The 144179-nt window shown below is 45.9% G+C and overlaps 2 long non-coding RNA genes and 1 pseudogene across 3 annotated transcripts; 2 read left to right on the forward strand and 1 right to left on the reverse strand.

Moving 5' to 3' along the window:
* The first annotated feature begins 5790 nt into the window (after positions 1 to 5790).
* On the forward strand, positions 5791 to 68031 carry LOC311599150. The gene is made up of 3 exons (XR_014779787.1): positions 5791 to 5998; positions 65621 to 65732; positions 66680 to 68031. It is a non-coding gene; the product is annotated as an uncharacterized lncRNA (long non-coding RNA).
* On the reverse strand, positions 45721 to 53726 carry LOC311599042 (small ribosomal subunit protein uS8-like; annotated as a pseudogene). Its single transcript has 3 exons — positions 53623 to 53726; positions 52604 to 52662; positions 45721 to 46197 (listed from the first exon to the last, which is right to left on the reverse strand). The product of its transcript is annotated as a small ribosomal subunit protein uS8-like (transcript).
* Positions 68032 to 68038: 7 nt separating the features above from the next.
* LOC311599149 lies at positions 68039 to 71793 on the forward strand. The gene is made up of 3 exons (XR_014779786.1): positions 68039 to 68098; positions 70342 to 70422; positions 71128 to 71793. It is a non-coding gene; the product is annotated as an uncharacterized lncRNA (long non-coding RNA).
* Positions 71794 to 144179: the final 72386 nt, after the last annotated feature.

Raw genomic sequence — 144179 nt, forward strand, 5'->3', positions numbered from 1 at the left:
CCTACAGACTGAAACCAAGGCCTTGTGAATGATAGAAAAGGACTGATTTACATTCTTAGCTCATTTTTACTTTTATAAATTTGGCTAACTTGCCCAGGCTGGCCTTGAAAGGTGCACTCTTTCTGTCTCAGTGCCCTGTGTACCTGGTATTATGGGCATGTGCTACCAAAGCTGGTCAGGATTCTTTTACAAAGGCACTGACCTCAAAGCAGGAAAACTCTAGCCATATAACGCAATTATCTCCCAAAGGCCTATCATATCACCAAAGGAAGGAACATTTTAATACGAGGTTTGGGGGTATAGAAACACTTATACTACGGGACGTTCCTATTCTCCGACGCTGCAGTCAAAACTGCCTTCGGACATCACCTAATGTTTCTGGGTTGGAACAAAAAAGAAGCTCTAGTTGAAAAAGACTGCATAGGAAAGTTTGGCCTCGACTTCCTTCTCCCTGCCACTGGAAGAGGTCTGTCTCCAGTCTCAGGTACACATTTATCCACGCCCTTTGTCCGTGGGTCTTTCTTCTCTAGAAATGCCACACTGGGAAACACACGGGACTGTGTAAGATGAAATCTTTGCGCTGAAAGTGATTTCCTTCCATGGCTAAGGTTTTTTTGTTTTTGTTTTTGCTTTTGTTTTTGTTTTGTTTTGTTTTGTTTTTAAACATTAACCTTATCCTGGGTTTGTGTTAAAATTTCCTGAGTGCAGAGGTTGTGTGTGGCAACGCTATTCTATTTGGTTGTAAAGTTTTGGAGTTTGGGACTCAAGGCAGCCCGTGTGCAGTGGAGACAATGGAATTCCCTAGCCTCTAACTGCTGTAAGTGCTGTGAGGCCCTGCAAGGGGCCCCTTGGGGCTGACACCGTGGCACCCTTCTGTACTAGTCAAACATTTAAAGCCTTTGTCTTGATGGACAAAGGTGACTTTCAACATCCACCCAACCTCAATACTGCAGTGCAAAAGAAAACTAACCAGCTCTATGACAGCGTGTAATGCCTCAGCCTGGGCAGCTGCAGCTCACTGGGATGAAAGACTGCACCTCCCATAGCAGGCAGGATGATAGCATTAAAGCGGCCATTAGCATCCATGGGGGATGGAGAAGGGTGCCAACTTCCTAATCAGTTTAAAGGTGGAAAGAGCTCTGTTCTGGCCTTGCGGTGTTTGTTTGTTTGTTTGTTTTTACTGGATATATCCTAAGTAATAGTAATATTTGAAATGACAACTCTGCTCCAGGGATTGGTTCATAACAGGACAACTCCTAAGAACATGTCAGGATAGGAAGGATTCATTCACTTGGTCCTCCTCTTAGGATTTCTATTGCTGTGAAGAGACACCATGACCATGGGGACTCTTATAAAGGAGAGCACTTAATTGGGGCTGGCTTACAGACATGGTGCTGGAGAAGGAGCTGAGAGTTCTACATCTGGATTGGCAGGCAACAGGAAGAGAGAGTCCACTATTGGGCTTGTCTTGAGCTCCTGAATCCTCAACCCCCCCAACCCCTCCCCCTAAGTGACATACTTCCTCCAACAAGGCCACACCCACTTCAGCAAGACCACTGGTTCTAATCCTTTCAAATAATGCCATTCCCTGTGTGAGAGCCACTTTTATTCAAATCGCCATAACCACTTAACAGAAGCCATTAGACATTATTGCTTGAAAGCCCCCCTAACTCTCCCCCTCCCTCCCCCCACCCCTGGCCCCCCAACTTCCACGCATGATAAGAGGCCTCTGCTAAGTTCCTGGCACAGACTTGCACAGAGCAGCAGACAGATCTCCCATGAGCAAAAGGGCAAGGCAGGGCCTCTGGAGCTGAGGACTGCATGGCTCCTTCAGCCAGCTGGGCCCGCCCTGCAGGTTTCGAGCCATCTTCCACAGTCACACAGTCACATGAGCCAAGGCTTTCAGATAAGTATCTATTTATTCATTTCCTGTTGATTCTTTTTCTTTCGAGAACCCTGATTGACCCACGTCTGAGCCCTTTCTCCAGTTTTTCTGAATGCAATTGGCCTCGGGTGGCCAAGGAACAAACTATCAGGGCAGAGTTATTTTTAACCAATCTCTGGGTGATTTGCATGTGACTAGGGCTGAGTAATTCTGCCAGAGCCACACCTTCTCCTCACGTAAAATAGGCCCTGATTCACGGCACCTCGCCAACTTTGCCTTCACATGGCTGAACACACAACACGATAGCATTCTCTCTCTCTCTCTCTCTTTTTTTTTTTTTTTTGAGACAGGTTTCTCTCTATAGCCTTGGCCGTCCTGGACTTGCTTTGTAGACCGGGCTGGCTTTGAACTCACAGAAATCCGCTTGCCTCTGTCTCCCTGAGTGCTGGGATTACAGAACTGAACCACTTTGCCTGGCTCACTATAGTATTCTTACCTGATGAGTGCAGGTCCTGTCTGCTGTGAGGGGCAGAAGACATATTCTTTCTTTTCTAGGTGCTTGAACATGTGTGTGTGTGTGTGTGTGTGTGTGTGTGTGTGTGTCTTGTATAACATCTGTTTCTGTGATCACCATGCTGTATGAAACACACAGCTCTGAAAGTAGGGTGCCACCCTCCATTCCCCCAACCAGTCTTTGACTTTTCTTTTTGGACAAACAACACGGTGTCAGAAGTTTGCCCTGTGTGACCCAGAGCCTTGGGTCTGACTTGAGATCAGCACAGCAAGTCCTAGCCAGGATGGAGGGGCGGGGGGCCCTGGATAGTCAAGATTTAGGTCTCTGGGTGGGGTTCTGTACAGGAGGGATTGTCTGGGGCTTGAGATGAAGTCTTGGGTTACTCAGGAGATGTTGGTGAAACCAACTGATCGAATGTAGCCCAACTGCTGAGCTGAGGAGCAGGAGACATATGTGACCGATTTTCAAGGTTGGCAAGGGGGTGGGGGTGGGGGTGGGGCGTGGGGTGTATTCTTGCCTGAGGCTAGTGGCTGAAGCTCCTGCGTGGATGAAGGTAACCCCTTCCACTCACCAGAGGCAGTGTGGTGGTGATGGCGCATTACTTTCCGCCATTCCCCTCCTGCCAGGGGCTGGCCATGAAGAGGTCTCCCACATGCAGTTCATTGTGGGACACCTGAGAGGGCTATGGGAAACTATTTTTCCTGTACTCTGTCATTCTGAGTGAAATGTATTCTGGACATTTAAAACACACATCCTGTAATTTATGGCAACATAAACAAACCGGAGCAGCCTAGACTGAAACTACAAAGATGGAGGGGATGGCAGAGACGTGTGGGCGTGGATAATTCAGTTAGCGGCATTAATCTCGGCTTACACACTCTGCTCACATTCGAGTTGTGAGAACAGTTGGATTTTCTTCTGTCTTGCCTTGAAAGAGGACATTCTGGAAAAAAAAGTTTTCTTTCTGTTTGTTCTTATTTTATGTATTTTATTGTTTTGTGTATTGAGTGCCCTACATGTGTATAGGTGCCATGAGTGTGCAGTGCCCCTGGAGGCCCAAAGAAGGTGTCAGATCACCAGGAACTGGAGTTATGGACAGATGACATTTGTTTTAAAAGCTTAAAGAAGAAGCGCTTCATTTGTGCATTCAAGTGACACAAACATATGCAAACATATTTAGAAACTTATATTGGGTGGTCAAATTTTACCTTAGCCCTGGAAAATAAGCTATTTAGATGGTATTTAATAGTAATCACAAGACAATCTTAAAATTTCTGATCAACTGATTTCTTCCTGCACTTGTGGCCTACTCAGGGTTAGGTGAGGTTTTATGCTGATGCCTGGACAGGTACAATGCCTGCCCTAATTGGGCTTATATGGAGATGCTATATAGGGCAATTGTTAACGTGGTATACAAGCTCTACTCTATAGAAGGGGTCTAATTGTATGCAAAACACTGTAAGGTTCAGGTTACCCATAAGTCAAACAGAGATGAGAAGGTGATTATTGTGTCGGACAGCTTTCTAGCACGATAAAATTACCTCTGGTATTAAGGAGGATAAAGCTTCGGTGCACAGATCTGGAGGTTTCAGTTGGTGATCACTTGGGTCCTTTGTTGGTCCTGTGTCGAGGCAGCGTCTCATGGCAGAAGCACTTGGTTGACCCCACATACCTGGTGTTAGGAGACTTGGTAAATATTAGCAATTAACAACCTTATTAGCTACCTTGTCCTCGCTGTGACTAAATTCCTGACAGAAACAACATAAGGGAGGAAGGGCTTCTTTCTCACAGCGTCAGAGATTTCAGTCCACAGTCCTTCTCTCCATGGATGCTAGCCCTGCGATAAGACAGGCCATCATGGCGGCAGGAGCATGTGGAAGAGGAGGCAGCTCACCTCATGCGAGACAAGAAGCAGAGAACAGAGACAGGTAAGGGCTGGGACCAGGGTACCCTCAGAGACCCGCCCCCTGGCTCCCACCAGTGACCTTTCTGAAGCCCCTCTTCACTTTTGGAACTTGAGGCACCATCGTCCAGGAACCAAGCAGGTCAGCACACGAGCGAGTGGAGACTTTGCATTTTCGAATCAACATCATTGTAAAGAGTAATTAATCAGTTGATATGGTTAGCTCTCATATAATTGTATACACTCTAGGAGACATATGAACAAAATGCCATGAAGGTATGAAGAGCGAGAGAGTACCCTTAAGATTGTTCTTGGAGCTTGGCCTTCTAGGATGGATTACAAAAGACGGTATGGCCACATAGCCTTGGCATGTCCATGGTCTGGAAACCAGATCCTGCGGGCCACACTGGGCAACAGCGACAAGCTCAGCTGGCTGAGAGAGGAGTAGACATGACTTGAGATGGAAAAATGTAGGATCTGTCACCAGCAACTTGAGTGCGCGCCAAGGGTTGATGTTGGATTTGGTGGGTGGGGAAGGATTCTAAGCTGTGAAAGCCATGATTGGTGCTGTCTTCTCTAGAAGGGGCCCCTTTCAGGAGTTACATAAAACATTGGCCAACCCGTTGGTCCTGGGATTTAGAACGAACGCAGAGGAGACCACAGCCCAAAGTGGATGAGATTTTGGCTCCGAGGATAAGGATTAGCTCAGCCCTGAAAACTCATAGGAGTCAGATTCAGCTGGTCTGGTCCCCACATCAACAGCAGTGCCAACAATTTATGTGTTTTTGAGGTAACCTCACCCCCTCCGCTCCCACTCCCTTCCCTCTTCAGCAGGGACACGGGACTGGCGGGGAGGGACAGCATACAGCCCACACCTGGGGCAGAGCCAAGCTGGGTGTGACTTGTCTCAAACTAGCTGATGAAAGTTGTAGCGTCCTTCATGTTCCCTCTACCAGTTCTAAATGGGGCCAAAGTGTGATTTGGGGACAATGTTACCACCGGTATGTTTTGTGTGCCTTTGGTGTGTGAGGCTCAGAGCTCTAATGCTATGTGGCCATGGCCTCTGTGTTCCCAGAGCTTCAGGAGAACATAAAGTGTGGACCTAAGTAATTGTCCAGTAAGTGGGAGGAGGCCACGGACAGTCACAGGTGAGGTGACAGATTGTGTGTGTGTGTGTGGTGGGGGTGGGGGGGTCGTGATACACCTCTCAGCTCTTCCTCTCGTTTTCTTTATGTTCTGTATAGTATTTCCCTGTGAGCGGTTGGTGCAGTGTCTGCGAGCAGGGAGAGCTTAATGCATATCTTGGACCCGCCTGACCTTAGGCGCCTCCATAACTCGTAGGGCTTCGCTTTCAACACACACAATTTCTGCCAGAGTGCAAAGAGGCAATAGGTCAGTTTTGGTGCTTTTATCAGCAAGCAAGCAAGAAAAAAAAAGTAACCAAAATTCAAAGGATTTTTTTTTTTTTTAGTTTGGGGAAGAGGGAGCTGAGGATGGGGTGACCTGTGCTGTGGAGGATCGGACGTAATTCTGCCATCCACAGTGGCTCTTCTTCCCAGAGCTGCTCCCCTCATACTGGTGGTAGCGTGATGTCTGATGCTCCACACACAGCCTCGGCTTCACTCAGAGAAGTGGGGCTGCGGTTAGGACATTTGGCTGCTTCGGAACAATCCTCAGCAGTGCCATGCTGACCCTGGTGAGTCCCATGACCTTGTGAAACGTTCCCTCTCTGTGCCCAAGGTTTCTAATTTGCCAAGTTTGTGACAGTGACTACAGCTGTGCCTCAAATGTAAGGAGTAGTGGTTAACTCGCTTTGGGTGTTTTCCCAGGTTCCTGCCTTCAGCAACCTGTTGGTGCGTCACAGAATAAATTTAGTGAGTTGTGACTAGCATGCCAGAGCAGGAGGGAAGAGTGAATACCAGAGCACACTGCATGTCTTTAACAGGAGCTGTTTTGTGGAGTTTTATACGTATTTCTATGCTCTGTGGTTGTAATAGGAAAGTATATAACAAGAGGCGGAGAAACATTAGCTTGAGCCAATTAGGGTGAAAGGCTAAGGCAGGAGTCATTCTTCTTACTAGGGCACCGGGAGAGAGCGAGAGATGCTGGGGAGGAATAGGCGTTGCAAACTCTTCTGTAGGATTTACTGCGCACCAGGTACTGACTGCCGAACTTCAGATGTGTGTTCGCATGCACGCCGCGCGGCGTCCTTGACTCAGCATCTGTGTCCACCAGCCAGCTTTAGAGAACCAAACCGTGGGAGGGAAGCTAAGTAGCCGAGGTGAAATCACACAGCTGGCGGTGGCAGGGCCAACCCCAGCAGCCTGGCTCCAGAGCTCACAGCTTCAGGACACTGCAGCTCGCTCAGCCTTCAGTGCTTGCTTAGCATGCCAGTAGGTATCGACAAGCATTCTCCAAACAGCCGCCGCCGCTGAGAATATTAGCGTGGGAAGGAGTGCTGGAGACTAGGTGGCTTCTGAACAGCGGCTCCAGTCATATTTCTGTTACTGTAACAGATACCCAAGACAATCAACTTATGAAGAGGAAAGGGTTTTTTTGCATTTTTTTCTTTATTAATTTATTCTTGTTACATTCTCAATGGTTATCCCATCCCTTGTATCCTCTCATTTTTCCCTCCCTCCTCTTTTCCCCTTATTCCCCTCCCCTATGACTGTTCCTGAGGGGGATTATCTCCCCCTGTATATGCTCATAGGGTATCAAGTCTCTTCGAAGAGGAAAGTTTTATCTTTGCTTACAGTTTTGGAGATTCTAGTCCATAACCTGTTGGCCTTATTGCTTTGAACACGTGACGGCATGATAAATTATACTGGGGGTGTGTGGTAGGTCTCACCTAATGCTGTGTGTGAAAGAGAAGAAGAGGCTGGGGTCTCCTTAGTCCTTTTGAGCCCATTTCTCCTGTGATCTGAAACCTTATAGTAGGCAACACATCCTAGGTCATTCTGGCTCCCAATGGTGGCCACATGGAGACCAAGCCTTTAACATGCGAGCATTTTGGAGACAGTCAAGACTCAGTTATAGTAGCAACAGGTGCAGCAGCAACAACAAAATGGCTTCCCACAATTCTGGAAGCTGGAAGCCTCTGCTGGTTGCGCTCCGGTGACAGTTCATTCCTGGCTGCAGATAGCTGGCTTGTCCTTGCCTCCTCATAAGCCAGAAAGAGAGCAAGAGAGCTCCCCTGGCCTCTTGTTTGTGACTCCTCTGTCCTCATGACTTACCCACCACCAAAAGGCTCGACCTGACATTCAAGGGTTAAGACGCCAACAGATGCAATGCGAGGAGACGTAAACATTGAGTGCGTTCTATCATGTTATCCTCAAGAGAGCTAGTGAGACCCAGACAAGTTTCTAAAGGGATGTGAGTGGGTGTTGGGTGGTACTAGTAGCTGGTGAGGCCCAGCCGAGTTTCCAAAGGGGTGTGACTGGGTGTGGGGTGGCACTGGGCCTGGATGAGGCTGTTTGTCTATAAAGCTCTCTGCTGTACAAGGGATGTGAGGTCCTGGCCTTAGTGCTACAAATGGAAACACACAGTAGGAGCCGCTGAGAACACGTGGCAAGTCTGGGGTCACTTTGGCTCTGGTGCTTAGTAGGCGCTTAGTAGGCTTCGTAGGCTTAGTAGGCTTAGTAGGCTTCCTGGAATAGTTGGATGAGAAGCTAGAAAACCAGAGCGTGACCTTTATGTGCCCTGGTAAGAGCAGGCGCAACAAAGAAGCATATCAGAGGAGCCTGGCCTCGCTTTATATGGGGCCATCTTGGTGAGGCTAATGTAATACAGCAGAGGAAGGATTTTAAAAAAAGAGTCCCAAGAGGACTAATAAAATGGCTTTGAATTTCATTATGTAGTAGAAATAGGCACAAATCCAATTAGCCACAAATGAGACTTTTTCTACCCCGTCCCGGAAGCTGATCTGAAGATAAGCTGTGCCATGAATGTATGCAACGGCTGCCACTAAGATCTCCGTTGTGAAAAAAGATGGCCGTGTCAAGTTTCCAGACCTTAGCTTCCCCACATAAGATGCAGGTGAGGGTGGCGTGCCCTGTGGTTTTGCCAGAGAGCTGTGCTCTCAGCCTCAGCCCAACATTGGCACACAGTGTCACTTTGAGCTGTTGCTCTTATTCGCTCATATGGTAGGTTGTGTCACAGCTGGGGAGCAACAGAGATTTTGCTTTTATTACCTGGTTCCTAGAGTCTCCCCGCTCCTAAACCTTCCGTTCTTCTAAGCTTTAACGGGTGCCCACCAGTGACGATTAGGATAACAAGTAAGCATAAATGATGGTGTACTTGAACTCACTGCAGAGTTTAGCACAAATGGAGAAACATCAGTGAGGGTTTTTTTTTCATCTCATCTTTTGGAGAAATCTGCAGATGGAGGTAGTTTGGAATACATGATCGTTTATTTGCCATTGACTCTTGCTTACATGTTTAAGCCGGGCAGCTCCATCAATGCAAACGGAATTATTCTACGGGAATAAATAATGTCCAAATTTCTGAGGCTTAGAAGCTGGTTATCGTTTGGTTTGGTCAGTTTCACTGTGAGCCACAATGCATCAGGCAGTTTCTGTTGGGCAAGTTGTTTATCTTGAGATGAGGAAAGAAAACAGCAGAGCTCACTCTGAGGCTCTTCAAAGCCCTCCTCTGAAGCAGCAGCTACTAAACTTCTTTGCGTTTTGAGGGTCAAAAGTCATCCTCTGGCCAAGGCACCCCTCAGTGGGATGGAGAAGTGGAACGTCCCTTGGGAGAAATTAGGAAACAACTGGGCAAAATACATCTTATTTTGGCTATTACCAATAGGTAATCAAGTCATGTTGAAATGCACACACGCATATCCTTTGCCCAGAGACCAACCAGCTAGACTTATTGCTGCCTGGGGTTGTGAAGTCTTCTGAGAAATTGAAGTCTGCCTTTATCCATATCACACTGAACATGTCCAGTCTCATCTGATGTAAGCAGAGTCTTCTACCAAGTGGACAGAATTCAGCTCACCATGGCTGTAGACTCATTCCCAAAGGCCGTGTATAGTTTTTGTTATGTCCTCTCCAAAGGCAGGTGATGGCACGTGGTGATCTCTTTGTCAAGGTCACAGGAGTAGACTCCTTTTCCTGTTTGATCTTTATTGGTCTCAGCGTGTTTCCTGGGAGTTGAGAAGAGCACACAGTACAGAGAGCATGGGTCTTGGAGCCTGTTGGGAAATTTAATATTTTCATGGATGTGTCTTAGGATTGGGGAATTAACTGTGAGTTGGCTTTTTGTGTGTGTGTTCATTCCATGAGCCCAGGTGCATCTTTAGTATATTGCATTTATGAAAAGATAATTTAGCTTAATTTAAAGGGTGCTAGCCAATAACATGCTGAATCTGTGGCCTCTTAGCTGTCTTCATATGTACCTCAGGCCTTGGGAGAAGGGAGGATCCACTCTTCCCCCCAAGATGACATTGCAGCATCTCCAAAGTCTTTCTTCTATTCCATCCCAAGGTGCATCATCTTTAGGGTTGCTGGATGTCTTCTCATACCTACTGGTAAATCAGTTATGTCTTTCTGTCTTATTTTGTGACACACTGACTTTGGCCACAGCACAGGTTTGAAACCGTCCATTGGAGCCTGACGGCCTCATCATTGGATGCACAACTGAAGATGCTGACTGTCTGTCCCCCAGAACACATTAGGAAACAATAGTTCATCATGGAGGAAGAGAGCCCCATGAACCTCTCCTTGATCTACAATTGACTATTTATGGTCCCAGTGCAGATAGTGGCAACGCCTGTAAGATCCTGTTTACACTGGCCATGTTGTGCTCTAAAGATAACATTTTACAGTCCTTTTTCCCCATCCTCCAGCTTTTACATTGGCAGTCCTTGTAGATGTTATGCAGGGGGAGAAAAGGCATCAGTTGCCCAGCTGTGCAACCTATGGACTGGGATACGAATCTGCCATGTAAGCAGCGCTCAGTGCTGCAATAGTGGCACAACTGTTACGGGGTTAACCAGTGGCTTTCAGATTGTATTTGAGGCCTGCTCTATAGGAAGAAATACATGCCTGATATTTAAACATGATTAAAAATTCATGGGGCTAGGGATGTCATAGGCCCTGGGCTGTGGTGGGGATGGGTTGGGTGGGTGGGTGGGATCGTCCTACTGTTGCTTTGCTAAGTTGCGTTGACACCAAAATTCATTATAAATATTTACATTTTTTACTTATAGACAAATGCTACTCTTAGCATTAATTGGAGAAGCTTCTGTTTGCACTAAACAGCAGTGAATGCACAATCATGGCCACTTAACATGCTAAGAATCAGTGACAACTTCCAATTTTAACAGCTGGGGCAGAACGGTTCAGTCCTAGCTCCAGATTCCCCCTAGAAGTTACTTTTCCATCTGCAGAACGTTTAAACTCCATTGTTCTCATTGTATTTATTTGTAAGATGGATCTAATTCTCTCCGTGGAAAGTCTTCAGAAAGTCTGTTAGAGGAAGGGCGGGGTGCATGGTGCTTAAGGGTTGTGTTAAAGTTTTAAAAGTGATTTATCTTGACCCAGGGGCCAAATGGCACAGCCTGCAAATGTGATAAATCTAGCAAGTGAGTCAATAAATAAATAAATAAACACAAATGCCTCAAAGGAGGCAACTGGCCAATAGGCAGGGAGGCAGTTGGCATTTAGTTTTACAAGAACAGCTGTGAATCCCACATGCTCAGGACAGTTAGAACTGTTTCGTATCTTCTCTAGAATGGCTCATCTGGGTGTAGAACGGACTTGAGACTGGGGCTATGGATGTGTTTTCTTCAGACCCTGATGTCATGGATATTGACATATCTGGGAGCAGGTACTGTTTTATTCCTATGCTGTGTGATCCTGTAAATTCAGGAATCACAACTCGCACCTTTTTTTTTTTTTGGTATAGTTTTTTTTTTTTTTTTTTTTACATACGCTCTGAACACTTATGAAGTAAATAAGTGGAGGGTGTTCTGTTTATTTCTGTGCACATGGAAAACTCCTGGCCCAGATGTCAAACACATATGTGAAGGAATTTGGGCAAATTAGCATCAGCAATTTGGTCTGTCTTCATTATTCTTGCAAATTAAAGAGAAAGTTAAAGTCAAATTTTCTTCTGAATGGGCCATTGTCACCACAGACAGGGAGTGTGAGGACAAGTAAGGGAAAAACAAAATTTCCCTTTTCATGTCCTTTAATGTGAGCTGTCCCCAGAAGGTGTGGCCCAGCTTTATCATGGACCTTCTTCCTGATTCAGACAATCTGGTAAAGAAAAGTTCTCACCGGAGTGCTGGCAGCTTGGGTGCTAGTTGATTCTAAAAGCAGTCAGGTTGATCAACAAGGTTAGCCATCACACTGTTAGTCAGTCTCTCACGTACCTCTCTGTGTCTAGCGTGAAGCCTGTGGTCCATTGGCTGAGGGGCCTGTCCACTCTTATGCTTACGAAGAGCCTGCGTGCTTTGTCATTTGTCCCAGAGAGCTGAGAACTTTATCCGTGATCCAAGTTACCTGGTGGATGCAGAGTCCAGAGCACTAGAGGCTGGAAGCTTTCTGCTTTAACAAGACCTACCAGCCTCTCTTTTCCTGTTCCTCTGTTAAATCTGCATGGTAATATGTTTGCCCAGAGGCAGACTCATTCAGCTCAGAGGAGGAGCCTCTCAGAACATTCTGTTCTGCAGAGACACCAGGAATTCAGGTGCCCAACCCACATTGTTCCTAGCTTCTAGTAGCTTCTTTTTTGCAAAAAGTTCATCTTGTGATTGACTATGGGGTCTGGTCAGGGGCCATTTTAGCTTGAGATTTTCTAATGCAGGCAAAATTAAGGTTCATCTAGTGTCCCCTTTCAATGTGATAAGTAAGTGGATACCATGGGCTTGAGCCAAGAACAAAGTGATTGACCCCACCCCCACCCCCCTGCGCCCGCCACCTCCAACCCCTGCAAGACAGATGTTGAAAGTGGCCAGAAGGGTCAAAGCTATTTTCAGCAAAAAGGCTTGCTCCTCCAACACGAGGTAGGCACACCCTCTGTTCTCAGGTGTCACCACCAACTGCAGACGTTTCAGCACCTCTTTTCCTTCACAGGTCTTGGGTTTCAGGCAGGGAAGTAACCAGACCCTTCGCATTTGCTACAGCGATGCCGTTTCAGGCTCTGCGTTATTGACCTTACAAGTCACCTCTTCCTCTTGAAGTATTGTCCCTCTGTTGGGTCAGACATCTACTATCCAGATAGTCCGAACAACATTGGCGGTGATTTGCAGCTCGGATTCATGTCATTTCGTGTGGGTCTTTCTTTGGGTAGCAGGGAGGAGTGTTGGAGGCCAGCCACAGGTGTAGACTAACATCCCCTGACCTTGGATGGTCATTCAATCCCTCCGCAATCTTTGTGTCTGCTGGGTAAGTCTCTGTGCACTAGTCATTTATTAAGAGTACAGACTTTCTTTTTTTTTTATTTAAAAAAATACATTTTATTAATTTATTCATATTACATCTTAATTGTTATCCCATCCCTTGTATCCTCCCATTCCTCCCTCCCTCCCATCTTTCCCTTACTCCCTCCCCTATGACTGTGACTGAGGGGGACCTCCTCCCCCTGTATATGCTCATAGGGTATTGAGTCTCTTCTTGGTAGCCTGCTATCCTTCCTCTGAGAGCCACCAGGCCTCCCCATCCAGGGGATGTGGTCAAATACGGGGCACCAGAGTTCGTGTAAAAGTCAGACCCCTTTCTCCACTCAACGGTGGAGAATGTCCTGTCCATTGGCTAGATCTGGGTAGGGGTTCGAAGTTTACTGCATGTATTGTCCTTGGCTGGTGCCATAGTTTGAGCAGGACCCCAATAAAACAGACTTTCAACAGTTCCTCACCTCTGCACTAGTCAGCCCTTACCGCTGAGCGCGGTCTACATGGCTGTGCACATAGGCAGGACTCTGTTAGCTCCAAACAGCTCAAACCAAAGAGTTTTGACCCTTTGTAAGTGAGAAGTTACAAAGTTACTATTGACCTGTGTAACTGTGAAGTCCAGGGATGTACCTAGAAGGTTAGGAGCAGCTGGACCTAAAGCCTCAGTCCAGGTCCTCAGCACTCCCCGGGGGTCATCTCCAGATCGCTAGTTTTTTACTGTCTTGGCTTCATAGTACAGGCAACCATTTTATAAGTAATGTGAAAGGCAGTTGCCAACATCCTAAAATGTACCCTAGAGGAGGGAGCCGTTTCCATCTTCTCAATAGCCTATCAGTCCCAAGTCTAGCCAGTTGGGTCTGCTGTTTCTCCTGGAATAGTCATTAATGACAGCCCTTCTGCACACATGTGTCCGTTTCTACCCATTTCCACCAGGGTGAGAGCTCGACTTAGTGATGGCGGCCCCAGGGGACTGTGAAGGCACACCACACTTGGTTCCTTCTATATACTCAGCCCATCCTAGCCCTTCCCTGACAGGGTTACCTTCTAAACACATTGGACTGTTCTTTCTTTTCTTTTCTTTTTTCTTTTTTTTTCAGAAAACCTCTCATAGCTTTCGTTGATATGATTTTCTTTCTGTCTTTAGTAGAATCCTTTCCTTATCCTTCTTCACCTGTGGAAATTCCTTTCAGTCTTCAAGGTTTAATTAATGTAGACACACACATGGAGGGTATGTGGGTGGGAGGGAGGGAGGAAGGGAGGGAGAGAGAGAGAGAGAGAGAGAGAGAGAGAGAGAGAGAGAGAGAGAGAGAGAACAGGGAAGGAAACCTTGACTGAGGGCCAGCGCCAGAGTGGTGACAGCTCCCCAAACATTGGCACTTATTAGCTCTGCGGGGATGCCCAGCATCCTATGCATTCGAATGTCCTCCTGTTAACCAGAACAGCCACAGCACTTCACGTAGACCACTGCACATCACGCTTGGGAGGAAGACACACGTGTGATTCATTTTCCTAAGGATGAGGTCTAAAGATTTACCTAAGGACCAAAGAATGTCGTGAGGTAATTTTCCGAAGTGCAGCAGGTGGTGCGGCGATGATTGGCAGGCTCGCCTCCTCCTCATCCACCGACTGGCCGAAGCTTTGCCTTTCCAGCTGGCGACCTTCCCTGTTAATAACCTGAAGGAATTTTCAAGGAGGCTGAGCAAGCGACCCTGCTTTGCTAGTAAGTGGATGGCTGTAAACCTCTCCAGGAGAAAAAGCCTATGAGCTAACATTTCCCTGAGCCTCCGAATGCAGGAGTTGGTCAGGCTAGAGGCACTTTAAAGGTCATTGATGTGAAACTCGGCCAGGTTGATGGTAACAACTCAGGAAGCGATGGTGTTGGCCCAGAGTTCCCAAAGAATTCAGTCTTCCTCTTCACTTCAAGACTGGCCTCATTACCCTGTGGTTAGCTCTAGATATACGCCCCCGCCGTCCCCTGCCGCCCCATCAATCCAAAATCTTTCAGCTGCAAGTGACAGAAAAGTAACTCAAATTACTTTAAGCCTAAATGGGGCCTCATTGGATCAGTAACCAAAGTGTTCTGTTGGACACCAAGGTCCTAACTGTGTTTCTAATCTAATCTCTTTCCATTCCACTTTCTTTCTTTCCCAGGCCGGCCCTACATATTATTCAGGTTTGCTAAGACTCACTTAACTTGCTAAGGATGATTAGATCACCGTGGGTCCTGATGCCGATGGGGAAAGAGCCCTGACTTAGACCGTCTCTGAACCACTCATGAACCACATGGCTCTGGCTGGCTGAGCCTGTGGTACAGGCTGCTGGAGACAGGTGTTGGGTTAGGCCTGCCTGAACTACAGGGACCAGGACTAGAAGACTAGGTCCTCAGCGGACGTCAGAAGCATCAGTACCAGAAGGCAGGGGATGGTGTTGAGTGTGCACTCTTCAGCAGGGATAGTGTTAAGAGTTTTCTGACTGCTTTACTTCTGGGAAAGGCTTTCTATAGTGACTGGGCGGGGTTGCTAAGTACCGACAGAGCTAGCCTGATTCCCAAGGGAGTACTTTCTTCTTTTTTTCCCCTATGCCTGCTCTCCCTTTGATGACACATAGGTCTAGAGAACTTTTAAAGCACCTGTGGTTTTTAGCCTTTTGCCCCTCCCACTTAAAGATTATATTTATCCAAATCATTCTAAATGTGCTATTTGGAGTCAGAAATTCCAGTGTTTATTGCTTTTGACCCTCACACTTTAGCACATTGGTTGGCGCTTCGGTAGATCCTGGCAAGAGCAGGGTGTATCCATCATGGGCATCCTTGGGTTTTCTCAACCTTGCGTCCCGCCACTTAGCTGATCCTCTACTCTGTTCCTGCTCTGCTTGTCGCTTTGAGAAGGACCCACCCGTCAGGCAGCCAGATGCCCACCCACCAACATGCCTGACTTTCTGGGGTTTTCCCGCCACCTCTGAAGCCCTACCACTTGGCAGGCTTGGGGCTCTGTCAGAAAGGCTAGGGGTGCCACTGGGAAGCCCTGGCTGGCTGGGCTGGGCTCCCTGGCCTTAACCAGGGCTCAGCAGGACGTGTCCAAGAGCTAGATAGACACATTTCTTCTTTCCTCTCCCTCCTCACGTCTGGTTTTTTTTTTTTTTTTTTGAGGCTCATTGTGAAGCAGCATCCGATGTGTTTCTTTGCGCTGCTTTCTAGCCTCCTGTTTCACTTCTGTTTCTTTAAAATAGTCTAAGGCTCTAAGTTGCCTGGGAATTGCACCTCCCAAAGAAAACAGAACTTAATTCCTGCTTTTGATTCTGTTTTCTAGGAGACGGGGCTAATGTGACATTATTTTGTTTTTATGTGACATTTTCTCAAGTAAAAGTGCCGATAAGACTGTGTTACTAGTCCCTTCCCCGTAGGCAAGATGGATAAGGACGCCTCTCATTCAAAGTTATTGGCTTCATCGCTGAGCTGTTTAAACACACACTCCAAGCTTCCTGCCTTCTCACTAATAACTCTGGACTTCGTGGAAAGTCTGCACATACGAAGAGCAGAGGATAATTAGGGTAGTTTTTCTAATTATCGAGGAGACCAGCAACCAAACTTAAAATGGCTGTGTAAGTGAGCTCCACATCACAGAGGCCCCTGGAAAGGGCCTAAACCAAAGGTCAGATTCTTGTCACTGTACCAAGTGCTATTACGGGTCATAGTGGTAGAGGGTTTTTAAGCTGTTGACTCTAGTTTTTTGAAATATTTTATACTTTGGGTCAGTTCTTGGCTTTTCAGTTAATGATGACAAGGATAATGTTCTAGGAAAGACAACTGATTTCTCAAAAGAGGAAAAGTAGCACAAGTATGGGTAAGATAATTCAGATTTGTTCCCAGGCACGATATGAGTATGAAGAGGGTAAGGAACATTACGTAGTGTGTGGACATTTTTGTGGTTTGACATCATCGATTCCAAAGTGACCCCTTGTCCTTGCTTCACGTTTGCTTAAAGTGAGTTTTTATTTATTTATTTATTTTACCTTTGTTTAATTTTTTTAAAAACATGTAATACTTTTTAGATTTCAATGATTTTATTCCACGTGTATGAGTGTTTTGCCTGCACGTATGTACATATGTATGTGTGTGCAGCATACATGTGCTTGGTGTCCTCAGAGGTCAAGAACATGGCACTGGCTTCCTTGGAACTATGTTACAGATGATTGTGAGTTGCCATGTGGGTAGCTGGGACTTGGACCTCTGAAAGAACAGGAAGTGCTCTTAACAGCTGAGGCATCTGTTGTCCATTTTAATGCTTTACATTATAGTTCACTACTAGTAAATCACCGCGAAAGGGGCATCTAATGGAGAGGGACTCTGGTGATGAATTAAATTCCAGCTCAAACTCAAAAGGACATCTTTGTTGCTGCCTTTGGTCCTTTGCTTGGGTGTGGATGTTGATAACTTCGGGTGGACAGACTGGTCCTTGTGCTGTTATGTTATCCTGATGCCTTTGGTCCTTTGCTTGGGTGTGGATGTTGATAGCTTTGGATGGACAGATTGGTCCTTGTGCTGTTATGTTATCCTGATGCCTTTCAACAGTTTCTTAAAAGTTGCTCCTGAAGAAGCGATGTCCAGACATTAGCTGCATAACCACATTCCTGTTTTAGACATCCTAGAGCACCTGTGTCTAGAAAAGTCAGGACCCATCTAGCCTGAACTCTGCTTCTACGCATGGGAGCCCAAGACAAAATGTTTTCTGAGGCTGTCTGAAAGTATTTACCTGGTGACCTGTGCAGAAAGCCAAATATTAGGCAAATGTTTGAAGTAGTCAAAGAAGGGGAAGGTCTGATTGGATAGAATGTAAACCTAAAGGGAGGGGAAAAGCTTCTAAGAGGTCCTCCATCAGCCATGGACAGGTTGGCCTTAGGCTCTTGGCTCCTTGTTTGGAGTTTGGCTTAGCTTCCCAACGGCAAACATCAGGAAATAAATGGTGAAACTGCAGCCATGAGTGCAAGATCTTTACTAGGATCTGAAACAGAGGCCGTTCATGCGTGACCAGAGCCTTGAGAATCACTATTCTTGATTTATGGCTGGTGTGAGAGAGGCCGTTCCTTAGCCACGGTGTCTGAGACCGTTCTGTGTAAAACCGTCCTCCATCGCAACCTCAGGAGTTCATGGTCTGTGCTGCTCCCACGGTTACTCTTTTGCTTGTGTCTCACCTTCATGCATCCAGCCAGTGAATGGCTGGAAAGCAGTCAAGTTCCTATCAGTTCTGTAAAACTGAGTATTTAAAATATTTTTGACCAAGTGTATGGAACAAATGAAAACAGGATGGTCCGGATTCTTCTTTCCTGACTCATTCTCTCCAGAGTCTCAAAAGAAGAAACTTGGAGATTGAAAAAAAAAAAGCCCCCAGCTCACAGGGAAGATGAAGAGGTTCCAGCAACGAATAAGAATTGGCAGCTAGTGTTGTGAACCTGTCAACGCCTTGAGACAGAGAAACAAATGGTGGAAGGGCAAGAAAACAGACCTGGAACCCAGAGAAACGTTTCAAAACCAAGACCCTCTGGCAAAGATTCTTTAACATCCACTCCCTTTAAAAATCACAAAACTACAGTAACGATACCATGGGATTCAAATGCACTCATTTTCAATGTACAAATAGCACCGAAGGAAGACCTCCCTTCCCCAGGAGGCAGGAAGGAGTTACTGCGCCTGGTACAGAGATACTTTCCCACAGGAGCCTAACCAGCATGTCAGTATGAGCTGAGTTAGATTCAACTGTGTAGAAGATGGTCAATACTTAATTTTACTAAGAAAAAGAAAACAGACTAGAGTACAATTAGTCTGTTGGTCAGCTCTTTCGCGTAGAGAGGCGATGTGGTGACCTGTGCGGAAAGCCAACTAGAAGGACGTTTAAGGCATTCAGAGTAGGAGGAGCTCTGTTTTGATGGACTGCAAACTTAAAGGAAGGAAGAAAGCTTCTAACGTGTCCTACTGGTCATAGACAGGGCTTTCTTCAAGCTAGTGGTCCTTATGAAAGAAGCAGGGAAATCTCAAATATTTGGATTAAATTTCTAGTATACACACTCCTCAATAATCTCAACCACAGTTAAGTTTGCCCTTACTCTGATCTTTATTAGCTGTTTCTTTTTTTTTTTTTTTAAATCTTTACTTTTATGATAATTACTCTAGTAAAGTTAGGATATTATAATTCATAGATTTTAAGAAAGTAAAGCCAAGATAAATGTGCCTATGGATCTTTAATCCCCAGACCAAGATCACTGGTGAGGATCAAAGGCTTAACCAGGAAACATGCAGCTTTAATGCTATTTGTGTGTGACAGCTGCCTCTGTGCTTTGGCTAGATCAGTTCCATTCATCTTTTCAGACACTTCCAAACACTTCCTCGAAGTACCAGAAATATACTTCTCACACACAGTTGTGTTGATTAAGAATGATGTGTTGGGGTTTCCCCGTCAATTATTTTTGATTATTCTGGCATGTGGCACTTGCTCCACTTGTACCATGTCTTCAGAGTTATCTCTGTTTATTGGAAGATGAGTGTGTGCAGACAATGTAAGATGCTGCATGACTTTTAGCTGTAGAGGTGGTCTGTGCTCCTTTGAATATGCGTACCTGAGCTATTTAGAGATTTACAGTATGCCAGTTAGCATGCTGGACCCATCTTCACAGATCTCTGTCAGTGGGAACAAAGGCAATCATTCACACACACGCACAGACACACACACACACACACACACACATATATGTAAATATATAAGATATAAATAATAAATAATATATAATAATATATACGATATAAATATATAAGATTATATATATACATATGCATATATGTATATATATATATCCCTCCCGTCTCACTCTGGCGATGGACCGGAAGATGTGACAAGCCACCACCAAGTGATGTGCTATTAATTTATTTATCCTTCTGGCTTGGGAATTTTCCTGACTTGGTGTGAGGAGCGCTAAGTCTTGTGACTCTTGCTGAGCCTTGTTTTTTGTTTTGTTTTGTTTTGTTTTTTGTTTTTGTTTGGGATGAGACTGGAAGAAGGCAGAGGAGAGGACCTGGAAGGCTGTATTGTTCTTTTACATCTTGGAGAATTTGAGAGGTGCGAACTCACCTACAGCGAGGGGAGTCCACGTTGTCCAGACCGCCCCCCCCAACAACTACTAATGAGCAACACCTGTGTATTCTGTTGACACTCGGCATTTAATTTGAGGTTCTCTACAATCCACAACCACTCAAGGAGAACTGCCCAAAGAAAAGGAAGTTCGCTCAGGATACCACACAGGGACGTCACACGCAGGGAGTATCCCTGTCTCTGGAGCCCAGAAGGACTAACTATTCACGTAACCCTTGCTAGCGTAATGGAAGGAAAACCCAGAAAGGCAGTGTACCCAATAGAAGAGCTGTTGAAACAAAAGGCTGGAAAGAGCCACACAGCATCCATCGCAGAGCAAATGTCTAGCGCCGGCTTCAGAGTACAGGCGGCAGAGATGGCTGCTTTTTGCGGGACAGATATTTTGTTATTTATATCTTATATTATTAGGACTAAGTCAATAGCTGTTTTGATGTCATCTTCTAGAGTGTGAGCAGAGACACAAGTGTCATATAACGCTCCATCTGATGTCCTTATGGAGAACTCACAGAGCAGAGAGGGGGTTCACAGGACACTGAGCAAGAACTCGGGGACCCTGTAGATGGAAACAGGCCACCATTCAGTATCCAGGTCAGCCAAGACCTCTGTCCATTTGGGGCTACTCCCCCTGCTGGTCTCAGGGTACTGGTCCTAAGCACTCTGCTCCCAACAGCCTTGGATTCAGTGCTAAATTCTCTCTTGGTGTTGCTCTGAGAGATGCCATCTGAACGTTGCCCCGGTTTCCGACCCACTGCCTTAGGTTGGCTTTCTGCCTCAGGGATGGGAATGTGAAGCAAAGGCAAGCAGAAAGCTGCAAGGCCATTTGCGTTTGCAGATGCTCATTTGCCAGTCAACCATCATGCCACACATGACTGCTGCAGACACCGTTTGTGCAGATGGCCAAGGCCTGGCTCCTGGGGGTGTCTTCCTGAGGCTAGAGAGCAAGAAGGGGACAATCAAGTTACCATCTCTGTCTCTTTCCTGTCATCATCATCCTGGCCATTTGCTTCTCTTGGCATGTATTATCCCATATGCCAAAAACAAACAAACAAACAAACAAACAAACAAACAAAAACCTATGGTTGATTCTGTGTTTCCTTAGGCTCCGTCTTCACATCCAAGACCCAGCATCTGGGTGAAGCCAGTGTGTATAACAGATTTACTCCCAAGAAGGGCAAGACCCTAGCAGCACTTTCAGAATATGGAAAAGAACCCATGGGCTTAGTGGCCCTGGCAGCATGGAGAGAGACAGCTCTAGCGATGCGCTCGCAAGGATTTGGCTAAGCACTCTTCATAGTCGGTAAAGGTCCATAGCTGAAGCAGGGCAACACAGCAGCCCAAGCTCAGGGCTTGGCAGCCACACTCTCCAGCTCTCAGTTTGGTACAAAGCGCTATCATTATTGTTTGGAAGTTGCTCCCTGTAATGCGAAAGACTTCCAGGAAAAGTGCTGTGACTCACAAACACAGCCGCTACAAAACAGAGGGATAAGCACACGCATCTGCTTTTTCTTCGCTTTACCTTAAGAGCCAGAGGCAGGATGGGGCAAGAGAGAGGGGAGGGTAGAATAGAGAGGGCGGTATTTTTCCCTCAGTCCACTCAGAAAGCTCGGGTACATGTGGTGCTCCTTCAGCAGGAGCAGCTGAGGGAGGCCTTGAGATCTTTGGGGGGCAGGCAAAGCCAAGTCAGTTTGTGAGTCTGCCCCTGGAGAAGGCAGGAAGTGAGGCTGACAAGCAGAGAAGTGGGAAGTGACTCCTTGGTGCTGAGTTTGGCCTGAGTTCTGCGCTCAGTTGGAGTCTTTGGCTTCCAAGCAAAACGCAGTGGAGACTCAAACCCACAGCAACTCAAACAAGGCTGAGGCTTGGCAGGAAGTCACTGTGGGCTCTCATGGCTCTTCACACACTCTGGGCCTGGCCAGGTCTCTCAGAGGAATAAGAAGTCTCTCACTGCCAATCCTGTTTCTCTGGACTCATTTGAACCCACACCACTGAATACATTGAGCGAGGGACGGAGTTTTCCCCGAAGCAGAGCCCTTTCTAAGGCGTCCTTGGAGGTCGCTTTCTTATTTACCATGTAGCCCGCCAGGCAAGGAAGCCTAGGGTTATTTTTGTGGAGAATTCATACTGAGATTTGAAGAGGTGTGTGTGTGTGTGTGTGTGTGTGTGTGTGTGTGTGTGTGTGTGTGTGTGTGTGTGTGTAAAAAGAAAATATGAACGGAGATTTGGAACTGACTTTCTTACACTGTTGGTGTGAACCCCCACCCCACAATAGTCCTAGAAAAACAGGCGATGTCGTCATAGCAGCTGCTGATGGCCTGACAGACAGTTTCCGCAGCGCTACATGAGGCCCTTTGGTGTCCCTGTCAGGAGACTGGCAGCTGAGTGACACCAATGAGGCCGGGCCTGTATTCCCTCTGGGAATGCCGCCCTAATTGATAGACAGAAGGCAAAGAGAAGGATTGTTTTTGAACCTGAAAAGAATCCCCTTTTTTTCTCCCTAAAGCTCACGCCCCCACTCTCCACAGCTTTACCTCCCCCACTTTTTTTTTTTAAAAAGGTGTTTTGTTCCAGAGAAGTTACAGAGCTTAATGGAACTGAATGACTTTTACCCTTCTCAATCTGTCAGTCAAAAGCCTGACTCCAGGCCTGTTAAATAAAGTCCTTTCAGAGGCAGACAGGAGAAGAATGTGTCAGTCACGCAACAGACCCTGTTGTGTTTTCATCTGTCAGACGGGTGACGGGGGCCGGGTGGGCCCCCCCCAAAGAGGGCCTCAGGCCCCAGGCAGGGCGCATTCCCAGCAGCCGCTAAGAGGCCTTGACAAATCCAGGTGTGGTGCCAGAAGGTCCCCCTTCACCCACATTCTTGAGGCGCAGACTTGGATTCCCCAGGCACTCCGCTTTGCAGTCAACTATGAGATGTTTGGGCAAACTTTCAGCACAGGGTTCACGCTAAGCATTTTTAACATAAAACCAACCACTAAGTGCCGGATGACTGTGCAAGGCAAGGCTTTCAAATGAATACCCTGCTTAGTGGGAAACAGTGCAGACAGTAATGCTCCTGCTGAGGGGCCTTCAGGTAGACTTGCGTTCCAAACCAATTTTGTAGCGTTGCTTTCCCCTGTTCCTAATGCTCTCCTTTCACATTATATGACAATCCATTAATCTTGCCCGTTTACTTAAAATTGCTGGGTGATTTTTTTCCTTTCTGAGAGTTCTGAACAGTTGCTTTTGTTCATTATAGATTTGGAGTTTTATGAAAAAAAAAAAGTCCTCTGTTAGACACACTAATGACCGATTCCTTATGTTTAGGTGACACTTCCTCTGAGGGTTTTAGAAAAAAAAAAAAACCAAACAAACGGGGTGAGGAGAGAATGAGGTAGGGAGTGCAGAAGTTTTTCTGAACAAACAGGACTTGTTCTTCTTTCAGTGCTGGAGAGAAAGCCAGGGAACATCACTCCAGATATTTTCACCCGGCACTGAAGGCTGGTGTGCAGACAAGAATCGGTCCCATCCAGGGACCTGGCTGTGGGTCTGTGGTCCCTCAACTCTGGAGTTTGAGCTCAGGATAAACCTGAGTATGTTATTTCTTCTATGTTTGTTGTCATCTTTGACCTTAAGAGATTCTTTCTTTCTTTCTTTCTTTCTTTCTTTCTTTCTTTCTTTCTTTCTTTCTTCCTTCCTTTTTTTTTAATAAGGCAAAAGTAATACCTCCTCAGTCCTTTCTCACCTGGAGGCCCATCTCTCAGGACACTGTTCCCAAAGGAGGCTGCGGCTAAGGTGGTTTCTGCCATCTTCCCTGCTCTCGCCCCTCCTCTGTTAGGGGAAGCAGGCCCTTCAGCAGCTACCAGGACCACTCATGTTACTTACAGCGTAGGTGCACAAGGCTTCTGTTCTCTACTTCTGCCCCCTTTTAGCTGAAATGTAGACCTTATATTTTCTTCTTCTAGTCATGCTTCCATAGGCCCCTAGCCCTCCCATCCCCCCACCCTCACCCCCCACCCCGGGAGACCAACCTGTTTTAGGCAGACTAAACTGCGATTTAAAGGCTTTTTGCCATAGCCTGATAAAGTTTGTCACGCTGAAGGCAGGTCTTAAAAAAAAAAAAAAAGTTAACAAAAGCTGAGCAACTCAACACAGGTTTGAGCATTTTGCCACAATATATGCACACAGAAAGTAAACATGGAGTGACCCTGGGGCTGATTAATGGCAAGACAAAGCTTTTGTGGTTTTTAAAAAATTTTTAATTTTTTTATTCTTTTCCACTGTGATGCTGGGGTGGATGCTAGGACCGCGGACATGAGAAGCAAGCACGTTATCCCCGAGACACATTGCTAGGCCTGTAGCATCTAGACTTCTATATTGGAAGCGCCCTCAGTTCCATTTCCTCAAAAGGTCCGGAAGCTCCCCAGAGCCTGCAACTCCCAAGGTGTTTGGAAGGGGGCTGTGTGTTAGACGTCGGGTTCACAGCACACTTCCCGCGGAGCATATTCCTCTGGAATATTAAGTGAATTGCAGAGATATTGTGCTGGGAGGCTTCGGAGTCCATCCTTCACTGGTTATTAATGAGCTGCCACACTTGAAAAAAAAATGGAAAGCCATTTCCCAGCTCATTTTCTGCCTGCCTGCCTTCCCTCAGCCTAAAACAAACATCCCAGCCTGGTACTGCCGGGGAACACAGGAGCCTTCTTACCGGGGAGACAGTTTTTCTTTCATGCCTGCAGCTTAAAGTGGACTCCGTGGTTTCTGTTTTAACGTTAGAAATGACACAAACACTTGTGAGCAGAAGTTTACAGCTGACAGAAATTCATAGAATGACCGTGTATGCTCTAGTCAGGGTAAAACCTCTGCATAAAGGTCCCAGCCCCCAGATTCCTCCTGCTAAGAAGGCAAGTGTACAAACTAAAGCTCCAGGTCTGCTCCGATCCTACGTCTTGCTATGGTGCCTTCAGATCCTGTTGGTCCAAGCACCACTGTGAGAAGTAGATTTTCGGCATCTTCGGGTCATCTCCCATGGCTGGGGGGCAGTGAGAGGCAGCCTTGGTGATATAGGCTCCTGCTCTACAGCACAGACATTGTCTTAATGGGTTTGGTGGGGTCTGTCCTGCCTCCCAGTACCAAATCCTGTGGGGCCCATGGCCCGCTGGCAGATAGACACTACACTCCTCTATCAGCCGCAGTGCGTGTCTCAACCATCATCCTTAAACAATGCCCGCAGAACATCTGTGCAGCTGGGTTCTTATCGTACTGGCTGCTCTGTCTTGAACGGGTTTATGGCAACAGTTTCCTTTCTGGAGTTTACAACACACAAGCAGCTGAACACCAAGTTTGAAAGTCTGGTTGAGAATACTCAGAGTCCTTCCATATTTTAAACTGGTTTAGACTTCAGATCTTTAAAGAAGAAAGTCATACTACTTTAACATCCAGAAATACGCCAGCCTTGCAAGGGTAAAGCTTTAAGAGTTTCATCTGAAGGCCTCATGACTAAGTTACACCGAATGTCAACAAAGAACCACTTTTCTGAAGTAGGAAATCAGTAATTTGAGCTGGAAATGGTGTCAGAGCTCTGGCTGGTCAGGAGAATTTCTTGATCATTAGTTATATATATTTTAAAGGTTCCTTTTTATTTTTCTTTACATGTATGCGTGTGTATGTATGCACGCATGTGTGTGTGTCTGTCTGTGTGTGTGTGTGTGTGTGTGTGTGTGTGTGTGTGAGGGCATGTCACACATGTGAGGTGCTCATGGAAGCTACACGTGGCATTGGATCCCTTGAAACTGGAGCTATGGCTATGAGCTACCTGACCTGAGTGCTGGGAACTGGACTTACACTTTCTGGGAGAGCAGCAAGTGCTCTTAACTGCTGTGCCTCTCCAGCCCCTTTGACCAGTAGTTCTTATGTGATTTTCTTTCTTTCCTTCTTTTTTTTTTTTTGTCAAACCAAGTCAGCGTACTACTTATTATTTGTAATGGCAACAACCCTAAACAATAACAACAACATCAACAAACAACAACAATAATATTAATAATAATAAAAATTATTATTATTATTATATAATGGGTTGAAGCCATATGGGTTATTAGTACAGTGATAATGTGCACTAAGTATATTGCATAGTTTCTTATGTTTGTAGTAAAAATTTATATAACAATATACTATACTATACATGTGTTTATAATAACAAAGACTATGGCCATTGGTGGTGTACTGTTTCTTTCCAATTCTATAATAGCCACTTGTTCTGTGTGATCATTATTATGAAACAAATAAAACAGTGACACTTTTGCAAGTAGGTGTATAGGTGGTTAGTATACAGACAGACTTTACAACTGCTCTTACTACATTGCATCTCCCATATATGTGTTGTTTCTGTTATATTCTTATCAATTAAAAATCAGTATACAAAACAATGTGCTTCCTTCTTTTCATATATGTGTATCAATGTACTTTACCCTGTTATTGTCACCCTGTTATTGTCAGTATCATTATATTCTTTTTAATTATTATTTTTTGTGTGTATGGTTGTGTGTACCATGTGTGTGCCTCATACCCACAGAAGCCAGGAGAGGGCATCAGATCCCCCTGGAGCTGGAGTTACAGATGGTTGTGAGCCACTATGTGGGTGCAGGGATTTGAACCCAGGTCCTCTGGAAAAGCAGCCAGTGCTCTTAACCACTGAGGCAGCTCTCCGACCTTTTTAATGGCTACTCATTTTATTCTATCATATGTAGCCTTCAGCCAAGTGGAAAAACATTCTTTATCAATGGCCATACACTCCTCCCGTGCCTCCCACAACCGTTGGACTTCCAACCAGTCTCCTTGTTGATGTATATGACGCCCATGCCTGCCTGATGAAGTAGACATTTCTGAAACCTTCCAGGGAAGGCCGACTTGCAGGGAAGGGTTTTCCTCAGCGTATTTGCTCAGTTAATCCCAGAACCACTTAGCTGTCCACAGTGATGGCTGAAGCCTCTAGCACCTGACCATGACCCTCTTTCCTTTGATCTCTGTGTGTTCTTCTTGCTGGGCAGGCTCCGAGGGGCTGCACCAAGCCTTTATTTGATCCGATCTCATTAAACCTTTCATGGCTTTCCTTCAGGCTGCTCTTAACATCACTGTTAGTTACCATGGCAGGACACTGATGTCCTGTCCTTTATGAAGAAAACAGTAGAAGAAAAAAAAACCCTTAGAGCTGACCTGAGGAGTCACCTGCTCAGTGAAAGCATTCTTCAAAACCAAGAGCTCACCTTCAGCCTACTGTAGTGCAGTCCCAGACCAGCTCACAGTGCATAGAGTTCCAACCTTTGGGCTTTAGCTACCAACAGACTCTGCTAGCGTAGTGTGTCCATTGCTTTCTTGTTGCTACCAGATTCAGCACTTTCCCCCTTGGGAAGACGACAAAGTCTGTTAGTATGGCGTGCTTGACTTTCAGTGGAAAGGCAAAAGCGACCTGAAATTCATCCAGTTAATAAGTATGTATTAGACAATGATGTGGATTTGGTCAATTATTTAACTTTCTATCAATAAATCACTGGATAACTATTGTAATGATAAAATATCTGCAGACTGTTTTATCTTCATTTTTTCTGATGACCTTTGCCTTCCTCAAACAAATTCAGATGTCAGAGAGGCTGGCCTCATTCTAGAAATGCAGCAGCAGCTGCCCCGGTCCCCCATTTTTGTAGGTGTATTATGTGCGATAGGTTCATGCTGATGTTCCCCCTCCCCCCCCCCCCCCCCCCCCGTTAATCTTATGGGTAAGTAAAGGACACTTTACTTTCCAGTCTGACCTGGCTGCAGCATTGCATTTTTGCTTGCCTGTTTCTGTGTTTGTATTGAAGAGATAGGCTTTTCACCATGTTTCTGGTTTGGCCTTAAATTTCTGACTCAAATGATCCTCCTTCAGCCTTCCAGGTTGGTGGGACTACAGATGTGCCCCTCCACACCTGGCTAGCACCATCTGTAGACACGAAACAGGTCAGACACTACAGGTTCATGCACAAACTAAGTCCATGTGATACAGGAAAGGCGTGTACTAACTCCACCCCATACCCGGTCAGCTCTAATCTTTGTGTCCTCAGGGCCTGGGTCATAACACACAGCTGTCTCTAACTCACAACACAAAGGCCTCCTGACAAGTAAGATTTAGAGACTAATCCCCAAGATTTAGCCACTCTTCAAGCGGCTCTTCAACTTTGTGGAATTCTTGGTAAATCTGCATATCTCATTTCTCCCTGGCAAGTGGAGTTAAGCCTAGCTTTGGGGATGAGCAGACACCGGTTTGGGAACGTTGGCGGCTTGGATGAGGTAGCTTGCAGTGGAGGCCCAGTGGTAAGCACTGACTGGCCACGTGACACTGCTGCAGTTTGACCCTTCGTGAGTCAACTTAATAATCACTTTAGCTCCAGGGAACGAGGAACCGGGGTGTCAGCAAGGATTTGTTGAGACTCTGCTCTGAGTGGGCATAGTCGGGGGAACCATCAGGGAACCAAGAATGAAGAATGGAGAATAATCTCAGAGACCTAGGGAAAGAGGGAGGGAGGGAGGGAGAGAGAGACAGAGACAGAGAGACACAGAGAGAGAGACAGAGAGGGAGATGGAGATAGAGAGAGAAAGACAGAGAGACAGAGACAGAGAGACAGAAAGGCAGATGAAGATAGAGAGAGACAGAGACAGAGAGAGAGAGACAGAGATGGAGACACAGAGAGATAGAAACAGAGACTACTTCCATATGTTGAAAAGATTAATGTATTCCTTGAAAAAAAAAAAAGATTTCATCTCTACAAGGAACACGGTAGTGTCGAATCCTAAGACTCCTGTCGCTGAATTTACCTCCCCAATTTACACCTTCCTTGTTTGAGCCCTTTCAGAACTGCCCCTCTGCAATCCAAAGTAAAAAATCTAGACAAATTCTGACCTTAATACCTTAATATGACTTTTTTTTGTTTGTCCCTGTGACAATTGACTCTGGCCACCTGAGAATTTTCTCCTTTTGCCCTTTTCAGTCTGGGGAAGAATCAACTTAGAATCTTCTCGGTGCTGAATCAAATCCCAGGTCATACCAGGCAGAGGATAGAGGTGTGCTAGCCTCCGGTAGGCCCACAGGAATCAGACCATGGCTTCAAAGCGCACAAGTGGGGTCCTTCGTCCCCCGAGATGAACCGGTTTCATCTGCCCATGTTTCTGCGTTTATCTACTAGACATTGTCCAGCAATCTGGGGTGGTGACTAGTTCTAGATGCCCCGGTCTGAGGACAGTTTCTCACTTGTTTGCCACATAATGTGTTCTTGGGAGCATGCTCAGTTTACCCAAGTCATGTAAAAGAAGCAACACCCAGCAAGAGGACAGGGCTGTTGACTTCCCGGAGTGGGCATCCCCGCAGTCTTTCCAAGGACAATTGCTGGAGCTCTTAAAATTTTTTTCTAGGAAGAACACTTCGCCACATTAAGTAAAAAGAGTTGTCTCCCTTTCTTTAGGTGAGGTTTGGCCCTATTTTACTCCTGGATTTAAGATTTATTTATTTATTACGTATACAGTATTCTGCCTGCATGTGTGCCTGCACACAAGAAGAAGGCACCAGATCTCCTTATAGATGGTTGTGAGCCATCATAGGGTTGCTAGGAATTGAGCACAGGACGTCTGGAAGAGCAACCAGTGCAGAGCAACCAAGGCTGAGCCATCGACCCAGCCTTACTCCTGAACTTAAAAACATTTCATCTTTCTGTGGGATAATTTGCTCTCCTGTCAAATTTATCCATCCAAATCAGCAAGCTAGAGAAGAAGTTTTAGAGGAGAAATGGGCTGAGGGCTCTGACATACGGACGGCCACTAGAAGAGCAAAAATACGTGAGCCTGAGGCAGTGAGCACTAGTGCACAGCCCTGACGCTTTCTTCATTCAGCAAACAAGGGGCACATTTTTCTTCTAGAACAACATAAATATAGCAGTTCTGTGCCATTCAAACTGTGGCATGCGGCCGAGAAACTCTTCTAGGGCAACCAAAACCTTGCAGCTTATGTAAACACTCTTTCCAGAGGCCCATTCCCACTGCTAAAGGACCTCAAGCCGCTTTAGCGTGAATGCCTTGTGATTGGCAGCAGGGCTGGCCATTGTAAGCATCATATTGTTTGGTGGTGGGGAATATTTTTTATTGCTGGTTCAATAGCATTTCACAGTTATTAAACCAGAGTCATTGTCCCTGGCGGCTTTCAAAGACTCAGAAACTTTAGGGCATAGAAGGGGAAAAAAAGTCCAAAGGCACAAAACCTGTCAGTTATTTTCATAGTTCCAATGTGGCTGTCACACTCTTGGCTTTTAAGGCATTGGGGAAGAAATGATGAGAAAGTGTTTTTTTTTTCAGATGTGTTTATGGGCAACTTGTTTTCATAAATAAGAATTTATGGGAATAGATTCAATTACAGAAGTTATTTTAGAATGGTTAAAAAATGGAAACATTTAAGGAGTGGGACATCTATACTATTTCGATTAGACATTAAAGCACTTAGATTAAAATAATGTTCACACAATGAGCAGATATAGCTGAATGTCCCATAACCCTGAAAATAAATGCCTGCCTGAAGTCATTGCTAGGGTCCACGTACAATGCTCCAAGGAGATGAACGGCTGTGATTAGGGAGGGAACACATCTATTTCTCTGCCAGGAAGAGGTCCCCTGGCTTATTTAGCAGATAATGAAAGTATCCTGCAAGTGAGTTGGAGGGTGACCTTGTGCAGCCAGCAGGTGTTAGTGACTATCTGGGACTAACCGAGAGGTAAAGCACCTCAGCAGGCGTTTTCGCTCCTTCAATGAATCAAACTTGTGCTCTGGGCTGAGCACAGGGCTCTAGGCTCGTTCTGTAGGGCTAATTGGAGGTCCCGTGAGTACAGCGGCATAGCATTTCTTTATGGGTCACCCCCAGTGGAAACCACTTATGGTCTTTTGCAAACACCAACTTTCTGGGAATTTGACTAATTTTTTGGTGATTTTTCCAGACAACAGAGAGCCAGTTCCTGGAGAATTTGCTCTCCTCAGCTCTTTGTATATTTTCTGTATGGTTTTCCTTTGCTTCTTCCTAGGCAGACTTTGTGAGGCCCCGAGGACCACACCAGCACTCAAGTCAGGGGCTGCACAATTAATCTTCTGTTGAAAGAAAAAAAAAAAACGTATTCTTATTTCTCTTCAAGTGTCTCTGGCAGTAACAGGGCGTGGGCGAAACTTGTGTTTACCTAAACAAAAAACAGAAGATGTATGACCCCGCTAAACAATCCCGTGGCTGGCTCTTCTCAGAGGATGCCCCTCCATGGCGAGGTGCCAAGATTTCTTTTACTTTTCTAGAAGTAATTACAGCTTGAGAGGACTATGCCCTAGGGCTGACATCGTGGTTGGGGAGTTTATGGGGTTGTGCTAATTCTGTTTGGACATGATTTTCTACTTCTCTTTGTGGCAAAGGAACTCCCTCCGCCTCGCCCCCCCAAGTCCTTGACAATTGCCTCCAGCCATTCTCTCTGCCGTCTTTTCTCTCACAAACCCTGCCACCCTTCATTTCCAAGAGAAGTTAGGGCTCCGTCTTGGAGTCTTGGACAGGGAGTCTCTTCCTATGCTAACCTCAGGGGACTCTTTCTCCTGACCAACGATTTCTCTCATCCACTATACACATTTTATAGAGTTAATCTATACATCCTGAGGCCACAGATCATCCACTTTTTGTCTCCAAACCTTCCTATATTACCCCAAGGGAGTTTGACAGGCTTTGCCTTCTGTTTTAGCATTTAAAGCTGAAAAGAGAAATTCCTAAGTCCATTTCTAGGCAAAATCATTAGATTATTTTTAATAAAGAAATTTATGGGCCAAATTGCTCTCATTAGCAATATAGCTTCAGTTTACCAATGTTTAATCTCACTTTCCTGTTATTTTTGCAAGGAGGTATGTGTGTGCATGCACAAGCGTGCACACATGTGCAATTTTGTGGTGTGTGTGTGTGTGTGTGTGTGTGTGTGTGTGTGTGTCTGTGCGCGCACGCGCACACGTGTTTAGGCTTATACAATGCCAGATACTAGGTAAACTGTTAAAGAAAGGCAAAATCACCAAAAAATGCAAACAAGCAAACCAGAAAACCCGAACAGAAGTGACAACACTCTCCCACAGAGCACCCAACTGCCTTGATACATAAAATAGCTATCCTGGTCATACACACTAGAGTAGAGTTTTCCCACAATTGGCAGTGGTGACAATGAGGTGGCCTTCTGTTAGAAGCAGGTAGGCTTGGGTAGGGATGAACTACCAGAATATTCCTGGATACACTGGGTGCCCCCAGAACACACTGGGTCCTGTTGAAGAAGCTCTGCCCACCTGGGCTGTGGGCCACTTTCATCTCGTTTTCAGTACCAGGCAGGTCCACTGGGCTCCGGCTCTGGGCTGTTCAGCAGGGAAGGGGTTAGACGTAATGGTGATCAGAGATTTAAACTGTCATGTCAATAGTGCCCGGGAATAGGGCTGTGCAGGGGACTTAATAAATCTGCCCTTGACTTATGACCAAACCTCATTCAGCAGAAAATTATTTCTGCAGCATACGGAAAGCTGTGCTCTGATGGAGACAGAAATAAAGAAAGGTGGAAATGGGGAGAGGAGAATGGAAATTCAATCCACATGCAGAGGGGAGGACTCCAGTAAAAAAAAAATAAATAAATAAAGAAAAAAAAAAAAAAGAACCAGAATGTGTAGGACTTTTGGAACAGGGTACATTCCTTTGTTTACTAAAATGTCTTAGGGGACAAAGAATGATTCTCAAGGAAATTATCAGGGAAGGAAGGAAGGAGGGGACACACACCGCCTGGCCTTAGCACTTTATAAATGCTTTTCATTTGTTCATAGTTGGTTGGGCTTTATTGTGCGAGGGAGGCGCTGCAGACCCCGAGGTGAGCAAGAGTCTCCAAAGCTCACAGCTGGCCCAGTTAGAGCCACAGGCTCAACTCACGAGTGAAATGTGTCACGCTCCAGCTCGGTGCAGACCAAGTAATGCTGAGGCGCTCTGGGATGCCAGAGACAACTGCTGTGAAAGGCACTGGGAGTAGGTGGGGATGCAGCAGGGTTGCAGGTACAGAGAGCATCAACGCCTTCACCCCGGGGTCTGTGATTTAGTCCAAGGAACAGGGCTTTCAGTCACTGGAAAAGTCTGACCGAAGGAACAAATACAGCCTCTAGTTTAGATGAGACGTGATTTATTTCCTTAGGACATTTTAGAAGGAGAAGGAAGGGTTAAAATCGGTGCATTACACATTTTTCAGATTTGTTCATAAGAGCATAGATGGGCCTTTCCACTTCAGGCCAGAGATCACTTTAATTGGAGGGATAATTTAGGAGACAGGATTCTTTCTTTTTTTTCTGGGCTTGAAACTGTTGGGAAAAGCTCAAGGAGCGAGGAACAACAAGAAGAGCATTTCCTCTCCTAAATAATTTATTTCCTGTTGGTAGCTTTTTTTTTTCTTTTCTGCCCTGTACTTTCATTCCCAGAGCTGTAATGAGTTTCGGGAACATAAGGTGTCAGATATTGGCTTCTTGTTGTTGCTGTTGCTGTTGAGATCTCTAAATTCACGACCCCTGCGAGCATCCGAGGCATGGCGCATACATAATTCACGAAGAGATCTGCAGCTTTCATCTGTTCTTCTCTCTAACTTTCGGTGCTTTTTATTCAAAAGGTGATTTGTTTCGCTGCAGTAGAACTTACCGTATTTCCAGAAGTTTCTGCAGAGGACCAGGCCCTTGCAGCAGATCCTTTGTGTGCAAGGGCTATTTCTGCAGCATCTTCAATACTAGAAGGGGGTGGGTGGTGGAAACAAAGCCACGCAAGCTGGTTTTCTTGAGATAAAGATGGTTGAAGGAAAGGCTCAGTGTTTGTGAAAATACGCTCATTTCCACTAATGAGTGTGGTGCTTGGTGACTGGAGAAAAGCAGTGTTAAAGCAGGCTCTGGCTTTCTTAATCTCTCAAGGCCTCGGGAACGACATGATCACCAGTTCACAGATCAAAGCAGTGGACCCTTCCAACTAAAGTCCCACCTTTGTCTTTAGAGATTGGGTTGGAATATAAATTCGGACTCATCAGTGACTGCTGTCTCTGTCTCTCTGTTTCTGTCTGTCTCTGTCTGTCTCTGCCTCTGTCTCTGTCTCTGTATTTCTCTCTCTCTCTCTCTCTCTTACACACACACACACACACACACACACACACACACACACATCCATGTGTGGCTTTCTGTTTACCTTCCATCTCTGTCTCTCTTTCTGAGAAAGGAAGGTTGGATTCTGTATGGTCTGCCGAGAACTGGGGCGGGAGCCTCCTTTCCAGGCAAGCTTGAGGAGAAACAGCATTAAGGTTACCAAACCCAGAGCATCTGCGGAGACCAACCCTCGTCAAGAACCCTGCCTCCCATTGATCCGTATGCCCCATGTCTTAAATATTTAATAACATGTTGTACTATTTGGTGGCTTTTCTTTTTTCTTTTTTTCAGAAGCTCAAGCTAATATCTCACTGTGAACAAATGTGCATATGTTTAGGGATGGGTCTAATGATGTGTGCGGTCTCTTGCCACATGCTACTTTGGGACTCTTCAGGTAAGAAGATCATGGAGGCTGCTCTTCCTGACGCACAAGGCAAATAAACCTTTTTATAACCTTTTAAAAAGAAATTACCGTATTGTCTGCTTATCCATTTATATCCTATTATTGGCTTAACTATAGACATAAATGCCATCCCAAGAGGACATCCTGTGGCAACGAATGGAGAGAACCCTGAATAAGTGACACCATTGCTGTGGTCTTGGTTTCTGTCCTTTGCGTAGAGACCACACCTTTCTCCTCCCCCTGTGGTAAGCACAGCTCCTCCTTACCTCATCCTCATTAGGATGTGAGGTTCTCTAACAAGCTTCCATACAAGCAAAAGCAAGGGCTCGGTTAGAGTGTTATTTCGGCATCTTAACTTTCATCTGTAAGCAAAGTGGGAGGCATGCGGTAGTCTCATGGACGGTCTGGCAGTTAGGACCTACTTTAATTTACCACCGACGAATAAGCTCGTGTTGTCTCTAGGTGCCCACAGATCTCCTTTCTCTCCAAACCCAGCCCTTGAAAGAATGGCATTTTGCAGGGCTTTCTCTTGCTCCCCTTAAGAGCCAGCTGTTGGGGCTGGAGTGGTGGCTTGGAGGTTAAGAGCATTGGCTGCTCTTCCAAAGGTCTTGAGTTCAATTCTCAGCAACCACATGGTGGCTCTTAACCATCTGTAATGAGATCTGGTGCCCTCTTCTGGTGTGCAGGTGTACATGCAGGCGGAACACTATATATGTAATAAGAAAATAAATCTTAAAAAAAAAAAAAAGGCAGCTGTTAGAAGAGTCCAGTGTGCCCGAGCCCTTTTTCCACTGCTAGCTCCTTCTCCAACCCATACTGAATGCCTTTTCTCTACACTTGAATTCAGAGAGCTCCTGCTGGACAAAAGAGTGGAAGATCTTAGAGGGAACAAATGCTCCCAGCTGAGGTGGTGAGGAGGGTGAACTCAAAGGGGAAAGAAAAGCAGGGCTTGAGAGAGGAGGAGGAGGAGGAGGAGGAGGAGGAGGAAGATGAGCAGGAGGACTGGTTAGAGAACCCTTTCAAACCCCGTTTTGACCAGAGACAAAGGGTATATTTTAAAGAAAAAAATAAGATTAGTAAACTATACCTACGTCTTTTTTTTTTATACTTACCTTTTTTTTTTTAATTGACCCTCCAGTAAATACCAGCGTATTCTATAATGCCAGCGTATTCTATCCTTGGACTTACAACTAAACTCGGTGATTATCTAGATTAACACTACAAAGAAAAATGAAGAGAATGGGATGCATTCCAGTTGAAGTTTCTCAGAGCCTTCTAGTTAAGGTAGAAACTTAGCTAAGTCAATGCAGGGAAAACATTTGGTCAGGTTTTGAAATTCCGTTTTTAGCGACTGATGAGCTGCAGAAATGGGTATTTGGAAGGGCCATCTGGAAAAGATAGAATTAAAATTAAAAACTGGATGGGGCAGGAGGGACGGCTTAATGGTTAAGAATGCTCCCCGCTCTTCTAGTGGGGCCAACCTCACTCCCCAGGACCCACATTTAGTGGCTGACAACTTCCTGGAACTCCAGCTCCAGGGTACCTAACGCAGGTCTTCTGGCCTCTAGGAGCTCTTGAACAACACCCCCTTCTCTCTTAAAAAAAAAAAAAGTGTGCTCAGCAGACCAAAGGGTGGTAGATGATGTTGTTTGTATTTGCAAAGACAAGAGTACAGGTGTCTGACAGTTGTTAATTTGCCAAGTTTTAAGCAGCCGAGTTTCCCTTGATGTGGTTTGCAGGAAGGATTACAGCTCAGCCTCTGCGAGAGAAGCACCGCACCGTCTTATTATAAAGTGAAAGGAAGAGCCCCGCCAAACCCTGACTTTTGCTCTCAGCATCCATCTCCCATCTACTTAACTCAAGAAATAAAATTGGAGGGAATTTGGCCTTCAGGTTATAGGGCTGGAAGATGCTTTGAGAGACCTTCTGGTTGGATTATTTCTAAACCCCCCCCCCTGACAGATGAAAATTTATCTTATTTTTAAGTGCTCCCCGGAGGCGGAGTGTCCACAGACTCCCTCACTAACTCATTCCAATCTTTAACGAGCTCCACATTCAGGAAATTCCTTCTCCTGTCTTACCTAAGCCCTCTCTGTCCAGCTTAGTCCATTTCTTTTGACCCCGTCCCGGAAGAGATGGGGGGGGGGGGAAGGTCACCCGCTTTCATAGATATCCCTTGACATAATTAAAGATTACTTTAAAATACCCGCCAACTTCTCCAGATCTGCTTCCTTATCTCACGGAACCGCCCTGCTTCCTTTAGCCCTCTTTCAGGGTGTCATCTCATAGACTCGGACTTGCCTTCCTGCTGGTCTCAGTCACCTCAGTGTTGCGCGAGGTCTGCAGTGTGTGTTGGGAGAGGAGACTGAGCCGCGCGTCCCTTTGTTTCTGCAGAGTCTAAGTGCCAGAGTTCGTGGAAGAGGCAGATTTGTATTGGTAATACGTAGTTTTAAACTTTAACATTTTGACATTATAATGATTTTCAAAGTCAAGTTTATTAATCCTAGGTTTGTGAGCATTTCCAGTGGTATACGCTAACTCTTTAGGTCTTTTTTTTTGTGGGGGGGGGCGTACAATGGTATGCTAAGATAACATCCTAACACAGCATTACCTGGAGTTCACAGCACAATATGCTGAGAATCACACTGCCCCTTGGGTGTTCACCAGGGGTTGGTTAAGGGGCATCTTTCTCCGCCCTTGGATACCCAAATCTACGGGTATCAAGTTCTTTATAAATGATGCAGTTAGACACTTCCTTCATGTACATTAAATCATCTCTAGATTCCTTGTTAAGCCTACTACAACACAAATGTTATGTAAATAATTGCTAGACTGCATTGGTCAGGAACATGCGTGTGTTCCTAGATGGCTCTAAATCCAAAATCATGACTCTGGGAAGGTTAATGGTGGTGATGATGGGGCGTCGGTAGGGATGGGAGGGAGGTGAGAGAAACTAGGGCCAGAGTCTAGTCAGAATACGTGTTATGTACATGTGTGAACATGTCAATTAACATACCAATAAAAAGAAAATAAAATTCTTAAAAAGAAATTTAACCAAAAAAAAAAAAAAAAAAAGAATAAAAACCTGCTTGTGTTTAGTATTGTTACAGCTTTAAAAATACTTCTGATTTCAGGTTGGTTAAATGTGCATAAGAAAAACGTGTGGAGGGTGAGGAGACCCTTGGCAAGGCGCAAGTAAATTCCATGCTGGCTCCTCACTGCGTTGAACTCTGCTCTCCCCCACAACGCCTCACTATTGTGAGCATTTCCGACAACCTCCTCTTAGTTATATGTGGGTTATTTGTAGTTTTCCATGAGCTAATTTCTGGTCTTTGGCTTGAACCACCCAGAAGGGTGATGCGATGCTAGCTCCTAAGCTGATGTCAATTATCACCACTGGACACGCGCTTCCAGGGCGGGGTGAAAAAAGCCTTGGCGTGTTTTCATAAGAATCAAGGCTGTTTGCTAACAATAAATCAATAAAATGTTCATTAAACATACATCTCTTTTTTGTTGTTGTGTAATTTTCCGTTAAATGAAAATCTTTACCCATTGGGGGAGTTTCCAAAAGTTTCAGGATATTTGGTAGCCAGAGACTGAAAGACGTGGCTTAATAAGTTGCATTTAGTATATATATATATAAATGATTTTAAGAAATCTCAAATTTCCTAGAAGTTTTTACAAGACACACTTGCAAAGGTGGTGAATGGGGGAAAATCCATGTCCGTTATGCATCATGTGTTGACTCATGCTTGTATCCTAGCAACAGGATATACGAGAAAAGCCCCCAGAGGACAAGCCACTTGTCAGCCTTCTGCAGAATGAGGCAGCAAAGCAGGGGCAGTGAGGTACGTTAGGAGTGGCAGTCAGGGTAGTCACCACAACACACCCATCTTTATTCTTAGTCATTAAAGGTCACCTGCCATGGGCGGGGCGGAAGAAAAATATTGGGGTTACTCCAAAGGATATAAAGTCAGAAATCCCCACCTCCACGTAGGCTATGCATTTATTGTCCCCAGCACTTATTAGAGTCAGGAAAGCTTCCTTTCAGGTGATGATGAAAGAACAAACTTGTTAAAAATGAGCCCCTTAGTTTGGTGCCCTCAAAACTGATCCTTTGTGAGGAGTTATATGACTGTGTAGGAAATGCCTCCTGGGTTATGATGTTCAGCAATAAGGAGGATATGGAGCTGCCTATGCATTTTATCCTTGAAGTCAGTGTAGCCTGCACCCCCCCCCCCCCCCCCGCCCATACCCACCTCGGCATAGAGTCTATGAAAACACATGGTGTTTGAGGAGAGGGATGATGGGAAATTCTGTGCTTTTACTTTTCTGCATTTCCTCACTTTCTGTGGCAGACATGCGTGACTTTTATAATCGAGTGACACATGTTCATTAAAAGAAAATTATTCCCTTCCATCTTTACAGGCTTTAAGCTTTTGCAGAGTCTCTCATTAAAATACACCTGGGACGAATCAGTCCCTAGGGCATTATCAGTGAAGACTTGAAAGATAAACACCTGGGGAGGGGGGGGGTTAGCCAAGATGGTGCCCGGAGGGCAAGCAGGGGAGTGGGAGACAAATCAAATGTCAGCCCAGAACACGTTCCCTGTCCTGCACCACTGCCCCTCAGCAGCTCCTGGCATCGGTTGGGATCAGGGCAAAAAGTGTGTTAGGCTTTGTTCACTCCACCCTATGGATAAGTCGCGGACTGAGCTTGGCCTCATTAGAGACTTGCTTTCATAGGAGAGCATTGTGGGCAGGACTCACACCCAGGTCAGCTAGCTGGAGCACTCTGTCTTCCCTGAGCCTCCACAGAAGCCCCCAGTGCTTGTACACAGAGTTCTGGGGAGGGCTGGGGACTGGTAACTATGCGACTTGAGTACTTGAAGTAGTTCTGATCTATAAGAAATGACCCTAGATCTGTTGCCCCCAAACATCATTAAATGTTAATGTAACTTGGGTGGATTTGTTAGAATGCTCTTTATTGGCTCATTCAGAAATTAGAAAATTACCTGCTGCAACTACACGCTTGGTTTCGGTTTAGCAAATAGGTTGCTTTGGATGGCAGAGGAAAGAATGCATATGAGTCAAACACACTTTCTTCAAAGCAGGAGGCGTTGTCTGTGGGTGTGTGAAAATACATAAAAAACCCATATACTCTTGGAGAACGTTTCCAGAGTGAGTTCAAGATTTGCCCCCCAAAGTGTCTTACTTTTTGCAACTTTGATTTAGTCCCTGTGTCTCTAGCTTTTGCTTGATCATGAGTTTAATTGAATGTTGGTACACATGGGGCGGGCCATGCATCACTGCTCCACTGTCTGTGGATTGATCCAGTCAGTACTTGACTATTTCCTTTACTAAACCAGAGACCTTACAAGTGACAGGCTGCTGCTGTGTGCAGAAGGTAAAGTGAGCTGGCTCTGTTTGCAAACACCCAGAAGTCTCTTAGTGTGGGGTGCCTGTTAACCCTTTGTAGACCCTACTCTGGCATCAGATAGATGGCTATTTAGCACACTCAGCAACAGGCCTGTCTGAGGGGCCGGGCTCAAGTTCCACTTTCAGACCCGGCCTATCAGAACAAGTAAGGCACCCAGGACCGAACGCTTGATTAATGAAAGTGAAGGAGGAAGCTGAAGTTACATGGACCAGTGGCCTTTCTTCATCTTTTAATATGAAGGAAACTCAGTGAAAAAAAAATCTTTTTGCATGAAAATAGCATAAAGTTTGACTGCTCAGCTTTTTAGCATGGAATTCTAAGTAAACATGGGTGAAATACAACTTGTCAGCACAAAAATACCGCCTGTCATAGTCATTTGTGTATAAAATATGAGCCGCAGGTTTGGACCATATGGCTACATGCGTTCTAATTTACGTGGCATCGTCTTAAGTCAGCAGAACGCGTGTCCTGGCCTGCCTGTGGGAGGCGGAGTCAGCACCTCACCCACTGAAGTGAGAAGGATCCCTGGGGTTTGGCCAGTTTCGGCTGCTGCTATAGACATCAGAGATTTGCAGGGGAGCGTGGGGACTCTCCCCAAGACAACTGAGACCTTCCTGCCTATGGCATGGCTGACCAGGCTGTCCCTGCAATGAGCTCTCGAAGTTGGACATGTGAAATTGAAAAATATTAAACCTCACAGCTTGTGACTTCTCCGTTCCTTCTGTTCCCACTGTGGGGAAAGTAACACAATCTCTTCCCACCACCACCCCCCCCCCCAGATGGGTGGGGAGAGCGGACGTTTGGATGTCATTTCAGAACAATGTTTAATGAAGCGAGAAAATGCATTCTCGGTGCTGGGCCCCGTGGCGCATGTACGCAAGCCCAGAAAGTGCACAAGGCATGTATTTTGTGATTTAGACACGAGCTACAAATGCCAGAGAAATGCCGTCGAAAGAAAAAAAAAATCAGACTTGAAAGTCCAAGCGGGAGCCAGAAGAAGATGTCATTTTTGTTACTCAGAAGAGAAATTCTTCAGTGTCCTCCTCTCTGTCCCCCCTCTCAGGCACCCCACCCCCAGCTGTACCCTGTCACTTTATTAGATGACCTTTCAACTGGGGTCTGCCTGGGACACTTTTAGTAAAGTGGGTTGGAGCATGTGACCCTTGACTCTCCTGCACATTCTTTGGGGGATCCTGAAGGCTCTCTAGCCACCCTCTGGGTGGTCTCCTCAGTGTGGCCCTGATAAGCCCAAAGCCCTGGGACCCAAGACCTTCCCTTAGTGGGTAAACCACAGAGAAGTGCACCTTGAGGGCCAAAGGCCCAGCCTGGAGCAGATGCTCTCCATGGGAGGCTGAGGGCAGATGGCTTGGGGTTTGGTTTGGTTTGGTTTGGTTTTTTTGAGGGGGGGTGGGGGTGGGGGGTGGGGGTGGGGGTGGGGCAGATGTGGAGGAGGGAGTATATGCTTTTGAGGACTTTCTTCCTACCCTGTTGTCATCAGTAGACAATGAACTCCTTTCTAGTGTTGACAAGTGGCCTAGAGGTGTTGCCTGCAGTAAGAACAAAAGCACAAAAGTAGGGCTTTGAAATCAACGTCGCTTTTGAAAGAGTAAACACGGAGCCTGTTTACTCTTAGGGAGGGCTGTATGTCCAACAAGGATACTAAGTTAATGACGGATTGGACCCAAAAGACAGCAAAGAAAATAAATCTATCAACCGTTTCAGCTGCTAAGGAATGAATCATCAATACAGGGAAGAGGCCCTGTTGAGTATTTGCCAGGTTCCAGGCATCTGCCAGGTGTGGCTCCCCCACACTTACCACAGGGCAATGAAGGTTAACAAGGGACGGAGTCACGTGACTCAGACTGCTCTCGCTCTAAATCTGCTTTCTTTCAGATTGTTACATTAGGAGCTGGTGTGGGGCTCAGTGTATAAAGGTGCTTGCTGCTGGGTACGATCCCTAGGACCCCACCCCTGAAAGTGTCCTCTCTCTCTCTCTCTCTCTCTCTCTCTCTCTCTCACACACACACACACACACACACACACACACACACACACACACTCTAATTTTTAAAAGCTGGTGTGAATGAGTGAGCACTATACTGACTGTTGTTTAAAATTAAGGCTACCGGGGCTGGAGAGATGGCTCAGAGGTTAAGAGCACTGACTGCTCTTCCCGAGGTCCTGAGTTCAATTCCCAGCAACCACATGGTGGCTCACAGCCATCTATAATGTGATCTAATGCCCTCTTCTGGCACTCAGGTGAACATGGAGACAGAGCACTGTATACATAATAAATAAAAAAATTAAAAAAAAATTAAGGCTACCTCATCTTCACTTCCAGTAACGAGCTAGAACAGAAACAGAACATCTTACATGGCTGGGTTTTTAGTAGAAAGAAGTCCAGACTTTTCGGATTCCTTTAAAAGTAGAATTTGCTAATCTCCCCTCCCGACTCCCATACGCTGCAAAACTCACCCAGGGGATTCACCTGGCTTATAGCTTGTCCGCCCCGTGAGATTTGCTACTGGATTTCATGATTCTTCTAGTTTTTTCCCTCACTGCTTGGATTCTGTGTCTCAGCCACAGTTCTTTTCTCTCTCTCTCTTCTGGTCCCAACCTGCCATGCCCTCCCTTTCCTGGCCCTTGCCTAGTTGTCTTCAAAGTCATAGTTCCCGACATCTGCTTCCGGGAGCCACAGGCTGCCTCTTTCTCTGGCCTCCTTTTCAGTGCTGAGCCCTCACTGCCCTTTATCCACTCCATAGCTTTAGATCTGAGCTAAAATAGCTTGATTTTTTTTTTTTGCGGGGTGTGTGGGGGGGGAGTCTGTTGCCTGGAGAAGTGATGCTGAACACCACTGTGATATGGTGATGCTCTTGAGCTAGTGGAGGTCGAGACCAAGTGTCTATATTTTAACCCCTGTGTCTGGATGTGTGGGGCGCAGCTTCTTTCTGTCATCAGAAGAGCATCCTATGCATCATCCTAGATAAACCGGAAGTGCCTTCATTGGGCCTGGCATGAGGTATAGCCTTCCTGAGTCTTCTTAAAGTCTTAGTTACTTAGGTAGGCCATCTTTGCACCTTCTCCACATTCTCTCAGATGAATGTTCTCTGGCGAAGGTGCTGTCTTGACAACTAAATGGCTTATGAGGAGGGCACATTAGTGATTTATTTTTTGACGTACAAAATGGAATTTTCCATAATAACCTTATTTTCTTTTGGTCTGCAAGTGATATTTATTTTTATAATTCATCTAGTAATTTCTCAGAGACATACAGTCATTAAGTGACAAGGTGAGATTTTTAAAAAAAGATTTATTTATAACATATACAGTGTTCTGCCTACATGTATACCTGCACACCAGAAGAGGGAACCAGATCTCGTGATAGATCCTGTGAGCCAGCATGTGGTTGCTGGGAATTGAACTCAGGACCTCTGGAGAGCAGATGGTGTTCTTAACCACTGAGCCATCTCTCCAGCCTGACAAGGTATGATTTGGACTCAGGCATTTCTTAACTAATACTTGAGCTATGAGCCCCTATGCTAAATTCTGGTTGGAATAAGAACCATACAAAGATGCCAGCATTTGATCTGTTGGTTCTGTTTTAAAACAAGATCTCATTATGTCGTCCAGGCTAGCCTCCAACTTCTCCCGTCCCAGCTTCTTGAATGCTGGGAGAACAGGCAAGTGGCCCTGCACTCCGTGATGCTATCGTTGACTTTCAAAAACTGGAAATTGTCTATGGCTCCATCAAATAACATAATAATCTCTTAGACTGACAGCATAAGGGAAGATAGAACTGATATTTTGTATGCACGTTGACACCAGCTAGCTCTATCCCGGGAAACATATACCTTCTGGACAGCATGTGCAGTGACTGAGTTATTAGCCAGTATGATCCAGGAACAGAGTTGGGGAAAATAAATGAAGAAACACTAAATTGGTTGGATAATATGAATTCTGCTTGTTGTAATTTTTTTTCAAGTTTAGCACATGTTCTAAATAGGACCCCCGCCCCCACACCTGCACTTTTGTCCTCCAAAGAGTGAATATGAGGGAAATTTTCAAGAAGGAGAGAGCATACAGTTGGGAGCAATGCATGGCATGTGTGTGCCCTCTGAGCAAATGCTGAGACTGCCAGCCATTTCGAGTCAGATGAAGACTTCACAGAGGGGGGCCATCACCATCATCATCCTCTCCAAAACGGCCAGCACTTCTCAGAGCTTATACAACTCTCACATGAGCAGCACTGGCTGATAGAGACTTCTGCCATGATTGAAATGTTCTCTGCCTGTCCTCGTCAGCATGATAGCCATTGCCCACATGTGGATGTGGGGGTGCGGAGGGGGGGATGTAAAGTGTGTTAATGTGACCAGATTTTAGATCTGTCGAGATGAGATGTGATTCAGACTTAAGCTAAACGGTCACGCGAGGCTAGGCAGCGCTGTACTGGGAGTGTGGCTCTTGAACTCGTGTTTTTGTTGTTGCTGCTGTTGTTTTGTTTTGTTTTGTTTTGTTTTGTTTTGTTACATTTTCTTTGCTTGAAGCAGGAATTTTGGAGAGCCAAGGGAATGGCTACATCCCTGATGGATTCTAGTTTCTTCCATGGGACAATAACAGATTCCGTCTGAACCCTGCACAGTGTCCTTGTGACAAGGCTGTCAGGCTCTACACTGATTTCCCAGGGCCATCTAACTACATTGTTTCCCTAAACAACCCCTGTGATAGGCTAAGCCAGAGCCTGGCAGTTTCTTTCTAGCCATATGGTATCATGACAAACATGACTAATTCCTGCTCTGTTTGTTCTCAATCGTGTTAATCTGCCAACTGGTTAGCGCCCATTATAAAGCAGCTTTTATCTGGAGATTCTCATTAGCATGTGAAATTAGTCCAAGCCTAAACTTCATTTTGCCAAGTCCTCCCTCAGGCTGCTCTGGAGATAGAGTCTGTTCACAATCGAGGTTTTGTTTCTTGACTGTCAGGCTATGTCCAGAGGTCACTTATCGTTTTTCTTTCTTCTTTTTAAAATCAGATACTTCACGTTTATTTGCTGTGGTCTAAATTCTGGTAGAGCCATTCTGTCTTCCTGTTTGTTTTGCTTCGGTAATGGAGAAGTGTATCTTTGCCTGCCCCCAGAGATAATTTCTTATTATATTGTTTGGCTCAATAAAGACTGACTTATAAATATTCTTCTGTGAGATTTCACCTGATTCCTTGATGCATATATAATGGTTCCGTCAGCAGTAACGCCTTTCAGGGTCACTCCTGGACCTTTTAAACTAGCCTTTTCACACTTCTGCCAGGAGTGGCAGCTAATATAAAGAGCCAGAAGCCATTAAGTTCTTTAAAAAATAAAATTAAAAATAAGGTTTTAACAAAGAGGATAGGCATGTATATATTGTACCCCTAAACACTTATGTTTCATTAACCCTAGAACTACTCTATTAGTTAAAAAATACATTAGCTAAATATTTTTGAGATAGTTATACTAAAATTTCTTAAATGACTAAGAATTGAAAACCCGACTTTGAAAAACTAACCAAAGATGGTTGAATCTTAGTTTAAGGACAATGAGAGCAGTGGCAAGGGGTGGGGTGGGGGCAGGGAGAAGAAGAGGGAGAGGGACACAGACACACACAGACACACAGACACACAGACACACAGACACAGACACAGACACACACAGACACACACACACACACACACACACACACACACACACACACAGAGAGAGAGAGAGAGAGAGAGAGAGAGAGAGACAGAGAGAGAGAGAGAGAGAGAGACAGAGAGAGACAGAGACAGAGACAGAGAGAGACAGAGAGAGACAGAGAGAGAGACAGAGTGTTGTTCTGCTATCATCTTTGTCCACGGAGGCTTTTTAGTTATGTTTTACATCTCTAGAAAAAGAAGTCCAGGATTTTCCCTCCTGTGTGTTCTCGTCTTGCTTCTTCATGGTCCATGATGCCGGCTGAGGTTGTCAGTACAATGAAGCCAAACTGATGGGACGGGAGGCAGATTGTTCTGCCATTTTTCTAGGTCCTTAAGTTGCACATCAAATCTAGGGCTGATCACGCCACACTTGTTCAGCCTCCCTGTGAGGTTCACAACAATTTTCCCAGCTCTGTGGTCATCAATGATCTCAAATTCACCAATGTAGCCATGCTTCATCATCACAGTCAGGAAGCAGACGATGACTTTGGAACACGGCCTGATGAGGACCTGGCGTTTGCCTCTCTTCTCAGTGTTGTTGATGCTCTTGAGAGCATCTGCCAGGTGATGGTGTGGAAAGATGGTGGAAAGAACTTTGTTATCATCTTTTTAAAAAAGATTATATATATATATATATATATATTATATGTATATACAGTGCTCTGACTGCATGTACACCTGCAGGCCAGAAGAGGGCATCAGAACACATTATAGATAGTTGTGATCCACCATGTGGTTGCTGCGAATTGAACTCAGGACCTCTGGAGGAGCAGTCAGTGCTTTTAACCGCTGAGCCATCTCTCCAGCCCTGTTATCATTTTTCTAAGCAGGAAAGATGCCATACTACTGAAAGGTGAGGGAAAGACTCTCAGATGCTTTATCAGGCGAAGTGGGCAGAGTCAGTATTAGGGAAGCCATTGTGTCCCTCATGTCCTGGGTTTTCACCTTTTGGACTCAGACCTGGGGAAGATTATACTGGACCACATCTATGGAAAGCAAATGCTGCAAATAGAGCGAGCTCCTCCCGACACTGCACTTTGTCTAGGCTCTCATTGGACTGAACTTTACTGGAATAACCTCAGCTGTCTCAGAAGAAGAAAGCTGCCGTTGCTCACATCCCTACTGCTCCCGCCTCACCTGTCCTGCTCTGTAGAGTGTTTGCAAAACCTTCTTAAAAGCATAATGATGATGATGATGATGATGATGATGATAATTGCAAGTAATATGCTAAGGTTTCTCCCATTATCTTGATTTCTCCTTTAAAAAAGTGATTAATACAGCCAAACAAGATGGCAAGGAAGCGGGAATGTCACTTGTTTAAGAGTAACTTTCCCTGACCCTCAGGTAGCATTACCGGGACACTGCATCCCGGTAATGCTTATGTTGGAACTAGATATTAACTGGTTCTTAGTAGCTTTGAAGGATTCTGCGCGCCAGTTTTACCATCTGTGAAATGGGAGATGGAGCTACACCTTTCCCCTGGTTCCTGCTCTTCTGAAGAAAAACTGTCATGTGATTGGTGCTTTGTCTGGACCATGGTGAGGGTACAATGAGGGGCAGCTATTGTAGCTTCTGTCTACAGGACCCTGGACCCTGGGGGAAGGGTAGAGAGGCCTTTGTGTTCTCATTATATGGGGCACATTGTCACCACTTACCAAGTCTCGGTCCTGGTCAGCGCAGACAGTGGGTAGATTCTCTTTGGGAACGGGACGTGGGGTCTTCCCAGGGCAAATGTCAGATGCTTTGATGTACCGTTGGGTCAGATTCTGAGAAGCTCCGAGCACTGGGCTCTGCCTCCCACTGAATGTCATCTGAGGTGCAGCATCCAAGAGGAAGGAACTGACAGGCTTCAGTGTGGGCGGCACTCCCTGAGGGGGCACCCAGACAATGTGTGTGTGTGTGTGTGTGTGTGTGTGTGTGTGTGTGTGTGAGGGAGGGGGGCACACAGCTCCTCGCTCATCAATCTCCCATTGTGAAGGGTCCCAGATCTGAGCTGTTCTCTGCATGTGCTGCGGGCTGAGCTTTGAGAGAAGACAAACTCTAGGAAAAGATTCAGTTGTCATTTGGGGGGAAAGCAAGATAATTTAATTTATTTGGTTGTTTTTTTTTAACCCAAATTTTTCTTTTGCAGCTGAAGAGTGGGAGTGAAGGAGAGAACAGAGCTGACTGAAGGAGCCCTGCTGATCCCCAGCTCTCTAACCCTCTCTCGTGCCTTGTGATCAGAGGGAATGCTCTCCTTTCTGACTTTGCCTATCTGTACTGGCATGGCTCCTTCCTTCTGCCCTTCCTTCCTTCCTTCCTTTTGTTTTTTCGAGATAAGGTTTTTTCTGTGTAGCTCTGGTTGTCCTGTAACTCACTCTGTAGACCCGGCTGGCCTCAGACTCAGAGATTAGCCTGCCTTTGCCTCCCAGAGTGCTGAGATTAAAGATGTGTGCCACTATGCCCAGGTGGCATGGTTTCTGCTGGGGATAGTTTGGTTAAGGGGGGATCAGACCACTTTCACTACAAGTGACATTGTCTTGTGCCTTCTTTGCTATTGTCACCATCAGAAAAATAAAACCTGCTGGCAGTCTGCCTTGCCCCAGATAGCAGTTTTAGACTGTAGATGCCTAGGCTAGCTAAATAGTTGGGCTATAACTTTGGCAAATTTCCTCTCAGCTTTAATTTTCCTACCCTTTAAAAGGAAGCTAACACGGAGGAGTTAGGAGTTTAGGAGGGGCAAGGACAGCAGTGCTTGCAAAGCACGGAGCACAGTGCCCATCAGAGTTGGCAAGCAGTAATGCATGCTGATGGAGGAATAGCAGATGAGAGTCAGGTTGGGATTTTGTAGTTTGTCTCAACAGTTTCCGAGCATTTCCTCCAGGCCCCCTTTCCTCCTTGAGCTACCCATGAGGCTCTGCAGCCCTCTTGATGCTCACCCTGCAATTAGTGACCATAGGGCCTATCAGCTCTTGAAGAATAACTTCAAAGAGTAGGCCTTCTTATATGTAAAGATACTGTGCTGACTTGAGATGGGTCTATTTGTGGTGAAGAGTGTTGGAAAAGGGTGTTCAAGGGTGTTAGCAAGGCCACTGAGAAATCAGAAGAGGCTTCCTGCTCACCATGCAGAGGCAGGGCTTGCAGGCTGCTGGCCTCACACTCTGGCTACGTACTCACTCTAATCAACATGTCTCCCCTTTAACCCCATCGCACCTCACGTTCTAGTTATGTCTAAGGCGTGTCTCATTTCGGAGGTTGGTTCCCGGTAAACCCTTGCTTACTCTTTTGTTTGTGATCTGATGGTAAAAAGAGGCAAAAATGCTTAAAATTAGCAGCAAACTCAAGGACACAGGCTTGTCCATTGATAACTGGTGTCTTTTGTGTTTTCTAAGGTGGTGACAGATTATATATTCCACATTTTTTTATGTTGTAGAGGAGTTTATTAAATGAGCATGGGGTGGAGAATGAAAGGGGGAGGGGTACACGAGAGAGGGGGAGGGAGGGAGAGGGAAAGAGAGGGAGGGAGGGAGGTGGGAGGGAGAGAGGGAGGAAGAGGGAGAAGGTAGAGTAGGTAGAGGGGGTAGAGAGAGAGCCCTTCCACATTTTAAATTTTGTGATTGTCTTAGCTACTTATCCATTTCAGTGATAAGACAGCACGACCAAGGGAGCTAATAGAAGAGAAAGTTTATTAGGTGCATGCAGCTTCAGAGTGTGAGTCCATGACCATCACAGCAGGGAGCATGGCACCAGGCAGGCAGGCATGGTGCTGGGACAATAGCTCGGAACTTACATCTGATCCAGAAACACAAGGCAGAGAGAAGCACAGGGACAGACTTTTAAAAGCTCAAAGCCCCACCCTAAGAGACACATCTCCTCCAGAAAGGCCACACCTTACAATCCTTCCAAAACAGTTCCACCAACCAGGAGTCAAATAATCATATATATGAGCCTATAGGGGTATATTCATGAGACTTGCCATTAGACTTCTATGGCTGTCCATCATACTCTCTTTCTTTCTTTCATTGTTTCTTTTTTTGTGGTGTGTGTGTGTGTGTGTGTGTGTGTGTGTGTGTGTGTGTGTATGAATTCACTTGGTGTACATGTTTACAAGCACATGTGCAACTGCATGTGCAGGCTAGAGGTCAGTGCTGAGCATCTTCCTGGATTGCTCTCTACTTTATTTACGGAGGCAGAGTCTCTCACTAAATGTAGTGCTGGCCGATTGTGTAGTCTAGGTAGCCAGTTTGCCTTGAAGCTCCTCTTTTTCCACTTCACTGAGCACTGGGGTTATACCATGCCCAGCTAGCTTTGTTTTTTCAAATGTGGGTGCCAGGGATCTGAATGTGAATCTTTGTACTTGTACAGTAATTGCGTCCACTGAGCTGCTGCTGTAGTCTAAGAACGCAGGCTACATTTTCATTTCTCTTGTCAAAAGCAATAACACTATAGGGATGAAGTAGGCAACTTTAAAAAACATATATATATATATATATATATAATGTGTATGTGGTATATGTGTGTGCATGTGTGCAGGTACATGTGTGCACAGATCAGAGTTTGCCATCCAGTGCCTTCCTCAACTCCTCTCCCTCTTGCTTTGTTGAGATAGGGCCTCTCACTCAACCTACAGCTTTCTGACTCTGCTGGTCTGGCTGGCCAATGAGCTCCAGGGCTCTGACTGTCTCCACTTCCCCAGCGCTGGCTTTATAGGGCCTGACTTTTTGTGTGGTTCCAGCAGACAGAACCTGGCGCTTGCCTGGTGGGCGCTTCACTGACTGAACTGTCTTCTTGATCTCCCTGTGACTTTCAGTTTAGTGCCCATTAAGTCTTCCAAGGGTTTCCCTTCTATGCCTTGTATCAAAGTATACTGGGGCCTAGTATGCCTTTAAAATTTTCTTTTTAATTTATTTTTGTCACTCATTATAAGAGACTCTGATGGTGCCAGGTCCTGAGGCAGAGGGACGAAACTCTTCTTCAGCCGTAACTGCCCCTTGCACGCACATGACCCCTTTATTCCCCTACAGAAGATAATAAATTCCCCCATGGAGCAGAACCTCGGACCTCCCTTTTCTGAAGGAGGAAGCATTGGAGAAGACTTTGAAGGATAAGAAGTCAAGCCTGGTACAATTCCCAGGGACGCAATTTAACAGTGACTGATTGTTCATCATGTGCTGGTTGAGTGTCATAATAAAGACAAATGGGAGTGGAGAAAGAGCTCCCTAAAACTCCCCTCCAGTGCTGGAGGTCTGTAGATCCCACGGGGTGGGCTGTTGGGCCCCGGGAAGGGCAGTTATTAGTTAAGAGGTCCTCACAGAGCTTATAAAATGTTTTATTAAACGACAAACTCCTAAACATTATACAGGGTCCTATTTTGTGGCCCATATGCTGACTGAATTCCCAGATGACTTTAATGAGCAAATGGCAGCCCATTAAAAGTACAGTAGTTTTGCAAAGAAAATAGTTCCCCAGGGGAGGTACAAGAAAACACACCAGGCTGCTACTGTGTTGATAGTTGTCCCAGGAGCTCCTTCCTCCTCCCCCCCAAGATCACTGGTGGGAACAAATCTGCTGTTGTAAGAAGCGGATGCTCCCACTCGGCCCATCCTCCTATGTCTGAGGGATCCTGCTTGCTCTTGCTAGTCAGCTCCTGGTCTTGCTGACCTTGAAGTAATGAAGAAAACAACACATCTGTGTACATTTTGCTTCCTCAAGGAACCTTGCCTTGCTAGCCGTTGGAAAGAAAGAACTTAGTGTCTCCACTTTGATAGAGAGAGCTCAACTTTCTCATCAGTAGAGGATGGGGGAAAGCAACGATTTTAATTCTACCAGGCTATCGAGCTGTAAATTATAGTTATGATTCTGTTAAAACTGTCATAATCGCTGGTTTATGTTAACCATCACTGGGATTTTTTTTTTTTTGGTTTCATCTCCTGGAAGGGCACTGTTGTCTACGTGCTCCGGGGCAGTTTCAGATCTCCTTCCCTGCCCCACTCCCTGTACCCCACGATGTCTTCATATTCTCTGGGCATGCAGCCCATTGCCCACACACTCTCTGGTGAGGGCGTGTAGAGTCTTTCTTTTCACATCAGCAGTCAAGCACTCTTTATGCCAAGCTGTGGGGAGAGTTTGCCCAGTACCTGATAGGGTAACCCTGTTTCCACTCCCATGTGTAATCTGAGCTATCCACGGAAACCTATAACTCTTGCCGGTAACGGTCTCTCAGCGCACTTCAGGCTTCCACTGATGAGCGTTGAAAGGCAGCAGAAAAAAAAAGGCACCCACCATGTTAAAGGGCATCACATTAATGTCACCTGATAAACTCACTGCGAAATTGAAAATGTTTTATATCTTCCCTGTCCAATAGGTAGAGTCTAGCGTCTTGATTTCATCTGTGATGTTGTTCTGTTTTAATCTGTCTGTTGGTTTCCTACTGTCCTCAGAAAACGCCAACATTCTTACCATAGCGTGTCAGTCTAAGTTCATAAGAATATATACCATTTATTTTATGTGTATGAGTGTTTTTGTCTGCTTCTGTGTCTTTGCCCCATGTTTGTGCCTAGTGTTCTCAGAGGCCAGAAGAGGCCATTAGATCTTATCATATCCCCTGGAATTAGAGCAATAGATGGTTGTGAGCTGCCACGTGGGTGTTGGGAATTGAACCCGGGTCTTCAGGAAGAGCAGCCAGTGCTCTTAACCATTGAGCCAAGTCTGCAGGCCTTAGTCTAAGTTCTTAGTTGCAAGGAGAAGAGGTGAGCTCTGGATGGCTTAGGCAGAAGAGAAAGTCACTAAATGGCTATAGAGGAAGGTACAAAACCCCAACAGGCCATAGGAACAGGCTCGTGAAGCAGTCAGGAGCAAGTAAGGTTGGGTATCTGTGAAAACCATAGCCTTTTAGTGAGGACACTGGCCATGCCAAGGAGATCATTGTAGGCCATTGTGTGTGACTCGACCCAGCCCCCCCCCCCCCCCCCCCCGCCATGAGACAGTGACACTGGTCTGCAATGGGGCCTTTGCTGCCCTTTGATGACTCACCAGGGGTCACGCTTCGTTCCTCAGGGGCTCCCTGTTTGATAGTTGGCCAGTGCACCTGACTGCAGGGATATGTTTAATTCATCTGAACCTCAGAGGTAAGGGAGGAGAGAGAAGTAACTGCTGTCTTCGTGGTCAACAGCCGGACCCCATATTCTTCCCATGGAGATGCAAGCTGAGGAACCCTTCTCTGACCATCTCCTACGAGTCCCCAGAGTCCCTGTCACGCGTTCTTTAATCTCTGTCTATAGTCCATTTCTTCGTTGTCATCCCAATGCTTGTCCCTATGGGGATTATGTATTTTTTTGATTTACAGATTTTATTTAATCAATTATATTTTAATGTTTTAATATATTTTATTAATTTATTCATATTATATCTAAATTGTTATCCCATCCCTTGTATCCTCCCATTCCTCCCTCCCTCCCATTTTCCCCTTACTCCCCTCCCCTATGACTGTGACTGAGGGGGACCTCTTCCCTCTGTATATGCTCATAGGGTATCAAGTCTCTTGTTTCTCCCACCCTTAGGTGTTGCGAGCCATGACCCTCCATGTCCTGTTCAGTGTTGATCCTCCAGCACCTCCAACAGGACGCAGTCCAGAGTGAGAGGCAGCAGTGTTAGTTCCGTGCGTAGTCAACGGAAGTCCTGAACGCCGCCATTACCCCTGAGATAGTAAAATGCTTCAGTTAAGCCTTTCTACATGATGGATGCTTTGGTGTCTTCCCATCATCTTATCTACTCCTTAAAAATGAAGTCCCTAGCAGCTATGTAGACATCTTTGCAGCACAGAGCACTGTGCATATCACACTTGAAGCCCACTGCCTCCCTTGGTCTTAACACTACGGCCCTGCAGATTGCTTGTTTTTGCATTAGGATGACTGCTGAATTTTTATTGCCAAGGTGTTGACAGCCTAAACATTAGGAATATTCTAAAAGCAGTCAGTGGTCTTCACTGTGATGAACTTTTATTAAACACTAGGGGGAATAAAACAGGCCAGTTTCCCATCCTTCTGTCTCACATGCACTGCCCACTGCTGGATGGAGCCAACACATAGGCTCCAATCTCCTCAGCTCCCACGTACAGCTGCACCTGTGCGAGCACCTGCACAAAAGCCTTTTGCATGCTGGTTCTTACCGCGACACTCTGGCTTTTTTAACTTTCAGGAGCGGCCTCTTCCATCCAGTCTCCCCCTTGAGACCTTCCTTGGTACCTTATTTTTGTTTTTGCTTTGGATTTTGTGTTGGGAGAGTAGTCGCAGCCTATTGGGAGGTCTCAGCATTGAGCCAAGCTGTTACAGAGAGTGCTGGCTAGGCTGGGCAGCAGGAACATAGGAGAAAGATGGGGACTCTTCTCTAAGCCTGAATTACTGTTTACTAGGAGAGGCTTAGGAAGGAGGGCTTGTTCCTAGGACAGGGGCTACTGTGAAGCCACCATCCACATTAGGAACAGGTGTCCACCTGGGTGTCTACCCCTGAAGGAGAGGTGGGAACTCAGAGCCTTGAACTCAGATGAAGTAAGATTTACTAACTCCCTTGACTTAGCCATTCTGCAAAGCTACGTATATTAAAATATCATGTATCACATAAGCATGTGCGTTTTTAATTTTTAAATTATTTAGTTATTAAAATAGTGACTTAAAAAGTGCATTCAGCACTTGGGAGGCAGAGGCAGGTGGATCACTGTGAGTTCGAGGCCAGCCTGGTCTACAAAGCGAGTCCAGGACAGCCAAGGCTACATAGAGAAACCCTGTCCCCAAAAACCAAATAAATAAATAAATAAATAAATAAAAGAAAGTGCGTTCAGACATAGGCAGAAGAAGGATTCTAAACAGAGAGTAAGCTCAGAGCCGTTCCCTGGACTGGACCAGGAAGCACAAAGCTGGAAGGGAGGGAGAGGAAATAACGTCACTGGAACGGCAAAATTCTGAGAAAACAAACATAGTGGAAGACCTATAAGCACCTATGCAGGCAACAGGTTCACTTTCAAAGGTCCCGAACAAGACTCGCATCGCATTTGTCAAGCTCATCCAGGCAGGTACAGTAGGGATATCTCAGAGCCTAGAGTCTGGGCCAAGCACTACTGTTAGCCTTCTCTCTCGAGTGTTGCCTCCTGGTCAGGGAGAGTTTATGGTGGTCATCTTTTCCCTTTGGAGTTTAGCCTTTGTGATAACTAAAGTTGAGGACTGTCTTGAGGTGAAGCAATCTGATCCAGGAACACCTGACACTTCGGTCTTGGAGAGTGAGGTCACCTGCCCCGCAGGAGCATTTGGGAGCTCGGCCAAGAATTAGAAAAGAGCTTGGTACATCAGCTCAGTACCCAGACCAGAATCCCAGGGGCCACGCAGAGTAGGTACCCATTCTCAGGGAGCTCAGCTTCTGGCTGGACGGGCCTACACCAATGAGATCATAAGTGGGGGCTCTCTGGACCGATGCTATGTGGGTCTGTAACAGGATCACATGGCACAGAATGACTTCCGGGGACTGGCCAGGGACGGGCTTTGAAAAGGTGCCACCAAACCAGAGACTTGAATGACGAAGGGCCAGCCACACCAAATACTGGAGCAGGGAGGAACAAACGCCTTCAGAAAGCCAAGAGACATCTTATTTTCAAGGGCTGTTGAGTGGCTGGGCTGATGGGTTTAAAATCAGGTTGTCCTGGCTTATCTCAGCTTCTTTGGCCTTGAGTAAGCTTTGAACTTTAGTCGGCCGACCTTGGCAGAGTACAGCTGACATTGCCAGCATTACACAGTAGCATATCCTAGGTGCCGTAATGGGCTCTGTCCTGAATTTTTTCTAATTGTAGAGGGCTGAGAGAAGTCTGCAGACCTCCTGCAACCCTGTTTGTTCCTCGGGAAAGCACAGGCTTAGATTTGGATACTAGTGGAATGTGTTTGGGTTTTATGAACTCGTGTTTTAAAATCACATGGTTGGATTCATATCCTTCAGAGTTCCTCGCTTTGTCTGGGCCCGATTTCCATTTTATTGCCACTGCTGTGGCAGGCAGTCTTCAGGGGTATTTCACCTCCTATCTCTGTACTCTAATACAAAAACCAGAGACATCACCAGAGAAGAAAACTGTAGACCAAAAGCTAGAGTAAGTTTACGCACAACAATCTTCAGCAGAACATTAGCAAACTACATGCAGCAATATGTCAAACTGTTGATGCCTCAGGGCCAAGTGAGGGTCTTTCCCGGGGGGGGGGGGGGCCGTGTCAGGCCATCTGAGTGACAGCGATGCACCCCCCTCTGTCGCGCCTCGCTCGACCAGCAAGAAAGACACGACCGCCAGTTCTTCTCTCAAGCAGTTTATTCAGGCTTTGTTTCTTCTTTCTCGGAGAATCCCTGAGCCACTCCCGACACGCTCATTTATACCACCCAAACAGCCAATCACACTAAGCCACGTCTCACACGCTGATAGGCTCGTAGAGGCGGAGCTAATGCAAGCAGCGGGCGTCTTCCAAATAAGGACTTGTTTACCTCCACCGAGGCAGCTCTGGCTGCATGCCAGGCGCCATCTTGGGGCAAAGTCCACAAAGGGCTCTGTGGCTCTCCACACCCCTCGTGTGGGCAGTCAACGCACATCAGTAGCCAAATGAACAAAAGTGATGTCATACTTTTTACAGACACAGTAAGGTCTTCTGACATATCTAAAAGTTAGGAATATGGTGCCTTTCCCAACCCAAGAAAGGTAGCCTGGGAAAAGCCTATAAGCAACACAGCAAATGGTGAGGGCATGAAAGATTTCCTCTGAAGGTTGGGAATGAGACGGGGTTGCCTCTTGCCCTCTTGTTGATTGAAATTGTGAAACAATAAAAAAAACCCCAAAATTATGTGTGTGTATCTGTACATATACATGTATATATACATATATATATGTTTGTTTGTTTGTGTGTGTGTGTGTGTATACACATATATATAAAGAGGAGAGAAACACTTTCAATTTGTAAATTATACAACTGTCTTCATTTCTATAAATGAAATCCCATAGAGGATATCAGAGCACTCCTGGACCTAAAAATAGATTTAGCAATGTCACAGGGTACAGGAGTGACATAGAAAGGCAGTTATGCTCGCCCATGGCCTAATACTAAGCCGCTGTATTGGGATACAGAGCCAGGATTCTCACCGTGAAAGAGAGAAGATGCAGACTGGGGGTGTGAGGTGCGGAGGGTGCTGGGTTAGACTCACAAAAGTCAGTCTAAGTCACTCATCTTTCAATACGTCTACACTAAACAGGCACAGGCGTAAGTAGACGCTGGTTAGGATGTGTATACACAGCCCAGCCCTGCCTCCTAAGATAGTCTGGAGCAGTGGGACAAACCTCAAACACACCACTTTAAGCCTGGGACACGGTTCTCCAATAAAAGGAGGAAAGTGTCCTCGGAAAAATGGCTAATTCTAGGGCTGACATGGCGATGCTGTAAGATGAGCTTAGAGCATCCTATGCATCTTCTGATGCCAAAATGGTAAAGAAAGGATGGAAAGGTGTGGGTGGGTGAGGAAGGGCTGGGATTCAACCTGAAATAGTTTCCAAATGTCAGTTCTGGAAAACTTGAGAGCAAACATCAATAACGGTAGTACTGGATTGTTGCCCAAAGGATAAAGTAAACATCAACAAGTTCATATAGATACGAATACAAGGAGGAATAACTCAGAACACGGGAGAAGGGCCAATGTTTCCACACAGAAGAACTCCAACCGCAACACAGAAGGTGGGGAAAACAGAAACTCGCTGTTGAACCCCACAATAATGGTTCCTGCAGGCACAGCTCCTGGAGGCAGGCTAAAACGGTGGTGAAATGTTAAACAGAAGCTGGCTATTTTCCTAGCCTCTGAGTGTCTTCCCTAAACACACCTAATGCTTCTGCGATTTTAACACAAGCGTACATTTTCTTCTGATACATGTCTCCAGGAATTAGAGTTGAACTGACTCTTTCTGAGAGAATATGCCGGATGTAGTGACCCTCCTCCTAATAGAAAGGAGAGAAATCTGTACAACTCTCCCTTGAAGGAAACTACAGTACCTTTGTTGAAGACTGAGGTTCGCCTCACTGGGAAGCGAGACCTACACAGGGCCCATGTGCTCCTGAAACACTGCACAGGGCACATTATCTCTGTGGTGTGGGCTTCTGTAGCTCAGTCTAGACCTCAGCGTGACACAGCTCCAGAAGGGTGGGCATTCTACAGCCTTGGCCAGAGGGTTTTAAAAATATGTCAAGATTATGAAACACTAAGAAATGTGGAGGGGTGGCCTGTCACAGAATAAATGGCACCAAGTAGAGAAGACATCCCAGTGCTAGGGAGGACCAGGGAGTTCTGGGTGAGATCTGGTAATGAAAAGGTCAGAGGGATCCCAGTATAACCTGTAGTCTGGTTAGCAGTATTGCATTGAGGCTAATTTCTTGTCTTAGAATCGTACCATGCATATGCACCGTACGAAATTAGATAGAACGATGTGAAAGAAAACCTGGGGCCTCCGTATTTGCTCTGAGGAATTACTTTTTATATGGTAAGCCTTTCTGTTTTGTTTTGAGCAGGCTCTGACACAGCCCAGGTTGGCCTCGAATGGTTCATCCTCCTGCCTCTGCGCGCAGAGCCAGGCTGTTCTGGAATGTGTGATGCTCCTGCCTCCGCCTCCAGAGTGCAGGGATTACGGGTGAGTTACCCTGGCTTGAGGGGAAGCAAGCTTTTTCTGAGGTTCTCATGCAGTTCTAGGATGCACGTTTAGGGAGAGGAGAAGAACAAAGCTGATTTCTAGCCTCCTCCTCCTCCCAATACGAACTGACAGCAAAGTCGAAGGACTGATTTCCTCTGGTTTGGGGCAAAGACCAACCACAGAGGCAGGGCCTGGCTGGCTCATGCAGAGGTAGACCTGTGTGTGTGTGTGTGTGTGTGTGTGTGTGTGTGTGTGTGTGTGTGTGTGTGTGTTGCTCTTAGAACAAAGGGTGAGTCCCCTCTACCAAAGGTTCTGGCAACCCCCCAAGGCATCACTTCCTCCCCCTGTGCCTGAGCCCTTGGGACTGACCTTTTCAGTTCTCAGTCTGTCAAACGTTCACCTTTGGCTGAATCTTGGCCTCATACTCTCATTAGACAAATGGAGTGGAGACCGTTGGCTTCCAAATGTGCTCCCTGCCTTTTGAAGCTCCAAGAGACCCTGAGCCGGCATAAATCAAAGGGGAGGGAGCTTACTCATTTAGCCCGTCAGAGAAACCCCACTGTCATCATGTCATGTACGGGAGTTTATTCTTTTAATAGCTTTATTCTTTTCCCGTTAAGAAAAGAAATCGTTCCCGAACACTCATTCCATACAGTATATTAGCCATTTCATTTTTCACGGTGGTGGTGGTGGTGGGGGGGGGAGATGCCTTTCTACACATGATTAATATTGAAGTTGAATACCAGAAGAGCCGGCCATGTGCTGGCTTTGGGCCATCCATCAGCAATTTCACATCTGTAACCGAGCCGCAGCGAGGCCCCGCCAACATCATGAACAAATCATGGCTGGTCCACAGGCAGAGCGGTTTATGGACCTTGTGTGACTGGAGCAGGCCTTCTCCCCCCAGGATGTGAAATCAAGCATGATCTAAAGCAAGGAAATGCACACATGACAAGAAGATCCATGCATCCCTGTCTGTACACATTCCTGTTAGAATCATGCTGGTGGCAGGTCAAAGTGTGGCCCTGTCCTTAGTGACCAAGAAGGCAAGAGCATGGCTCATGCTTTTGAGAAACACTAGCCAAACAGCCCAAGGCCATTAACACTTAGCATTTGGGTTCCCCTGTGGGTTGAAACTGTGAGGTGGGGAAAATCCTGACTGTGCCTCCCAGGTTCACCGCTCCTGACTCAGACTGTCCCCTAGAACCAAGTGTCTGGCACCCAGATGGACTGTTTTGCAGTTGTCTCTGGATGTGCCACTTAACCTCTGTGGCTTCCCGGGATAACATGTCCACTGCAGAGGGATGTCCTGACACTTCTTGAAGATGTGACAGCAGGTGAGCTTCTGCCCAACACATAGTAGGTCCCCCCTCCCCCTTCCACCCCACCCCCACTCCGCCCCCAAAAGCACGTGCTTCCGTTTCAACCTTCTCCTTTCCCCCACAGAGAGCAGGGTGTCTCAGCTAGGATTAACTGATCAAGACAGCTAGACTTTTCTGGAAGTTTAGTTGAAGGGCAGGTCCTTTCAGGGGAACATGAAGCGCTTTATAAATTGCCTTCAGAAGTAGCACCACAGCCTTCAGTCAGTTTTAAGGGAACTGTTTACCACTGCATATGGCAGGCATTATTTGGAGTAATAAACCCTCCGAGAATCTGAACATTCATGGGCCAACAGATGGGTCAACCTGCTTTGCAATTTAACAAAGTAATTTATTTCAATCACCGGGACAGGGCAGGCGAAGATTACTGATTCAGTTCACCAGCAAAAGCAGCGAGCGCCACTTCATCGCTGAATTGTGCAGCTATTATGGAAATGCACACCTGTTCAATTGGGTTTGGGGCAGTCTTCATCTCGATTAGTGTTTCCTTTTCTTCCAAGGTCTGGACTAAATTGCTGTGGTTTCTTCTGCCGAAAACTCGTGTTCTAATTGGCGTCAGAATGAGACAACGATCTCAGTGTGAGTTTATACCACAGTGCAGGTAAAGGGAAGGTCGCCAAAGTCAGCTTTGCGAAGCAAGACCAGGCGTACTAAGAACATATTCTTATAATAATTGGGCAACACGCTCGCTCTTCTTGAAGCAATCTTCCCAGGGTTTAATGAGGAAGGAGAGGGGGGACCATTTTCCCCTTCATCTTCAAGTTCACTTAAATCCCCCACATCTTCACTTCATTTCTCTCCACACACACGAGGCCTGAAAGGATCTCAGAGAGCGCCTCGGGTGAATTTCTGTGTTCAAAAGGGAAAGCCACAGTGTGCAAACTAACAGGACTCTCCGGAACCCTCACTGCCTGCTTGCCCAGGACTCCAGCACCAAGCTAGACAGTTCCCATGATAATCAGAAGGCTTGACACCAAAGATGGCACCTGGTTTGCATCTGAGAACTGCCACATGCAATGCTAGTGGTACAAGGTTGTTTTGCTGCCTTTTTTGAAAGGAAGTTAGATTTTTCTTCTATAAAGTCTTTCTCTGCTTCGATGTCTATAGGGAATATTTCAATATAGATGAGTGAGTCTTTAGCCCTCACTGTCCTTTCCAGATTATGTATTGCAGAAATGAATTCACCTAGAAGGGGAGCGCAGTAGCTACTGGGTTGCAGTTAAACTGAAAGAGACCTGGCTATTGACAGGAGGATCCCACCGTTCAGTGGAGATCACTGCAGTTGGAGGTGAATGAAGGTTGTGGTGAGACCCCTGTCCTGAGTTCTCACAAGATCTCGCTACACTTTAAAAGTCTCTGTGTATGTTAGAACAATGAGTAACTATCTCAGTAGGTCAGGAAAATACGGTACTTCCAAAGTTTACATATGCTTACCCAATTTACAACACCTACATGAATTCAAAGGCTGTACAGTTGGCTTTGGGCTGTTCATGATGCAATACCAAAATACCTGGGACTGACTGATGTGTAAGAAAGAGAAGTTCATTTGAAGCTGTAGTCTGAGATCAGCACGCTAACGGGGGTGGGGGGGGGGCAGTGCCAGGAAAGATCTCTCTGCTTTAAGATGGTGCCTCTGTGCGGATGGAAGTCTGGTCTCATGTGGCAGAAGGGAACAGGAGCGGAAAGGGAAGGAACTTTCTTTCACGCCAGTAGAGTCCTAATGACAATTGTTTTTCCAAAATTCCCTCCTACTAATACAACCCTGAGGCCTGAGCTCATGAACTCCGATAGCCATTCAGACAACAGCATTTTTGTAGAGCCTCCCCCGCCAAAAGAACAAAACCTGTGTGAGCGACTTCAAGATGACCAGGCCTACAACACGTGGCCCTCTTCAGTGTTGACTCAAGCCCTGCCTGATGGCTTTGAAGTTCCTCACATTTGAGACTCCCCGCCCTGGCCCTCTCAAACCTCAGTGCCCCTCTTTCCTCTTCCCTTGAATGGCAGTCTTATGTTTTCATCGACCTTGTGCTTCTTGGTTCCTTGAATCTAACCGGTTGCTAAGAGCGGAGGCTTTCCCTCCACCCCACACCCAGTGTTCCCCGCCCCGCCCCATCCTGTCTCTGTGCTCTCCATTGTCCTCTGGTGAAGCACGAAGAGTCACTTGAGTGGTTACCATGACTCTTGCTGTCCCCACCGTCCTTCCTTGGTGGATCAGCCCTCTTTGTACCAAGACGTCACCCAGCACTTCAGTGCCCACAAAGCTGAGGACACTCGGTACCCTGGGAGCTAACGCCCTTCTGGAATGGCTGCAACCTTCTTTCCCGTCCTGCTTCTTCTACCCCCTCACGTGCTCTAGGTGTTGTGAATATGGACACTAAGTGTTCTGAAGATACACCAGGCATCTGTACAGTGGTCCCTCCACCTGTAGTGCCGTCCAGGGAGCCTGCTTGTTGAGCGTTTACCCTTCCTTAAACAAGTTCCTGCGCCCCCTCCCCCACCCCTACTCCCTTCCTGCAGGTGCATGGTGGCCCCTCTTAAACACTGGTGGCTTTCTTTTTGTTTTGTTTTTTGAGACAGAGTTTCTTTGTGTAACAGCTATGGCTGTCCTGAAACTCTCATTGTAGACCAGGCTGGCCTCGAGCTCACAGGTCTCCACCTGCCTCTGTCTCTCCTGAGTGCTGGGATTAACATCGTAGGCCACCACGCCTGGCTAGCTCTTTGATTCGTTTGAAGTTTTATGGAACTCATCTTTTTTTTATAATTGCACTCAACACTCCCTCATCCACAAACATCCATTAGAAGCCAAAGCCTAAGGTTGTGCTGGTGATACAAGAGAGAGAAGGGGGGGGGCGTCTCTCTTTCTCCACAGGACTAACGGAAATGCTGACAAGTAAATACACAATTGCCATCAGCTGATGAAGTTGATGGTATCTCATAGTGACACAGAGAAGAGTCATTGTAAAAGAAGATGTGCATTGAGAGCCAAAGATTCCACACAGAGCCTTCAGTTGTGTGTGTGTGTGGGGGGGGGGCACATGTATACGTATGCATAGTATATGTACATCTTTGCATGCACTTGCACAAGGGCAAACATGTGCAGATGGAGGCCAGAGATCAACATTGGTTGTCTTCCTCTATTGATTTCCACTTAAAAATATACTTGTCTACTTATCATCTATCTATCTATCTATCTATCTATCTATCTATCTATCTAATTATGTTGTGTAAGCGCCTGCACATGGAGGTCAGAGGAAAACCCGTAGGAGCTGAGGCTCTCCTTTCACCACGTGATTGTGGAGACTGAGCTTGGGTGGTAAGGCTTGGCTGCAAGTGGCTTACCCTCTTGTACTCTCTCACTGGCATGCTGCACGTTAGTTTTTGAGATCAGGTCTCTTACTGAACCAGATCCCATCAGTTCTGTCCAGCTTTTAAGTGGGTGCTGGAGACTCAAAGTTGGGTCCTCCTACTTTCCTGGCAGCACCTTACTAAGCCACTCCCCGCCTCCCCCAGTACATAAGGCGTCCTTCTAGATGGGACTTGTCCCTGAGGAAACAGCCTCTTGTCACTGCATGCACTTGAAGCCTTGCGCCCACCACTCACCCCTCAGCATTTCCACAACTGAGCAGAGATGCTTCTGTATAGAGAGCACCAGAGTCTTAACTTTCATTAAGTGCTTTTGTGGAGAGCTAATAGTTTGGTGAGGGGGGGGGAGAGTAAAATAGAATGAAATACAAAAAGGGGGGGTTTGACTAAGGAAGTTGCAGTCTTTTTGAAAGCTTTGGATTGTTTTAAATTTACTGTCTCTATAATAATGCCATCCCACAACTTTCGTAAATGAAGCCACAGGCTTAGAAGGCGACAACAGGATGAAGTGTCAAGGCAGATGGCTTTGTTCGCCTCACCCACATCCTCATATTGTTAAGAGAGGGCTTTTCACAGAGCCCCCCAAGAGAGAATGGAGAAGCCAACTCTACACATTCTACCTGCCTTGATTTGGAGAAAAAAAAAATTAATCTTGCGAAGTGCTGGCTGGGATCTAAAGACCATTTGGCATGTCCCTTTTTTGTCCTTTTGGGACAGCTAATAGTCATTTCTTTGACAAGCTTGCTGGTCCTTTGGTCACGTGATTGTGTTCTTGCCAATGGGGGTGCGGATTGCCTTGTCAACGCTGTGGTCTCACACTCCTTTAAGTTCAAGATGGCAGAGATGCAGGTGGCCCAGCCAGGGCCCCTGTCTCTTCTCCTGGAAGCTTCCTGCTTGCCTGGCACCCCACACTGGGTGTTCAGGTGAATAGAGGTAAAGTTGGTATAGACTACATTCTGCAGCGGCTTGGAGTGACCCTGACCAAAGGAGTGCACCACTATACTGCTCAGGGCCTGAGAACACAGGGCCAGGGTCCCTGAGAACCCCTCACCTTCCTGGGGACCAATTGCTTTCTCTGTGTACCATCAGTGGGCCCTGGAAACTTGAAGTATTAGTTGGTTCAATACGATGTCTGAAGTCACTCTGTGTTGAATTAAAAAATCAGTAGTTCAAATGTGGATGCAAATTCTTCATCACTTTAGCAACCGAGAAAACTTTCCAGATGTTTTTTGAAGCTGTAAAATACTGTACATTGTTTTCTTTTTCAATGGGAAATTATTCGCAGGGCAATAAAAAGTTGTTTTTTTAGTAAACAGATTATGTTTCAGGCTGCGGTGTGAACGCTTAAATGGAACGATGCAATCTGCCACTTTTTAAAAGGAGGTTTTAAACATGTCAGTACAGACCCTTCAATCCTCTGTCCCATAAATTCTACTTTTTAAAATGAAATCAACTTGAGCCCCGTGAAAGTGCACGCTACTATATCAAAGCCAGTGAGTTTGGCTGTTTATTGCCACCCATGCGACGTGGCAAAGACACAGCCTTTTCACAGGGGACACTTTCTTCAACTTTACACCGAGTGAAATTTAATTGCTTTTCGTGTCCTGGGATCACTAAGCCTTAGTTCTCCCGGAGGTGGAGCCAGAGGAGAGGCTGGAAAATAAGTCAGTTAATATGTTTCACCTGGAATTTCATCCTTCTTCCCTGGACGGCTGATGGTGTTGCAAGTCGCAGTTTTGAGAGGCCACTTTCAAAAAGCGGTTCACTTCCGCACACGGGTAAAATGACTCAAGCCGTTCTCTTGCTCTTCAACTCATTCCGTCATCCAAGCCGACAGGATATGTGATTCTTCCAAGTTAATTTCCAGTGTGGTTACGTCTTACTTGAGAAGGAGGAAGCAGGTCATCATTAGAGGACTGGAAAGAAGCCCGGGCGAAGCCTTCACAAGCGACATTTGTACCTACAGAGGACAGGAGTCTCATAGTCGCACACAGGACAATGCTTTTTTCCCTTCATGTCGCAACGCTGAGCCCTGTCCTTCCACTTCTAAGAGGGATTTATGGATCGCTTTATAGTTAATTACAAGCCATGTATGAAAGTTTGAATGAAGATTATGGTAATTATCCAACAGAGGGTATGAGAAAGGGTAAAAATTGAAGCCAGTTGTTAGAGTGGCTGGCAGAAACGAACCGTTTCTGTAAGGATAATGGAAGATGAAAGGAAAACGGGGCTCATGGGAGACAGCCCTTCAGTCTATGTCCTTGGCAAATGCAAGCAAGCTCATGTCAGGCTGAAAACGCCCCTCCCTGTAGGGATCCTTGCTTCCCCCCCCCCCCAGGTACCTATGGAAGGTTCTGGTAACCACAGGGCTAGGCATCATTGAGAATGGCCTGGGACATTAAGACTTTCACCTAATACTGGTCTCTGGGGACATGGCAGATGAAGACAAGGTTGGAAAATATGTGGAGGAAGAAATTGGCATAGTTGTTCTTGGGCTTGATCTGGAAGATGATGGTTAAAGGGCATCTCTATAGCTAAAAACTTTCACTTATGTCCACTCTGTGGCCGGTACAGTAGCAGTAGATCTTAACTATCCTTTGTCTCCGTGTCCCTTTCCAGAAGAACGGTCCACTCTTCTCGCCTGGACTAGCAGAGTGAATGTGTGAAGAAGAAAATCAGGGCCCTGCGTTGAAGAGTTTAAAACTGCGGGCCGGCTGGGTTCGATGGCTCGGTGAGGAAGGGCGGTTTATGGCTAAGCACCATGACGTGCGCTGGGTCCCTGGGACACATGAGATGGAAGGCAAGAGCCAACTCCTGAAGGTTGACCTTACCCCGCCCCCTCCACATGCAAGCACACATGTGCATGTGTGCATAAATAAACCAATAATTATATCAACTCAATAAAAGAAAGTTAAAGCTGTTGCTTATTTGGGTGCTAGAGATCAGCTATACAGCTGTATTTGTGCCTTGCTGGGTGAGCACCTGGACCTTTAGTTTATTCTGAAGGTAAAAACTTTATTTTAGACATGGGCATAAGGCATACTCAGTTTAGCTACGTATTGGCTGATCCAAAATATGTAGACGAGTAGTTTGGGAGCCATTGTCTCTTCTTGCAATCCTTCAGCGCCCAGCGCATCCTGCTTTCTGTCCCTCCATCTGAGATGGGCTCCTCCCTTCCCCCGGGAAACCTATGCTTGAACCTCAGGAGAGCTCTGCCTTGTCCAAAATGGTCTCCCACATTCCTCCCATGACATTGTAGGTTCTCAGCTAGGTTTGAGGAGTTTACATGACCCAAAGAGAGTACGGCTCCTTGGGAAAACAGACAAAACAGATTCCTCTAGTGGAATGTGTGTGTTCATGGGCGAAGTGCCCCTGAGGAGGTGACTTTGATGGCAAGATTTGAGACTGAAAGAGATCGGGCCAGTTTAAGGGGGAGAAAAAACCAACAAATCTCAGGGACTTTGAGGCAGAACCTTGAGACGTGCGCACAGCATGACGGGAGAGGAGGGTGGTAGGGAGGGCAGAGCAGACTTTGATGGAGCGTTGACAAGCTATCTACCCCCAGGGGAGTTCTTCTGGAGTGAGTGGGCTCTGTTTAAGTAAGTGCTGCTCGAAAAGTTTTGAACTGTCCACCCTTACTGGGAGCAATGGTCTAAAAATAGTTTTGTTTTCCCACAGGAGCCTGATATATTCATACTGGGGCTGCAAGAAGAGCCTGTGGATCCCTGGTGGGAATGGAGCTTCACAGCAAAGGGAAGGTGAAATGGGCTCAGACAGAGGAGTGGGGCACACTTACCTGGTGCCACCAGCTCCTACTTAGTGCCTTGGCTGAGGGCAGAGAGCGGGGTCTGTGATAGTCATGAGGGTTGGAAGTATGGAACGAAAGACTTTTTCATCAAAGAAGATCTAACTCCGCGTTAGTCTCTGACTTGCAGCTGCTTCCAAGCAATTAGCGTTGGCAGTAGCCTTCTTAAACTGTGCACCAAGAACCTCACTGCCTGAGGGGTAGAAGCCGTCGCTGACGCATCTGCCTTAGGATAGGAGGTACAGTAGACAGACTTGAATGTTCCCAGATTGGAAACAAATGTGTAATGGCAGTTGAAATACACAGAAGTTTTTTTTTTTTCATTTATCTTCTTGACTAAAGCGGGGAAAGCCTCGTGCACACTGTAGATCATTTGGGCCGTAGGCTGATGAGTTGAAACATTTTTTATAATAATTCAGTGGCCCTTTTTGAATATCCAGATGTTAATAATGGTTCCCTGCTATGTGATTAGGAATGAATCTGCCAGGGAAAAAAACCGAGGCCTTTTCTCTTGGGGGGAAGCTGAGTTACTTCTGTTCTGTTCCCAGGCTTCCTGGGGAAGTCTATCAACATATGAATTAATGGTGGGAACTGGGGTCTGGCTGGTCACCAAGGAATTACCCGCCTTGTTTTTTTTTTTCAGTTTGACCTTTATTATTTACACACCCAGCTTGAAATAGGACAAATGCAGTGACTTCCCGCTATTTCATTCCTTGAAATCCAAGGTCTGGATGCTGCAGAGAGTGGCAGGGCTGTGCTTCCTAAGGAGTTTGTGCTGTCCCTGGTTCAGGAGGCTAAGGCCTGCATCCTCATAAATTATGAGTTGAAGCGAATATCCCTGGGGACTCCCACTTTTCCATTATAATTTTTTTCTGACAGAGAAAGAGAGAAATTTCACGCACAAAACCACCCCCACAAGTCTCTGCGAAATGTTCAGTTACTGCCTTGAGCAACGGTGGTTTGTTTGTTTTGTTTTGTTTTGTTTTTTGTTTTTGTTTTGTTTTATTCTGTTTTGTTTTGTTCAACGCCCAATAGGTTCATCTAATTTTCTCTTGAGAATGGGAGGTGCTTGACTCTGTTGTCTTAGGTCTAGACTCTGTTTTGGAAGAAACTATGTTCAAGCATTAAAACAGACCAGTTGTTAACTTCAAAATGTCACAGACTTCTCTTACACTCAGGGACTAAGGTATCTCTGGTACCAGCCTGGCAGTGCAGAGGGAGCTGTGACGTCGCTTTCAGTGCCGTTTATTAAAAAAAAAAAAAAAAAAAGGAAAACATACTGAGGGGCAGAGGTGAGCTACAGGTTGGTAGCAACAGCAAACTGCACTGCAAGCTGGCATTTGTCACTCACAGTGAACCAGCGTGCCTCCTGCTCAGGCTCAGTTCCTCCTCAAGCACACTTTCACGGGGTCGTGGGACGGTTAGTGCCATTCCCACTCCAAGAAGGGGAAACCAAAGTTTGCTAACTTGCCCAACAACATTTCCAGGGCCATCTTTTCAGTGGGAACTCTAGCTTCAAGGCACTCTCAGCAGGCTCATGGCACTTTCTAGAAACTCGTGGGTCAAAGTGCTGCTGGCCTCTGTATCTGTATGTCTTGCAGCTGAGGATTAAAATAACTTTAGATTGTAAATAATACTTTTCTACAAGACCATGTCTTGTTTCCCCCCCCACCCCCTGGCGCGCCCCTCCCCCGCCCTTCTCTAAACAATGTAGTTCAGCTGGGTAGCATCTACACGGTAGTACACCAACGAGGCAGAGATAGTGGAGCACACGGGAGGGTGTGTGTATGTTGTATGTAAACACCATCGTATTTTATCTAAGAGACTTCACCATCTCTGGATTTGAGGATCCACAGGAGATGCTGGAACCAGTTAGTTCCCTGTGGATGCTGAGGGATGATGGTGTTTTTCTGTTTGTTTCTTTTGTTTTGTTTTACCTTGTACGTGGAGCTGATCCTCATCCTAGTGGTTCCAGAGGCTCAGTAGCAGAAGTGGGTTAGTCAAGGCAGTGACATGTGCTGCTTGTCCCGGTGCAGCTCGCCATGATAAATTTGTGAAGGGGGAAAAAAAAATAAAGCCAGTCTTACCCAACAGCATTAGTAAAGCATTAATATTCATTAAACACATTATAATATTAATTTTCTTAAACCTCAATCCCTAAGTACGCGTCTTACTTTCATATTCCACTTGTGAAGCCCTTCTCCTGTCCATGGGGAAATTACCGATACCTTGATGAAAAGAACTTGCTTGCTGGTTTGAGCTCCAGTTCTACTTGTGGGAATAACAGGAAAACTTTGAATATTCAGATTTTTTTTTGCAGATATAGATCTATTTACGTGAATAAACAAAGTGAGCTTGTTGGGTAGAGATCATTACTGATAGTGTTTATGGGTAAGATTAAAATTGAGCGTTCAGGAAAAACTTGGAATTTTTTTTTTAAAAACTTGGGTTCACCACAGTAAGTCTGACAGCCTCGCAACGGTTAGGGACCACGCCAGCGAGCTGAGAAGTGATGCTGGCTTACGCGACGTGCTGTAAAACCGAATAGGCCAGAATCTGGGAGACCGTAGAGCAGAGTGAGCTGGTATTTCTTCAATACTATGCTTAAAGTTACCAAACCATGCGTGGACAAATGCGATTCAAAGTCCAAGGTGTGGACAAGGGACCTGACTGTGACCGTACAGCAACAGTTTGGCCCCACAGTTTCAGATGCCACATTCTGAGTAACCTTTAACCTTTAAGAAGCTGCCACTTGGCAAGTACTGGCAAAGCATCAAATACTTCTTACTCGAAAAGTATATCCACCCCTCTGTCCCAGTTTCCTGGTTAGTGAAGGCTTTCATGGGACATGCCCCTTGGGCTCGTATGCAGATATAAGTGAGTATATACCATTTAACTCTTTCTGCTTCTGGGTTAACTCACTAATTATGATCATTTCTAGTTCAATCCATTTGTCCACAAATTTCGGGAATTCCTTGTTTTTAAGAGCTGATTAGTATTCCATAGTGTATTGGGACTGTAGATGAGAGAAGCATGGGAGAATGGCAAAGTTAGAGGATCCTAGAAACCTACAAGAAGAAAACTATGATAGGCAGATTTGGGCCCAGGGGTCCCGCTCAAACTATGGCACCAGCCAAGGACAATACAGGCCATAAACTTCAAACCCCTACCCAGATCTAGCCAATGGACAGGACATTCTCCACAGTTGAGTGGAGAGTGGGGTCTGACTTTCACACGTACTCTGGTACCTCATATTTGACCATGTCCCCTGAACGGGGAGACCTGGTGGTTCTCAGAGGAAGGATAGCAGGCTACCAAGAAGAGACTTGATACCCTATGAGCATATACAGGGGGAGGAGGTCCCCCTCAGTCACAGTCATAGGGGAGGGGAGTAGGGGGAAAATAGGAGGGAGAGAGGAATGGGAGGATACAAGGGAGGGGATAACCATTGAGATGTAATATGAATAAATTAATAAAAAATAAAATATATAAAAAAGAAAAGTATATCCAAAGTCTTCTTTTTTTTCATGTTAAGAAGCAACAATCCTGATGCTGCATAAACGTTATGCAGGTTCCATGACAGCAGTGAACTGCACTGAACCGAGCACAGGGATGGGTAAGAGAATTCAATGAGGTTTGCTAAACCAGGCCCTTGTAAGATCTACAAAAAACCTAAAACTATGCCATCCCCTTTTCCAAGTGTTAAAAGTTGTTCATGGTGGCAAAATGCAGTTAACGGGAAATTTATTGTCTTCTATCCCACACTTAGGCTGTGGGGTTTTGAGAAATTGCTTTCAAACGGAACGGGAAACTTCTGCTGTGCTGGCTAGCTTCCATGGCACCAGATGGTGCCAAGCGGGATGCAGGGGCACAGTGATCTTACCCAGCCCTGAATCCTGTGTGCCGCAATGCGGACCTGCCAGGCTAGACTGCCCAGTGCTGCAACAGTGGCACAACCGTAATGGGCTAAGGGACCACTTTGATTGGATTTGAGGCCTGATTTCCAGGAAAGAGTGTCAAGCCCGGTCTCGCAATTCTGTCACAGCCTTAGATTAGAACCCGTTATTGCTGTTTTCCAAATGGTCACGCTGTCAAATTGCTTTCTAAATATTTGTGTTTGTATCCCTAGGAGGTTGTTTTTCCCCAAGAAAGAAAGGGTTTATTTTATACTGCATGCAGCTTGCAGTCTACCATGCAGGGCAGTCAGGCCAGGAACTCAAGGCAGGAACCTGGAGATAGTAACTGAGGCATCCCACGGAGGGGTGGTGCACACTGGCTTGCGTCACATGTCTTACTCAGGCTGCTTTCTTTTACCATCCAGAACGACCCACCCAGAGGTGGGGACCCACGTCAATCATCAGTCGAGAAAATGCCCCCGTGTGTTTGTCCAGATGCCGACCTGGTGACGGCATGGAGAAGTTTCTTTGTGCAGTGGGGCAGCAATGGAGAGACGCAGAATTGGTCCGCATGCTGAGAATAAAAAAGATGCTTGCTTAGTCACAGCTGGGACATCTATATCAAACCCCTACCAAGGCTTAGTGAACATCTTTGAAGAGGAGGTGGAGAGACTATAAGAGCTGGAGGGCGGGGAGAAGCTGGACCCAGTGACATCCTGTATCCCGGACACGGTATGGCTAGTGCTGTCTCGAATTCATAGCAGCTGTAGTTACCCACACAAGACATGTTCAGGATCAAGCCAGATACAGTGTAGGCATAGATGAAGATGCTCCCCAGGCTCCACTCCTTGCTGAGGAGCTGTTGGCAGTGGGCAGTTGTTGAGAGAGGAAGATAATCATTTATCTTGGGAGCTGCAGCCACTGGTGAGTTTCCCACGCTCCATCAGATGGTCCCACACCTGTGCACCGATGAGTGGCACTAACTCATAGTGAGTTATTTAATAACTCACAGTGGGTTACTTAAAAATAAAACCAACCAGACATCTTACCCAGTTGGCATGTTGGGGAGCTTAGAAGGGTAGGAATGTATATTGGGGTTATGTAGATTATATTTCGTAAGGTATGAAATTCTCAAAAATAAAGAAAAAACGTTAAATGTTCTGTCTGCACCATTTCTAAGTGTTAAGCATAATCAAGTGCCCAAACCCATCTCAAACCTTCTGTCCTGAAATCAAGAGTGTCTGGGCTCTCAGTGGGGCAAGGTACCAGCAATCTTGAATTCTTTCTGTAAGGAGAGAATTTGAGAAACGTGGTGCTTGTTAGTCTCGCAAGAATAAGACCCTGGTCCCATACTTGCTTTTGACTCTCAAAGTCACGTCCGCTCCATTGGAAGCAGGTGGCTAACTCTGAGTCTTTCCACTGAAGCCCATAGGGCAGGCTTGAGTTAACTTGAGTTAAAAGCCAAGTACACAGTCATGTCTCCATCACTTTCCCTTGTAGAGTTGGGTAGGAAGCATTGTGGATGGCGTCTTCTTCTGATGAGCTTGATCCAAGGCTCAAAAGCTTTGGCAAGTAAGCCAGCCTGGTTTTTTAGCTAACGTTCGTTAACTCTGGGAAGCTCACAGATGACCTGCATCTAAAGAGAAAACAATCCAACACCCTCCACCCAGGAAGAAATAGCACAGAGGCTGAATTCTTACTCCAATCACAGGGAACAGGCTAGGGCTGACCTCAGGCGTCTCTATTGTTTATTTCTCTTTCAGCATAGGCTGATGGGGAACATTTGTGGGTTTGAATGTTAGCCTGGAATAGATGAGAAACAGAAGCAGCCCTATAGCAAGCCCCCCTCCCCCAGGCGCTCTCTCTCTCTCTCTCTCTCTCTCTCTCTCTCTCTCTCTCTCTCTCTCACACACACACACACACACACACACACACACACACACACACACACTGTATTCAAGTCTTCAGTTCTGACACTCCATTGTGTCATTTCGCTCTGAGAGGGTGATAGCTATGTTGGTGATTACACAGACTCCACAATTTGACACGTGCAGGCACCTTTGTGAGTGAGAAGCAAAGGACTGTAGGAGGGTAAAGCTGTGATATAACAGAAAATGTTTCAAGTGGGGCTCTGAAGTGCTTGTTCGCGCAGTGTTGTGTACAGGTACGTGAAGTCTCGTGAGGTCATGCATCCTGCGCGGTCTGTTTTCCCTTGCATAATTCATAACTTTGTAAGGCGGTATTGTCATAACCAAACAGGCCTCTTTCTTTCTCATCCTTGGCAGCCTTTAAACCATATTCTTAATTTCAGACCTCACTAGAAGTCCCCTTGGACCTTTGGTTTGTTATTTCAAGGCTAGGATAAAAAGAGTTTAAGGTATGGACATGTTTAAGAAAAACACACTTATTGCCTTGAGCTTTTTCTTTCATTTTGTGTGATTTGGCAAGCTTTGTATGCTTGCTGGAGCACTGCCTGGGGTTAAGAGGCTAGGGGTTGATCTCTGAGCTGCTCTGCAGCCCTTTGGATTTGGTACTTAACCACTGTATAAAATGGCACTGCTTAGAGCACCACTAAAGGCCACATCTACTGTGTAGTAGCCTAATACTATCCTATAGACTGGATGGCTTCAGCAGAAGTCGATACTTTTGATGGTTTTGGAGGCTGCGAAGCTTTGGATCAGGGGCTGCAGAGTTGAGTTCTGGTGAGCATTCCCTTCTCATGGTGCACTCATGTAGCAGAGAAAGAAAAAAAGAGAGCAAGCTTCCAGCGCCCCTTCTCATAAGGACCCTGGTCCCACTGAGGAGGGTACCACGCCCACTACTTCATCAAAACTGATTTTTTTTCCTCCAAAGGATCCTTTCTCTAAATACCTTTGGAGTTAGTTATGATATATTAATGTGGTAGGGGCACAATTTGGCTCACAGCAAGCTACTCCTGTTTAAATGTTGCAAGCCCATATTATGTATATATTATATGCATCATGTATAAGGTCCAAGGCTTAATGATATGGTACAGAAAAATCCAAACTCCAACTTACTCCTCAGGAGCACAGCAGCACACACAGCAATGCATAAAGAACCTGGTGACAGGAGCAGAGATAAGCCAGAGGCAAAACAGAAAGAGCACCCATGCCTGGATGTTACAGGAGATGGAAGAGGTGGTGCTGAGTTGAATCTTAAATATGGTTAATAAATGATGCTGGATGTTGGATGGAGGCCAGGCAACAAGAAAAAAGATGAAAAAGCACCTTTTTTTTTTTTGGTTTGATGACAAGTGAATCGTAGATGACTCACCCTGTTCACCTTGAGCCTAGCTGGTGAGAGTTTCAGAAATTTAAGTTTACTCCAGACAGTTCTAAAAGCCAACCTAGGAATTTCGGACAGTGTATAATGCCTGGGGAAGATTTTAGGTGAATTAATAAGCAAAATGAGGTACATGGCAAGGGAGTGTGAATACAGAACATGGTCCACACTGGGCGACTGTTGTCCACAGGACTGTCACTCCAGTGTCCAGTACCCTTGTCTTCTGCTAGCCCAGGCCGCAGCCCCCTTGCTTGCCACCTGACTCCTCCAGCTTCTGCCCCAGGTCCACAGGAGCCATCTTGACGTGAACTTTCAGGTCTGGTTGCTTCATTGAACCTGGTCTGCTGCAGCTCAAATGTGTTCCTGAAAGGCCACGCCTTGGCAACCTAATCTCCAGCGTGATGGTGCTGAAATAGTGAGGAGAGCTGGGGGAGGGGGGGGGTGGGGGGTGGGGGGGGTGGGTGCCGCACTTTAACCGGTGATTATATGGTGAAGACTCCTCTCATGAATGGGTTAATGCTGTTGCCATAGCAATGGGATCAAGCCTACTAGGGTGGAAGATTTTCAGACATAGCCAGCCTTCAAATCTCAGTTTAAACCAAGTCTGAGTCCTCCGACAGCCTTCCAGAATCCAGATGTATGCTGAGCCTGAGTCCTCCTAGAGCCTGCAGCATCCCAGTGTGTGCTGAGCCTGAATCCTTCCTAGCCCCCAGCTTCCCAGTGTATGCTTAGCTGGAGCATACACTTAGCCTCCTACAGCCTCTAACATCTTAGTACGTGCTGAGCCTGAGTCCTCCATAGCCCCCAGCATCCCAGTGTGTGCTGAGCCTGAATCCTTCCTAGCCACCAGCTTCCCAGTGTACGCTTAGCCGGAGCATACACTTAGCCTCCTACAGCCTCTAGCATCTTAGTACGTGCTGAGCCAGAGTCCTCCTACTGCCCTCAGCAGCCCTTCTGTCCTAAGCCACTGTCCTCCAAGGCAAGCCACCAACCATCTTGGTACACCCCTTGCAAAACCTCACCTCAGTATGGCTTGTTGACCATTTACACCCACACATAGAGGGGTGAAAAAAAGGACACAATATTCCCACCTCACTATCAAGCTGATTCCTGCTGCCTGTTGCACAAAACTCTGCTTTGCTTGCATGTGGCCTGGGCAGGAAAATATAAAGGGGCTAGCGTGTGTAAAGGCCAGGGCAGGCTAGAGCTGGGCATCCATGGGTGAAGATAGTGAAAAGTCCTCATCCCTGCTGGGTAAGGTTTTGGGGGAGGGGCATCTACACCCCCGTAAAATTCAGCCTTGCTCTGTAAGGAAGTCCAACAAACTCATTGACTTCCCAGAGCGCCCATTGGCAGAACCATGCTGTAATTTGTCTAGGCACTGAAGGCTTCAGCAGTGGCCACTTATGAGGTGCTGTGACTGCAGGAAGGAAGCTTTGAAGAAAATCACGTATAGATCAGAAATACTGCCCATAATCAGAAACCCTAGGGCAGACGAGGGGTCTCTGGCACCCAGGCAGAGCTGCTGGTCTGAAGCTGGACTCTGCTTGCTGGCAAGTTCGGGATCACAGTTCTCGGAGGGCTCATGACGGAGTGAGAAGCCGGGCTGACGATGCCCACTGGAGGGCTCATGGTGGAGTGAGAAGCCGGGCAGACGCCCACTGGAGGGCTCATGGCAGAGTGAGAAGCCGGGCTGACGCCCACTGGCCTGAGGTGGTACTTTATGGCGTGATGAAGGCTGGAGCACCTGGGAGGGAAGCTGGCCTGGAGGCCCAGTCTATGTCCTAGGATTCTGGGTGACCCAGTGGGCCAGCTCTCTGTGAGGCTTCTCCTTTGGTATGACTCTGAGAGCCAACTGATCATGGACCGAGATCTCCCAAACTGTGAACCACGTAAAGCTCTTCTCACAGGTGGTGCATCTTGGGCCTACTTCCTTTAGAAGGATGAGCTCATGGCAAGCTTCCTAGTCACTGTTTGTGTTCACTTATGGATGCTCCTACTGATCCATGGCCCTTATTGACTGACCCTTGGGATTCTTTCAATCTCTTTGCTTTGTCAGTAGTGATGCCCCAGCTATACCAAATGTGCATCAGGTCACAGAAGCAGAGGGTGCTTTTATTGTTTGGGTTCTTAGAGGTGGAACAATTAGTTAAACTGCACATGCATTTGCATTTAGGCAAATATTGTCACATTCCTTTTTTTTTTTCCTTCTATAGTGCTAGGGACTATGGGTGGATCCCAGAGTCCTGTGCATGGGAGGCAGGCACTCAACTGCTAAACTATCCCCAACCACACTGGTTTATTTGTTTGTTTGTTTGTATGAAGGTCATGCTTCTTTTTACTATCACCAGAAACCTAAGAGCCAGTCTGTATTTCTACTCTTGTTAAGAACATTACCAAAGAATTCCTCCATTGTCAAACTTCTATGCTGGAAAATGATTCTGATTGTAGTTCTAAACCAGTGTTTCCTATTATCCTAAAAGAGGCCAAATACCTCAAAGGAGGACTTTCAAAACCCAAACAGTACTTCAGTCCTTGTGGGGGGAGGCAGAGGACAGAGGGAAGACCCAGGCAGGCCACAGAGGTCTCAGTAGCCAGAGGTCAGTGGTCCTGCGTTCCTCCAGGGCAACTGCTTTTTCCCTTTCTCTTGGCAGGCATACAAAACCCACTTGATGCTCGTGTCAGATTGAGTTTGAGTCACTAGGATGGAAGAGAGTATTTTTTTTTTCATGCTAGCCCTCTGACCTTCAAGCTTTGATGTTTCCAGAGCTTTTGAGTGCTTTCTTGGACAAGCTCAGTTCAAGGCGGTTTGGCTTTCATGTCTTGTTATGCAGTGCTGCTTGAAGGCCCATTAAACCGTTATCTCCACAGCTTGTGTGTGTGTGTGTGTGTGTGTGTGTGTGTGTGTGTGTGTCTCCTGGATGGTTGTGTATTTGTGGGGAAGGTGTCAGCACAGTGTGGCCTTATACAAGGAGAGATGACTGGAAAAGGAGTTTCTCCCCCGCCCACATTTCTCTGTCATCTGCTGATATGAAATGTGTGTCTCAGTACTTCACAGTGTTCACCTAGGCTCCAGGATGCTCACCGGAGGGGTTCTCCTGCCCGGGTCCCCTGGCAAGCGAGAGTAGTGTAATCTGTGTCCCAGCCAGCATTGAAAACCGTTATTAGAACACAGCGTGATACATCAACATCTCCAAAACATGAATTGCTTTTGGAATTTGACTTTGCAGCCATGAAAATCGCCTATAACCAGAGATCTTTGAAGCCAGTAAAGTGCACATGACATGAGGTGGAGCTCAGCTACAGTCTTGGGGGTTCAGATTTCAGGTTAAAGTGAGGGTGGCAATAAGTTAGATACCTACGCCCGTTGTCCTGTTCCCTGGGGAATGAAAAAAAAAACCTTATCTGTTTTTAGTCAGTAAATTTCATTTTAGAAGGTGTGTAAGAAGGATTATGAGTCAGGTCTCACTCCCTCTCTTTTCCTCCCTCCTTTCCTCTTTTCCTTTTGTTTTGTTTTGTTTTTTTAAAATATCATGTCTGAAGGAGCTGCCACATGTCACTCACTGTGGTAGAGTTAAAAGAGTCCATATTCCTGCTTATACACATCTTTCTCTCAGCCGTCGCTTCTCCTCCAGCCCTTGAAGGGGAGTTCATGCTTTGTAAACTTTGGCTAAGGAAATAACAAACAATTATCAATTTTAGATACAAGAACCAGCGGTCAGTTGGTCTATCTGAATTCATAGATTCTGGAAATGAAGCTCTTTCTTGCTTCTAGAAAACTCCCTTTGTCAAAAGCTTTGTACTTTATCTACTTTAGTATTCAATACAATCTAAAAGTGTATGACTGTCTATATGTTTTTGATGAAGGAATTAAGTGTTGGCAGGCCAACCCGGTTTTCAGAACCACGCAGATCTTCAGGGCTCAGGCTCAAAGCTGCCTGAGCTGGAAGTAGCTGAAGGCTCCTGACTTTGCGTCTTCGCAGCGTCAAGCACACTTCCTCATCTCCTCCACTCCGCCCTCTTATAAGCCTCCCAGCGTATAATTCCTGTTAAGGGCCCGCAGGGCTGGGACTCTCAGAGCTCGCATCCCAGCTTTAGCTCAGTTCACTGCTGCTACCACCTGGTGAAGCCCAAGAGGGCCTCTTCCTGCTTTGCTGTGGCTAGAACTCACGGTTGTGCTGAAAAAATTCTTTCTCTTCTTCTTGAATGAAATAATCTGATTTTAGGCTTGGCATAGTGTCCCCCAGAGTGAATCCTAAGCTCTCTCTTGCATCTACAGGAAAATCCAGATGCCAAATCTGGGAACCTTGTTTACAAGGAGTGGATGTGTTTTCCTTTGCCCGTTATAGTCTCTACTGCTGGTGTAAAGACCGACTGCTGGAGCCCAAGCAGCCATGTTGTGTCATGAGGCAGAAGCCACATGTTGGAAAGTCAAGCCTGGAAAGATGGCTCAGCGATTAAAAAGCAGTTGTTGCTTTTTTCAGACGACTGGGGTTTAACTCCCAGTACCCACGTCATGGCCAACAAAGAACATTCTGTTACTCCAGTTCCAGAGGACTTAATGGCCTCTTCTGAATTCTCTGATCACTGTGCACATGTAGTACACAGACACACATGCGAGCCAAATACCTATACACACAAAATAAAAATAAATGAATCTTAAAGGAAGAGGAGGAGGATGAGGAGGAGACCACATGTTAAGCGAGGAAGAAGGTGATGGATACCTGAACTGGCTGACATATCTGGGTCTCTTTCATGGGAAAGAGTGTTGGACTTTTTTTTCCCCATGAAAGCCATCATTACATCATCACATTACTCTGTGCCACCTCTATAGAATCCAATCCTACAAGTGTGCACTCCTTCTAATTCTTCAGATCTCTTAAGAAAAAAAAACCAAAAAACCAAAAACCTAAAACCCAGAGTTTTCTAGAATAGTTAGTTCCTCAGAATATCCTTTTAGCTGGCAACAAGCTAGCATCAGGAAGGACACACAGGTTTTTTTCTTTTTTTAAAATTCATCTGCCTCTTTGCCCCAATCCTCTTCCCCTAAAGATGTTTCACAAGGGATCAGCAGAAGGGAGCTGGATGGAAAAGCCGCCACCCGACAGGGACCCACTCATCAGCAGACCCAGCTTCGGGGCAGGGCTAGTCAGAAGGACCATATGTTTCCTCACCCTTTGCCCCAAATAATCATTCCAGGACATTTCCAGATTCCGGGTCTTCATCTGCTCACTTGGCCATGTTCCAGGCACTACTTGAGCCTTTCTGAAGACCCGTCCAGTCTGTTCCCTTGTACATGTATGCGCCTTCTCCTATGAAGGGCTTTGGTGTAATTTATTTCTGAGCCAACCTTATAAAATGTCTCAGTCAACCAAGATACCCCAGTCAACCAAGATACCCCAACCCACTACCAAGGTGCTGCCATCCTCCCCTATGTTGAAATAGGAAACACTTTGGCTGTGTCACCTGCAGATGTTTTACTGACTGAGGACTTGAGAGTCATCAAGACACTGCAAGCACTCTGCCGACTGAGCCATCCCCAGCCTGTCCTGAAGGCTATACTTGACGGCTGTTTTATTCTGATTTCACTTCTCTCGGCTTCGTCATACTAAACCTGGCCTCTACGTAGCTCTGCAGAATGGAATGGAAAAACTCTTCCGGCTTGTTTGTCTCTACAGCCGTTGGAATTTAAACTAGAGAACACTGTAAGCTCTGAGAGAGCATCTGGTGTTGAGTTTGAAAACCGGTGTCACCATCTGAGTTTCTAGAGCAGCTTGAAATGACAACATAAGGACTGCCAGCACTTCCCTGGAGATGCCATTCCACTCCGCACAGGTCTCAGTCGGTGTGGTGATTTGCCTCAAAGAGCAGGAGAGCTAGCAAAGGGAAAGAGAATTCACCAATGTACAGTTGAAGTCTAGGCTTATATTTATTAGATTCATAAGGCTGTATTACTGATACAGAGATAGGGGAATAAACGGAATTGTCAGTGACATTAATAATGTGCGCCAAAGGGCAGCAGAGCCCACTACTGTGGAGGGGAGCTGAAAAATTCATGGGCCTCAGTGGGCAAAGGCACTCAGCAACCTCTGGTCTTGGTAAGAAATTTCCATTGGATCCCAAACCCGAGACTCTGCATTGAAACCTGATAAATGAGGCACTTCACGTCTCCGAGCTGCTGTGTATTCCATATGTGGCTACACACTTCAGCGCGTCAGACCACATCCTTTCCGATTTTAGAGTTTTCCCAAACACAGCCGCTATTTAAAAAAAAAAACCCTAAGTCTTGGATGTAAGAAGAAGACTTTTGTGGTGCCCCCAAATGAAATGTTCAGCTGTGACTCAGAAGACAATACAGGCATTTACAAGCCATGTGTTCTGGAATCCTCGTTGAAAAGTGTTGGATGGGGTCTCCATGGGGGCGGGGGGCGTCTCCTTGCTCCTGCCCAGACCTCACACCTCTCCTTCTTTCAAATATCTCACGGTGGTGGACGCAAAAGCCTGTTCTGTCTTTCCATGGGGAAAAAAATAGCCTCTTATTTTTGACTTGTGTAGAGTCTATGTTTTGCTTTTAATTTTTCGTTATTTTAAAATGTATGATTTTCCCTTATTAGTGGTTTGGAGTCAGCCACCGTTCAGGCTCCTCCTCATCCTTACCCTTTCCCAAGCAGCACCAACTTCTAAGGATTGCTTCAAAAGCCAGGAAGAGCTCAGCTGCATGGGGCTGCTTGGCTTTCGATCATAAATGTCAATACAAATAAACAGCGTATATATTACACGAAAGATGCAAATGCACTGTGAAATCCACTGGTGGATAAATGTACTCCACTATTAAATGCTTTACATATGTGCATTTTAAAAGTCACAAACACACATCCGTCTAAGTTTTCGATATATGAAGTTTAATTACAAGTAAAAATTGGCCATGTTTGTTTCTCTATTAAACTGAAAAACCATGTTTGTGTGCATAGAAAACAGGTGCATAACGTAAAGCCGATGTGTATTTTTGGGTGTGTCTTCACAAAGAATTGAACAGGCCACCTCAGTTGTCTGCATGTTCACCTTTCCTCATGAACCATCTTCTTAAAGGATGCCTTTATTACTTCTCTGGGACCTGCTGACATCTTTGTGTAATTATGATTTCTGAGGGATTAGGTAAAAACATACTTCTGACATGAGCTCACATCTCACCCTCCTCCGGGCTGCCGCCCTGCAGGAGTCCTGGAACTGTCAGCTGATCAAGGTGACTGGGGACTCAGTGACACTGTACCCACCTCTGCTGGTTAACATGAGCACACTAGATGCTCTCCGCTCAATTGCCAGCCGCACCGGCACTTCCAAGGCAGCCATGGCCAATTTTCTGTCAAGCTGCTCAGCACATGAGCTCTGAGGCAAGATGTGCAAGAGGAGACATGTTAACAACCCACACCGCCTTCTCCTAACGTCAGCACACTGTGTCATGCCAGTTGCTAGTTTCCATCACGCTACAAATTAATCGGCCACAGGAAATACACTCTGTTCAAGATTAGCTTAAGATGTGGACACCATTCTCAACAACATCTGATGGGTGTGGAATGATGTCATGTGCCCTAGACAAGTGAAAGTATGTGTCCTGACTTGTTGCTGCATATTTCCCAACACACACCGGGCTCATGTTCCTGGTCCAAGGACCTTTATTTTACTTTTCAGTGAAGGGAAAAGAATCAGGTAAATGTCCATTATCTTAGGGTCATAGGTTGTGGTGGGCCCTGCACTGACTGCTTGGTTCAGTTTTAGAATTTCCGTCTACTGTGTGGTGGAGGGTAGAGTGGAACATTTAGCCTGGTGCCTTGGGCATGCTGGAAGCACTCTGTCACTAAACTGCATCTTCAATTCTCATTTTACTTCTGATTTTGAGGCAGAGTCTCACTAAGATGCACTGCGAACTTGTGATCTCTCCTCTTCAGTTACCCAAATAACTGAGATGATAGGCAAGCTTGGCTTGCTTTTCTTTAATTACCGTGTGTGTGTGTGTGTGTGTGTGTGTGTGTGTGTGTGTGTGTGTGTGTATGTGTGTGTGTATGTGTGTGTGTATGTGTGTGTGTTTGTGTGTATATGTATGTGTGTGTATATGTGTGTGTGTGTGTGTGTGTGTGTGTGTGTGTGTGTATAAGTTCTAGGTTTACAGAAAATGAAAAATAATGGTTTTTCTCTTGCATCCTTTCCACCCAATCCCAACCGCTCCTCACCCTTACAATCTTGAGTTCACTACACCTTTAACAACAGATGAACCAATCTTGCTACATTGGTTACTACAGTGTTAACTAAAGTCTACAGTTTACATTAGAATCTACTCCTTGGGTTGGGCATGCTATGGGTTTTGACAGATGTATCACGGCGTGTACCTACTAGTGTAGGGTTATACAAGAAATTATTTTGCTGCCCTAAAATTCCTCTACCAGTTATCCATCACAGCTCTACAACCTCTGACAGCCATTAAAAATAATTCCATAGCATATAACCCTCTGCAGTGGACTTCTTTCCCTTAGTGATATGCACTGAAAGTTCCTTCACACCATTTAGTGACTTGATAGTTTGTTTCACCTATGAATCCACGTTCTGTCATATGGATGCACTAGTCCTCACTCCATGTGCGTATGAAAGACAGCTTGGTTGCTTTCAGGTGTTGGAAGTTATAGATAAAGCTGTCAAGACGCTTATCTTTTTTTTATTATAGGACATTTCTTCCACATGCCCTTTTCAGATCTATTTCTAAGAGTGGTTTCTTTTAGCTCTCACCAGACTTTCCCAGTAGCATCTGCTGTCTGCCTATTCTGATTCGAAGAACCCTCCTAACTGTCTCTAACCACTCCTGTAATCTGCCTATTCCAGCCAGCCCTGGCTGTATTTGCGTCTCATGATCATATTCCAACATTTTTCTCCTTCCTAGTTTAGCAGTCCTTAGCCTTCTGAGCATGCCCAGGAACCATTTGCATCCCTCTGCTGCCCTGAAGTATCCTTTTGACATGGAAAGATTAGCAGGCGCACGGATTTGGTTTGAAACCTGTTCCTCTACCTTGCTAAGTCTTTGCCCTTCGCCACATCATTTCATGGATTCTGTTTTTTCCATCTGTGAGATGGGTTGAAAGCCTTCAACATGTCAGCCTTCCTGATGCCTCAGAAAGAGATGCTGTCTTCTCTTTCCATGCTGCTTTAGGACCAACCACAGCCTCCAGGTCCAGACACCTCTTCCCCTTTTGCACTATGTGTCCCCGTTGTATCTCCAAACTAGAACATGGTGCTGACGTCAGAGGCAGGGCCAGGGCAGGATTTTAAGGTTGCACTCTTTAATTTTAAACCTCTGTGGTCAAACATGGTACCCTCCGTCAGCGTAAGTTCAAAGGTGAGTCACATCATTGGCCTTTGGGTACAAGTCAGCAAACCTTTGCTGTTGTCAAGGGCCAGATAGAAAATATTATATAGGCCATGGGATCAAATCGTTATTCTTGCAAGTGCTAAATCCATCCCCAGCACACATAAGGAAATGGGTGTGGCTTGACTCCAAGTGGACTTTACGTTCACGAGTCAAAATGCATCATTCTTCCTGGCTGGAGAAAAGGAGGCAACCATAGTAGGCTGCAGTCTGCTGAGCACCACCTATGACACCATAAGGAAAACTGGCTTCAGCAGAGGTGAGGTAATTAGAGCCAGGTCTTTGGAATGAAGCAGAGGTGATAGAAGGAGTTTTGTAGTTTCATTTCATTACTTTTATTTGGAGCCCAAATCCATAGACTCCGCCTATATCCTTGCAACTTTGCCACTGCTGACAGTAGGGCTAGGTAAATTTTAGTTAGGGGTGGTTACTGAGCACCAAGGAGCCTGGATCAACTTTCCTGGCCTCCACTCACCAGACAGGCTCCATGAGATCTTTCCATCTCCTGGTTGTGACAGCCGGGAACATCCCCAGGCTATTACTGTGCACCCAGCTGAGAAGCACTGAGTTAGTGATGCCGCCTCAGAATGCCAGGAAATTCATAGAAATTCATAAAACCTTCAGTAATCAAGAAACTAGGGTAGAGGGGAAGCATGCATATGAGTACATTTGTGTGTGTGTGCCCCCTGGCCCCCCTGCCCCTCCCGCTCCCACACACACAGGAGTCATCCACGAACAGACTCATGCCTCTGGGACAGGGCAGTTTCCTCTGGATTCCAGCTTTAAGGCAGAGCCAGGAGGAGGGCGGAGAAGTAGTTTACTTCTTCTTTGATAAAAGTGGGCTACCATATAAAGTCCCCGCAGGAAGTGTGTGGCAGGAAGCTGCAGTCCGCTAGTTCCCTGGGTGTTTCTAATTATCAAGCAATTCAGACAGGCCCCAGGGCAAGCAATGGGGTCTCTAGGCTTTCAATTGGACCTTTATTGTGTGGTCACCCAGTGGCAATTAAGAGGGCTTTTGTTTTCAGTGGGAGAAAGTTTTTTTCCTTTTCTTTTCCTTTTTTTCTTTTCCTTTCTTTCTTTCTTTCTTTCTTTCTTCCTTTCCTTCTTCCTTTCTATCTTTTTTTGACAGGATCTCTACTCTATGGAAAAGAAGCCTCAGGAGATATTTTGACCTTTCAGTTTTTAATCAGGAGAGAAAAAAATAAAAGAGAAGGTACGAAAAAAAAAGGACCTGTGGGGGCAGGGTTGGGGAATATTTAAATCTAAAGAAGAAGGCATGTGGACTATTATTACCTGGATTTTCAGCTTGAAATACTCAATTGAGAGGTGCGGTACTGCAAAAACTAGACAGCTCTCAGGGCTGACCCAGCAACACACACCCATGAGAGATCTGGTATATAACTTGGCAGTCAATCACACACACACACACACACACACACACACACACACACACACACACACGCACACACGTCCAAACACCTCACATGGCCTTCTGTCATTCTGCATTGGCTCCTTATAATTTCAGATGAAACTGACCTAGAGATATGTTAAGAACTAGTTTGACCATCAACACACGTTGTAGGTTTTATGATACCATTTGCCTTCAGGGGAGGACAGCTTGCTCTCTAGGGACACACTCACGGTTCAGCTATGTACCAAGTCTTCCCACTCACACCCATAGTGCCCTGACCCCCAGTTCAAAACCAATCTGAAGTCATCAAGCCCTAACCCCTGGGGAGGGAAGCCATGCTGTCAGCCAAGTAGGTCACTGCCCCCCCCTTCACCCCTCTACCACTCATCAGCCTCGGTTTTATGTGCCTCGAAACTCCCATTAAATGTGCCTTGTAACACACAGTTCATTTCCCATGACCAGCATGTGGAGCTGAGTCCTTTTCCTACTGAAGAATCTGAACTATGCTTCTTTTCAACAGCCCTCACGCCCTGACCCACAATATACATTTCGGTGTGTTTTGTCTACGTTTCTGATTCCAGCCGGGTCATTTACCCACTGCCATGCCTTTGTGTTTCGGGGCAGACACTGCAAAGTGGGAGCGAGTCATAGTTGTCAATGATATAGCAACCCACCCAAACTCAGCTGTCACATGTCAGCATCCTAGCCATCCACTTACACCCACCGACTGTTGACTGGATCTTTTTTTTTTCCCCTAATGCATTGCCCAGTCTTGATTGCCCATCCACCATATGGCAGGACTGTCCTGTGGGCAAGTTTATTATTAGCAGCTCACAGCTGGAGTTACAATAACCCCAGAAGGCTTTGACATTGCGCTGATTGACCAAGACATGTGTGTGACCAGGATGCAGAAAGCAGCCATTGCAATTTACTCCAAGCACGAAAGGGAGAGTTTGGCAAAAGCCAGTTTCAGATTAGAGGTTTATGTAGTTTTAAGGCCAAATTGGTGAGCGAGCGGGGAAATGTGGGAGCTCCCTAGAAACAGAGAAAGAGGAGGTGCCCTAGCTGTGTCAGGGATTCTTTGGAGGTTCTATTATGTCTTTGTTCAAATGAATTAGTTTGAACAAACTCCCATTTATTAGTGAGAAAGAAGCAAGTGTACCTACAGTGGAATTAATCCCACAGCTTCAAGCACTCAGACAATTAAGTCACTAAACCCATCGGGCATCTCATGCTCAGGTTTCCCTGCCTAATCCTGCCATCCCAGGCAAAGCTGGGCAAGGCCGGAGAACAGTGTGTGCTGTGTGCGCCCTGTCACTTCGCATCAAAGTCAAAGAGGCCAAGTGCGGAAGGGACCTGCTTGCCAGTGCTCAAGACAGAAGCAAGGCATGGACGCTAGCTGTGAACTGTGGATCTGGGGGAGCCCCCGAAAAGTTATGGAACCTGAATGCGCTGCCTGTGCATCCCCGAGGAAATGTCTTTCTCAGATGTTTCCAGATTGAGACATGACCAGGGGAGAAGAGGGGATTACTCCGATGAGCTTGGTGTCTTATAAATCAGCTGTGCGGAGCTCAAGTGGAACCGTCAAACTCTGCAAAACCGGCTGTCGTGCAAGCTTCCGTGTCCTCTAAGAAGCAAAGCCTAACCTTTGCCTTGCACTCACGATGAGAAAAGGCTTAGCTGACACCCACAGAGGACTGAGGAATGGGAAAATAAATACAGCTTGCTGAGGAAATGACAAGCAATAGATTCAAAGCAACACACACACACACACACACACACACACACACACACCCTACATCCCAGCTCTGATCTTGGTGCAAGCATCAACCCTAAGTAGGGTTGAGAAACAGGGCTAAAAGATGTCATTAGTAAATCCTGACTAGACATCCAGTAACACATTTACTCCAATAAGCCTGCACTCAACCAATACCATGATTTCTATGTGACGACTGAGGAAACTGAGGCACAGAGATGGGTAGGATATGAACTTGTGATGTCTGTAGTATGCCATTGATCTCTCTTTAGTTAATGGCCTGCATACAAAGCAATAGGGCATAGGCGAGTGTGATACTGACATTTCACACTCCAAGAGTCATTCTGTGCCTTAAGTGTATCTGTTTTCTGCTTTGTGCCCGTGACATTGGATCATCCCACAGTTAAAGTTGTTCTGTGTTTATGTTAGTGAAAAACATCTTTGCATTTGCCAGCATAGGATTGAGAGGAGGGGGTCAGTCAGATTTCCAATGGCAACTGTTTGTCTGCCAGATCCCATTGTCTCCCCCCCCATGTGACGGCATGAAGGTCAGCCTCTCGCATATCAGAAAACAAGGTCTGTCAACCCGGCCTGAGTTCGTAACTGTTGCCAGAGAGACATAATTGAATTTCCTGAATTATGCACAGTGCAATCTAATGTTGTTTGAATAATCATATTTATTTGACTTCTAGGCCCCATGGCATCTGTTGAGTTCACAAAGCTCCTATTGATGGAAGCAGGGATTCGTTCATCCAGAAAGCTGTGATGGGCCCTCGAGGCAGCAGGAGCTGGAGGATGCCTGGGTAAGCCTGAAATTGCTCATCAGCTCCCCCATCCCCGGCCTGCCACAGGGAAAGCCATGGAGACAACCTGAGCTTAGGGCATGAAAACGAACCCTCTATTCTTTCACTTCTTCTCAACCCTGGAGTAAAGAGTCAGACATGGGAAAGGGGGAGTCAATGGAAAGGAGAGGTGTCAGGAGGGGCAGAGCAGGTGGGAGGTTAAGTACAGCGGTGTCAGGGCCTTGGAAAACCCCATTGGGGAACTCATCTGTATTATCATATGTATCACTCCCATGTGTGGTGCAATCCCTAGGGACAGGGATGCTGTAGGATAGGATACAGGCAACTGAGACATGGCCCAGCCCCCTAGAAGTTTACCAATAAGTCAGTGTTCTCAAACATCGTGCAAGCTCTATAAGCAAAGACCGGGGAGCATAGGAGAGGTCCCTTGCCTTCCATGGGTAGGTTTGAAGGAGATTCTATGGTTTGATATGCTTAAAGATGAGCAGAATTCCAGAGAATGGTTAGCTTCTTGAACTCAGGGATAGTGGAAGTGAAAATCCAGTAGGGAGGGCCCCAATGTGGCCCTGCCAGTCATCCTGACAGCAGCCTGATACTCCAGAAGCTTCTAGGCACATGTAATGTGATCTTTGTTCTCAGATACTGGGAGGCTAAAGTGAGTGACAGCCTGGGCTGTCTGGACACCTTTGTCCCCCACCCATGCATGGAGCTCTGGAGAATGCTCTGCAGCCTTCCCAGTGCCTCCACAAACAGACAGCCAGGGAATCTCTAGGGGGCGCAGTTCCAGCACCCCCAGGAAAGGAGCTGGTGGCTTTGGAAATGAAGTATCTTCCCACAGACTTTTTCTTCTTAAAGCGTTCCCCAATATTTCACGTCATTGCATGGCAGAGTTAGCAAACAAAAGGGAGCCATCTTTGGAGAGCAGGGGACAGGGAACAAAAGAAGAGAGAGAGGGGGAGAGAGAGAGCTGGCTCTCAAAGTCAAGGGCATAAAGGGTCTTCCAGAATAAAGACACGGTCGCCAGCAGAAGTCAGACTTTGCCATCTGCCCTGAGGAAGGTCATGAATGTTTCAGCTAGAAATCCATTCTGGGGCGTGCAGCCCACTACCCAATGCACCATGAAGTGATTGTGTCCTCCTGCTTGCTCTCTTCTGGTTGTTGCTCTCCTTGAGGTAACCCACCACTCACACCTCTCTCATCTGAGGAGACCTCGTCTTTGCCTGACTTCTCATTTACCCACAGGACTTTGCAAATAACTGGTCTTTCCCGTTAGGTTCATGCTGCTGGAGAAATCTTCCAGAAAGAAAAAGAAAGAAAGAAAGAAAAGAAAAAGAAATGAATTTAAAGATAGTCTTTAGCTTTTTGTTAGGAACATCTCAAGCCTTTAGTGACTGTAGAGAGCACGGGTGGCCCCTGATCCCTGATCCTCACTGGCCAGCCTCAGCCTGCCTCATGGCTGAGGTTTTCTGCTCTACCCAAGCCTCCTTGCTCACACTGCCAGGGCCAGGGCCCCACCCCACCCCACCCCCCATTTATAAACACCAGACATCATGTCACTGGATCCATAATACCTCAGTATACATCTCAATAAGAAACAGACTACTCAATGTGTAACCACAACAGTCTTATGATACCTAAGATAAATAATCCTTTATTTCTCATCAGTTTAAAAATCTCCCTATAAGTGTGTATTCACTAATAAACAGGACTTGTCTTTCTCTCTTCAGTTTCTTTAACTCTGTAGCCCTCTCTGCCCTCTCTTCTTCCTCCTATCTCTGCTCTTCCTCTGCAATTTACTTGTTGGTAAAATGGGTTCTTCATGATGTAGAGTTTACAGCTTTCTTCAGTTTTCAATTTCCCTCTTTCCCTCTTGCTCCTTCTTCGTCACTAACCCCCTAACCCCCGTCATGGCCTGATAGTTAGCCTAGGCTGGCCTTAAATTCATGATCCTTCTCTCTCCACCTTCAGAACACCAACATGGTAGGCATGCACTAGCACAGCCAGCTGGTTTTCAACTTGATGAGAGTGGTAGCAGCCGCCTTCGTCAAAGACCCAGGAGGCTGTGGAATGGGGGATGCTGGCACCCACACCCACCCATCGGTTTCAAGTTCTCAGAGCAATGCCCATGCTTACCTCATGCCCCATGGCGACTCCTATCAGCAACTTTAACTGGGACCCAACTGAATTTTCTGTTGTCACCACCAGTTTATAGAAAATACAAAGGACAGAAGAAACAAAGAAACAAACAAACAAATCTGACAATAGGCTCCCTCCCCCCTTCTAAACACGCACTTCAAGTTTATTTGATTATCACAAACAGACGTCATTCAGAATTCTTTCACCTAGGGGTTATTGCGGGTGAAGTGGTCACAGAACCCACAAGTTCATCCTTCTGTTCTGTAGCCTGCCTTTCGTATCCATTGCTCTTTGGCAATCCCTGGGTCACTGGCTGGCCAGGCACAGGTTTGCACACCTCTGTGACCCTCCTCCACCCTAGCCCTGCCTATAGGTTCTCTCCATTTTGTCATGGATAAAGAAACTGAGTATCATCTTTTCAAAAATGTACAAAGCAAAAGTTAAAGTGGCTCTATGCAAAAAGTGAAGCTTAAAGGTTCCTGCTGGTAAACACCTAAGTATTAGTAAGTAGATTAGGCCTGAGTAACAACGATTTCATATTATTTTTGGAGGGGCTGGTCTTCTTAATCCTCTAAAATACTTTGCATAGGGGAAGTTGCTGGAAGAATGAGGTGTAACCTAGTGCTGCTAAGTCGTGCTGCAGTGCTGCAGTCATAACTTTGACCATAGTAGGCTCTGAGACGAAGAATCCAGGGAAAACACATATTCTGAAATCTGACAGGAATGTGGCCTGGCTCTGGGCCCTGACTCTCAGCATGCTGTGGCAGCCTCCTTGTTTTCTTCCTCTCTCCCACCATCCTTTTAACTCTCCAACCCCAGAACTCTTCTGGTCTTCCCTACTCCTAGGGACTCTGCAGTCTCTTTGCTGGCACACCTTCTCCTCCCTGACTGTTGAGCACTGGAGAGCTTCGCCATGTGATCTCCTGGGCTCATCTCCTTCATAGCATCTGTCCTCCTCCTGGGCTCTCGCCCATGCCTTCAGTTTTAATTATTATCTATGTGCTGATGACTCTTGAATTTATATCTCCTGGTCCAGACGCTCCTCTGTGCTCCCGGTCATAAATCGAGTTGCCTATTCCACATCTTGACTTTGGCCATCTACAGGCATGTCAGACTCCGCATGGCCCCAAACTGAACTCCCACTGTCTCTCTACCCACTTTCCTCCCCCAGCATTCCCGGTAAACAGCTCCACCAACCCAAGATGAGCCTGTCAGGCCCTTGGCAGCCGTCCCCACACCTCCCTCTCCCTGTCACATCCACCAAGCCAGCTAAGTGCTCTGATTCTCATTTCCAGATGTGTCCACCTCTGTCTCTCCAAATGACACTGTGGTCTGTGCTTTTGCAATCGTGGATTACTTCAGGAGCCTCCCAGTTTCTCCAGACCTCCACCTTATGGCCAGTATTTTTTTTTTAACACACAGAGAACTATTTATAACTGTCATCTTCATGGGACCTTTACCTTAGCATGCAAGTTCCTACACTCTCTGTGTGCTAACCTTCCCAGCCTCATCTCACATCGTTTATTTCCCCTTGGTGGTTTCCACCTAGTCATTCCTGTTTGCCATGTCTCTGCCTCAAGACCTTTGTTCATGCCTTTGCTCTAGGTAGGATTGGTCCTCCACCCACCCCACCCCCAACTCCAAGCCTTTCCAACTTAATCCAAACCATCTCGAATTTGGTCTTTCTGATGTCATGTTCTTGCCCTGTGTCCTTGGTGATTAAAAATCTTTATGGCTGAGGAATCTGAGATCCAGAAATGCTCGGGATCTTGCTTGGACCCTGAATGGTGGCTGTGTGGATCCGTACCTGGACAAGTCTCACTTCAAAGGCACTTGGATACTTGTTGAGTGTTGGGGTTTTACAAGAGTTTTTGCCCCTGGGTGCTGAGCAGAAGCTGGAACACGTTGAGAGAAGAACATGTCAATTAGAGGGAAGGTGAGAAAGACCTTTGGGGAAATGATACGGGGAATGAGGACTGTTTAGTCTGGGATGGCATAAAGATGCGGGAAGAAAAAGGGATGGAAAGTTTGCATGCCCTAGGAGGTTATTATAGCTTGTGTGGCCATAAAAATATCCCTGCATGGCTACGGGGCACAAAATATTTTATTAGGTCTTGCATCTCTGTAGATACAACATGTTGTAGCCAGAGAGAGTTTGGCTTGACAAAAGAGAGGTTGTTAAAGAGTCGTGCAAAATACAGAGTGAGCTCTTGTCACGTCTTTTCACAGGAACTCTTAGAAGCAGGATCAACAGCCATCTTACTCAGCCTGTGGCTTCAGCAGCCTAGCACTTCAGGCACAGAGTTGGGCAAGATGCCTCCTGTGGGTGTTCGGAGTAACTGACTGACTGAATGAATGAACGAGTGAATGAACGAATTAACAAAAAAGTGGTACTTATCACCTCACAACCTGCCTGAAGCAGAAAAAAATATAGCCAGTGGCATGTGGCCCCTAGCGGTCCTCACCTGATCTTACCCGGCTGCCTTATCTGGCTCCCAGGTGTTTCCATTTATCTCTGATAAACTGTCAGCCAAGAGTCAATTTTTGGGGGTGAGGGAATGAGGGGAGAGGAGGGTAAGACCCCAGATGTTTTCCAAGAAGGAACACAGGAGAAAGTTATTCCTCAATACTAATATATTTCGTCATCCTATCTGCCTGCAGATGTTCAATTTGGGAACATGCCCAGGTTCCCTTTGCTGCCTTAAAATAAAGCCGTGTATCTAAAACACCCAGGACTCAGTCAATCCCCAGAGACATATCTCTTTTGTATATGGATGAAGCTGTGAGGACTTTGGAGGATCTTAAATTTCACTGGCCTGGCTTCTTCCAGTCTAACCAGTCCTGTGTGCATTCTCCACTGGGAACCAGGAAAAATATTAATTAGAGGGTGCTGTTTACTGGACTTCTACTGTGTGATGCATCAACTCAAAATCACCATGGCAGTGCTGCAAGGGCCATATTGAAATCTTTTCTATAGCAGGACTTAACTCAAAGGTGGTTACTTCTTCCTGTACCCACTGAGAGACAAAGCCAGGTCCAAACCCTGGACTGTGTGACTTCAGGCAGCAACTGCAATCTTTTGAGGGCTGCTGCATGAGCTGGTCAGACCTTAGGTACTCTGAGTAGGACCATTTTTGCACTGAGGAAACTTAATCACATTGCCATCGGGCAGCATAAGAAGTGTCTGGGTTTGCGTTCCAGCCACAAGCTCGAGTTGAGTTCTAGCCCCACACTCCATAGACGGCAGGGTGGGTGGGAGGCAAGTTTAGCTAGAAACTTTCCTCAGGTTTTCTCTGTCCTCATCTTCTGTGGCTTTAGCAGCTACAAGCTCCCCAGCCTGTGAAAAATCAGAGTGTAGAAGCCACTGGCTGCAGGTGGCAAGGCTGTGGCTCCAGTTTCACGTCTCCTCTCCTGTGTGGGGCATCCCAGAAAGGACACTGTGTTCCAGAGGCCTGTGTCTCTGGTGCAGGCTTTGATCTTGGACAGGACAAGCCTCTGTACAGAGCTGAAGCTGTCTGTGTGTTTTGTTTATGTGAGCACCCTTCCAGGACTCTCTCTGCTTTTGGGGTGGAAGTGCCCTGCCAAAAACTCCAGCTCTCCATGCTGGCTGTGTGGCCAACCTCCTCCAGCCTCTTCAGTGATTTTTCTGCCTGGATGGAGATCAGTGTCTCATTACAGTGTTTGGAAACGACCGTAGTTTCCCTGGCAGGGTGAATGATTGACTCGGCAACATGTTCTTGCCTTTTGGAGTTGCCCTCCAGATTTTTCCAGGCTCAAGTCAGTAAATCACTTCATCTTGTACAAATACTGGACCTCGAGCACCGATGATCTCAAAGGCGAGGATAATTTGAAACCTCATTTGAGAATCTATTCATTCTCCTTTCAACAGTTAGGATAGCTTGAGTTTGTGAATATAAATGGCCTTTGGTGCCGGCCAACATCCAGATGTGTGTAGAGCCTTTGATAAGAGCTAGATAAGGCCGTGGGAAAGTAACTAATGCATTACTGTTTAATTTATTGATGAAGACATTGAAGCCCCACTTGGTGTTAGTGCTCATGGGTTAGAATGAAGGAGAAGAAAACACACAATGGTTTGAGAGACACCTGTAGGCCTAAGAATATCTTTGTTCGCTTACTTTCTATATGAAATTGATCTGTGTGGAGAGCTAGTGTTTGCAATTGAGACCAAGATTTCTTAACACTGTCAGAAGAGCAGTTGGGGGCAGCTCCATGACATCTTTCTCTTGTACGTCTATTAATTTCCCCTTATTTCACTGCAGAAACTGGCTAAACGCAGACTGTGATGCAGAAGTCCAAAGAGGACAGGCTGGTGAACGCCCCTCGGGGGAGAAGGGCCTTTGACACTGGAACTCTGCCTGAGCTTATGGTTGAATAGACACCTGTCTCCGTACATGGCCACACCCACTGCAGCGAATGCTTTGCAATGCCGGAATCTGGAAATGTCTGCTAGGGGTTTTTTTGGGGGGTGATGGTGGTGTGAGGAGTTCCATCTTTTAACTATACTTGAAGGATCAATTTGACTTTTACATTTTGAGTACATGCAATTCAGTGTGACCAGTGCCTTAATGCATCAAAGCATTACACTTTATTAAACTGTGTCCTGGGAATGGAATTTGATCAGTTATATTTGTAACCACCACAAAAATCTATCAAAAGTGATTGAGCTTGGTTAGTATGGGAGGGAGAAAAAAACGAGGAATGGACAATTTCTATAGGTTAGGCATTTAAAATGATAGTTCATTTGCAATGGATGTAAATGGAATAAAACTGATGTAAGCGGAATAAAATTATACTGATTTGGGTGAGCAAAGCCCAGATGGACTAACCCTATATGTGCTCTATTAGAAGCGTATCCTAGCTTCTAAACTTTAGAGTAGTGTGAATAACTTTGATTCCCTATGAAGGCCCGGAAGTGCATCCCTCCTCTCTATCTGCTGTGTGTGTGTGTGTGTGTGTGTGTGTGTGTGTGTGTGTGTGTGTGTGTAAGGGGAGGTGGGACAGCAGGAAGATGCAGCATATAGTAGAGGGGGAACGCTGGGGGACGAGGAAGAGTTAGCCAGTAGTACGGACCTATGACAAAGCCCCATGGAAACCTACTATTCTGTAAACCAATTAACAATGTCATTTAAAATTCCATTAAATGGTTTGAGCAGAGGCACCTGCATTGGTAGATAACTATGCACCCCCTACTCAGTATCCATGATAAATAAGAGCCCATGGGGTCCAAGACTCAGAGCCCTGAACCTTTGCCAGGGGTAACAGAGGAACAAAGACAGGATAGACACACAGACAAGTGTAGCTGGGGATTCAGCAGGACGCTCTCCCCTCCACCACTACAACCTGGAACCTCAGTAGATTTCTTTGTTACAGCACAACACAGGAAGGCTTGTGTGGTCTTCCTAGGAGGTCTCTGTAGGGAGCAATGCCGGGCTGTAAACATCCCTGAGGAGGAAGCCGCCATTGTCAGTCTGCACACACTGACCACTCACCCATTAGCACTCTCACTCTGGAAGGAAGCGTTGCCATCCCTCTTGAGCCTAGCCCATTTTGGGGGGAACAGCTTTGCCAGCTTACCAGGAGCCAATTGGTCTGGGAGTCCTTATTCGGCTGGGCGTGTGACAAAATGCACACTCACCCAGGACTTCATCCATCCCACTTCCCCCACCTCCCCACCACCCCCCTCACTCATGAACTACGGGCAGTTAACTGCTACCGAGGAAGGAGGTGTCATGTCTTCAGTGGTGTAGCCATGGGCACCGAAACGGGAAAGCAGGACTTTGGAGGTATGTGCCACTAAGCAGCGGCTCAGAGTTTGATGTATCCATAGCTTTCACACGCTGAAGGACATGCTCCCGAAGGTCCCAAGCCACCAGTCATAAGCGCGGTCACCAAAGACCAGTCCCCTTTTCCCTGAGCCCTGACCCTGAGGCTATGAGACAATGGCTGGAAGCTACCCAAGAGGGGAAGGCCTGGCTTGTGAAAAAGGTTGTCTTCTGTTGCCCGCTCCCTGTGTGGCTTTGTGGGTAAATTACTGAGATTCTTTCTACGGAGGCCCCTAATCGGTAGGAATAAATTTGGCAACAAGTCATAACCACAGCCCAAGATTTCATATGCATTTTGTGTAGTGCCCGGGGAAACAAAACCAAAGGCATACCTCTGTATGGCTGCACAGTTTCTTGTTCTGTTGGGGGCAAAGCCACCTAGAATAAGGCATGAGGTTCTAAGAACACAAAAACGAGTGTGACCACATTTAGATGCACTGAAGATGTTGGGGGTGGGGTGGAGGGCAGAGCCGAACTGACCACCACCTCTCCTTTTCAAACAGGGCAGAAGCTGAAAATCAAGGAGCCAGCCCGGAGCCGTGGAAGGGCTGTGAGGAACTGCCATGAGCTCTCACGGAGGCAGCCAGGACGGCAGCTGTTTGGCATGACTTCGACAGCTTCTTTAACACCAGCATATTATTCTAAAAGAGAATAGGAAGCCAGTGGTGTTGTGTAACCCCAAGAAGAGGAGATGCTTGCTACATTGTACACCTGTGTAGGTACCACATCCCACACCAGGCCCTCAGAGGAGATGCTTGCTACATTGTACACATGTGTAGGTACCACATCCCACACCAGGCCCTCAGACCATTATTATGTGTCAAAAAGTGGGTCCTAAAATACTGGTCTTCTCCAGGGCAAACAAATTTGCAACCTTGTGAAAGTATTCCTTTCTTTTCTTTCTTTCTTTCTTTCTTTCTTTCTTTCTTTCTTTCTTTCTTTCTTTCTTTCTTTTTAAGACTAAATGAAATTAACTGTTTCCTACCAAATACTTGATTTACGTTGCACATTTTGAATTTCCCATTATGTGAAGGGTCTAAAAGATTTTTTTTTTTTTTTGCTAAGAGCAATGAATATACTGGGAAGAAAAACAAAAGCCAACAAAACAGTCCTTTGTATAAACTCCATTTATTTCTGCAGTCTGAAGGCATATTAACTTTCCTTGCATAGACAGAGAATCCATCCTGGGCATGTCAAATAGGGTCTTTCCAAATAACACTTTAAAATTTTTCCTTCACTACACTCTTACTTTTTCTCCTTGACTTTTCCTTTAAGGTGTTAAGAATTTCTCCAATGGTGTTGCCTCTGAACCTCTGTATTTCACGGACATTTTATTATGCATTTCAGCTTCAGCAGTGATGTCATCACCCCCAGTTTAGGGATTGGAGAAGGATTAATGAAAACAAAGGTTAGCCCTTTCCAGCCCTGGTTGGGGCCGTGTTGTCTCGGTTTTGATCATTTGCCCCAAATTAAGATTTCTGCCTAAAGCCCTCATGTCCATGTTTGGGTGGCAGTTTTATGACTGACCAAAGTGTGTGCCGGCTAGGGTCCTGGTTGGCTGTGTGTTTACACAGGCTGTTAATCAGATGGGGTGGGGGGCAGCCAACACGGGACACCGTGAGTGGAGCCACCCCATGTGCTGTTATGCACCGGGGCCTGCACTTTGTTACTACAAATTACATAATGACATGTTACATTTCAAAGTGTATTTTTACTTCAGGGAAAATTAAGCCAATAAACAAACAGCCCTGATTTGAGAGATGGGGGCGGAAAAGGAAAAGGAAAAGAAAAGAAAAGAAAAAAAAATAAGGCCCCTGGTTTGCAGATCTTCCTCCTAGAGAGGGCTCTTAATTAAACCGTAGCAATAAACAAATCTTTGTTTTATTGAGAAGAGAGCCGTCATGTATAAAAGCTATTTTTAAAATTAGGATGTGAACATTTTCTGGACAGGGGTCTGGGCCATGTTCTGGATTTTATGATCTGAACAAAATGAACAGGCCGGCTTGTGTGGTGATGGGAGGTTTGCAATTTTAGATGCCTAATCCCTTGCCAATGTTGCTTCTGCTTTGCTTGAGTGGAGCCTGTAAACACCAGAACTGTTGTAGTTTTTCCAGGTACTAGTGCAAGCAAAACTTCTCAGTGTAAGTGTGGAATTGCCAGCTGTGGGACTTGGGGCCTCTTTTGTACAATATCTGCGTTCAAGAGACTTTGAAACTTAAAACACAAAAACAAAACCCATAACCCTCCAAATCAGCTTCTAAACTGCTCACAGCTCACCGTTGAATTCAACATACCTCTCCCCACTGCCTCCAAATACTTTCTTTTCTGTGAACTGTTCAAATGAAATCTATGTTCAGGAAAAAGGTTACGAGGAATCTCTTTTGGGGCAATTGTCACACTCATATATCAGTTAAACGTGTATGTATTTGTCCAACCCTTTCAGCATAAACTGTGTTGCCAGATGAGAATTTGCCCTCAATTTCCTTTTCCTACCTAAGTGGAGGAATGAGGAGGATGTCTGTTAAGGTGCATTAAAAACGAACTATCTGACTATCCTATCCGAAGCCTGCTGCTTTCAGTGCCACTTGGCTGGGAGTCTCCGGGTTTGCTCGGGTCTTTGGATACCACTGGCAGTAGCAGCAGCCCAGAAAATGGCTGAGTGACAGATGGCCCCTATGATATTTTACAAATATTTCTTAGGCAAAAGTGACAGTGTGGCTTACGAGAATTTGTTAGCACAATGCATAAAACCGGAAGTCACAAACTGATACAAAGAGATGAGCTAAGCCTTCTTGTTTAGTTTATTTCCAGACTCAAGATATTTAAAAAGAAACTCTTCCTCCTTGAATACGGGGAACAACAGAGTTTTGAACATTATAGTCAGAATGTTAGATTTCAGCACAAGTGGAGAAAAGGAAGAAGGGGTCATAAAGTAACGACTGAATATTGTACATATTTGTGACTGAAAGGAGACCATTCTGCACAATGTCATTTTCTAGCTTTGTGCAAATGTCCAAGTCACCCGTCTCTTTTATTTCATGGCAAAATAATACTTTTCCTCTCAGCTTTGACTCTTTTTTTTTTTGAAATTTTTTATTAATTTATTCATATTACATCTCAATGATTATCTCATCCCTTGTATCCTCCCATTCTTCCCTCCCTCCCATTTTCCCCTTACTCCCCTCCCCTATGACTGTGACTGAGGGGGACCTCCTCCCCCTGTATATGCTCATAGGGTATCAAGTCTCACAGCTTTGACTCTTAAAAGTCCATTTGAATAAGGAATTTAGATAATTTTGTTATGTGCTCAAACCTGATCCAAACTGACCAATTACTTTTCAAATGGTTTTTGCTTGTTACTGTAGGCCTCGCAGCCTAAGATCTGCCAGCGACACGTGAGGGGGGGAGGGGGGGATGGGCAGTAAAACTTTTTCAGTGTTGGTTGAACTTGCTTTCACTGTTGTCAAATAAATGAGAGCTTTATGAGAGTGTTAATTAACTCAGGGCTTTCGTCCTGGGAATGAGTAACCCAATAGGAAAGACACCAAGACAGAGTATCAGGATTACTCTATCAATGAAGACACACCAGTGAGTGGTTAAGTTGTCTTTATTCTGGTTTTGTGCTTGGCCAGTGTTTGAAGAGATGGATGGAGTCACCATGGCCTGCTGAACGAATGCATGAGAAGGGGCGAGGCAAGGAACAGAGGTCATGAGGCATCTCTGCTCCTTCTCTCTGATTGGATGGTTGTGCTTCCCCAGGTGGACAGCATCTTTCATCTGCACCTGTTGCTGTCCAGGGCACTATTTGTATTGAGGCTCTAGGAGACGTTCACAGTGCCACAGTTCCTTTGTGCAAACCCAGATGTGCGAAAGGAGGCTGAAGGTAGGAAGAAGGGTAAATGCCTAGTTGTCAGATGGCAATTTCGATTTAGAAAATAGACCAGGGCCCATCTTTTCTTCAACTTTGAACTTACCTTTTAAAATGTGTCTGCATCTTTGTCCATCCGTCCATTGGTCAATGGGTTGAGCGTGCATCTTTCCTTTTCTCCATCTTCTTCTCTTTCCATTTCTTCCTCCCTCCCTCCCTCCCTCCCTCCCTCCCTCCCCTCTTTCCTCTTTCTGAGAATAAAACTGCACTAATGAAGTAATGCAGGACTCTGAAATGAGCCCTTTAAAGCCAGCACTAACTTTTTCTTTACAGAGAGATGGAGCCCTGTTCCTTCCCTTGCTTGTTACTCTTCTGGTACTCCTCCAATGAGACTACCAGAAAGTCCCTTTGGAAATGCTGTTTAATGGGACTTGGGGAATTTTTTTTAAGTTACTTTAAAAAAAAAAAACAAATATTTTCTGGTTATGATGATACCAGTTAAGTCCTGTGGAAGCCCATTTTCATATGCATGCAAATCCACTTAAAATGCTGCTTCACATTTAAAATCACACCCAGATTTTAAAGCTCGTGTTTTAAAAATATAATTTAAAACGTTAAAGCATGCACAGAGAGGCCTAGATAAAGCCAAAGAGTCAGAGAACACTTACACATTGCAGGAACATTTGACTTGAAAAGTAAGTGTTCCGGAAAGCTTAACTGGCCTTGCAGAGCTCGACTGTTCAAGTCAGATTCTGTGCAACGTGCGCACCCCACTAACACGAGTGTGGCAGACCAGTGTGTCATTTACAACATTCTCCTGATTGCGTGGGCACACCCACAGGTTTACTATTTTATATTTCTTCTCTTAAAGACATGAAACTCATTTCAAAAATGCTAGTTTAAATGGGGACAATTAAGTCTTTATCAGCTCTGAACATTTCAGTCTTTTGCGTGGAGATATTTCTCAATCTGACAGAATAAGAAATGCATTTACATGGCCCGAGCTCTTAAATTGTCCCTTTCAATTAATGCCCCATCACGGAGCAATCTGGAAACCATTACTCAGTAACTCTTCATTATAATTGCTTGCAGCTGAGTATCCAGCCCTCCGTAATATAAGAATAAAAGAAAACTCAGTTAGTAACAAGTGCAATTGATTCCACTCAGAATTCCCTCGGTGCTCCGCCATGTTTGGCCTGCACAAGAGGAAACACAAGGTCCCCCCCTCCCCTTTGGGGGCCAGGAAATGAACTGGCAGACATGAGATGGCTTGTGCGGTGTGCGCCTTCATTTCTCAGCTGGTCCTTGTTAAAAATGAGACGGTGGGGCTCCTGCTTTCTCCCTCATCGGCTGCATTTTTTTTTAGGAGAGTTCTGGTAGTAGATAAAACTACCAAATTTCTATTTGCTGCAAAGTCACAGCTACCTTCCACAGCTACAGCCCATCCTGGACCTTACTCTTGGTCATGAGTGGACTCTGGGTTTTTTTTCTCTGTTCCTACCTTGATCCTATATTTCTGAGAGTGACGTCCCTGGAGTATTCTGTACAGGTGGAGAGTGTTTATGTGTTTGGGGGCTATCAATCACCAATTCCAGAGATGTAAAGGTCTAAATTAAGATAGATGAAAATGTGATGAGGTAAATTCGCTCCCCAAATGCTCCCCCGAAACCCCGGGAAAAGCAAGGACTTGGCTTTTAAAGTGGTGGAGGGAAATAAGGAAAGGCACCCAACACTCTGCTTTCAGAGGCAGATACACCTCAGGGCTAACACTGGCACCATGCGTGCTCACATCTAAGTCCCCTGTGCCATGCCCGAGAGATGAGATCATGCAACAGTTCCCAACATTGAGTTGTCCTTCCTCAATTACATACCACTGAGGTGATGGGTAGGCTGGACTTCCTAAATTAAAAGTGAGTAAGTTATAAAATCCATTTTCAATTATAAAAAAAGAACCAAACCGATGCTTCCCAGAAACAAGTGGGACCCGATAAGACTCCAACTGCTCTTCTCTTCTGTTATTTACCCTCATCGAAATAAGGGGAAGAAAATCTCTCTATGGAGTTAACTTAACTGACACTTCATTGTCATTTGTGATGGGGAGAAGATGGCAAAATTTCCCATGACCATGCAGAATTACTGCCAGCATTTTAGTGTATTTTTTCCCATGCATTTTGGGGGAAGAGTTAAAAGATATCGGTGTGATAATTCTTTATTTCCTCCTTTGCTGTAAACTTTTCAAAAACGCAGTTACCACTTACTCATTACAGAATCTAAAGCCCCGCTCCTGTATTTTATGAGAGGTGCACCTTGAGACCCCGCCCCCAAGACAAGTTTCACATCTCACACATTCCCATGGCTCACGAAGCAGGGGCTGCTTGACGAGCTGGTGTCACCCACTCTGCTGGGGTCCAGAAGCCCTGCTTTCTTAGACTTCACATGCAGCCATTCCGGGGGACCACAAACAAGCCTTGTCCCACTTCGATGTGAAGAGAAAGCAGCACACTCACAGGCAGGTGTCATGAGAGCTGAACCGGGGACTGCGTGTGCTGATTTCATAGGTCGTCATCAAAGAGTTGCTAAAGCGAGCAACTGGATTATCTTATGTTTGAGTGGTTTTGTTTGTTTGTTTGTTTCTATTTAAAATTTTTTTATTTATTTTATGTGTATGCGTGTTTTACCAGCATGTATGTCTGTGTACCATGCGTGTCTGCTGCACTCAGAGGCCAGAAAATGTCATCAGATCTGTTAGAATTGGAGCTATCAATGGCTGTCTTGTAGGCGCTGGAGATTGAACACAGGTCCACCGGAAGAGCAGCCGGTGCTTTTAACTGATGAGCCTTCTCTCTAGCCTCAGCTGAATTAGCTTAAATTGATGATGGTTAGGAATCATCTCCAGGCATGGTGACACAAGCTTTCAATTCCAGCATCCCAGTGGCCGAGTCAAGAGGACCACAAGTTTGAGGCCAGCCTAGGCTAATATAGACAGTCTGTCTCATAAACAAAACTGACCAATGGAGTGAACAAACAAAACAGAACCGTCAGTTGCTCTGTTGTTCATTTTCAGCATTTCACTAGTTTCACTGGTCTTGGTATAAAATAATGCAGCCAATTAAAATCTGGGTTAACAAACTTGAATTTAAAAGCTTTAGGGTCTGGGGAGGCTGCTATGTGGGAGTAAAATCCATTTCTAGTGATGGAAGCACCTCATCTTGTAGCTTAGACCTTTGTGCCTGAACCAATCATCCTTAAGGGCAGGCCAGCCCAGGACTTTGCCTGAAGGGGCATGGAGCTACTTGCAAGCTTGCAAATGGCCCACCGAAAGTCCCCTACTGCCTGTGTGTTTTCAGCACCTTTATTCAAATCTCACTCCTGGAGGCGGTATTTAAGCAGCTCTTCTCTGGCTAACCAATCAACAGATCTTTCTTGAGATCTCATTGAAAAGCATTCCCTTCTCTTCTGCTAACTAGTAATGCCTGGGACTTGGCTTCCCAAACCAAATGCTTGGATTTTAGTGACTCTGTAAAGTCTTCCCTTTTCAGTGAAAATTGTATGTAGCCATGCTGTGTAAAGTTTAAAATCCTGGAATCGAACCACACTTTTATGAGGGGCTCAGGGAGACTTCCTGTAGCCTGATTTGCTTCTGCTCATTTGCCTTTCTAGTGATAGAGTCTTACTGTGACAACTTCATTGTACTATTCCATCATAGAAGCCCCGTGATGTGCACAATGCAAGTGGGTGAGGACATCGCAGTTATTAGCAGGGGGAGTCAGTTTACTTAGAGACGCCTTGATGGCTCATACCATAAGATATATTTGGTGAGGACGGAATAGTATTTTAAAAAACCCAAACACCCAACCCATGAATTGGTTTTCATCATCACAATATTGGGATAGTTGGTGTAGAGGTAGTGTTCAGCTTCGCTTGAAAGTCAGGCGGCTGGGCAGCCATAGGCACACGTCACAGAGTGACAGCTCCCTTCCGTAGGACACATCCTTTTCGTTTTGTCCCTAGGAGGCACCCACCTGGCTTCGTTCCTCAGTGCCTTGGGGACCATAGCCTCCATCAGCTGTGGGAGCTACTTGAAATCATTCAGTTGCTCTCTTTATAAGAGCGACAAAATCCACCTTGATGCTGCCTCAGAGGCAGTTGGAGGTTGAGGACATTGTCAGGCCTTCACCGTCATCTTGAACTCAAACGTCTCTCATGAGAGAGGAGTCCCTCTCCACTCACTGAAGGACGGAGACCACTTCTTTTAATTTCTCTTCCTGTCCTCTGTCTGTGGAGAGACGCAGTACACAGTTTGTCAGCCTGGATCATAGTCCTCTAGGGAGCACTGTCACACAACCAATACAGCACTCCTGTGAAAACAAGAGAGCAAACCTTCAGAGTCCCCATTTTCTTCCAAAATCCAGACTATTCTGACTGGGGATAAGGAGTGAACCCACATCAGGTGACCTCTCTCAGGGAAGAAGACTCTAAGAGGGGAGTTAGTCCTTTCGTTGACCCCTCACCATTCCTCTGGCCCATGTGATGTCATCTGAGAGGTGGTGGTTGTGCGTTTGTGTGTTCTTACAGTGTTCAGAATCCTTCCCTCTATGAGGCCTCCAAGCCCAGTTTGGATTGGCACCACTGGCTGAAAGATGACCAAGTCAAACGTTAGCGGTCTCCTGGTGTTAAAGATTTCCAGTCCTTAGCATCCATAAAAGCAAACAAGATAAAGTTACACTCAAAATAGGAAGAATAGGAAACAAGGTCTCCCTGGGTTCAAAAGTCAGATCATTCCCAGGCTCCGGTGACTGTTAACTCGCCGGGCCCCTCATGTCACACAGTCGTTACCCAGCAATCCTTCCTCATGGTTCTTCCGACATTTTGTTGTCCGCATCGTGAGCATCCGGGCTTGCACTTGCCACCTGGGTGCGCTCCACACACCGTGCTGACATTTCACAGATGTCGGTAACAAGCGAGGTGACACTGAGAACGGTTTCATCCAGATCAACAATAGCACACCTCAGGGGAAACTCTGTCTGGCACTGGGGACCAGAGGAAGGAAGGGTGGATGGAAGGGATGATGGCGGCTGATCCAACCCCAAACCAACCCCCGGTGCATGCTAACAAGCTGTGAAGATTATGTAGGCTACCTACCAGGGACTTCTCTGAGTGCTTGCCCAGTTCTTTCTGATATATTTTCCCATTTCTCTTCCTCTCCTCTCCTCTCCTCTCCTCTCTTCTCCTCTCCTCTCCTCTGCCCTCCCTTCTCCCCTCCCTTCCCTCCCCTCCCCTCCCTGCCTCTCTTGTCTTGTCTTGTCTTCTCTTCTTGAGTATGTTTCTCATAAGCTGACACAGGATTTTCCTTAGCAACAAATTAAGCATGAGAGCCTGCAGGTACCAAGTGAGCTGGGTTTTTTTTCCCCCTACTACCCTTGTCTATCTATGGTAAATGTCCAAAAAGCCTGTAAAAGCCATTGTAGCAGAGGCTGCTTGGGAATTTCCACAACCTGCTTCTTTTCCTTCCCAAACTAACATGGGCTAAACACGTTTTCCTGTCTGTTGTGGTAAGGTGGCTGCATAGCTAGGGGTGGGGCCGAGGAACACGAGTGGCAGTGACTTGTTCCACTTCTGAATCTGGCCTTTTAAACATCCCACTTGAGGTTCACTGTGCTTACTGTTTGTTTATATTGGAAGTGATTCTAGAACAATTTGGGTGCCATTGCCTACTGGAGATGCTGAGCAAGAATGTGGAAAGAGTCTGGGTTCTCATACTGCTATAGGCTGTAAAACCTTTTAATCAGAAACAGACATGTTGGGCTGTGACATGAGTGAGAAATTAGATTTTCTTTTTATAAAGTCACCGAGGTCCCTAGTCTCTTCTAACAAAATAAAGCAGTTAGCATGATTTTTGAGCCATGTAGATATTAGTCTGGGACATTTTGAAAGAAGGAGGTAAGAAAATCAGACCATTTGGCAACCTGTGAGCTGGATAATGAAGTTTATTTAGGGTGGAGAAGGAAAAAGGACCAGTGAGTCCCTCGCAGTGTTCATTGGAGATGCTAGTCTGGAACAGAAGGATGATCTAGGGCAGGTCAGCTGAGGCCTATGAGTGTTCTCCAAGCCTGAAACACACATAGCTTGGAAAGACAGGCATCTCCCCCAGGTAATTAGGCACGCTCACCATGGTCCTTGTGCATGCTCACCTGGGAAATGTCAGAGGTGCAGATTGTAAACGGCCTGTCCAAACTTTCGTTTGGCACCAGAGTGGAGCATTGAGCCTCTAATTAGGTCTCTCCCATAAATCACAGCCTTTGTCCAGACTGAATTGAAAACAATGGAAAGCATTTGACCATTGGCCAGTTTGTCTATAGTGTAGGAGGAAGGAAAACACACAATATAGAATATACGGATGATGGGGGGGACACTGGCTATAACAGTATTAGAAAAGCCAGAGGAGAGTTAACCCTTTTAACACCTTCTCGACGGCTTCCTTACCTTGAAAGGAGGCAAGTCGGGACCTGAAGGAAGCAGAGCCTAGATTTATCCTGAGATCATTGCTGTAGAACATTCCTCAAGTTTGTTCCTGGACTGTTGGGTCTTTTTGTAGTTAGGTCATTTTGCAACCTTCAGATGGGAGTGGATTTGCAGCCACCCTTTTCCAGAGGCTGCTATGCTCCTGGGGGAGGGGAGAGCACTCACAGGGGCTCACTGAATACACGGTGGCATCTGTGTGTCACTGCCTGAGCCCTTCGCGGTTCTCAGCTCCGGATACGGAAAACTAAATAACAAATGAAGGGGGAAAGAAATAACCTTTTATTTTAAAAACACCGCTGGTGGGTTGACGTTGACCATATTTGAGAAATAATGTGGATTGAACATACTTAGTTTCAAAAGCTCCTAAGGCTAAGCACCTACCAGTGCTCTCAGCCCAAAATTTCTCGCATGATCCTAGATGGTAGATGAAAACCGGCTCTGAAAATTTCTCATCAGGTCAGGAGTTCTATCTCGAGGGAAGAAGAGGAAGGAAGCTCTGGTAGTCTCGAGAGGCCACAGGCCAGTGAGTTTTGTTCTTCTGTTTTCTCTCCACTGCATACATACAACTCTTTACTCAGCTCCCCTCAGCTCCAGGGAGAGAATGTTCCAGAACCTCTGTCATAGCCTCGATGCGTGGCCCTCTCTCTGCCTTTCTTCTCTTATCTTAAACCACACACGTCTATTTTCTTCGTTCACCAAGGAACGTATTTGATGGAGGAGATCACACACAAAAAAAATATTTGATATGATTTCAACTATGCACTCAGACTAAATTTAATTACGTAAGTCATGTCTATGAAGCACTGGTGTATTTAACCTTTGTCTTTGAAATGTTATGTGAGTGAGTGTGTTTGTGTAGCGTTTGTGTAATATACGTGTACTTACATATTTTCACGTGCTTCATATCTTGCCTTAATCTGGTGATTCGGGTGTATTTCCAAAACCGTTAATACTTTATTGTGGCTCTTTTTTTTTTTCCTGGGCAGTAGAGGCCTGTGCATATGGGAATGTCTGACTGATTTAAAACAACAGGAATCCATTTTCCTGCCTACAGCGAGGCTGCCTGTTCTGGCACATCTAGGGACAGTTGGTGAGTAGAGAAAAACCAAAGGCCAGATTCAGCAAGGGTTTAAAGGCTGATCTGATTCCTTTAATGTCGAGAGGGGTATCTTACAGCCCCGTAAACACAGTAGCAGAAGTCGGTGAGACGCTGGCAGGTGATCACATGGAGAGCCCGCAGAGGATAGAAGTGAGCCGTAGCAAGGCAGTGTGGCTGCTCACGGAAGGGGTAGGCACAGAGGTTTTCCCACGCACTCAGAAACACTTTACAAGCAGCTCCTCGGAGTTGCCACTGGTCCAGGGGAAGCAACTCCATCAGGAAGCGAGTTCTAAGGCCGTCCTAGACATCCTGTGTCAAGAACTCTGGGGTCATCTTGGCAGGCTGTCCTTGGGGGTTCTGAGAAGGACTAAAGTATGAGAGCTGCTGTACCTACGTGTGTCGGAAGTCGGGGGCATAACTTCACAGCGCTTGAAGATGGATTTTTTGTCAGTTATTTCACAACAGCAACCTTTTATTTATTTATTTATTTTCATGTACACTGTTAACCTCACAGTGTAAACGCAAATGAGGACCTAGGCACCTATTTTAATGCTAGAGAAAGCCTCGGTGGGTTTTCACCAAGAGCTACTTACAGCTATCTTTCTTTTTTCTTTTTTCTTTTTTTCTTTTTTGGTTTTTTGAGACAGCGTTTCTCTGTGTAGCCTTGGCTGTCCTGGACTCATTTTGTAGACCAGGCTGACCTCGAACTCACAGAGATCTACCTGCCTCTGCCTCCTGAGTGCTGGGATTAAAGGTATGTGCCACCACGTCCGGCTTCTTACAGCCATCTTTAACAGACACCATCCCTGATGCTTTACAAGGTTAATTAGACTAAGGTCGGTTTTCCCTGACTGGGATCAATTTGAGCTGCATTCTCTGGTCTTGTTATATCTCACTTCATATCACTGTTTTGAATTCTAATCAAGAGACTGTTAGATTCTAATCTAATCTACAGCCCCACTCCTTCCACGAGGATCTTCCACCATGCAACAAATGCTCACTTAATACTTAATTGCTATTTTACAGCAAAATGTGTCATCTGCATCACAGAGGATTTCTGTTAAGGGTTCATAGGCTCTTCTTCTGTTGCCTAGGCTACTTTACGACACAAAGGCATCTCCCAGCAGATGCTCCCCTGCACTTGGGATGGTCATTCTGCATCATACTTTGATTTTAATAGGATTCTGTTTTGTCTTGCTTGACCTTGAACCTAGAGGTCCCAGGACAGAAGCTGGCTTAAGGATCCTATTCAAATGCAAAGGCAATACAGAGCAATCATTTTTCCTGGGCCCATGCTGCTGATCGGAGAAGATGTGTGAGAAGTTTGCTGCCTGGACGATGTGGAAGAAGAGACAGAAGGATTTGTGCTCAACATCACTTTCTAGCGGGAATTCCATTGCTCCACCTGACTGTCTGACACGTGGAAGGTTATCTGCCTCATTTGAATTAACCACATGGACAGACAGGAGAGGACTGGCAGCTGTCTAGGAAGGTGTGTGTGTGTGTGTGTGTGTGTGTGTGTGTGTGTGTGTGTGTGTATGAGAGAGAGAGAGAGAGAGAGAGAGAGAGAGAGAGAGGGAGGGAGAACTGTAGCTTATAGAGTGGGGAGCACGGCAGCCTGCCTGGCCCCTGGTGTCACGTGTAGATATTACATTTTATAACTAGCAGATACTACTGAAGTCTTTGTGGATAGTGGCCCCATAGGGATCCCGAGAAGGACAGCGGCACAAAGGTCTCAATCAAGTCCCTTTTTATGTACACTACCAACAGGAAACCAACAGCAAGAAAGGATTCATGATTTGATCGGCGTAAGATAAATGAGCGGTCTCTGAACGCTAGAACACATTTCTGTACATCATATGGCTAAAGTTGATCTCCCCTTTGAGTTTGCATGAGACAGGCCTAAACTATTGATGCGAGGTAATCTATGTGATTGGCCACACAGAAATAATTAAAAGCTGTAAGAATGGGTAGCTATGACAAAAAGGCTCTTCATAGCAAGACATGGGAGAGGGTCACACTCAAAGAAGAATGGACTGCGAGCCATCTCCCCTGGCTTGGACGACTCATGTAATAGTCCTGCCTGTGATGCCAGCTCATGGAGCAAAGCCTGGGACACTTGCACTCCTTGACACTAAGATTCTGATTTCTCTGCCCCTGCTGCCATTTCCTGACTATGTAATTTACCTTTTACTTCCAAGAAATAGCTCCCAGGATGTTGCTGTTTCTTATAATTAGCTCTATCAGCATTTCCCGTTTAAGCTGGTGTGATGAACCAGGCGTCCCTGGAACCCACTGAGAGGGGCTGAGCACTGCTGACTGTGCTCTTCCTCCAATTCCTAACATATGCTTGTGCCACTGCCCGGCCACCCCCCCAACCCTCATATAAGTGCAGAACATCCCAGGGCATCTGGATCCATGAGCCCGCCCCCCCCCAACCCACCCTTTAATTCTCAGAGAACAAGTGCAGAATAGTACAAGGGCATTAAATTAGACCTCATTACCTAGCTGGTTGGGCTGTCCAGCTCTCCTGCACATAATAATGAGGGCTGATTTATTGTGATCATTATTCAGGCATTACAGGTCACTAAATAACATGCTCTGCCCACACATGTCTTCTGGACTAATAAATATCCCGAGAGGAAATGTTCTTGTGGGTGTGAGCCTCAGGTTTGGATCTGTAACTCCAGGCTCGTTAATTGCATGGAGGTGCTTTGTCTATCGCCTACAGCAGCATCTTGGAAACAGAGATGGGAAGAGTTTAATGAAAACCCTTTGGGAGAAGGTGGAGAGAGTGCTGGGTGCTGTGACCTTATAGGGCACAGGCCACAGGCCACAGGAGTGGGAAGCCCAGTGGGATAGAGCTGAAGCTGGCCTTAACCCAACTGACCATGACACCAACACCATCGCACATTACGCAAGTCTGTCTGGCAGCTATTGCTACCACTTTGTCCACCATGAACACGTAACAAATCACGTAGAAATTTCCCATCCTGTCTTTCTCTCTCACCTCTCACCTCTTCGACATGCTGTTCTTCTCTGTCTGGTCTGTCACGCCTCTCTCTCTCTCTCTCTCTCTCTCTCTCTCTCTCTCTCAATGTACATCACAATTGAAGACTGAGTTTAGCTGTCCTATCTTCCAAAAAGCCTTTCCCAATCTTACAGGATGGTCATTGGCCCTTGTCAAGGCATCTCACTGTGCTCTCTTCACCGGCCTGTGTGTAGTCTCTACTAGACTTTTACAAAGTCTCACTGCTTGCTGTGTTCCTCTCGCTAGAGCAGTATCTGGGAAATGCCATGGTGAGTGAAGACACAAATGCTCTTATGAAAGGGGAGAGGGACATGGGCAGCGTGACAGGAATGCAAAGGATGGTGACGGTTTAGAACTGGCACGTTCTAATCGTGGAGAGAAGGCCCCCTGGCCAGCTGGGCATCACTCTCGGAGCCTCTCTTTTATGGAGGGATAGGTCAAGTTGAAATATCTCAAAGGGAGGAAATATAATTTGGCCAATCTTATACCTCTAGCCTTGGTGTTGGACCCCAGGAGGTATTCATTAACTGCAGGGTTGGATTCTGGCCACAAGAGGCTAAGGCCACTTGTGGGGGGTGGGGGAATGTGGCTTGTGGCACAGAACCTTTGTCCCAGCACTGGCCCTGATATGGCTTTGCTACTTTGCAGGAGAAATGTGCCTCACTGGAGTTAATTCTCCCAGCCTGGCTGTGGCCAGTCTACACTGCAGTGCCTACCCTTGAGCTTTTTTTGCATTATGCCAACTCACTTCAGCTCTGAAGGTAATACAATTATAAGAAAATGACAGCATCAATGGACTGTCACACATCCTATTTTGATAATGTCTACATTTAATTTTTTTTTCTGAATTGCAGTATATATTTTTAAAGGCCTATTTGGCCCGAGGAAAACACTAGGGACTAGGAAAACGGGATTGGAAATAATCTCTTCTTTTTAAACTCATAATACCAAATGTGTAACCGGTAAATACAAAGTAAATCTGACCACTCATCTACATTATTTATGGGGATAATTTAAGATTATTTGCTTTATAGGAAATTTGTTGGAATGCTTTAAAAATTACTGAAATTAAATGAAATCAAGCTCCTTGAATTATCCATGAGAACAGCCTTGTGGAATCGATACTTCAGCCATTCTGGGATGACATTACATCTCAGGACTATTTTCTAACTTAATAAGATTAGAAATAATAAACTGATATTATTTCTCTGAGAATTGGGGCCTCTGACCTGGTAATTTAATGCCTTCATTATTGCAGGAGAAGAACAAGAAAGATCCACTGAGACCCACAACCACATTCTGTCCAAGTGACAGACTAATTCCTCTCGCTTTCTTTGGATGGCGAGTTGTGTGCCATTGAGGAATAGTCTTAACTTATTTCTAAAACACTCTGGACATTGTTTTCAGGAGACTAACATATAAATATATATATATTTTTTAATGGAGAACTTTTATTGACTCAATAACAGAGGTCAGTGGAAAATAACATGACTTATTCCTGAATAGTGCTATTCCAGATATTTTCACGCTGGCAGAGTTAAGCTCCATCACGGGCCCTGAGAGAGTTTGGTGTGTCCAGCCCAGGCCCAAGGGCACTGGTGGTGCAAGCTATGTTTTTACTACTATCTGGGAGGAAGTGAAAGCAGGGGCTTTACTACTGGGAAGTGATGTGGGGCCTGAGGGAAGGCTGAATTCCTACCGGGAGTTCTCAAGAATTCTGCTCCTGACTTCTCTGGGGTGGGGAACTCTCCAATCTGCCAGTATAAAATTACATTCCCATGAACATTTGCTGTCGCCTATGCCGTGTGCAAGGAATTTCCCACCCTGTTTAAAGTACTTTCCCTGCCTTCTCTACTCGGGAGTTTTCTCTGAGCCCCGTCTGGGAGGCCTCTTCCCAGGGAGCTGTCTGCAGTCCATGCTCTGGATCAGAAAATGCCACGAAGTTCACAGGACTGCCCCACATGAAACTTGCTCTTCCTGGAAGGGTGGGGGCTTGTTTCTATTCTGAGTAAAGTGCGACGCCGAGGGCAGGAGGCCTTTGTGAATTCTTTAATTAGCCAGGACAATCAGAAATCGCAATCTCTTTGGGAATCTGCCCCGTGGTCTGTTGACTGTGGATTTCCCACAGAAAGCTCTGTCATTGGGGAAGCTTTGTTGATGGTTACATGGCAGAGGTCACGTGGGCCCAGTTACTTTTGGACAATGCCGTGGTAAAAGCCATAGGATGCCACTGTGTCCCTCATGCTGTTTTGTGTCCATCAGTCACCCCATTACTGCTTAAATAAGCCACAATGGTAGGAGTGGGCAGCCCCGTTCCACACTTGAGCATTTGATGAGTCTGTGGCATTTGCAAGGTCACTCAGCTGGAAAGAGTACAGCAGAGACTGCAATCCACGTAGTCTGTTTTAAAGAGTCCTTAGCATCTGCCTGTGCCAGAGAAGACTTAAGGAAGCACTGTAGACAAACAGTGCTCCGTCAGAAACATGCCAGGAACGAGATCACTCTTCCTGTCTTTAGGTAATTGGCCCTACTTTGAGAGATGGTAGCAGCGTTTCTCCATCACAAACACTCAGAAGCATCCTTTGTTTCTGGCACATTCAAAGTGCCCACCCTGGGTCAAGTCTCACCCTGCTCACCAAGAAGCAGCAGCAGGTGTGAGCTGGGCTGCATCTTCCCGAGGCCCAGGGGGACACTGTTGCTCAGGGGAATCACAGTGGGTCAGGAAAGAGGCAATGTTACCTTGAAAGCAACCGATTTGTTTGGATGACGGTGTAGTACGGGAGACGAAGAAGGTAGGAGGATTGCCGTGAGTTTGAGGCCAGCCTGGCTACACCGTGGGTTCTGGGCCAGCTACAGTATAAGAAGCACTTGGTTTGAAGACAGGAAGTGACATGTTCTTGCCTTCATCGCCCCACCCCACCCCACCCCCCAAATCTTTCTGGTGACTACAGGGAGAAGGATTTGTAGAAGGGCGGGAGTGGAAGCAGAGAGAGAGGGGAAGGGGTTAAAGACCATGCTGCTGGCTGTAGTACAGTGGTGAAGTGGAGAAGAAGACGAGCAGTGAAGTGTATGGTGGCAGCACCACCCTCAGTGGGATCTTCCGCAGGAGGGGATGGCGGTGGGGGTGAGGGATGGCGGCGTGTGGGGAACAACGTGTAGTTGGGATTTGAGGGGTAGGATGGCTGGCGATGGAATTAGGGTGAGGAGGAAGGAAGTCAGTTCATTAGTGGACATGTGGCTTCAACTAGTGAAGACTCTTCAGCAAGGAAGAGTCTAGTCTCGACCGGTAAGGCAGGTCTGGATTCCTCGAAGCCAGAGCAGTGACGGCTGTGTAGTAGGTGCTAGGTAAGTCAACCGAGGGGCGGGGAAGAAAGACTCCTGGGCTGAGTCTCAAGAGGCTGCTGGGGTTCAGCCTCCTGAAGAGGCAGGAAGAACACGTGACGTGAGCACAGCACATGAAGAGATGAGGAGGCTGGGCTGAGGACGACATTGTGCAAGAAGCTACAGCATGGAAATTAAAGTTCTATTTGGAGAAGCAGGGATGGCCAGGCCATGAAGGACATTGCATTCCATGCCCTGTATGTTCAGAGCACCAGTTTCTGTTGGGATTTGATTTAAAAAAAAAAGAAAAGAAAAGAAAAGAAAGTGACTTATTTGAAATTTATAATCCCTTCCATGTGTGTATATGGCTACTGTGAGGCTAGTTCTCTTTTAAGGATGACAAACCCTAGACCCTGGGGTGTGCTGCCTTCTAGCTCTACTAACTGCATGGTTAATACACAGCCTGTATTGCTGACATTATGAGCACACGATTCTTAGGTGGGGCTGGAGGGGAGCTGTCCTTTGCACTGTAAGGGTGCTTAGCAACACCACTGTAACAGCTTCCCAGTCACCAGCACCCACTTATGGCTGCCAGAGCAGCTCTGGATGTTTCTGATGCTCACGAGAGAGTGGCTATTCATGAAGAGCTCAGTCTGTCCTGCCTTGTCTCAGCTATAATATCAGCATTGGCACTAGCATATATAACCCAAAGAATGATCATTTTCAGGCATTTTCTTTTAACCAAGCATGGTTTCCAGCTTTCAAGAGAAAACAATTTCTATGTGGAAAGTTGTGGTTGCTTCCTCCCCATGCAGTAGGAGGCAAAAGGCAGCCTACTGTGCTTGTTCCTGTCTTGTGGGTGCCAAATGTTTATTCTTGACAGTATCTTCCAAGTAAGCTTCTCAACCCCTGTGTCTAGTGAACTTAAAACACCAGTCTGGAAATTACCACTGTACACCATGGGAAACCCCAGTGTGGACACCTGAGTGGTTTACAAATACTTACATGGATCTGTATATTTTATAAATGTTTACTGTACGCCGGGAGTTGGTACAAGCACTTCCCACATGTGCACTCATTTCACACCTGGCATGACCAGTGGGATACGTCCTACTGTCACTTCTACTTTATGGATGAGGAAATGCAAACATTTTGAGACTGGAGTCAGCCAGGAAGCCACAGAAGCATAGCTCAGATCCATGCAGTATGGCTCCGGAGACCAGCTTTGACCCAGCACGCTGTGCTTGCTGCCTGGTGACAGCTGAGGCCGTTATACTGCAGGGTTTGGGATTATTTTTGCAGCCGTTAGCAGACCAGAAAGGAGGTGACAGAGGTGTCTTTGTAACACAGTTATCAGGATGTACACCTTCACACCACAGCTAAAGAGAGGTTATTTGAGTTCCTTTCCAGCGGCCTTCTTCCTGCTACCCAAACCTCTGCACCCCGCCCCCATCCCCACCCCATGAGACCTCAGAGAACTGGTCATGTTTGTAGGGAGCTCTTATAGCCTGCATTGGCCACCGCTCAAATCTCAACCCTCAGGTCAGCAGCACAGACAAGGCTACCCTTATTTTCAGCTTCGCCGCGCAGCTCTGGGTGACTGGGAGGCAAGCCCGTCTCTGTCTCTGTATGGGGAGGATTAAAAAAAGAGCCCAGGATGATCTTCTGAGCTCCACCCTCAGCATGTGTGGAATGGTCAGACCCCTTACCGCCACAGGGCCAGGTTAGGGAGTGGGAAGATGGCCGCACAGGCACTGGCTTTGGTAGACTCACTGAAGGCAAGACAGGACTGGCAGCCATCCATCACAGGCCAGTAACTACGCTACTGCCTTGACATCAGGAGGAGCAAAGTGCGAAGAACATACAGCACAGAGCGATGACAGGAAGATGGCAATGACTAAATCAAAGCAGGCTCAGAGGGTCCCCTTCCCAGCTGGGGTGACCTGGGCGGGAGCACTTTAACCTGACTGTTGACCCGAAACTAAACTAAACTTAGGCCGAGAAAGAAGACATTTTTAGATCTTGGAGGCAGTGCTTTTCAGATAGGTTTCTGTGCCCTCCCTGTGTCTGGGGTGGGGGGTGGGGGGGGAGTGGGGCGTGCAACTGCCTAAGGACAAAACTCAGATTGAGTCATCTGTCACAGCGGCAGAGCTGTCCTTTTTGGGAACAGGAAGAGTCAACAACCTACTAGATTACTTGTCTCCGGAGAGTCTCACTCTAAGTTTCCAGACTGGAAAGGTCTGAAGAGGTCTAGGAAAACAGCGAAAGGCTTGGAGCTGCTCCCTATACCCCTGGGGCTTCCCAGGGCTTGGGTCAGAGGAAGGTTGCACATAGAACCCAGACTCGCTATCCAGGATGCCTGACCCATTTGTTACAGTGTTTAAGAAATCCCTGACCCAGCAACTATGTATCCAAAAGGCCTCTGTTGATAAGACAGTGGCTAGGAGTTGGATGGAGGGGAGGCTAGAAGAGAAAGAATCTACCAGCAGTAAAGCTATGATGAGAGTCAAGCTAAAGGCCTGATGGTCCAGCCCCTTACGGGAGCAGATGGTTCTTCTCCACTGTAAGTTATGCCCAGAAAACCAGCTGCCAAGTGGCACGTCACTTCTCTGAAAGTAGAGTCATCCACTCCAATGACTGCTCCCACTAAAACAGGTGGTTTTCCCTAATGGACACCCCAACCTCGTGAGTGACCCAGTGGCTACACACTTGAGCTCAGGTGTAAAGACAAGGGAACAGGGAGGTCCTGACCCCCTTGGAATATTGGTCTTTATCTCAAAGAGGCTTTGTTGACTATAGATGACCTCATAGATGGTGACAACAGCTAGCTTTGTGCCTGGGATAAAGTGTACCTGTGGCTTGTGGATAATCCTTATGATGAGAGAGGTGGCAATAGAACCCACCATCATTGAATCCTTACACCTGTGTCTCTGGATCCGGAAATCTATGCAAAGATGCTTGTTAAATCTCACAACAAAGAATACTCTTCTGCCTCTCCTCCTCCTGCCTCCTCCTCCTCCCCCCCCCCTCCTCTAAAAATGATTTTGTTGATTAAGACAGCATGGCCCAATGAATGATAATCAAAGAGCCAGTTAGTGCCTGAGACAGATTTGAACCTAGGTCTGGCTGAAGCACTGAAATCAGACTCCAAGGAGTTAATGATTTGCTTAGCCAGGCAGTGAAAGGCCTGAACCCAGCCTTTTGCCCCAGGCCCTTCCCTACTGCCCTTACTTTGCTAGCTGAGGCCCCCCTGACCAATAGATGGAGTGGTTTCCAACTCTTGCTCCTCCGGCCTTGCACTCCTCTGCCCTTCCTTTCCGTATACACTAATGAGCTCTCTGAGCCAACGTGGCCCCCGGTGCCAGACATTATGGCCGCAGTGGGAGTCAGTGGGGCATGCAGGCGTCTCCGCTTGTTTTGGGAAAGGACCAATTCTGGACCACCCAAACTGCCCTTTCACTGGAGCTCACTTGGGAACCCTGACAAGGAGCTGGCAGCCTTTCCTGCCTTCCCGGTAACTCCCTCGGGCCAAGCACTAAAGTACCACAAGTTATCACTGCTGGGACTCAGCTGGAGACACCTAGGTTCTCCCATGCTGAAGGGAGATGCTGCCCTCCTTCTTTCACAGCACTGACCGTCCTGTGCCTTCCCTCTTGCTCTAGGTTGCCTTAGCCTCAGCCTGTATGGGCTTTCACAACGAAGTCTGTCCCCTCCCCAAGCCAGGCGTCTCACTCTCAGCACTGCTGGCTCCGGAGAATGCCGCCTTGGGCTGTCCTGAGGATGGCAGGGTGTTTGGCCACTTCCCTGACCTCTGTTCGGTCCATGCTAGTGCCTTTCAGCTGTGTGACTGTGACAACCACTTGGCCTCCAGATGTACTTACTGAAGCTGCAGGAGGAAGGAAGAGCACCTTCTCTCTGAGAATCTTGTCCTCCATCCCAAGTACATTTTAAAGCCATCGTTTCATGTAAAAAAAAAAATTCAAGCAACGATAAAATTAAACGAATGGGCAATAAATCATATCTACAATGCTTTCCCAATAATTGTGAATACTTTGGTAATCTGTCATCTGTCTTCTCTCATGATGTCATCCATTGTTTCTTCTATATTTACCGCTCTCTATTTCTTTAATGTTTGGAAGCGAATCTCAGACACCATGTCATTTCTCTCATAAATATTTAAGCACTTAGCTCTGAAAGAGAAGGGCTTAAAATGATCACGCTATCATCACATCTGCAAAGGATTCCCTAATGTGATTGAACACTCGGCCCATGTTCAGATTTCTGTGATTTTTATCACATTATGGACCTTTAAAAAAAAGAACAGATTTGTTCAAACTGGATTAAATCAAATCAGGAAATGCATTTAAAATTCTTTTAATCTCTGTTTCCATGCTTTTTAAAAATTCATACCAGTGATACATCTTTTAACTGCTCTGAGTGAGAGGTGCTGGGCCATATTTTGAGGCAAAAGAAGAAAGCTTCTGAACACGGGTATGAAAGTTTCTTCCCTGAAGGATGTAAACTAGTACTGTGTTACCGCAGTGGCCCTCACAACGCCAGACTCACTGTCTTACTTCCTTGTATGTAAATACCTTCATTTTATTATTAAGTATTCACATGCTCAGGATTTAAATACAACACAGTATAGAATGCATTAGGCGATTCGGAACAATATATATGCTAGGGGGTTCTCTCACAGGCCCAAGGTCAAGTGGACATGAAGAGGCATCTCCGGACTGTGCTGCTTGGCTCACCTGTCAGTGCGGACCTTCAGTTACTTAATGTAATTCATCAGCTGTCGGTCCTCTTAATCAGGCACCAACTTGTGTTAGCCACATACCCAGACTTCAGATACTGACTCTCCTTTTGTGTTTACAAATTTATTCTACAGCCAAAAAGGATAGGATTTATTTTCTCCAAAGAAAGTAACCTCAGGGTGGTAGGAAAAATTATATATCTAGCACAGTGCGTTGTTGTTTGCCTGTAGACGATGCAGTTTGTTTTCCCCTTTGAAGTGTTTGCTTTCCTTATGACATGGAAGCATTCAGAGATATACTGTATGTGCACTGGCGTGCATATATCCTTGCCCGTGGGTAGAAATCTAGTGTCCACGGAAGAGCATGGCATTTGATTGAAAGGCAGAGAGCCTGGTAGTTTTCAGCAGTGCCAGCTCACAGTTCTGCCTGAAGTAAACATCGCCAACTGCGGACAATGAGCCTTCCTTGAGAAGCTGAGACAAGCTGCTGGTTAATGTCTCTGAAACAGCCTGTTAAGACTGTTGCTACAAATTAGAGTCTGGATCATTCCAAAACCCAGATAGACTCCTTTCATCTTCCAGATGGCCGTCTGATTGGGAGCTGGGCAGGATCAGGTTTCAGGTTGTGACTTAATGATTCAGGACAATATTTATGGTTATTACTTGACAGAGGGCAGTGAGGAAAATTAAAGCACAGCCTCATGCTTCATTTATGACAAAAAACAAACTCATGGCAGGCCTGGAGATTAGAGGTGGCATCTCTGAGCTGTAGGCAAAGTCCAGGTACAGTTCTAAGATGGCCCATCTGACCGGGTGCAGCCAGCCTGGCAAATCCAGACTTAAGCCCTCAGTCAAAGCATTACCGTGGGAAGAACCAAGCCAGTTTCCAACAGCACATCCCAGGAAAGACATAGCTCTGAGTGAGAGATTCCAACACACAGGGGCAGCGCAGCTCTGCTCTGGTGTGTGAGGACCAGTGGGGACATTTTTTCTTTTTTGACTTTATTATTCAACTTGGGAAGTATCAACAGGAGAAAAAAATTATGCTGGCCAGTTGTGAGCATTTTGTTTATGCAGCGAGTTATTTCTGTGTGAGGTCAGCCTCTAAAATGCACTCTATATTACACCATATGCATTTCTTACATTGCCTTGGAATTTTTGAGAATTCTGCAATTGACTGGTGTTGCAAAAGACAGGAGGAGGCCTGGGAAGAGGTAAGTAAGCCCTGAGTCAGTTCATGAATGTGGAGAGGAGCTGGGAGAAAAGCCAACGTAAAGGTTCCTTTTTTCCCACTAACCCTTTGCTCCCTCTGGGAACCGAGACTAGGCCCATAGTCCCTAGTGAGGAGATAGAAAACTAAGCCACGTGCTACAAATGCATTTGACCAACTTTGACATTTTTTAAAAATAAGGTTCTAACTGGTTTTATTACACCAACTGTGTAATTTCAAAATGACTCTGTCATCTATTATATCTATTATAAACAAGTACTTTGTTTAACCAAGCCAATAATAACCTTCACCGACAGAGAAGGCTGCGATTTGAGAGAACCAAGTCCCCTGATTGTTTACATAAGGGGAAGGAGAGTCTTTGGCTAGCAAAAGCAGAGGAAGCATGGTTTTGATAGGAAAAAATAACCTAAATATGCCATGCTATTCCCAATAATTTGATCTTTTCCTCTGCTGTGCGCAGGGAAAGACGCCTGCTTCCCAAAGCCCACGCCCACATGGGTGTCATCTTGGCCACAGCTTGCACAGCCTGTCCCTGCGCTCTCAGCTTCCAAAGGCATGAGAGTCAGGCCATGTGAACGGTCCCCAGAATGCTTTGGAACGGACTGTGTGTGAAAGGTTCAGGTCCTTGCTCTTCTCTGTGTGACCAGAGCGAGTTGTCAATCTCCAAATTCATCTGGAAAATGGGCGTAATTGTTGTAGCCTCACAAGGCGGCGGAAAGGGTGTGGGGAATCTGTGTGCCTGAGACACGGGGAAGCGCTCCATCACTAAAACCATACTTCTGATATCCATTAGAGGAACAGCAATCCAGGGAGGAATGTGGTGCCCTCTAGGCCTCGGAAATACACAATAGTAGTAGAAGCTATAAGGGTTCCCAGATGCCGCCCCCTCCCCGCCCCGCCCCCACCCACACCACCGTCCCAGCTATTGGTTCCTCCCAAGCGCCTCCACTCCATGTGACCTGGCCATGCCTTTGCACTGATGCTAATGCTCATGCTTGCGCCTTCTTAACACTCTCTGTCTGCTTTTCTGGAGTCACGAAAGCAGACTGTGGAGTTGAAACCTACCTAATTTATATTTCTGGGCAAAGGGTCTGCTTCCCTCTGAGGCTTGGAGACTGTGTGACTCCGTAAAGGCGCTTAAGGAAGCTTGAAGCAATCCAAGCCTACCAATACACAGGTAGACTTGGCGCCACCCGAGTCTTCTACTGTTGTGCAACATTTGTGTACTCACATGTGGCCCCTACCCATGCCTCCACTTCCAACATACACACAGTCACACGTACACACACTCATACGCATGCAACTGGCTCTCACACATGTTCACATGCTCTCACTCACATGTATGCTCATCCAACACATGCTTGCTCTGTCTCTCTCTGTCTCTCTGTCTCTGTCTCTGGTTCGCCCCCCACCCCCATCGACACCCCTCTGAGATTTAGACTTCTATGTAAGTGTGTCAGTATCAGACTTTCTAGGATTCTCAGAAGGTAACTGACCATTGCTGAGTCATATAATACCAGGCACAGCTCCTGGACATGTCAGCAAACAAACATGCTTTCAAATAGGCTCTCCTTCAATTTTACAGACTTTTTTTTATCTTGAGATGAAAAGCTATATAGATAAGATTTTTTTTATACTGGATAGTGACTTTCACCCAGAATCGATGGCTGCTGCGTTCCTTTCCCATGGGCCTTAGCTGTCCTTGTGAAGTGGGTTGGCATATAGCCGTGTCTCACACACACAGGGTGGAAGGGTCTGTTTAAGACAAACCGTCACTAACCGCGACCAAGCTGGGGATCCAGCCCTGTGGATTTTCAAGCCTGCTTGTGGGGGGCAAGGCACAGACCCAAATGGAAAGCAGTGCAGAAATTCAGGGAAGGGGTAGACACTTGCAAAGCGGAGTCCAGCTCGCCAATTAAGGAAGAAGTGAAACAGATGACGTCTGACATGGGCTGGAGAAAGCAGAACCGTTTCAAATACACACTGAATTCTGGGTTTTTTTTTCCCCCCTCAAAGGTCAGCTTTAATCAAGTTCCCATGTAAATATTACCAATATAAACCAAGTAATGGAGGTTAAATGGCTGCTCTTGAGGTCACTGACTCTTGGTCAAGCTGCAAGATTCCACATGAAATGGGCCAGTTGTAATATACCTGGAGGGCCTCAAGCCCAGGCATGAAACTTGAGCCCCCTGCCTCCTCTAGCTGTCAGACAGCGTGCAGAGCGATAGGAAGAGGGGGCAGGGCAAGAGCCAGATGCACAGGGACCCCGAGGATGTTCTAAACACACAGAGCTTAGACTGAGAGCAAATGGGGAATCACATGTGGGTTTGATATAAAGGATAGTACTTCCTGTTCACTGATGTCATTATGGAGGGACACCTGGCAGTTCCAAGAGGAGTCCCCTCTCGTTGGTTCTAAGGGTCTTTGATGCATCCTTCCCTACCTTGCAGGAGAAGTGCTACATACAGGCTCTTGCTTTAGAGACAGAGCCTCTGTGTCCACCTAGAGACAAGCCTGACGGGGAGGGCTCTATTCGCGTAATTTACAGGTGGGGAAACTGAGGTAGAATGGTCAGGTAATTTGCCTAAGGCTGCAGGGTCATAGGATAGGATTTAAGTTCCGATCTGACGTCAGCCTGTGCTTTTAATCTCATAATCCAAATCATTTATTTAACTGGCATCCTTCAACGGGTATCTTCTCAGAGCACACGGGGTTGATCTCATTTGTTCCTACCTGGCTTCTAACTGAGTACAACTTACCATTTACATGTGAGACCTGCTTCTTTTGAAAATGGTCTTTCAATCAGGGATATGGAAAGATGCCCACATATTTGAACCCTAACCCATGTACATAATACACATACACACACCATGGAGAATGCAGAGGGTGATGGGCCAGCTCCTAGGAACATCCAGAGAAACTTCCAGCAGTCGCTGCTCTCTAGGTTCCCGGAGCTACACTGCCGCTCCAGCCCCTGCCTTGCTCACCCATGAACTGCATGATGGGAAAGCAAGATACTCATTTGGCAGTGTTCGCTTTGATTCCTCCTCTGCCTCATACACAAAACGGTCCAAGGACACAAGACTTCTGAAGTGCTCTTCCTGTCATGGCACGCCGGAGCGTGAAACCGGTAGATATGTGCACAGAACAACCAACTGTGCTATCTTTTTTTTAAGGCCAAAAGGCTTAGGAGGGTAGAGCCATGACAATAAGGGATGGAAGCAGAAGCCTAAATAAGCAGTCTTCATCTATTTCCACTTTCCTGGGACCACGGAGTCTTCATTACGGAGAGAAGTGGATGGTGTTCCCAGGAAACCCTGAACCATTGTGGTTTCTGATCTTCTGGTGTCGTTGTCTCTAAAGTTAAATTCTGCACAGGCAGTGTTCACATGCCTAACTCAGGGCCGGAAGTGAGAGCTCTTCATGACCCATATGTGTCCAGCATTCAGCAGGGATTAAAGATGAATGGACGTGTGCGATGTCCAGGGGACGTAGACCTAAGTGAGTCCTGGTGTGATGCTTTGGGAGACTTGCTGGAAGGACGCTCCAGCTAAGAACTAAAGATAGACAACTGAGTCAGAGGAAAATGGAACAGGGAATAACTGAAAGGGAACTGACAGAACCTCCTTGGGCTGGTGAGGTGGCTCAGCGGGCTGCAATGATTGCCATGAAACGTGACAACTTGGCTTAGATTCCCCGGGGCCCACGCAGTAGAATGATAGAAGAACCAGCTCCTGCAAGTGGTTGTCTGACCTCCACATGAAAATCATGTGTAGGCACCACTGTATTCCTGTGTGTGTGCACATGCACACACAGGAAATAGGTGGGTGTCAAAATAAAACAACTTCCTTTATGGAAGGCGGACGGAGTTGCTGTCTCTCTCTTTCAAACCATCACTGAATAATAAAAGAAAATGGCTGGGTCAGACATGGTGGCTCACGAGGGAGGTGGAGGAAGGGCTGTTGGCTAGCCTGAAGATTAAGACTCTTGTTTCACAAAACAAAACCAGAAAACCAGAAAGCCCAAAGTAGCCCAGAGCAGCAGCATGGGGGGGGGGGGCGGTTAAGGTTAGAAAAACAACAAGCCTTCCTGTAGAAAACTGACTTATATAGACCCTTCAGTTTTCAAATTAGAGTTAAAGATGAGAGATGACACCGTGGGATCTTCTCAGGAGAAGAGACGGAGGAGAGATGGCCCTCATCCTTGCTAAGGGTACCAGAATTCCACGTATTTGGTCTTAACTATTAGCTTGTGTGATGTTGGCTAAGTCACCTCACGCTGCTCTTGACTTCATTTTCCTCCTCCATAAAAACTGGTACATTGAACCAGAAGATACTAAAGGTTACCAAATGTGCTGTAGTAATGCTTAAAATCCCGTATTTCATTCTCAAGGTGCCTTGGTTTGGAGCACACATTGCGTGGTCACCTGACTCACGGAAGTCACCCCAGTGGTTTGACTTGAGGTCAGCTAATGTTTTCTTCAGCACGCTAGAGACAGAAAAAGCCAAACAACCAGCTCCTTTTCTTCAAGAAAACTACAACACAAACAGCTCTGATTTCTTGCATTGACTTGGAGTCTGGTTGGCGCTTTCCAAGCATTGGCTGATGCGGTTTGCATGAGCTTTCTCAAGCCGGATGCTGCTTCTCTGTATAACTCAAGATGAGGAGGAAATGTGGCCCACTAAGATCTGAGCCCAGGTCCCTCTCACTTCTCAGCTTCCTGCTCTGCTCTGGCTTGGATGATACATTTTATCTACAGTCAGAACCCCAGCTCACCAAGCCCACGGTCTGGTTTTAGCATCCAGTCTTCTTGGATAAGAAAGCATTATCCTGTAAGTTCTAAACCTTGTGACACTGGTGCATTCAGATGAAGAATCTGTAAAACTTGAGATGATTTCCTATGAGCACCATTTTTTAAAAAAAGCTTTCCTACAAAGGCCTCTAGACACTTGGGCCTCCATGCATCTCTGGCACTCTAAAGGATAGTGTTTAGTATACAAGGCCTACCTAGAGATTATTGGGAAGTTATGATGCTGAGTAAAACGCAAGGCTCCTGTTTGTTACGCAGTGCTTCAGCTGGCTCCAGGAAGAAGGCAGGTCAGCACTCTGAGGTCATGCTCAAAGCAAAGGGAGGTTGGAGCAAAAATGAGGGATTTGAATGCAAGGCATAAACAACCAAATGGGATTGCAAACAAGACCAGAAAGGAGGCATATGGGATCCGGTTCTGCTTCTGATGACTTTCAGGACAAGGCTTGAGGCCTCCTCTCAGATGTTCAAAGAAAAGTAAAACAACAGAACAAAAGAACAGCAGCCAGGGGGACAAGAAGGGACCAGTTAGAGGGGACTGTAACCAAGCGCTGAAACGAACCAACAGCATGAGCACGCACTGCGGGCAAGCGCCTGGCACTTTTGGTTCCCTCTTAAGCATTTTCTCCTCCCCCTCTCCCTCTTCTTCCTGTTTCATCCTTAGCCACTCACGTCCTAGTGGGTAGGAGATGAAAACATTGCCCCCCTTTTTTCTGCGACAAGCTCACAAAGAGTTTGGCAGGCTGGGGGAAGCCCACGTTGTCTTTGGATTCCTGTTAGAGTTTGTGTTGATTACTGTGTATGTCTGGAAGGGCAGAAGAATGATACTGAGAAGACTGCACGTTTACCTGAGATGAAGGAAGAGAAAGGCTCCTCGGATGCTCTGAGGACAATGGATTCCTGCTTCCTGGTTTTGTGCAGGATAAAGATGAATATTTTATGACCTTCTGATTTATCCCAATGCTAACTAACAGTTGTGGAAATGCTTGGGCTATGAGATGTCGTTTTATAAAGGGCTACTGTAGATGTTAAAACGGTGCTTTTGCATGGGGTGGACCCCTGTGTGCCTTCTGTGTTCGGAATGCCTCTCCACACCCACAGCCACCTGTCGCCTGCCACAGCCAGCGGTACCTTTGTGGGTATCCAAGCTAAGACTCCCCGGAAGCTATCTGAGGGGTACAGCTCCAGACCCTTCTAGAACTGAAAGTCAGTGCCTCCTTCAGGGGAGGTCGAATCCTCCCCCTTCTGGGGAGGAGGCCATTTCTCCTGCTTCCTGCCCGCTGTCCTTTCTGCCTTCCAGTAAATCACTTTGAACTTGGGGAGAGCAGGAGGGGCGGATTACACCCAGGTGTCCTGAGTCATTAAGCACAGACTGGCTCCTCTGCGCCCCACCCCCACCCCCCTCGGGCTAGATTCCCTGAGCCTAGACAGCAGTGAAATGTGACAAGAAAGTAAACATTCTTGTGCCCCACTTAACCAGAGGTCAGATGTCCCTCAACCTCAACCTTCTGGAATTCAGCTTGAGGAGCAGGAAGGATGCAAGACAGGCTGGAAACAGCGGAAACACCAGTCACGAAGCGATGCACTCCAGCTATGTCTAATTGACTCTTAATTAGCGCACACTCCTAATGAGCCCACTTATTCAGTCACTCGGGCCACGCTGAATTAAAAGCAGAAAATTGAGGGGGAGAAGGAAAGAGGAAAGAGAGGTTAGTGGTAATCACACCAAAGGCAGTAGGAAATGAAGACAAACTGCTTGACATCAAAGGAAAAGATAAAAAAGCAAAACCTTCAGGGAGGGGGTCCCAGAATTAGCAAGGCCAGCAATTCATAGCATCTGTAATGGGTCAAACAGCACTGCACATCTGGAAAGCCCGTGGGCGTCATTGGTGTGTGTGTGTGTGTGTGTGTGTGTGTGTGTATACATAGTACATGCCCTTAAAGCCAAGACAATGTGCATGGAGGAGTTGAAACATGGCCAAGTCCCCACCTTCCAAGTCCCATGGTTCTTCCCCTATCCAGTGATTTACTTTGGAAGCCTGTTGAAAACAACAAGTGCTCTCACAAGGCTCTGCTCACTGTAAGGCTGACTCAGAATCACACTCTTGAGAACCGCTAACCCCTCACCACGCTGGGAGTTCTAACTTAGGCAATCTCTCACTGCGCTGGGCCTTGTCTCATTTTAAAAATAAAGCATTCCAGCCGTTGGTCTTTCAGTTCCCAAACTATTTCCGGGTCTGCTAAATCAGTCTTCGGATTTTCTGGTGAGTTTTGGCAGCTGATTAGGTTCTGCCAGGTCTTCTGTTTCATGGAGGGGCATCTAGTCAGCCTCATGGTAAACAAAAGATCTGGCAGAGCTGGCTCAGTCAACATCTTGGGAACAGCCCCAGTTGATGGGCATTTTTAGTTGTTTATAATATATACAAGTGCTAATAAACAATTATATTGTTTGTATTATAAAGCACAAAAGATACAGGTTATTTAATTTTGTTTGTTTTTTTTAAAAGATGATTTCACTTTTAAGACCACCGGGATAAAATTTAGTAAAAATTCCATTCTTCGTATTTCACAATATTATCTTTTTTATAGGATAAATTTACTTAATTGTTAAAAGGCTCAGTATAATTCCTGACTCATGGTCCACAACTGTTTTCAGATGGATGGATGGATGAGTGAGTGAGTGAGTGAGTGAGTGAGTGAGTGTTGTGGGATTTAAAAGAGCCAAGTTTGGTGTTTTCAGGGGAAATTATCTAGGCAGAATCTCCATTTCTTCCATGATAGTCAGCAATTACAGGGCAAATGACTATAGGAAATAAGGGGTGAGGCAGAGAAATAGTATTCATATATGTAGAAGCCACCTGTAAGGATTTAGGGAGTATGTTCAATATTTATGAAGCTCAGAAGAACTCCTGGGCAAGAGGATGACTCACAGTTCATGAAAAGGTAAAACCACGTGCCATTCTGTAACGGCTATGCATTAAATGCCGTATGTGTTCTTGAAGGTGTGTGTTGGGGGTGTGAGTAAAACATTCTTTAGGAGTCAGTATCCATTTCCCTTTCCAAGGATATGCTTTGCCTGATGCAATTAACTCAACCAATATCTTTCTTTTTCTTTTCTGTCTATAGGAAAGAAATGTTCTTAAACATATACTAGGTCTTTCTTTACAAAAATGCTTAAAATTATGTTGGCTACACAAACTCTAATTGGTGGCTCAGGCTCTGTAAAAAGTCACTTTGCAAAGTGACAGGCATAGATTACTCTACTTTCCTGTTTGCTGAAATGACCAAGCCTCTGTTACTGGGATCCATACAGTGGTATGGGCATGCCGTGCTCATTGGGGGAGCACGGGAGTCATTTGAGGGTTAAAAGAGAATTATCTGGAAGCAGACAAGCTAGGCCTGTCTTGGAAGACGTGGAATGGGGAACAGATGCTTCGGGTTAGGCCACAGGTTCTCAAGCATTCAGGTTCTCTTCATATACTCAACAATTCTTGATGAACTTTTAGCTTATCCAGCCTATGCTTATACATATTAATCATATTGTGCATAGAATGTTCTAGATACAGGGATTCTGCTTTGGTTGGTCATAAAGATGATGAAATCCTCTGGACTTGTTGTCTGCAGAAAAACCACACCATAATGAGGAGAGAATAGCATTTGAGCATCGTGATGAAGGTATTTGTAATACACAGATCCTGGATGGGTCGCAGAGCCCCTGGCAGTTCCAGCACAGTACTGTGAACCAATGGTGTCATTCATCCCAGAGACGAAACACACGCATCTGCACCACTTTCTCAAGGAGTCAACCAAGACAGATGGTGATACCCGGCTGGTGGAGGCTGAAGGATTTCATGGGGACTGTGTCTGCCTTGGTGACAATTGCTGCCTGCATTGCAACAAGCGTGTACTGTGGAAAGCCAATGTGGAGGACATGGTATTTAGAGAGTGGCCTTTTCACCTCTGAAATACTTGAAAGTGGTGACCTTCTCTTCCCGACATGACCCTTGACACAGTGACCAGTGTTCCAGTGCATTCTTTGTGGTGCCTACCTCTGGAAGTCATTAGCTTCTGGGTGTGGTGAAGAATCCGGAACCCAGTTGCCTGAAAGTCCTCAGGTCTCCATGGCTGTGTGCTTTGTACTGTGTCAGACACAGCGCAGGATGGACAGTGCTTGAGAAAATGCTTGGCTGTCCATTATTTAAGTCTGAAATCAGTTAACTTTATAAATATTCATTGTATGGATGAAAAATAAAGCCGGATGTTGACTGTGATTAGCTATAGCTTAGGCAAGCAGATCTTGTCTTAGGGCAGAGTGGAAATTCCTCCCCTCTCCAGTAGAGAGGGCCCTTGGGTGGACTCACTCCAGATGGACAGTTGTTGTGAGACTGGTGGGATGTCCAGGGACACAGCCAGCTCTTAGGTGGTACAAAGAGTAGGATCTTATTCCAAAAGCACGAGAGTACATTTTACGTATTATGCATAGAAAATGTAACTTGTTAGTGTGCTTTTTACTGATCCCTTGAGTAATGAAATATTAAATTTAAAATTATTAACACAATCATTTCTCTTTATTTTTTTTTTACATGGGACAAGTCCAGTTTTAAATGCATATATAAGCATGTAGCCGGGCGTGGTGGTGCACGCCTTTAATCCCAGCACTCACTCGGGAGGCAGAGGCAAGAGGATTGCTGTGAATTCGAGGCCAGCCTTGTCTACATGGCGAGTCCAGAACAGCCAAGGCTACACAGAGAAACCTTGTCTCCAAAAACCAAAAACCAAAAACCAAAAACCAAAACAAAAACCAAAAAAAAAAAAACCCAAAAAAACAAAAACAAAACAAAACAAACAAACAAACAAAAAAGAATGTGTGGGGAATTCCTGAGATTATATAAGTTTGTTTTCTTTCTTCTCCTTTTATTTCCTTCATCCCTCCTTCCTTTCCTCCCTTCTTCCTATTTTCCTTCTGGTTTTTTTTATTGAATTTTTTTTTTGAAAGAGGATTTCCTTATATATCCAAGGTTAGCTCTGAACTCATTAGCCTCCTGTCTCAGCTTACTAAGTACTGGGGTTACCCTATGCCCCTGCCTGTAATATGTTTCACAGCTCACACATTTCCGGGGGATAAAGTTGGGGACATCACCAGCTCCTGTCAGACTGTCCTGAACAAGAGTCTAAAAAGGGGAGCAAAACAGGAGGTATCTCCAGAACTAAGAATTTGTTGTGTTACATGTCACTGATTTTAAGGTTGTCCCGTGAGGCCCATCTACTGATAAGAATATGGCGAACCAGAGAGATAAGGAGCTTGCTGAGGCCCGCAGAGCTAATTGTAACATGGTATGTCTTTTACATTTTAGGTTTGTTTTCTTTTTAATGGGCACAACCTGAAGAAATATCCTCTATGGCCAAATCTAATATTGTTACTAAAGAAACTGCAGAAGGCTGTGGGGCCAGCGGTTTCCTGGGCCAGAGGCAGGCCATGTAATGCACAGACTGAAGGCTACTGTTGTGTCTGAGGTGATCACTAACATCTTGCATGGGGCAGGATGGAGGGACCAGAAGGGTGAACAGAGAGTGCTGGCTTTGGAAATAGACACGGCCTCCAGCCCTGGGAAAGAGCATACTTCATCACCCACAGCAAACTCAAGGGCATCAAGAACCTTATCACGAGCTTACTGATACTTACAATATCCCTAAAAGACAACACAGTCACTCATCTCATGTTGCCATCTGTGCCGTGCTGAGTTGCTGGGACAAAGCCTGCTGGAGGGAGAGCCTGGCCCACTTCAAAATTCCCACCCTGACTCGGACACATGCCTCAAGCAAGGCAGCTTCCCACTGGCTATCCCTTTCCTATGTTCCTATGTTGGTTAAGCCACGCCCACAATGCTGGGAGCTTCCGTTTCCTTCTTATCTGGAACATCGCGTACTGTTCCAGCCCACAGCCAGCCACCCAGGAAGGAAGCATGTTGTTCCTGGTCAGGGATACAGCCAAACTGTTGAAAAGCTCTGTAAGTTGTATTAGCTGTCCTGCATTAAAAAAGATCTATTAGAACTTCAGACTCACAGTGTGGTTGGTTTCATCCTTATCTCTGGTGTGTTTACCTCATAATAAATGTGAAGAGAAAAACGACAAAGGCAAGAGAGGCCACGTAAGGACATCAGTGGGGCTGGTGACCTCTTTCCTGATCTGTATGGAGTTTCTCTGTATACGGTTATAATACAACACCTCCACGTGTCCGGCCTCACCCTAGTTGGCACCAATTGGGAATCCAACCTTGTCAGTCCCTCGCCGTCATCAACTTGTTATTCAAAATAGCATCACATGCTTATCATTTTTAATATTACTTGAAACATTTTTATTTTCTTTTTTAAAGCTTCAATAACATTAATTATTTTGACATTTATACGCAGACATAAAAAAGCTGTTGCTGTAAATGTGTCTCTCACAGAGGAAGAAAAGAAACACACACAGCGTGTTCTAGATCTTGTGTCATATTTCCCTGAGGTTTCTTACTCCTCTGGATGTGTGCTCTAAACCAGCTGTTTACTCCAATTTACACTGAGAGCATCGGAACATTCTAGTGAAGCAGGCAAACACCTGTGAAGGAGGCTGTGGGATGCCGGGGTCTCCTCTACCCATGTGGCAGTGTTTTTGCATTTGTGGTCAAAATAGTTAATGGAGTATAACGGCCAAGAGGAATTCAATTGTCCATGGTATGGGAAGAAGTATACTTTTCCTTGCTGTCCTAGGAAAATTTAAAAGACACTTTCCAATTCTAGAAACCTGGAATCTATGAGTGCATGCGTGTGTGTGTGTGTGTGTGTGTGTGTGTGTGTGTGTGTGTGTGTGTGTGTGCGCACGCGCGTGCGTGCTCATGCATGCATGCATACGTGAATACAGACTTGTGAGAAGGAATAAGGAGAAAGTACAATATGCTTCACATAACAGCTCCCCTGCACACTGGTGTCTGTGCGACTGGATCTCTAACCTGCTCTGCTTTGGCTGTCAACTCTGCTCTCCTGAGCCTCAGGATGACTTTGGCTTTCTACGGACCATGCTTAAGACCTTGGGCTGCAGGTCACTTTCTCCCTCTCCTTGTCATCCACTTTGCTTTGGGTCCCTTTGTGCCCATGTCTTCTCGATCGTTGCTGGCAGTCTCCGAGAGAGCAGAAAGAACTGGAATTTTAGCCTGGGCTTTCCATCTGCCCTCACCCGAGCTCCTTAGAGCTTCACTGTGACCTCACAGGGCAGAATCTGTGAATGTTCTTATTTTATAGGGGGCGGGGCAGGGAGTGGAGCGGCTGGTCCAAGGAAGCATGACGTATATTAGGAGTCACAGGATTATAAAGAAGTTGTTTGTCATCAAACATGTTCCTTGCTTTATCCTTCCACCTCTAAAAAGGAAGGATTATAATGTTTGGGGCTGGGGTGGAGGTGTGACTTAAAGGGAGCATGAAGGGCTGGAGAGATGGCTCAGAGGTTAAGAGCATTGACTACTCTTCCAAACGTCATGAGTTCAATTCCCAGCAACCATATGGTGGCTCACAACCATCCATAAGGAGATCTGGTGCCCTCTTCTGGCCCTGCCGGCAGAATGCTGTATACATAATAAATAAATAAATAAATAAATAAATAAATAAATAAATAAATAAATGGGAGCGTGAAGTGGGGCCTCTGTGTTAGGAATGGCATTTCTTAGCCTGAGCATCCATGTGCCACTGCACAAAAAGTCACAGGACTGAGCACTCCAATTCTTTTATATAGGTGTAGCCGACTTCCATTATATTAAAATAGCGAACAACAAGTGAACAGGCGCCAAGACAAGGAGCAAGTGAATATCTGCACTTAGTAGTTAGGAGTCTAACTCCTAACTCTAACTCATGAAGCTGTGGTGGAAAGGACACCCTGGAGTCAGACTGTCTGCCTTGAGGCTGCCATCGAGTGCCTGTGGGGGAAGTCACATGATGTCTGCCGTGTTTTAATTTACTCACAGGGATTGGTTAGTCCTTTGCTGACTTAGACTAACTTGTATAAGTCAAGAGAGCGCAATGAATATAGGACTTATGAAAGGCTAGGTAATTAGCTGTGCCTGTTAGCACAGGCTGGGTTGGCAGCACCGCCGTCAGATGGCAACTGCGATCTTTTCTTTTTTCTTTTTTTCTTTTTCCTAAACAAAGTGTGGACATTTAAACACCTTTTTGTTAGCAGGCTCAGGTATATTCCTTCTCCTGGTAAAAAGCAAATCGTGTGACCAGATGCGTTAGCCAACTGACACTAATAAATCCACGGGCTTTCCTTGGCTCAGAAGGTGCAGACAATCTAAAGAGTACTTCCTTGTCTTTGGTGTAAATCTTGTGCTCCATAAGTACAGTTCTGAAGTGAAAATGAGCAAGCCTCCAGCACTCCTTAGAGTTTATGGCAAAGCTGAAGTCCAGGGTGACGCAAAGGAGGAAGTTAAACGTCTTGGATAATATGACAGGCACTGCATCTTCCCATTGGCTTGATGTGTTATAAATGCATGGGGTCTAAATCCTGGTTGCATGGTCCACCGTACAGAGCTAGGCCATGGTGCTTCTCAGATGCCTGCTACGCCAGTCCACCCCCCCACACACACACACTATGCCCCGTCTATGCGATCTGGCCTATCCTTCGTCACAAAGACTCATTCTGCTTGTGCCAGTGGTCGGCTGGGCTTGCCATGGTTCTGTCAAAGCAGACAAATTAAACATGTTGGGTGACATGTGGGGGGAAAAAGGCTTTCTGATTTATTGTGGAACTTTTTCTTTTTCGGATAAGAGTTATTTCTTTTGGCTAGATACCTACTCTCTCGCTCTTGATCACATTTCAAGGAACCGCAGCCATCCTCTCAGATAATTCTGGGTGCTGAGACATTTGTGTGCTTGTGTCAGTCTGTGTGTTTACACATCTGAGTATAGTTGGAAAGTGAATGATTGCAAAGTGTTGATTAGGAAATGAGAATTAAAGTCTACCTCAGGTTGACTTAGGGTCACATTGCTATTTTTAAAAACCCAACCGGATCTGCAGTTATGTATATTATAGTGTACCTTTGGCGTCACACAAAGAAAGTTCTGCCCCACCCCACTTGTGTTTATAAGTGGGATGTGGTTGTATCTCTCCCCCCCCCCACCCCGGTGTGTATGTGTATGTGTGTCTACTGGTACAGGAAGGTCAGATTTGGGGTGATCCTTTTCCCTCTAGCTTTTCAGGTGTCAGAGCCAGATGAAGAATAATTTAAGGAGCCCCAAGCTGGGTGATGGGTCTTGCAGAGCTGTCCTGTGGTTGGACCTGGACAAAAGCTTAGACCAAGCAAGGTAATTTACGACCCAAGGCAAGCTCAGCTCCCTGCAGGCAGCACAGCCTACGTTCTCCAAAGAACGCCAGGTTTATGAGAGAGAACTGTAAGACTGGAGACAGGATAAGTTATGGCTTTCCAGTGGCTTTCTCTCTCCCCCGTTCCTGGTGATATTTATTATTTGTGAGCAGGGAGGAGAAGGTTCACTTTGCCAACTTTTGAACCCTCGCCAAATTCATGGCTCCGAGCTTGACGCCATCCCCGAACCTCTCTGCGCTAGAGTTCCTGTTTTCTTAAAGAATCCTGCAGCTTCTTATTTGGAAATGAGAAGAAATCTACGAGCTTCACGTTGAAAGCTGGAAACAATTCTCCAGACATCAAATAGGTCCCCGCTTCTTAAAACTGCAAAATATTTTGATGAGTTGAATATAAATTAATTGAAAACATAAGCTCTAAATCCCGCCCCCCCCCCCCCCCCCAGTTTATGCACCAAGTTCACGGCTGAAGTGTGCTTACATTTTATTGCCTTCAAAGTTGATAAGAAATCATGGGATGAGAGAGGGGTCCCCAACACGTTTGTTCTTTTTTTATTTCTATTGCTTTCTTCCTCCTTTAATATAAATTGGCCTTCGGTAGAGCGCTCAAGTCTGGAAAGAGGAAGAAAAAAGAGCAGGAGGCATTCACGAGCAGAGTTTTGCCAAGAACGAACTCTGCATTAGGAAACAGGGTATTTTGGCTAAAGATTTAAATTCTTGATTTAATGACTGTAACCTTAGGAGGTTGACATAACTTTGAAATCCGCGTGGCCGACGCTCCGCCACACTGGCGTGGGCTCGTCTCCTTCACACCTGCAGCTCCCTTGGCACTCCCTTCCCGAACTTCAAGCCTGTCCTTAGGAAGCCTGCGAGGTTATTTGGGTCTAGTATGTTGAATGGACAATTGCCTCTTGTCCTTTGAAAGTAAGCCCTGTGTGTATGGAGACAGCTGTGCAAAGGCAGCCTCGGCGCAAGTGGAGATGCCCCGTGGCCCTTCTGTCGTGCCATGTTCCCTGGTGAAGGGTGTCGGAGGTTGCTGCAATCTCTGGATGTTGGCTGTGAGGAGGGATCAGGTGGTGAGGTATAAGAGGGTGTGCCATGTGGTAGAGATCAAGACATCTCTGTCGAATGAAGCTCTTAGAATCTGGGCCATCAGTGTTCATCGGGTGCCCCCCGAAATGACATTCTTCTGTATATAGTGTGTGGACGGGAGAGGTTATGGGTTAGTCACGAGTTCACATGCCAAGGAGAGCCACAGATAGAGTGGAATACTTCCTTGTCACTATTTCTCCAGGCACCCGTGGGAGGATGGCTCAAGATATCCCATGGGCCTGGGGGGTTCCTCACCTGAAAATGACGGTCTAACAACATCCTTCCTGCTCAGGAGTTGAACGTGAGGTGAGTGAGGAAGCCCACAGGATTCCGGGACATTGGTTTCAAAACAGGAGCCCATAAAAGGCATCATGCTTGGAAGAAAACATACTCGGAGCCTTCGACCCTGATGCCCTGGGGGCATTCCATGAGCAAGCAGCTTCAAACCTGGGCTCTACTCTTTTGGGGAGAGGAAAACAGAGCTCTGTGGTGACAGAATGTGCCAAGAAAAACCCTTAGCCCAGCTGTGGCCCTGCTGTCCGGCTGCTGCCAGCTGGGATTATCTAAAGTGGGTGTCCGCGAAGAGCATCGGCATCCTCTGCCACCGCAGACTGTCAAACCTCCCCCATTCGACTGTTTGAAAAGCTGAGGAGAATTAAACATAGGAGCCTTTGGGGAGGCGGGGGTGGGGGTGGACGAGAGGGGAGAAGGTCCTTCGGGGGCACTTTATTTGGTTTGGTCTCTATCTCCCTGCCTGGAATGTAGTAAAAACCAGGAGAAGTCAGCACACATAGACAGGGCCTCGCAGGAACCTAAGCCCTCTTGCCAAAGCGAAGGGCAAGGAGCCGTTTGTGGGTTCTGGTTTTCTAATCATTTCTGTTTACAGTTGGAAAGGAGGCGCCCCCCCCTTCTTGACTTCAGCACATGGGGCTCTTTTCTTCCTTGTTCCCCTCCTTACACAAACATTAGAGGGCCCAGTCCTTCAAGGAGGTAGTTTTGAGCAGCTAATGCTGAACACAGATGAACTCTGCCACTTGAATGGGATGCCTGTGTCTCTTGTGTGGTGAAAAGTGCCACTCACTCACACGAGGGAGGCGATGATTGCAAATGGTGTCATAATGGGTGGGTGGGGGCGGGTTGCGTGACTTTCCTTGCTCTTTTCAAAGTCCAAGAGAGGTGTGAAGGGTAGAGAGGGTCATCAAAACCTACGGTGCTGAGCCCTGGCTCCTAGAACACTTTTTTTTTTTTTTTTTTTGGCCAGGGTCCTGAGAAAATGAGGGAAGGAGGATATTTTCTTATCTGATGGCCTGCTTCTGTCTGTCCGTCTGCCTGTCTGTCTGCGCCCCGCCCCATTCTCTCTCTCTCACTCACGTACACTATGCTCCCAGCTCAAATCATATAAAGCCGCAGAACTCTAACAGGCACGCAAGAAGTCCGCTGTAACTTGTAATTTTGTGAATAGGTTTGCATTAAAATTCCCAGTGAACCGTTTTACCTTGGTCTTGAATTACCTCAGAAAGCTCACTGAGAAGACAAAGGATGACATAAAGGAAAAAAAATATACAAATACAGATGTTATGAAAGAGCTAGTTTAAAGAGAGGGTTCTCAAGGGTCCCAGAGCCTGGCTCGCGTGGGTGAGCAGGGCTCACTTTTCTAGACCTTGCTCCTGAGCCTGCCTCAGCTCATGCTGAGCAGGATGGTGGCCATGCCTCCCCCATCTCACAGATAGGGTTTAAAGTTGCATTCACTAGCTGGTTGTCAGTGTCCCAGACACCAGGTCCCTTCCTAATCTACAGTGAAAGAGAGCTGATGAGAAATTTGTCTTCCCTCTTTACCCCAAGAGGGACATGAAAATGAGAAAGTTAATATTTTTGATAGGTACTATTATACTCAGGTTACAGATACAGTGATAATATGTTTATTGTCATGGCTTGTGCCCTGTCCCTGTGTGCACATCTCTTTCTGTAACAACAAGAGGGTAGGCAAGATCTCAGGAGAAAACACCACAAACTGCTAATGAGAATGTTGCTGGGGCCACAGAGGACAGTTGTTTTGGATTATAGTTTCTTTGGGCATCGAGCATTCCCCATTCTTAAATGAGGAAATCTAAGAACCTGGCTACCTGGAAAATAACTGTATGAATACGGGAGGGCTGAGACGGATGCAAAACATTTTAAATAATACTCAAAACATTGCTAAATGTTGTTCAGCCAGTCTTTGAGTTCCTGGCTATATGTGGTCAGGTAAACATTTGGAATGTGGTTAGTCTGAATGGAAACATTGACTTTTGAGTACCTATAATTTAGAAAAAGGTAAGTCTCTCATTGATAGTTCTTTCATATTTGTTACATGTTGAAATACTTTGCATACATGTATTTATTAAATTTAATAACTGCTTCTTTTGATTTTTAAAAGTGTGGATACTAGAAAATTTTAAGTCACACGTGACTGCATTTGTGGCATGCATTGCTTTTCTGCTGCGAAACACAGGCACGGCATTCGTAGAGCCCACAGGACCATGGCTACCCGGATTGGACATCTCCTTCCCTTGTCATGGCGCTGGGCTTGTCTGGCCTGGGATGATCCTGCTTTTGCACAGCCTGGCAGGGAAAGTTACAAAACACTTGAAATTGATGAGAGGAAAAAAAAAATCCCTGAGTGGCCTGCCCAGGGCATTCTTCTAGTTATTTTTATCTTTTATTGTTAAATGAAGAGCTATTTTATAATTATGCGAGTTATAGGAGATTGATAATGATGAAAATAATTCTCATCTACAGGGATGCGAATATGTATTTGGAAGGAATCAAGTATTACCTTATAAATAAAACATTTTACCCCCTTTAATAAATGCATTTCTACCTTCCTTATTGCACAGGTGTGTGGTTTGACTCCATAATAATATCTTACTTGTCCTTTATTAGAATTAAGTAAAAACCCTGGATACCAACCAGTTTGTTTGGCCTTCCTCCTTTCCTCCCTCCTCCCTCCCTCCCTCCTCCCTCCCTCCTCCCTCCCTCCTCCCTCTCTCCTCCTGCCCTTGCCTCCTCTCCTTCCCCTCCTTTCTTCATTTTGCAATACTAGACCATTTAGAGGTTCCTTATGGTCTCAGTTAACTGCCCCTTCCTTCCCTCCTCCTCTGACTCCAAGGTCTGTGCAGCTTCGGGACCCTGAGATGGCTTAGAGAGTGCGTTTTTCTATAGAAAGTGTTTTACCTGATCAGTGGCTACTGTTTAAACACTGCTCATCTGCTTGGCTTCGTGGCTCGTGCCTATAATACTGACACTCAGAGACGCAGAGACAGGTGACTCACCACAAGTTCAAGGCCACCTGGTTTGTACAAAAAGCTCCCAAACAGCCAGAACCAGACAGTGCAACTCTGTCCCCCAAACCACCATCACTACAGCCATCAGACATTCCTGTTTCAAAACAAGCTCAGCCACGGCGCGCTTGTGAATTTTCTGAGTCAGTCAGCGAATCCTTCTATCCTGAAAAGCATTTGATTCTAAGAGAAAGATGCTCTGAATCCCCAATAATGAAAGAAAAACGCAGCCTGCTCCATGGAAGCTGCTCACCATAGGGATCCATTAAGTGTCCCGTACATGAAACCCACAATTTAATGATAACACAGATTATGAAACCCACAACTTAATGATAACACAGACTTAGAAAAAAAATGGGTTGTTATAATTTTTTGACAGCCTTGTTTGGATCTCCACCCACACCCTAAAAAAAGAATTGACTTTTTCAAAGCAAGATCTGACAAAGGAGGGCAGGACTCTCAGTATCTATTTACATTTTCATTTGTTCTTGCAAACTGAGTGGGGAAAAAAAAAGATCAAATTAAAAATATAAAGTCAATAATTTCATATAGTTAAAAAACAAGGTTAGAAACACGATACTTTAGGTGATATATTTTGTTTCCTTTCTTCACTTTTTTCTTAACTTTTTTTTTCCTTCAGAAATATCATCAAATGTTGTGTGCACCGCCTCCAGATTTACGTTTTATATAACACGAGCTTGCTGGCCTTTGACAAACAGTGAAATATGATTTTTATATGCTTGTGATTCTGAAAGTGAAGCTGTCCCTGTGTGAAGGCAGAAGAGCCCACAGCCAGACACATCCTCACTAACTGCAAATGTACTTCTTTTTTCTTTAGGAGAATAATATAGGGAATGTGTGGCAGGGCTGAACACTTGGATTTTAATATTTTAATAGCACTATTCACCTGATAACACACGAAAAACTAAAGGGTATTTTAGTACAAAAGTCAAAAGCTTTTATAGCCAATTTAAACATTAAAATTGCTTTAAGACAATCAGAACCCATGGGACATCTAGCTTGGCTGGGGGGGTGCCTTAGATATTTTATAGTAAATACTTTGAAAACTTGATAACCAAGAAGAACAAGAGTCTATTCTCCTGTTTGCTTCAGATTGAGAAAGCACGCGTTCTGTGAAGTTAATTTAGTGAAAATCTATGGTAAAACGTGAAAGAGCTTTATGAGCTTTTGGTGTTTCTTCTAGAAAGGGTTAGGTGTTTCGTAGTTCTCAAGATGGGAACGAAATGACTGGCACAGTGCAGCGCCCGTCGTTAGTAGAAATAATGAACTAGCGTGCTCTAAAATGAAGAAACAGCACTTTGTCTGCGTGGAAAACCTGCTTCCTACCAAAGAGATCTAATTTCAGGCATTTCCACCAAACAAATAACTATTTCTTTGCGGGTTTTTTTTTAATTGGGGGTTTTTCTTGCAGGGAGATTTCACATATTTCTTTCTCTTAGAATGTGTTTGTTGCTAAATTAAATGGATAGAGGTAAAACTACAGATTGTTTCTTGGGAGTCAAGAATTATGAAATCTTTTCTAGAAAACAGATTTACTTTTTTTTTTTTTATTAACATGAAGGTATTGAAAGTCCTAATTGGAGGGTGACGTCTTTGTCCTTTGCGGTTCCGGAAGGGACATTCATCACTCATGGCTCCCTTTCATCAGTGCTATCGGCTATGTGAATATTATCACATGCTGTTATGACATACAGCTTCATACGCCAGGCGAGCCTCCCATGTCAGCCTGCCCATTATTCATACGGAAGGGTAAATTCCGGAGGCGCAGACTGCTGCGGCTATCTCTAAGTATCCGGACTTGTTTGCCTATGCTTCGTGCCAGCTTTTTGTCTTAGTTGTGGGGTGTATATCAAAGCTTCAAAAGTCCCTTTGGCCAGCCCCTCAAAACGAGTTTGTCCCTATAATTTCTAGAGAAATTAAAGAATTTTTTTTTTAAAAAAGAAACATCTTCTTTAGTCTTTGAATAGTAGTCCATGGCCTTCTGTGGACAGTGATCCAAAGACTGCCACTTTCCGGCAGCCATGCGGCAGTGCCGTCAAGGCCAGGAAGGCTCAGTCTTTAACCCACAAGCCGGCTCAGAATCATTTTCTCAAAATATAAGGCTCCCTTTCTTTTTAGGGCCAGGCTGGCTTGCATTTTGGCCTCCAGCCTTTCCTCTCCCTTCCCTTTGAATTGGCTAAGGAAAACGGTGCCACTTTCATCATTCAAAGGGATAAACATCCCAACCCCACGGGCAGAACTGCCGTGCTGGGATCTAGCTAAGAATGTGGCCAGTGTCTTTTCTTACAACACATCTGTATTAAGAATCAGTTTTTAAGGGAATGCCGTGCTGTTGATAACTTACAAGGTCAGACCCCAGTATTTTTAACTATTATGGGATTAAGAAAGTGGTGTGTCTCTTCCAGTCAACCACGATGAGAGGACATTATCAAAGCCTGCATTTGCTGGCATCTACACATCTCCATTTTCCCGTTTCGCAAAGTGACCCCCGGTTCCTAAATCAAAGGCTTGCATACAGGCAAGCAGAGCTATGCAACCGAGGACCCAGGGACACACCAGGCACAAAAGCCTGACCTCTAAGGAAGGCACTGGAAGGAGTGAAGGTGGCAGGAAGTTCGCCTCTAACACAGTTTGGGTCTCCTTTGACAGCATGGTCTCCCTGATCGGGAAGCACATGGAAATCTGCTCGAGAAGTGAAGAGGACATTTTGGAGACACAATTGCAAAGAGAGCTACAGCCAAGGAAGGTGTCCAAACCATGATACACCTAGTCTCCTTGTGTCCTGCGTTTGTCTCTGCATCACCCCTCGGGTGACGGCCCTGACGACAAATGGCAGCGCTTTTCCAGATGTTTTGCTGACTTCTTGCCCTGCTCCCGACAGGTAACAACAACTAGCTTTCAATTAAGACTTTCCTATTAAAAAACAATGTAACAGTTAATTCTCACGATTCTGTAAGATGGCCCTTACTGAAGTTAGTGAGCCAACTCCCAAGGATAAGGAGACTGAAGCTGAGTTCTTTTTCATCGAGACATAAAGCTGCAGAGCAGGCATTAAAAACCCAAACCACCAGCTTCCAAAGCCTTTGCCTTTCTGTGCCTGGGCGACAGTGGCTTAGAATAAGATAGACGTGTTTTACCCACTGTGTTTGCCTTTCTCAATAGGAAGTCAGAGAAATGCAATGTGCTTTTCTCAAAAAAAAAAATTAATCTTTGAGGAATCCAAAACACGTTGATGTTTGTGGGCTTACACGTTATTTGTACCATTTTTTGAAATATTCAGGGAAAGAGGAAATATAAGTCTTTGCCATGAATGAATGAACAACAGCAGGCAAGGAGCTGCTGCCAGCCGGAGCATCTTGATGGCACCACACACTGATGCTGGCTGTTATTAAAGCTGGCTAGCAGGGAACTGGCTCAGCATCATATACCTTGTACCTGGAATCAGTACCAACCCCTAGTGGCCTCAAGAGGAGGTACTTCCTACCTCACTTTACCCCATATCCACTTAGGTTATTTGGCAGAATTCAGCCAAGACAGCCAACTCTTGGTTTGTAACAATTACTGACCACTTCTTTTATTTACAAATGAGAAAAATCAACCAAAGATTGTCTAACATCTAAGAGGAAAAAAAATCAAAGGAAGATGTCAGGATCTTCTCATGATGTCATTTGGCTTTTTCTAAGGAACAGCCTTTTAGCTAAACTCAAAGGAAGAAAATTAGAGAAAAGAACTTTTGTAGCTACTTTCCTTTCTTCAAATACCAGGTTGCCTGTCCAATAGGTCCTCTCCAATATGCCATTTTCTCTCAAAACAAAACAAAACAAAACAAAACAGATGGGTGTGTCCATGGAAAAGTGCCTTACTGTTTGTTCAGTGTCTTCAAATACGTGTTGCCCTGATTGTGAGAGAGGGATGACAAAACAACAGAGAGGTCCCCTCTCCATCAGTACTGGCGCTGAGGCATCTCTCTTTCACATGTGGGCCTTCAGCAAGGCCAGCACAAGTGCCATGGCACTTTGTGGAAGATTCCTCAAAACAATAGGCCAGCATTTGAGAGAAGGCGGTGATTCTGCAATTTCAGCTTCATACCATCCAGGTTTCTTTCAACTCGCAGGCTGGCCGCTGGCTTTGGTAAGCCAGGCAGAATAGCAGGGCTCCTAATGCTCTGCATGGAGTTCGAAGGAGCAGGCATGCCCGTGAACTCTAGGGCTGCTTCCGGCCACATGAGGTAGACAGAGACTGCTGGCTACCCACAAGAGGTGCACTTGACCATTGTGACGAAAGCGCATTAAGCTCTCGAGAGCTGGCTTTGCATCTGCGAGCCAGAAGGGAGCGGCCACATGGCTCCACAGAAGGAAGAGGACACAGGCAACAGAGGAAGAGGGGAAGGCTGCCTTGTCATCCTTCCCATCAGGAACACTCTTTATTCTGGAAGATCACCCGTCCCATCATTATCGCACTGTGACTGCCCACCCTCTTCTTTTTCCCATGTGTTCTCATGATCCCCACAAGAACCTAAGCCAGAAGGCAAAACCAGGAAAAAGTAAGACTCTGTATCTGGCCAATGAGTCAGCAGGCTTTCTAACGGTGCCCGGGTCACACCGCTCTCGAATGATTATTTTCTCTGTTCTCGGGCAATTTGGATTAATTGATACAATAAAGGTCTGAAAGCCCTAAAATGTGGGTCCAATTCCCAACTCTGACACTAAGGAGCTAAACTACCTGCAAGGGGATATGTAGAAAAACCAACAACAATTTTCCCCATCTGCAAAATCGTTGCCACTGGGAGACAGGGTGGCATAAAAAGGAGAAAAAAAAAACAAACCAAACCAAAAACTGTGTTCCAAATGCTAATTATTCACCAGTTGCTGTTACAGACTGTGTCCCTTGGTATCAGTGAGCTGATGGTTTGCAGTACAATGATGCTGCTTTATAATCTAAATGTGCATTTCAAAAGAGTAGAGCATCCAAAGTCATCAGAGATACAGAATAGTGGATGTGGGGGAAAAAAAGCTCAAGTAAGAATCATGACACACTTGACTTTAGGAAATCAAGACGCAGAGAGATTAGTGACCCAAGCAAGGTCACAGTTGGGGTCCCAGTGAAGTGATTGAGGTACCGGGCTTTAGAGCATATTTATGTCCTGTTTCTTTCCATGTGCCGCCTTCCTGCCACGGTCCCCGTGGTAGGGTTTCTCATGGCGTGAGATTTTTTTTCCCCCTGGCCCGACATGGATGACTGGGGTAGTAGTGTGTGAGGGCCTTTTGTGATCCCACTGCATCGCAACAGGTAGGAGAGCTCATTTCTTGATGACTGGTCCGCCAAGTCTCCTATCAGGCGCCGAAGCTGTGGAAAACGGAAATAAACAAAGCCTGACAACCCTGTTCCGTGGGTCATGACCTCTTCCCCTCTCCTGCCACTTCCAACTTGACTTCTCCCTGAGCAGCCACCGTTATTCAAGGCAGCAGGACTTCCAGGCAGAAGGCAGCACGCTCCCAGGCTGCCAGGGAGTTGTGCACACAGTGGGGTGAGGTAAGTGCAGGCACTAATGGGCACCGGACTGGATCGCAAAGCTTCTCTCCCTCTCTCTCTCTCTCTCTCTCTCTCTCTCTCTCTGAAGGATTCCTTTCTTTACTCTTAACCACTCATGTCCTGGAATCACTAAAGTTCTCACCCTGATGAAAGTTGGTTCTTGAAATCCTCATGGACCGACTGTGTTCTGGAATGTTCTGACCCCCAATAGGCAGCCTTAAGAAGAGCCTATGGAATGAACTTAAGCAAACTGAACCCAGCTTAAGGCTCACTATGGATGACAATAGACATCGTACCTCAAGTGTGTCTTATTTCTGTTTTACAGAAATGTTCACACAGCACCTTCACAGTAGCTGCAAAGTAAAAGTGGCACAAATAAATGCCCATCAACCGATGCCTGGGAGAAGTAAGTGTCTTACATCTACCAAGTGAACGGGAGCCCAGTAGTGAAGACAAAGTGGTGACACGTACGAAATGTGGACCAACCTAGAAAAAGTTATACTAAGTGGAAAAAGTCAGACAAAACAGGCCAAGGTCTGGGTGATTGCATTTCTACGAAATGCTCCTCCTACAAGGCAAAACTAGAGACAGAAAGTACATTGGTGATTTTCAAGGGAATCAGGGGGCGATTGTGAGTGAGTGGGGGCTTCCTTTTGGGGGTGATGCAGATGACCTAAACATAGACTTCTATTACAACTTCCCAGTTCTTTAAGTTCACTTCAAATTATTGAACTGGATATGTTCAGTGAAGTCTCTGGTACAAGATTTATGTCCCCTAATGATATAATATATATATATGAACATCCACAGGGCAGATGCCCCATCTCCCAGCATGGAGGACATCTTTGGAGTGAACACCCATCT

The sequence above is a fragment of the Acomys minous genome (assembly GCF_964271855.1).
Source record: "Acomys minous genome assembly, chromosome: 6".
In the NCBI taxonomy this organism is placed as follows: Eukaryota; Metazoa; Chordata; class Mammalia; order Rodentia; family Muridae; genus Acomys; species Acomys minous.